Here is a 144,179-nt window from a genome sequence, read left to right as displayed (position 1 = left end):
ATGATAGTTTCTACTACACAAACATCAGAAGTGTGGCTTAAGCACATCTTTTGTAGATTTATTTATTTATGTATTCTTTCATTCATTTATGGTTTATTTTATGATCATTGCTACTTTAAAAGTTATTTTATCTTATAAAGTCAATGCATATTGTATAAAATAGTATTCCTATGTGAAAATTTATGGATGTTCATTCTTTTCAGTGGAAACCATGGTAAACACAAACAGTATATATGAAAAAATGCAGAAAATGATACATGTGTTTCTAAAAGTATAAATATACATCACTTTGGGGTTCCACACTGTGAATAAAACCATTTCACCTTGGTTCATCTTAAAACTCTTCCCATTCTCTCTACCAGTCTTTACCCATGCCTTACATTACCATTATCTTCAACACACTATCATGGTTAGTTTTTATCTTTTCTTGAGTGTACTTTATATATATTCTTTAAAATTTTTTATTGAGTTATACATTTTACCCACTCTCCTTTTCTTCTCCCCTTTCACCCTTCTGTCTACTCCTCATGTTCCCAATTTATTCAGGAGGTCTTCTCTTTTTTCCCTTTCAAGGCAGATCATGTATATCTCTCTTTGGGTCCTCTTTGTTACTTAGCTTCTCTGGGGTTGTGGCCTGTAAGCTGGTTGTCCTTTGATTTACATCTGATATTCACTTATGAATGAGTGCATACCATGTTTGTCTTTCTGGGTTGGGTTACTTCACTTTTTCTAGATCCATCCATGCCTTCAAATTTCAAGATGTCATTGTTTTATACCACTGAGTAGTACTTCATTGGGTAAATGTACCACATTTTCCATACCCATTGTTCAGTTGAAGGGCGTCTAGGTTATTTCCAGGTTCTGGCTATTATGAATAATGCTGCTATAAACATAGTTGAGCAAGCATCCTTGTGGTGTGAGTGTGCATCCTTTGCGTATATGCCCAAAAGAGGTATTGCTGGGTCTTGGGGTAGATTGATTATCAATTTTCTGAGGAACCGTAATACTGATTTCCAACCTATGTATTTTATATGAATAAGTTTGCCTAACATAGTTAGACAATATATTTCAGGCATACTGAAAAGCTAAATATTTGAAGAGGTAGAAATGTGAACTATCCTGATTATTGCATGGTATGTACATGTGTTGAGTTACTGTAATATATCTTCTAAAGATGTTCAAATGTAAAATACGGTAAAAAGAAAACAATATTATATTTACAGATAGATCCATATTATTTATGATTATAGTTTAGTCACTTCCATGGCTATGTAGGGTTTTACTACATGAATATATCACCACTTCATTGTTCTATTCATAGCATTAGCTTGTTCATATATCATACTATATCTTGCATGTGTGTTTTGGTGTATAAACACATATATGAGATTTGTTGGATAAAGGCCAAAGACTAAAGTTACTTAGTTATAAGAGAACTAAAATAATCAATAAAGGATATATTTATGTGTTTAATTTATGTAAGTATTATTAATCAGTTTCTGAATTTTGCTATTAATATAATCTGAAAATTGGAGCTCTCAGACTCATCAACACTTGGCACTTCTCCTGCCATTCTGTATTATGAAGTAGGCATTTCACTGAGGATTTAATTCTTTTTTCAGTGCTACTTAAGAAGATAGAACCAGTTCAAACATTCATTGACCATTCAGAAATTCTCTTTTATAATGTGCCAATTGAAGTTTGATGCCCATTTTTATTCCTGTTGAGTCACTGGTGATAATGATAGTGATGATGAGGACATCCCTTATATGTTATATGTACATATTATTAACTTCAGCACATAACTTTTTCTTCTATGTAGCCTTCCATTTAATACTGTAGGATATCTTTTGATGATCAGAGGTACTTAATTTAACATAGTCTAGTTTCGTAAATCCTTTAATTTATGGTTAGTGCTTTTATTATTTGTTTATTTATTTTTCAGTTTAAATTTAGATTAGAAACAAGGTTGCTTCACAAGTCAGTTCCAGGTCCCTCTCCCATTCCCTCCCCTCCTCCCGTGGCCTTCCCTCAATCCCCTACTATCCCCTCATTTACCCAGGGAGGGTGAGGCCCTCCATGGGGGTGTCCATAGTCTGTCATTTCATACAGGGCAGGGCCTAGACCCTCCCCCAAGAGTTCAGGGTGAGAGTGCATCTCACATTGTTGGATGGGAGTCCAAAGTCCGTGTGTATACTCGGGATGAGTACTGATCTACTGCCCAAGGCTCAATAGATTACCTAGGCCTCCTCACTGACACCCACATTCAGGGGGTCTTGATCAGTCCCATGCTGGATTCCCAGGCTGATGCCTGGAATTCAAGAGTTAACCTTTGTCAGGTCAGCTGTTTCTGGGGGTTAAACCAGTCCCCAGTCTTAATCCCTTTGGTCATCAGTCCTCCCTCTCTGTTACTGGCTTTCTTGAGTTCAGCTCAGTGCTTTTAATTCTTATAAAAATGCTTTACCTACTGAAAAGTCATGAAAATATTTTTCTAGGATAATTCTTAGAAATTTATTTTATTCCTTTTCTATCAACATTTTCAACTAAATTATGTGATTATGTGATCATGGATGTGAGCCTGTTACTATTATATATCATGTCTTTATTTGTCTATTGTGGAGTTGAACTATAATATGTTAATTACTGCATGAGAAGCAAGTCCTGTTATAGAAAAACAGACAGAACAAATAGAAAAAATAGAACAAAATCACTCACACACACACACAGAGGAAGAGAGAGAGAGAGAGAGAGAGAGAGAGAGAGAGAGAGAGAGAGAGAGAGAGAGAATTTTTTCACTTCTCTTACACTATTGATGCCAGGAAATCCAACAATGGTTGTGGTTGCCTGGTCACTAGAGAAGCAGAAAACAAGACCGAGAGAGTTGACAAATCCAGGAGGCTCAACTGCCCCTATGTGGGATTGAATGTCTGTAAAGTCCCTGAAGAATACTGAACTCATGTTGAGAGGCTAAAGAAGCCACAGCAGCAGTAATAGATGTAGCTGCTCAGAGCAAGGGAGGTGTGTTCATGTGACTTCTTCTGTGGATCTCTTTTTCATCTGAACTGACCTTTCAAAATTGCCACCTATATTAAGTCAAATTATGTAACCCTGCCCCTAGTCATTGCACCACAGGCCACTCCTCTCTGGGAATGCCTCACAGACACAGAAATGTGTTTCATTTCTCCTAAGCAGATCTTAGTCTGTTTAAATGAACTGCCAAGATCAACTGCCACACTATATGCTCTAGCCTTGTTGTAACTGCTTGTTCCTTCCAGAAGGTTTGAGGTTTGTTTGTTTTGGTTGCTTATTTCCTTCAATTATATGCATAGATAATTATGTCTCTACTAATGAGCCCATAAAAGCTAGTCTTTATTTTGTTAATGCTTTGATAACCTACTATTTCTTTGTAATTAGGTTATTAGAATCGATTTCTCTCCCTTCTTCTCTTTACCTTCCATTCCCTCCCTCCCTGCCTGCCTGCCTTCTTTCCTTCTTTCCTGCATCTCTCCTTCCCCTTCTCTCTTTCTTTCCTTCTGTGATCACGTCTTCATGTATTAAAACTCTTTGTTTTCTATTGTTTGATCTTAAAATTTGTTTATTGTTTTAAATGTTCATATATATGAGGCAGTACTGTGATAATCCAATACTTGTGCTCAATGTTTGCATTTCCATCTCTAAACATTTTTGGAAAAATATCACTGCCTGGGGACCAGCCTGCAGTAAAACAGGGCTTAAAGAGAATCCACTGAGTGGGCATACTACAACTTTTTATCTGAGGTGATAAGGAGAAGAATACTTACATTCTCCCTTCATGGTTTCCTTCTTCTATATTCTTTATTCTATCCTCTATACGAGCTTTTATTATCTCTATCCAGAAAGGTTCCTTCTGTCTCTCTTAACGTTTTACTTCTAACTCTATCTTTATTCTTCCATATTCTTTCATTCTTAATGTTTTCCTTCTAACTCTATCTTTATGCTTCCTTATTCTCTCTCTCTTTATTTTTCTTCTATAGCTTATATACCCTAACAAAATCTTTTAAGCAATAGAGGAATTACAATGTAGTCACATTCTATTTTTCAAGTGAAGGATAACAATAAATACAAGTAAGAAACATGGTTTTCTTTTTCCCTACGTAATTTAAAATTTTGAATATTATAGGAGAAAAACAAGTTGTCCAAAGTACTCATGTATAGTCAAACCCTAGCAACTTGCTATAGATTAACAGAGTACAAGCAAGCAAGGTATTCTTCTCAGTCAGTTCCTTTACCGTCAGACTGTGCATTGTGGTTACAAAGAAAGGACCAATCACTTTATTACTTAACTTGAAAGGTAATCTTTTTTTACTCAATATATGTTTTTATTTAAATTAGAAACATGAATGCTTCACATGTCAATTCCAGATCCCTCTCCCACCCCTCCTCCCTTGTCTTTCCACCAGCCCTCCCAGGCCCCCACTCAATCCCCACATCATTCCCCAGGGAGGGTGAGGCCCTTCTTGGAGGGATCTCCAAAGTCTGTCATTTCATCCAGGGCAGGATCTAGGCCCTTCCCCATGTGTCCAGGCTGAGAGAGCATCCCTCTATTTGGAATGGGCTACCAAAGATCATTCATACACCATGGTAAACACTGATCTACTACCCAAGGCCCCAGTGATTTCTGTGGCCTCCTCACTGACACTACTTTCATGGAGTCTGGATCAGTCCCCTGTTGGCCTCTCAGCCATCAGTCTGGGATTCAAGAGCTCGCCCTTACCCGGTCAGCTGTCTTTGTGGGTTTCACTATCATGGTCTTGACCTCTTTGCTTATCACTCCTCCATCTGTCACTGGGTTGCAGGAGTTCAGTTCAGTGTTTACCTGTGGGTATCTGTCTGTGCTTCCATCAGTCACTGGATGGAAGTTCTAGGATGGCATATAAGGTAGTCATCAACCTTATCATCAAGGAGGGACTATTAATGTAGTCTCTCCGCTATTGCTTAGTTTGCCAGTTGGTGTTATCCTTGTAGATCTCGGGAAATATCACAGTGTCAGCTCTCTCCTCAAACCTATAATGACTCCATCTATTATGGTATTTCTCATCCTGCTCTCCTTTATTCTTATCTCAACCTTCCAGTTCACCCATACCTTCTTCTCCCATCCTCTTATCCCCTTTTCTTTTTTGTGGTTCCCTCTCCCCTCCCCCGATGTTCCTAATCTCCTCAGGAGATCTTTCTTCAATCTACTTCTCTGGGGTAAAATGCATATTTCTTGGGAACCTCCCTGTTTCCCTGACTCACTGGCACTGGGATTGTAGGCTGATGCTCCCTGATCCATGTCTAAAATTCATATATGAGTGAGTATATACCATGTTTAGTGCCTAAGAGTGGAATTCTTTGTCTTATGACAGACTTATTTCCATTTTCCTGAGGAATCTCCATACTGATTTCCAAAGCAGCTATACAAGTTTGCACTTCTACCAGCAATGGACTCCTCTATTGAGAATTCTCTATATTTTTTCAGTCACCTACTTTTTAATTGGATCTTTTGGTTTTTTTTTTTTTGAGACTTGCTTCTTGAGTTCTTTTGGAGATCAGTCCTCTGTCATATGTGGGGTTAGTGAATATCTTTTCCCAATCTGTGGGGTGCCTTTTTGTCTTGATGACTGTTTCCTTTGTCTTACAGAAGCTTCTCAGTTTCAGGAGGTCCCATTTATTAATTGTCGATCTCAGTGTTTGTGCTATTAGTGTTATGTTCAGGAAGCAGTCTCCTGTACCAATTCGTACAAGGGTACCTCCCACTTTCTCTTGTAAGAGGTTCAGTGTGGCTGGATTTATGTTGGCGTCTTTGATCCATTTGGACTTAAGTTTTGTGCATGGCGATAGACATGGATCTGTCTGCAGTCTTCTACATGCCAATATCTAGTTGCACCAGCACCATTTGTTGAAGATGCTATCTTTTTTCCATTGTATAATTTTAGCTTCTTTCTCAAAAACCAGGTGTTCATAGGATTGTGGATTAAACTCATGATGTTCAATTCAATCCATTCCATTGGTCTACCTGTCTATTTTCTTGCCAATGCCAACCTGTTTTAAGGAATATAGCTCTATAATAGAGCTTGAAGTAAGGGATGCCTCCAGACGTTGCTTTGTTGAGCAGGGTTTTCTTGTCTATCCTGTTTTTTTTCCATATAAAGTTGAGAATTGTTCTTTCAAGGTCTATGAAGAACTGTGCTGGGATTTTGATAGGGATTGCATTGAGTCTATAGATTGCTTTTGGCGGGATTTCCATTTTTATTACATTGATCCTACATATCCAAGAGCATGAGAGATCTTTCCATTTTCCGGTGTCTTCTTTAATTTCTTTCTTTAAAGACTCAAAGTTCTTGTGATACAGGTCTTTCACTTGTTTGGTTAGTATTACCCCAAGGTATTTTATGTTGATTGTGGCAATTGTAAAGGGTGATGTTTCTCTGATTTCTTTCTCAGCCCTGTTGTCATCTGTATATTGTAGGGCTAATGATTATTTTGGATGTGTCAATGAGAATGACTCATCTGTATTATGAAGGGGATGGTGGACTCCTCCACAATGAAGATCATGAAGAGAATGCATCAGAAATATAAGAAATTCCTCAGGGCATCTCTTCGAATTACCATGTTCTGTGATTAGGTTTAGTAGAACACTTTAGCAGCCCAATTAATCAGGACTACACATGGCTTAGACTCTCAGGAGATTTAGGTCAATTTTGAAGGCAAAGAACTATGACTAGCTGAGAATTTTGCTGAAGAAAAAGGGTTTGCAGAATGGCTAAGAGAAAGGGGTGATTATAAATACCAGCATTTGTGAGACTGCATGATCAGTTATAGAAACAAGATATGTTCTTGACTCATTAAAGCACTGATTATAAATAATACTGACTGCCCTGTTGTGGATGGGTCATCTGTATCAATTTCCTGCCATCATAGCTCAGAAAACCTCACAAAAGAGGTATTAGAAAGACTAACAACTGGCAGCTGGAGAGGGGTGCTCTATAATAGTGCCTTCTTGATATGGCATCCTTGGTGCACGTATCAACTTACAGCAGCTGTGGTTATGTGCACAAGACCAAACCAGTCAGAGCTCCAGCATAGATGGTGAAGGGGCCCCTGAAACCTCACCCTTAGCAGAGAGCTATTGGTAGTTGATAGCTGCTGAGTGGGGGGATTGGCTGCTGTTTGGCTGCTTATGTCCCAGTTAAGCCCCATGCACACGTGGGCAGCTCTAATTAGTCACAGGGGACATGAAGTTGGAGAGAGAGAAGGTGAGAACACCAAGGAGAATTAGAGGAAGGGGTGTGGATGGTTATGAATGGACTTTGCATAAATGAATGAAACTTTCAAAGAATGCAAATATTCTAAAAAAAGAAACATGGAGTCTAGTTGTCAGGAGTGTTTACTGCTCATCTTTATCATGAATGCATACTGTGAAGCAAATATCTTTGCACTCCTTCTTTTCTTGTTTCTTTATCATGACACTTAAGATATACTGATTACATCATCATTTAAGTCTTATTAATTTTACATTTTATATTTTAATTATAGGATACCAGGAGACAGCAACAGCAGAGAAGTCAGTTTGGAAAGCATCAGAAATTTTTGATATATATTCAGAATAAATATATACTAGTTATATAAGTTGTAATAATTATATTCAGAATAATATGCTACAGGGCATCATGACCTTGATTTTTTTATTTTAAGACTAAGTACAGTTTGAGGAAATACATACTAGTGCCATACTGAAAGGGTCTGGATTTGTGACAGTTGATTTTCTGTGTCCACTTAGCTGAGTCACAGGATGCCCAGATATGTGACTGATCATTATGTCTTGGGTCATTTGTAAGGTTATTTCAGGGAGAGATTATCATTTGAATCAGTAGGTTTATTATGCACCTGCCTGAGACTACAAGGAGCCCAAGTCCCATGCAATTACACAAAAGTCTCTTTATTTCGAAGTTAACTCCAGCCTGTGAAACTCCACAGCAGCGGATGGAAAGAGTGTGTCCAGAACACAAAGAAGTGGGAGTTTTTAAAGGAAAGGAGACCATAAACGAGGGGGTTATATACCTTGACATTTAAGGAGTGCATCAGTGGATATAGGGCAAGGTAAGTTTTAAAATTATTGGTCAGCCTATTGGTGCCAAAACATAAACCGCTAACAGGATGTCTTTGGAAACCATTACCTGCAAAAAGGATGCCTGTAGTACATCTGGGACTTATTGTCCTGTCTACTGAATGGCTGTGTCTAGGGTGCTTGTGCGAATTTAAGATGGTGATTCTTTCTTAACCATTTGAGGCTGTGAGGTCAAGTAGGTTTGTCTAGGTTCTCACAGGTTGAATATAGATCACCCTTACTGTTGAAGACTGGGAAGCATCTAGCACACGGAGGAACCAAAAAAAAAAAAAAAAAAAAAAACAAAGACATGGAGGAAAAGCTAGTTCACTCTCAGTTTTGGAACTGTGGCACCATCTCTCTCCAGGCCTTGGGTATAGGTTTTCAGACTGCAGGAATTACACTCATGCCACTTTTGCCCATATCCAGGCTCTCAAGACTTCAGGATTCAGACTGCCTTCTATCGCCTGCCCTCCTGATTCTCTAGCTTAAAGACCATGTTCTGTGGTACTCAACTTCCATAACCACAGGGACAAATTCCCATGATGATCCTTTCACATCTTTTTAAATATCTTATTGATTCCATTTCTCTGAAAAACCTTGACTAACATACCTATCTTCCTTCTGGTCTTCTGGAACTTCTTTGCAACTCAAAGCCCCATGCAATACAGTTTGAAAGCCCTCCCCCCACAGTAGCTTCTTTGTAGCTTTAGACATCTCCCGTTGATTCTCTTGATTTCAGTTGTGATGGAGATTTTTCTCAAAGTGGCACAACTCAATCTTCCTGCTTTTCTCTCCCTGGGGTTTCCTTCAAGTCACTGGCTTTGTTTAGTAAAGGTATAGACAACTTCAATGTTCAGAGAAATCAAATGCCCTGTAGGGAATCTGTACAATACAGGAATGGGTGGATATATACCCTGGTTTCCTATAATGAGAAGTATATTTCTGAGGTGCCCACAGATTCCTAGTGGTGTCTAGGGTCTAGTGGTTTTGGGTCCTCAATGCCTACAGTGGGAACCAGATCAATAATTCCCCCAATTTCTTTGTTCTATATTACTTCTAAAACAAACCAACAAAGAACTTTTCTCAGACCTGGGTAAGCATGAGCTGATATATTTGTCTTGTAGAGTATAAAGGTAGGGGCCTGGTAAGATGGCTCAGTGGGTTAAAATGATTGCCAAGTCTGACAGCTCGAGTTTTCATCTGTGAGACCCATGTGGTGGAAGCAGAGATTAGACAAGTTGCCAGGGTGCACATGCATACAGATATACACAAATCAATAAATTAATTAAATGTTACTATGAAGGAGAATTCCTGGAAAGAAACTGTGCCTGCTGAGACTGATAGAACTGTGGTACTTTCAAGAGACTGGAATGTTACAGGTCCAGGGACTCTTTTCTTTACCTTGGACTAAGTTCTGGCCCTCTAGAACAGCCTTTCCTTGTCCTCCTCTGATAGAACTAACATTTTGTGATTAATGGATATAATGCTTTTTTTTTGGATTCTATTAACTTAATAAACCACTAGTTTGTACCAACTCAAAAGCTAAAACTGTCATCATATAGTGTCTTAGGTCTAGAGACAATTTCCCACCATCTTGCTGTACCCTCTTCTCTTATTTACCCACCAATGTATTTTAAAATTGCCTTGATTTGTCAGTTGAATTTTGCCATAAAGCCATAAAGCTTCATGAAACCCTTTCCACATTGGAAGATGGAATTTGGGGTAAACTAAATCTGTGTTCCCAGGTGATGGTAACTCATATATGCTCCATAATAAGCTGTCCTTTATCCCTTTGTGGTGAGAGATGTTTCTTTTGTTGACATTTTAAAATGTGTAAAGTATAGGACTTTGAGTTACTTCTCCTTGATTTGACTTTCATGTGTCTCTTTTGTTTCAAAAGCTGAATGACATCTATAAAACTAGAATAATGAGACTGCTCTGTAAAGTTCTCCAACCTTTATCAACTCCTCAGCCACAAGTTTCTGGATGATCTGCCTCATTCTTTGCTTTCAGGAGGGAGAAAAGGGCACATGGGCACACAAGCACACACACACACACACACACACACATACACATGCACAAACACACGCAGCTGGAGAAAACTGCACAGTTATTTTGACAGACAAGAAGCTCTCAAAACCAATGACGTTCATAGTCTCATATTTATGTGTGACATAAAGATTGAGAGGAAAACAAATCTATGCAGAATATGATCAACTATCTGGATGACTAAATGCAGCATTATAGCCTTAACACTTCAGAGCCAAGCCAAGTACTTAACATAAAATGACTTCCATTTCTTATTGGTTTGGAAAAATGAAATGTTGCACCTGCGGATTGAGCTATAGATTTCAATCTGTTTTTCTTTGTAATTTGAGACAATTTAAAATCTATGATAATGCACATAACCAGGAAAGCAAAGTCTATTCTTTTCTCTTTTCAGCAACTAGCAATGATCAGTTTGAAACTTTATTGGTGTTTTTACACAGCAGTGACTTCCAATGGGGCCTTAATGGTGTTGATTGCTATTGGGAGGAAGCAGGGCAGGAAAAGATATTTGCTTTTCTCAGAGGAAGGAGGCAAGCACACAATGTGATATGGTCTTCTGTGCTCATCAGTGAATTCCCTCAACAGGGCTGGTCTCACACCTGTGAATGTTGTTTCAAGGGCCCATGCACACATGTTGCTCAAGAAACCCAAGTCTTTTTGCAGAATTCTTTACTAGGCAGAGGGGGCAGTCGTTCTCTAGGTGTAGGAATGGGGTTGCTCCTTACTTTGATTGACATATTTGGTGTTACGTGACTGAATAATCTGTGTGCATGGACTATATATTCTGTAATTTTAAGAATTTATATGCTCATTCATATATACACATGAGAAAATAAACAAGGGTTTTCTTTTGACAGGTATCTTCAGAGATGGACTAGTCTTCCCTGAGCTTGTACCCAATACCAGTCTAACCTGGCCTGTTTTACCTTTCCTTCCCCTTGGATGTGTCTGAGTTCAATTACCCACATGAGGGAAGGTACTGGGTGCTACTAAGGGAAGGAACAGATATAGCAATGAATAATTCCCCTGGGGTAGCTGCCCTGGTTACTGGGCTCTCCTTAAGCTCACCTACCTCAACTGGGAGAATTTGAAAGGGACTGAAAAGAGAAAGAAAAGAACTGTGCTTCTTTACAACTTTGCCTTCTGCCAATTTATCTGTAACTTGCATGAAATGACACAACATGGAGGGGAAGGCTCAGAATAGTCTAAACCAGTGGCTTTCATTGAAAGGCAGAAATAGGTTCATAGCATGGTTCCGTCCCTGGCCAGTGATCACAGAAATTCTCGGAACCTTAATTTATACACCTATAGAAAGGTGATAAGAATATCTGTATTGTGGAGTGTGATCTGATATACTGGAAAGCTGACTTGCGGAGAAAAATAATAACTGAATAGGGTCATGTCTTCTGTGTGGCATCGTGTCTCTCTGGTGGAAAAGATCAAAACAGCTCTGCTGTCTGCACTTGAGAGACAAAGGGAATCTCCAGTTATGCTAATGCTTTGGAAGTCTACCCACAGCTAAGCTACATCATTACTGCTCAGTGCTGCTTTATTTCAAAGGAGACATTCAATGTTAAACGCATTAACGTTTTCTGTAGGCATGGATGCATCCTAGATGTTATCTAAAACGTTTCTGGCTTGGGGCATAAGGGGGCACTGAAGATTTTCTTTTGATAAGGGACTTTGATATTAACACCTCAGAAAGACAACATGATGGGAGCTCTAGCAGAATTCAGGTCCATGTAAGTAAGTGAGGTCCCTTTTTATAGATTTAGAGAATGAGTAGATGTTCTGGCCTCATGGTTGATGAGCATTCTATGGTACATAGTTGCAATTGGGCTCTCTCTGATTCTAGGACAGCATGGAGAGGGAGCAGAGTCTTACATTCTAGGGAAGGACAGTATGACCTCAAGGATGTGGGTGAATTGGGGAGGAGAGGCTCATTTAACTCACATATGGGATACAAAATGAGCCTCAGCTAGACCTAGCTAACAGTCATGGAGTCTGTTAGCCCGGGCTCTGTTGCAGTATCACTTATGAGGTTGGATAGAGGCACAGCTACAGAAGAGTATGATCTAAGCATCAGCAAGGCTAGATTCTGATATTATCAATGTCTTCTTAAAGATGAACTCAGATTTATATACATGAAAAAACAAAGAAATTATGGTTCATTGTAGTGTAGCCAGTTTTGGTGTTGCTTGCATGATCCAACACCATTATTTGGAACACTATAATCTGAACTAAAACCTAAATTTATTATTAATATTCATGAGGTTGTGAGAAAGCATAATATTTCTTATTTATACTTTGTCATCAATTTTCAACCAGAGTAAAAATAAAAAGAGAATATCTCAGAATATAATCTTATAATTGCCCAAGGAAACCCAAAATTCTTTCTATCTTATGCACACTCACTTTCTATCTTGAAGATGTGTTTGGTGAGAACCCCTTTGTATTTCTAACATCTCATGAAAGAACACATGTTCCATGTGAACTATTGATGCAATAACACAGCCCTCACCTCAAAGGAATAAATGATGACTTATTCCAGAGTCAGACATAAGTAATTATGGCTCAGTAGCAGATTTATATTTTCCCCAATCCAATATTCCAACATGGCAACAGTTTCATAAAGTTTTTACAATAATAAAAATAAGGACATTCATAAATCAAGGCACTTTTCAAATACTTTAGTGGAGATAATCAGGTAGGAAAATTACAGCAGAGCTGGGGAATCTTGGCCCTAGGCCTTAGATGCTGTCTCAGGACATTTTTAGTCTTTAGGTTGGTGGGAGATAGTGGTCTGTTTATACCCTCCAAATGATTTCACCTAATAGTTACAAGGATGTAAGCTGTGACATTGGAGTTGCCAAGGAATGACTAGTAAGGAGGCTAAAGTTAGCCCAAGATATACTTTAATTAGGCTCTGGATGGCAGCCTTCCCGTCTCCCAACAAGCACTGAAGTTTTACTCAGTTAGTCAGGCTTGCATAAGGTTCAGGGGAAAGCAGTGCTCTTTCAAGGAATTTCTTTACCTTCAATTTATCTACTCCCCCCCCCATTATCTAGAGCTTTCTGTGTACAGAACAGGATAGAAACACACAAATAAATATTGCTAAGTATATGGAACTAGTCTAATATTGGGAAGAAAGACTCCTTACCTTTTCCTTAGATCCACAGATCCCAGTCTTTTAGATATTGTGGCCATAAGAATAACCTCCTGACCAAGAACAATTGGAGAATGATCGTAGAATTGACTTTGAAACTTTTAAAGAATTTTAGAGCAGTGTGGACCGGGCATGTGAATCATTTAAATGGAAAATCCTGTGAGTTTTCAACTTGGACTATTATAGAGTCAACAAAATATATTCCTCTTTTTTTTTTTTGCCTGCATAGTGGGGATACTATTCAAATTTTGCGCAACTATTTCTTGCAACATTGAGGCTTGAAGTATACATTATATAATGCCTATTATGAAAAGCTAGTATGGGCAAATAAACAGTATAAGAAACAATTCAGGGAGTCTTCCCTGCTATGTTTATCAATCTACAATGCAGCTTAGTAAAATAATATGTAGTTTGTGGATATTATATATAATATGTATATATAATATAACCATATATATGTGGTTAAATTTTTCCTATGTAAGAAATCTATATATATAACTACACTCTGGGCAGAAGAGATGGTTCAGTGGTTAAGAGCAATGGTTTCTCTTCTACAGGACCCAGGTTTGATTTCCAGAACTCACATGGCAGTTCACAACTGTCTGTTCCAGGAGACCTGCCACATTCTTCTGACCTCTGTACGTACTGGGCATGCATATGGTGTGCAGACAAAACACTATACACATAAAACAAAACAAAACTTCTTTTGTAGTAGTGAATGTCATGAAACACTAGCATCTAGGCCCATTCTGGGGAATTACAGCTAGGCATGAAAAGGAAGCGAGTTGTAACATCCATAACAATACTGTTTTATTGAGGAAAAAAAAGTCATTTATCACAGAAAAAGCAATAGGCTGTTTACTTCTTGTTTCAGGGAAAAATACCCAGTGCTTATTTAATTACCTTGGAGCTCTTTTGTTCTCAGGAACAACAGCATTATAATGGATGTGCTACCAGGCAAGGGCCAGATTCAGTCCCTACTGCAGAGGGGCTTTGAAATGTGCAGTAAGTAGGAAGTTCCTGGGAGGGAAAATGAATAAAAATGGCCCAGGAGCTTACTAGTGTAGGCCATGCTCTTCAACCTCCTTTAATTTACACAATTTGCTAAAAGTATAAAAATAAGTCTGTGAGGGAAGACAAAACGGCATGGGAGAGGGCAGAAGAAATGCCTGGATGTCCAAAAACAACTTAAAGTATTTCTCTGCCTTGCAGTTTCCTGAAGCCTTTAAGGGCTTTATTACAGCCGGGCTGGGCCCTTGTTCCAGCTGTGAGGGGTTCTAGCTGTGAGCTTATCATAGTGTGACCATTTTGACAGTAGACACTGTGCTTTATTAAAAATGTTGCCAGCTCAACAAATCTTGACCGAATATGTCTTTTTTTGGCAAGAAAAATTAGTGAGATATTTGTCCCTGTTTGTGGTTAGTGGGTATAAAAGATCAGACAGAATAGCCACAGAATCAGAGGAAGCATAAGGGAGAAGAGGTTCCTGAACGTGAGAATGGGATAGATTTCATCCCAGTCTCAACCTTCCTAGTGCTGTGTCCCTAATGCAGTTCCTCACGCTGTGGTGACCCTCCCACCATAAAATTATTCTATTGTTACTTCATAACTAATTTTGCTGTGAATCGTAATGTAAATATGTGGTATAGAGGATATCTGATAGGTGACCCCAAAGCGTCATGACCCACAGGTTGATAAATGCTGGGATGGAGGTTGGTGGGTCACCATGTAACAAGATCAGCATACCAAAGTATGCTGTAGGATCTTAGGAGTAAATGGTGTATCAAGTCACTGGGATCCATAGGTAGCTATACAAAGGTGTTTTTCCCCTAGGCTCACTGCTGTAGGGCAAGGGTCCTGCCTGCAGTGGCTTGTCTTTCATATTGTAACTCAAAGGCATGTCTGCAGGATGAAGGATGAGGATGCATCTCATGGCTGACAGTGACCATCATTCATTTGGCAGTGTAGGGACTTCCATTAATTTGATACAGCTAAACTAAAGAAACCCAAATCTTCATGGTTTTAGAGACTTACACTCTGAGAGGAAAGCATCAAGAGGAGGGTTGGTTTCATCTGAGCACTGTGAGGAAGAGCCTATGGATGCCTCTTCTCTGTGGGTTTCTGGGGGTACATTAGTAATGTCTTCTCTTCACTGGCCTGGAGATGTGTTATGCGGACCTTAGTTTTTGGCATAGTCAGCTTTGTGTATAGCTATACGCATCCATTGTAGGAGTGGGGAAGCTGATGGAAGAGTCAGGAAAAATCAACAATCCTGTCCTGGCAGAGTTTACATTGAAAGGCATACAGATGAACAGATAAGGATGTCACACAGATGATCACATGAGCTTTGAGACATTGTCTCATAGATTTCATTTAAAACCAATGTCTCAATAAGATGATTTGAAAGAATATATAAACAGAAGCAAGGCCGTGGCAAATCCCGGTCACTGGAAAGAAGAAAGGGAACTAACAGTTACAGATGAGTGGACAGTGAGGTCACAGTCAATCCAGGATAGAGCAAGTGATGGTAGCATTTTTAAGAAGTGGGGACAACTGCACTCAAAACTGCTGAGGGGTAAAATGGAAAAAGATAGATCATAACTTGAGTTGGGAATATGAAAGACCTCTGTATGATAGAGACAGCAATAGAATGAAGACAAATGCTAGTAGACAATGAGAAACAGATTTGCAAAGGGAACTTAAGAGAAATTGGAGAAGATATCTATTAGAGATAATTTTCTCAAGAATTTTGATAGGAATTAGAGCATAAAAATATTGGTGAGGTCATAATTCAGTGTCAGAACCCAACTAAAATCTTTTTGTTTTTTATGAAACAGCATTGTCTTTATTTTCACATACTTTTAATTTCAGAACAAAATAAACAAACAAAAGAACCACAATACACAATACCCAACCTTGCTATTCTGTGGGAGGGGGTTTCCTGCCTTAAGGCACAAGGACAGGATGAGAGATCCTCTAGCATGAGCAGAGAGCCAGGTAGGTCAGGGCCAGCCAAGGCTTCTGGGAGGGGCCACAGGGAAACTATATAGAGGACATGGTCTTCCCAGGGGATCTCTAATCTACTTCTTCCATGTGGGAGGCATCCTCATCACCCTCTAGTGGGGGGATTTCATCAGGGACAGCAGCACTGGGTTCCTCTGCTGTAACCTCATCTTTGTCAATACCCAGGCCTAGTTTGATCATACGGTAGATGTGATTGGAGTGGGTTTGGGGATCCTCGAGTGAGAAACCAGAGGAGAGCAGAGCAGTCTCGAACAGCAGCACCACCAGGTCCTTGACAGCTTTGTCATTCTTATCTGCCTCAGCCTTCTGCCTCAGGGTCTCCATGATGGGGTGGTCAGGGTTGATCTCCAGGTGCTTTTTGGACATCATGTAGCCCATTGTAGAGTTGTCTCTGAGTGCCTGGGCCTTCATGATCCGCTCCATGTTGGCTGTCCAGCCATAGGTGCTTGTCACAATGCAGCAGGGTGAAGACACAAGCCTATTGGAGAATGTCACCTTCTCAACCTTCTTATCCAAGATCTCCTTCATAAGCTTGCAGAGATTCTCAAATTTTGCCTTGCTTTCCTCCATTTTCTTCTTCTCTTCCTCATCTTCTGGTAGCTCCAGGCCTTCCTTAGTCACTGTGACCAGGCTCTTTCCATCAAATTCCTTGAGCTGCTGCACACAGAACTCATCAATAGGTTCAGTCATGTACACCACTTCAAAGTCTCGCTTCCGTACATGCTCCACAAAGGCAGAGTTGGCTACCTGCTCTTTGCTCTCACCAGTGATACAATAGATGGACTTCTGTGTCTCCTTCATGCGAGACACGTACTCTGACAGGGAAGTCATCTCATCTCCAGACTGAGAGGTGTGATAGCACAACAGCTCAGAGAGGCGCCGGCAGTTAGTGGAGTCTTCATGGATTCCCAGCTTTAAGTTCTTGGAGAAGGCCTCATAGAATTTCTTGTAGTTCTCTTTGTCTTCAGCCAGCTCAGAGAAGAGCTCAAGGCACTTCTTCACAATGTTCTTGCGCATGACTTTCAGGATCTTGCTCTGCTGGAACATTTCTCGGGAGATGTTCAGGGGCAGGTCCTCAAAGTCAACCATGCCATGGATAAAGTTGAGGTACTCAGGTATCAGCTCATCACAGCTGTCCATGATGAACACATGACTAACATTTTGATGTTGTTCTTCTTTTTCTTGTTCTCAAAAAGGTCAAAGGGAGCTCGCCGAGGAATGAAGAGCAATGCTCTGAATTCCAATTGACCTTCTACAGAAAGTGGTCTTCCTAATCATTGGTGAAGCTCTTATAGAATTCACCATATTCCTCTTGAGTGATGTCATCAGGGTTTCTGGTCCAAATTGGCTTAGTCTTATTCAACTCTTCCTGGTCAATGTACTTCTCCTTAATCTTCTTTGTTTTCTTTTTCTTATTTTTGCCACTGTCATCTTCCTCGTCTGATCCCACATCTTCAATCTTTGGCTTCTCCTCATCATCCTTATCTTCTTTCTCTTTCTCACCCTTCTCTTCCTCTGCCTCATCATCACTGATCTCCTTTTCTAGTTCCTTCTCCAAATAGAGGGTGAGGGGGTAGCCGATGAACTGCGAGTGCTTCTTCACCACTTCCTTGACCCTCCTCTCTTCTAAGTACTCAGTCTGGTCTTCTTTGAGATGAAAGATGACTTTGGTACCCTGCACAATGTGCTCACCGTGGTCTGCACGAACTGTGAAGGATCCACCAGCAGTGACTCCCAGGCATACTGCTCATCATCGTTGTGCTTTGTGATCACAACCACTTTCTCTGCCACGAGGTAGGCTGAGTAGAACCCAACACCAAACTGCCCAGTCATGGAGATGTCTGCACCAGCCTGGAGAGCCTCCATGAAAGCCTTTGTGCCAGACTTAGCAATAGTTCCCAGGTTATTTATGAGATCAGCTTTGGTCATGCCAATGCCTGTGTCCACCAAGGTCAGCGTGCACTCCCGAGGGTTGGGGATGATGTCAATCTTCAGCTCTTTGCCACTGTCCAACTTGGAAGGGTCTGTCAGGCTCTCGTAGTGAATCTTGTCCAAGGCATCAGAAGCATTGGAGATCAACTCTCGAAGGAAAATTTCCTTGTTTGAGTAGAATGTATTGATGATTAACGACATGAGCTGGGTGATTTCTGCCTGAAAAGCAAAGGTCTCCACCTCCTCCTCGCCATGGTGCACTTCCTCAGGCACCTTGACAAGGAAGCCGAGTAGCAGTACAGAGCAGGGTGGGCACGGAGCGCGTCCAACTTGCACGTAGAACCCAGGCTGCGCGGGGGTGACTCAAGAGAGCCCCAACTAAAATCTTATAGCAAGATTGCTTTGTGTGTTGATCACATGTCAGTGGCTAGAGGATGTCTGTGACACCTATATCATAGGACTTTTCATTTCTGGATATAGGCTGAGAGCTTTTGCAAAGGAGCAGGAGTTGAAACTGAATTATATAGTACCTTACATCTTCAGCTTGTACCTAAAATATTCCATAACTACATTCCATTGGCCAAGTTAACTTATAAGGCCAGACTGAATGTCATTGGGTGGAGATGTACACTCCTTTCAGAGAAGACTACTTTGCCTGCTATGGCATGAGAAGAAAGATGGAGTAGCAGTTAGAAACAGACAACAATACTCCATCTACCACTATTCCCCTGAACATCTAATTGCTGTTGTTGCATGTATATCATACAAACAGATAATATAGAAAGTACATTTATTGTGAAAAAGTCTGAGGATGTGGGGGGTTTGGTCATTTTTAAATGGCAATGGTATTTTTAACAGGAGGAAAAGCATAAAGAGAATACAGATATTGAAATGCTGGTGGGCTTGCCATATCTATGCCTTCTTCATTCTTTCTAAAGATTTGTTCTGCTCTGAATTCCCCAAATTTTCTAAGATTAAATTACCTGGTAAGTGTATTTTTCTCTAATTTGAGTCTTAAAAAAAACTACTGTTGTTACCTGCTGCAAATGTCTACTATTACTGCACAGTTTATCATCTAGGCTATATAGAAACTTAGGACCAAGTTCTCCACCCCTGCTTCTCTTTCTTATAAGACAGAGCTTCTCTGTGTTGCCTTGGCTGTCCTGGAACTCACTCTGTAGATCAGGCTGAACTCCAACTCACAGAGATCTGCCAGTCTCTGCCTCTCGAGTGTTGGGATTAAAGGCATGTACTACCACTGTTATGTTCTCATTTTTTTCTTCAGGGCATGTTCCATGCAGTCTACAGCAGGTTAATGTAGACTCATGACACAAGTATACACAGAAGCCTTACCCATTACATTGTTTTCAGGTAACTCTTTAATATCTAATTCTTTAATATGTAACATTAGGTCATCTTTTAGCTGTAGTCAATATAGAATATGAAAGGAAAAATAAATCTTATGTGCGTATATTTTGTGAACAGAGTCCTTTAAAATGTAGATAGATCAGATGTAATTAAAATGTCTTGCATGCAAGTTATAGTGCCTTTTCTTTCTGAAGGAGCAGGAAGAAGAATCACATAACACCTTAACGCGTTAACGTAACAAGACATTCAGAGTGAAAACTGGGTCTTCCTTACAATGTATATATTAAGAATGTTGATCTTAGTAATAACTTCCCTAGATGAACAAATGTGACAGATTTCAACTATGTAGAGCTAAGACACTCATATACACTCATATAAGATACAATTTTCTTCACAGCAATGACATAAGGCAGTGACTCAAGCAATTGTCACTGTGGAATGAGGAGATCTACTTAAAGTGTCTTTGCATAGATGGCTTCTATGCTTTCTTTGCAGAGCAAAGCCTTTGGGATAGGTGAGGTGGGGATAAACATTTAGTTTCCATGCTCTGCTACGTGCGATGCCATTCTTCAACAAGTTTATAGTCTCAGGTTGCCACTTCACTCTCTGAGAACCATGATTCTTAATTATGAGAAACCAATTTTGACAAAGATTGAAAGTGGCAGAAACTCCAGAATATCAGCTTCCCCCATTCTTCTGTGTTTGGGAGGATTTGGGAACAAAGTCCTAAAGTTATACTGTTGCTCCTCAGTAGATTAATTGGCAATGATTTACAGGAAGCTTGTGACATTTCTACCTTAAGACAGGGCAAGTACCACCTCTTTCTGAATCTGAGTTTTACTCACCTGTAAGTAAGAATACTAGTATTCTACTTCCTGTTTTTATTTTGTGTTTTATTTTATTTTGTTACCTATTTACCGATCAATCTACCAATCTTTGTATCATCTCTATCATCTATACTAGATATCACTATGTAGACTTGCTGGCCTCAAACTCACAGAGGTCTGCCTCTGCTTCCCAAGTGCTGGGATTACAGACATGTACTACCATGCTCCAAATTCATTTTTACTTTAAAACAAGCATTTCATAGTTATTCCAGGGCCATGGAGACTAGACATACCACCAATAGCTTCTGCTTGATGAGTATTAAGTACTCTAATTCTGAACGTATCACCTTTACTAAGCCATAAGAAACCAACACCGATGTATCCATGTTACAGACAATAAAGTTGCACTTTGAATAACTTTTCCAAGTTCAATAAAGAAGTATGGTGTCTAAATTCAAACCAAGACAGCTTGCATCTGTGAGCTGATGTTCTTACCTGCTGTGGTATATGGTGAAGATACAAAGCCATGATCTTGCTTGCTTATGTGAACACAGACAAGGAATTGAGCAATGAAAGTAAATGGACCTGCAAAGTATTCAGTCATCTCAGAGGCACAAGCTCTCTGTTTCTTGCAAACAGGTTTGCTTTGAAATCTGAGATCATGATGTGTCTGTAAAACTTTCATATCAAGTAGTTGAAGTTTTGCTGATTTCAAAGGCATTGGCAACACATACACATACTGTAATTTTGAATATGTCAATATTTATCAAACATCAGTCTCTCTGTATGAAAATTCAGGATGGCATGTTGCTATAGTAACAGAAGTCTTGCCACATGTATGCTATTGAGGAAATACTTCACTTGTGTCATTATTTACAATAAATGGATGATTGGGTTAGTTTAAAGATTGTGATTTTTTTCAAATGACTGATATTATTAAGAATATACTTAACAGAAAACATGCTCATACTATTTTCATTAATCAAGTGCCCGTTTTAATAAAAAACAAACAAAAATTTTTATGACCACATTATAGGAGGATTGGTGTGTGAATGGTGCTGTAAGAGTGCCAATAAATCAAAAGGAAACAAATGAGAATAGTTTGTTTTTAATGACTTGAAGCTTGGATCTGATAAATGAAATTGGAGCATTTGGAAACAGTAGCATACCACAGCCATGAAGACCTGCATGGAATCATAGCATTTATATCTACTGTGTGCTATTAACTTGAAAGCAAAAATGGCTTCTGTAAAACATTGTCTTTTGTTAATTAGACAACTCACAGCCTTTGAACATGAATCATTAACTGCTGATATTGCCCTGAGGACAAATGTTTGTGATCTCCTGGGGCTGTTAGAGATAAAGAAGGAAAAACAATGAGGACAGGAAACTGCTTATTTCTCAGTTTTAGATTATCCAATTATTTCAAGTAGAGATATATCATTAATAGGGTCACTTAAAATAGAATAAGTGGGAAAATAAGAAGAAAACATCTCAGTTTCAGGCATGGAATCTTATGACAATTATCTCGAAGAAGCAATATGTCATTTTAATGGTGGTAGGAAGTCAGTTGTAAGTCTCCTCCCATGGTTGGAGAAGAAGAGGCATGTACCAGTAATATCTGTCCTGCTAGAGAGGGAAGAGGCCTGCTTTCGAGCAAAGCCTATCATCAGCTCTTCTTTTTTTTTCTCTCTACTCTTTTTTTATATTTAAGTTAGAAACAAGCTCGTTTCACATGTCAATTCCAGTTCCCTCTCCCTCCTCTCCTCCCCCGCCCACCCCACCAGGCCCCACAGTCTCCCACCAATCTCCACCCCGATCCCCAGGGAGGGTAAGGCCCTCCATGGTGGATCTTCAGAGTCTGTCATTTCATCCAGGGAAGGGCCAAGGCCCTCCCACAAGAGTCCAGGCTGAGAGACATCCCTCATGTGGGATGGGCACTCAAAGTCTTAACAAAGAATCCTGCGAAGCGACAGCACAAGCCTATGTGGCTTAAAGGGGGGAATTTCATTAAGTGTTTAAACATTAGATACTTGGCTTTATAGTTCCCTGATCTTAAGCACCCTCTGCTTTGGACTCAGGGTTGTTTTCTCCTCTGATTATATATTGGTGGTAACACTATACCATAGTTATAGTGTTACATTGAAAGATCTCTCTCCTCCTTGTACATTTATTTTCTCTGTGTCAATTTTGAATGTTTCGTTGAGGAATCCAGAAAATATGACAGATTTCTTGGGGCCATTTGCAGCATTCTTTCTTTGAGACTCTGGTTTAAGCATGCACTGTAGCATGGTGGGGAAACTGTCCTTTATTATTCTGCAGAGCTACAAAGCACAAGGCCCAGCCCAATGTCCTCAGCTCTTACATCTTTTATGTGGCCTCTGCTCATAGGAAACAAGACATGGAACCCCTACTCCAGATATCAACAGACTCTAGTACATGGATGTTGTAGTCAATGACTGAGGTGAAAGACAGTGACAAAGTAATGTCTAGAAAAACAAATGGCACTTGAGTACTTTGAAAAGCATCATGTTTAAGGATTGTGACTCTTACTTTATTATGATATGTGTATATATAATGTATAGGGATGTATGTTTATACTTCTAAATGAAGGTGTATGTGTGCCATGATACATCTGTAAACATCAGAGGACAGTCACATGGGTTGGTTTTCACCTTGTTTAAGACAAGGTCTTTTGTGCATCGTGTTTTACATCTCATGGATTTCCAGGGATTCTTCCGTCTGCCTCCCATCTCTCCATAGAAGTGTAGTGATTATAGGCACTTGCTACTGCACTTGGCTGTACATGCATTCTGGGGATTTGAACTAAGGTGTCTCTCTGTGTTTATGCAACAAGTACCTTGCCAACTGAGCCGTCTCTCAAGGCTAGGATTTCAGATATCGTTATTGTTCTATTTCTTTCCCTGCCAATTTAAATTGCCTGAAGTTTCTCTAAATGGTGTAAGGGATCAGACTATACTTCTGCTTCCAATATGGTTTTCTTCCCTCCTTTGTACTCATCTAATGATGCCTGTATTGATAAAGCCAGATAAGTGATGGGTGGACATTCTAGGCAGAGGTTTACTATGCCTCTTCCATGGTCATCTTCCCTCCAGACCATAAGCAAACTAGCAATAGTAAACTCATGATCAAAAAATATTTGTCATCATTTTGTGTGATTCCTCTCTCTCTCTCTCTCTCTCTCTCTCTCTCTGTGTATGTGTGTGTCTGTGTGTGTGTGTGAGTGTGCACGAGTGTGTGTGCACATGTGTACAAGAGTACATATGTATAAAGGCCAGAGGTAGACTTTGGATGTTTGTTCATTCCACCTTAGTTTTTGAGACAGGATCTCTCACTGGCCTTTGGACTAGCTTATTGAACTAGGCTAACTCATCAGCAAGCCCAAGGATCCTTCTCTCTTTGTCTCCTTTACATGAGTACACTGTTGTGCCTACTTTTTATGAGGATGTTGGGGATGAACTCAAGTCCTCATGCTTGTCTGACAAGCTGTTAACTGGCTGACCCAACTCCCCAGTCCAGTCTTTGTCTAACACTTTCACATTATTCCCATGCTCAGAGTTTGCGTTTAAATCATAATTCTAGCCTCCTGACCCTGAAAGTCTGCAACTGGAATTCAGTAGCACCCTTATGATATTCAAAGGGGGGTCTCTTTTTAGAGGGTGTGTATATGTGTCTTTTTGTGCTTTATTTAAATGCAACTTGGGGTCATTTTGTTCTACTTAGTAGCATTTCATGACAGTTTTGAGACAATACAAGAGAGGATTTAAATGAAAGCAATGAGTTCATGTTCACATTGTCTTTGTTGGATGCAAGCATGAAAGTGAGTTTTCAGCTAATGGTCTTTGGGCCTAAGAGGCTATTAGATGTTTAATGACCATCACTGTTAGAACTTTGAATGTCTTAGAGTTGGGAGAGCTGTTTGACATCTGGCTTTGTTAATTGAGGCTTCTTTGTAAGAAGGCATCTTTTTGTCTGTTTGTAGATGAGAAACTAAGCAAGGTATAGTTTTTGACTGAAGACCTCCTGTGGGGGTAGGAGTGAGGGAACTGTTCTACCAACACTGCTTGTTGAAAACTGTTACGCAAGCATACAATAGGCACTTGCATGTTTACAAAGAAAGATTATATAAATGGTTGAAAGAAAATTGTGTTTATAGTTTAATTTTTGGAGGCAATGTGTAGTTTCTTAAAGATTTCCCAAAATCTTTGTTTCCCTAGTATCTACAAAAGGAATTGCTTCATAAGGAATCTAGTTAAGTGAATGAATGCAGAATATATACACAGAAAATGAATTGATATACTGCCAAATGGTATTGTATAAGCATGAGTTTCTGACCCAGCAGAGTCCTGCCACCCTGGAACTCCAAATTAAATACACAGAGATATAAATTAATTATAAAACTGTTAGTCATTGTCTAGGGTTTCTTATTAGTTAGCTCTGTCTTAATTATTAACCCATCTCTATTAATCTAAGTATTTCTACATGGCCTTATTTTACCAGAAAGGGAATCTGGACCTCTAACTCCTTTGGAAGCTCACATGGTGATTGACTACTAATGGTTTCCAGAGAGAACAGAGCGATTTCCTGTTTGTCCCTGCTTATATCCTGATTCTGCCCACTATGTCACTTCTGTCTGGTCAATCAGCCAATCAGTGTTTTATTCATTAACCAATAAGAGAAATATATATATACAGAAGAACATTCCCCGTCAGTGCTGTTTTTCCCTTTTGCATGATTTTTACAGGAACCCATTTTACTATAGACAGGAAAAGTGAATGAACATGAAAAATCTTTTACAATGCTTCTCTGAGTGCACTGGAATTTCTTTCTGAGTGTGGTAGATCTCTCCCATCAATTTGAAACTCCTCCCATTTCTTCCTCAGGACAGTTTCATTTCATGTTTGGTGGTGAATATCTCTAGCATTCTACAAAGGATGGTGCCTTCACAGAGCAGGTCAAGTACTTATTGTCTCTTGGCTCAGGTAGCAAGTGCTATAGGCAGAGTTCATTTCTATGATTTGTTTGGGGTAATAAACATAGTCCCAGGGAAAGAATTGAGCATCTGGTATAGTAGATAGCTTAGGGTTCTAATTATGGAGGATACACTTTTCATTATCTATGAGTTGTCTTTCCCAGCAACTGACTCAACTTTTGTGGACCTTAGTTTGCTCCTTAAATACAGCATTCCTGATTATATCATCTGTTTATAGCAAGAAAATAATCAAAACCCCCAAACCACAACTGTTTTGTTAGTATTCCACTGGAAAAGATTTACCCAGGGTAATTACTGTTGCTTTACTAAATGCTTGTTCTAACTTCCATCACACATTCACCTGAAGATGTAGGCGGACAAAATTCCATCCTCAGGTGACATAAACAGTAAGGACATTTATTCTTTCTCACAGCAGAAAGATGAGAAATAGTGCTGGCTTTGTGTCTCAGTGTACCAGCAGCTTTACTCAGGAGCCTCCAGTTTCTCTGCCTCCAGACACATCAGTTGCATCCCTGTGCTGTTTCTTCCTGTGATTGTAAACTGACACATCCCACTTATTTTTCATAACTAGTGAGAGGAGAAAGTATATGAGCCAATTACACACTCCAGCTCCTTCTCTGCTATCTGTTTGGATAGACTGATGATTCATGCTTACTTGTCGTTGGACCATCTGAGTGCTTTAGAGCATTGAATAGGAAACCTGGATTAGTCTGGTCATATGAGGCAGAACCTACAATGTCTACATAGGTTAGCAATCATTTATGCATTTGGCAGTGGTGAGGAGGGCACAGAAATCTACTTTGAAGTCTGTGGCCTTTCTTATGCAGTTATGTGTTGTACACATGTATGTTGGTTTGCTTTTATGTTACTGTGATAAACAAAATGACCAAAAGCAACTTAGAAGAGGAAAGGGTTTATTTCAGCTTATAATTTCAAGTCATAGTCCATTATTGAAGGGAGTTCAGAGAGGAGCTCAAGCACTAACTGAAGCAGAAACCATGGAGAAAAGCCAGGCTTGCTCCCTGGCTTATGCTGAGTTAGTCTTTTATATATAGTCCATACACCTCAACCACAATCTAGGGCTATTGCCACCCATAGTGGACTGTGTCCTCCCACATCAATTGTCAGTCAAGATAGTGTCCTTTAGATATGTTCACGGATCAATGTGATTAAGATAATTCTTCACTTGTGATTCCCTCTTCTCAGACAATAAATACAAAACAGTACAACTTGCTATTGTAAATGTGACACACCTAGATCCTGGTTTCAAGTTGATTGTTAGAGGTCACCTTTGATGTATTTCAACTCATCCTTAATTTTTCTGATTTGTTTATTTAAATGAAATACTTTTGTTTCTATCATGTATAACACCAATCCATTCTTGACATCAAGTAGAAACTCTAGATAAAGCAAACTGCTTAGTTCTTGTTCTCTAGGAGTTTAGACGATGTAAGAGAAGAAAGTGTAAATGCTTGGAAATGTGAATTAGAATACAAGTAAAAAACATTCAAATGCTGAAATGAAAATCAATAACTAATTACTTTACATATAGTGTTCTAGACATTGTGTTAGGTCCTTTGTGTTTATAGTCACATGGAATGGTCCCAACAACCCTATTAGCTAACTTGTGCTATCTCCACTTGATAAAGGAGAAAAGTTCAGATTAAAAGAATTAAATCCCAAGCTTTGGATAACTCAGAAGTGGGATTTGAACACTAGCTCTGTTTTAAACTGTGCTAGTTCCACTATATCATGCTTTGGACAAGAAAGGAAATCAAAATGAAGAGTTTCCAATCAAATCTCTTATACTAACTTACTTGGAAGGTCCTGGGGATAGGGGAAGAGTAATATAGTCACAGAAAAAAATAAATTGTTGTTATAGAATAAGGTCTCTGGAAGCAGTCCTAAATGTATTTTGACTGCTGAGGTTGAGCCCTAGTGTTAGAGCAGAACTTGGCATGCAGAAGGCCCTGGGTTAACTTAGTAGCAGAGGAGCAGGTGTGGCTACACCTGAGGTTGAGCCTGAAGTGCTGAATGTTCACTGTAGTTGCCCTGAGAAGAGGACATCAAAGTAGAAGTCAACAGAAGTTCAACTGTGCCATCTGGCCTAAGTCTAGCCTAAGTGTTCTGGCCTCGTGGGGAATGATGGAGTAATCATTGCCCAGTATAGTGTTCAGTCCTGGACTAAGTTCTGTTACCAAAACAGCACTACTTCACCTACACATTGGTCACAGGCTACCCTGAGAAGGTCATGGACTCTCTCTCCTGCCTTTCTGCTGCTGTGGCAGGCCCTGTGGTCAATGTTTTCCATATCAGGGAAGCAAGGCCTTTCTTGAACGGGCTCTGGGCCATGCCTTTCTGCAATAGTGGTACCAATGGCAGATTTTGATTGTTTCTCAGTTCTGGTCATATGCTAGTTTATGTGTAGTATGGTAATAAAAGTGTTGACTCTGGCCCTGTTTGAGTGAAATGGGAATGGGCCTGTGACCGCTAAGCCCACAAATGTTTATTTCCATGCCTGTTAAAATGCTTACAGAGGGTTATTTTTCAGCCCAGCCTCATTGCTTTCTACACAGGGAAACAAATTTGTAAGTGGACCACATCTCGTCTGAAGACAGGAGCCATGCTTTCTCATCACAGCAGCGAGATTGGGCCAAATTAGGTCACCCCATTTCCTTATTTTTCACAAGTTTGCAAGTTTCTAGGGTTCAGCTCTGCTGAGGTAGCTACTTAGTGGTAGATAGAAGGCTTCTCAAGGCCAGAAGTTTACTTTTCTTATTTGGTAGTCATGTCTTACTCCTTGACTCTGCTGCACTGGCCTTGGTTACCATAGTGATGTGGGGATGTTTTCTCTTGCACATAGCCTGCCTGCTTTTCTGTGCAACAACAGAGAGATGTGATGGAATTTAAGTTACACTAATGCCCTAATAAAACAGGCTTAGAAAAGTATAGGCTCTTTATTCTCTGTCATTTGTCCTTTCTAATAATGCTTTAGGTTACCAGGTAATGAACAGAGGGTTTGCTGTAGCCTTTCCTTACTCTCTAAGATGCTGGGGTAAGTTTGAGTGAGAAAGTAAATCAAAGAAAGGAAGGTTACATGAAAGGTTTGTGAATGGGCAGCATGTACCTTTGAGAGAATTCTCCCATTTGGGAGAGCAGTTGCCAACAGAATCTGCCCCTTACACACACCTTGTATCTGCCTAGAAAGTGTTGCTATCCTTCTTAGAGCTCCATCAAGCTCCTGAGCTTGCCAGGTGGGTGAGACAGGCCTTTGTCCACCCAATCTGGGCCTCCAGCCATGAAGCCTCATACAGCCACTGCAATGAGCAGGGTGGGCTGTCTTTTGGCAGATTTCCACATCAGCAATGTTGGAGTGAAGGCTGGAGGGGCTGTTATTAGGTAGCTCTAACAGCTTTCTTAAATGTGCCAACTTCAATTGATTTAATTCTAGGGATTCTCTAGGCAGCCATAACTATATTTCAAATAGTGATTTCTGTAAATTAGAAATGCCATTTTTCTTCAGCTAAAGAATTTCAATGAACTAATTATTCAAAACCAAATGTAATTAAGTACCTTCTTTCTTTCTTTTTTTTTCCTTTAGCAAGTGTGTGTTCCCTGGTCTGCAAGGAAACAGGATGTTGTCCATGGATTCGCTGAACAGAGCTGATAGATGGGCTTGTCAGATTTCATTGCTAGTTTGGCTTCTAAGCTTTCCAAGGACTTGACCCAGCAGGGGTGCTGTGTATAATAATGATAGTTGATATCTGATCTTGAAGTCAAACTTCAGCTTCCCAGTTTGGTGAACACACACTTTTGTTTTAGTTTTCAAAATACTCTCATCTTGATTGATTTCTTTGGGTAGGAGTTTGCAGGTGTGATAATTGTTTTGTTTTATTCTCTTTTTGTTCTTGTTTTGTCTGTGTTCTGTGACTTGTGTATGTTGGTGTGTATGTATGTATGTGTGTGTGTACATGTACACAATGCTTTAAGCAACCACATATAACCACAGACAACATACTTAATCAAACAGGGACCAAAATTATGTTCATGATGTCGAACTTTCTGGAGGTTTCCAGAAGAGTGGGAAATATGAATAATTAGGAATTTTTCTTGTCCTATTTAGAGACTCATCTGAGGTTCTCTGGGACTGAATCCTGATACTACTACTTAATAGTGTGGGACTTTAGCTAGGTGAATTCTGATTCTCAGTTTTCCCACCTGTAACACAGGGATATGGCATTTTTTCCTCTCAGGTTATTGTCTAATGATGATCCATTTAACCAATAACCAGAGTCCAATAGCAATGGTGGTTATTGTTACAATCCGTCTGAGGTTAGACTGTATCATATGTGAGAATTCCTTAGAATGTAATATGGAGAACAATTGCTTTAAAAAGTTCATAGACAAAACTCCATAGAACACTGGCAAGGCCCAACAACTAACACTCATCTTCTTACATTCCACAAGTATTCATGTGCGTTTGACATGTACATAGCACAGTGGAGGGATGTCCTGCCCACCAAGAACTAAATGTAAAAACAATGAAAGAGTGGAGCCTTGCTTTTGTGGATATCATAGTCAAGATCTGACTAAACTAGGCATGGGGATGTAGCTTTTTTTGTTAGTGTGTGTGCCTAGCTTGTACAAGGCCCTGTGCTCCATACCCAAATTGGCTGTAATCCTATCATTTAGAAGGTGGAGGAAAAAGGATCAGAAGTTCAAAGTCATCCTTGGCTAGGTAGAAATTTGTAGAAATTTGAAACCAACCTAGATTCATGAGAAAAAAATGTGATTAAACTAAAAGATATTTAAGTATTTGAAATATTTTCAACACAAAATTCTATAATTTAGACTTCATTCATTTTGAAAATAACAATTGTTTTCTATTCCTTTCATGAAATTCTAAGGTAAATCTAGCAGCAAAAAGAATTCCATTCCTTTGGATCCAATCAAGATTTTATCTGATATAAAATATTAAAGACATGTCAAGTCATAATATGTTTTAAATAGAAGGTTAAAGATCAGCTCAGCATCTTAAGATTGAGAACAAGAGCCAGGAAATGACCCACCTTTGCCAAGACCAACACTCTGCACACAGTTTACATGAAAAATCTAATAGACTTGGGCTATAAGTTCTAAGAAGATGTATGAGTTTGGGAATGTAGCATGAGTGGTTGTTATGTATATCCACCTTAGGCCTTTAGGATTTCTGCTGGCTCAGTGTCTGGGAATAATACTGAGGGAGATTTCCCCGGATATAATAGCTAATTCCTCCTTAACCTGACTCATGTTTAGGATACTTCTCTACCATTGTTAACTATTGTAATCACTGATATTTACAGGCATTGTTTTAGATACTGTGTGCATGTTTTCTTTAATCCTTGCATTCACATTGCAATCTGAGCAATATCAGAATCTCAACTCCAAAGTTCACAAACATTTCCACATGCCATGTTTAGTCTGCCTGAGACCAACATGATGGCTGTTCTCCTTATCAGTAAATGAGGGTTCTGGGCTGGGTCTCTAACACTCTTCCATCAGTAACATCTTACGATTTACACTGTTTAATGCTTCATGTGAAATAAAACACTAGGATACACAGGCATGCTACTCATCTCCTTAACTCCTCACCTTTGACTTTCCCCCAAATGACCTAGCAGTGGCTTGCACAATTGTATACAGATGGATGTTGTCTTCTTTTTCATTTTTAAAAATGTAAACTGGTCAAAATAGGCCACCCACACAATTTGAGCATTGTGTTTAACTCTGGTCCTTTGGCATGCCTGAGAGACCCTCTTTGGTGACTCTGACAAGCTGTGGCTGAAGCAAGGTAATATTTTGTTGAGCAGAATATTTGCAGCCCTGTTAGTGCTGAGGGTTGAAGAAAATAGGTGATAACTGACCTTCTACTGAACATTTGAGGATGTGTGAATTCCTGGGAGTACATGATAGAAATATGGGCTATAATTGTATTAGGCTTCGCATGTTGTTCCTGTAGGCTAGATTAGAAATCAGAGAGCTGTGAACTCTGGAGAGGGAGAAAGTACTAGCTGTTTTCTCATAAATGGCATGTGGCATCAAGGTGTAAGGACATAACAAACAGAAAATGAAGATGGCCTAGAAATATTCCAGTCCAGCCCATGGGACTGACTTACTTACTTTAATGATTGTTCACCTTTCTTTAGAACAGTACATGATATAGGTGAAACCTATTCTAAGACTGATATCTGCCACTAAAGCCAAATTACAGGGAGCTCTTAACATTGATTCATTAATGAAGAAGTAAAAGTATACTATGAACAAATACATAACTCTTGTTTATATACTCAATTATTCTTTCTTTCTTTTTTTTGTTTTTTTGAGGCAGTTTCTCTGTAGCTTTTGAGGCTGTCCTAGAACTCACTCAGTAGACCAGGCTGGCATTGAACTCAGAGATCCACCTGCCTCTGCCTCCCGATTGCTAGGATTAAAGGCATGAGCCCCCACCGCCCTTAAACTTATACTCAATTATTCTTTCATAGTTTTCAAAGAATTACATGGAACTTAGCTCTCTTATTCAAACACCACCTGCTGAACTCCCATCCTTCACATGCTCAGGGTTCACTAAATGTCAAATGAATTAGGTTGCTCCCCTCCTATGACAACCAAATACAGCAAAGAACATTTTCAAATACCCTTCATTGTTGCATGTTATTCTTAATTAATTAATTAATGGATGAAATAAATTCTAGGAAGATGAACATCATTATCTGTCTTGCTAAATGCTATATTGCTTGTATGTTCCATGGCACCAGGATCACAGGTGCTGCTCAATTAAACAGTGTCTGATGAATGATTGCATCCAGCTTCCTTTAGGGTGTGGCTTGTACAGAAAGTGAAGACTGAAAAAAATGGCATGCTGGGGAACAGAAATGAACTTACAGTGACACAATATCTACACCTAATCAGGTTGTTGTACATTTTATTTCTTTAGATCTTTTCATGTATAGGAGAAAAGGTAGCAGACTGGGCTAGAGAACAACAGTGGAAACTAGAGACTCTACTTGGATAGGGTCGATATTTTCTGGGCCTATATTATTCTACCAACATGATTCCATATATATTTTGGGAACCTGAAGATGAAGTTCCTAAGGAAACCATGGAAGTATTTTTTTGGAGTTGTACTACCATATCTTTGTAGAAATATTTGTCTCAGTTAATAGAATGTAGCATCTTTTCATCCTTACAAAGCAGATACTGTACCTAATGGCCTTGGCAGAAAACTGTGTCTAGTCAGGACTGTCCATGCAGGATTGTGTCTTGATTGTGGGCATCTGATGCATACTTACTTCAGTTTCTTCCTCTCTGAAATAAAACAGAAATTGTTAAATCACAAAGATGCATGGAAGCTACTACAAAACTATTATTCAAGCTTGATGCCTTAGTTTCTTGGCTACTACACTCTTTAAAGCCAGAGAAAGTAGTGTCTGGAACCTGCTGATATCTAATTGTGAACATACGCACATGTAACTTTATGTGGAGGAAATACAAGAAATAGATTTGAGGAACGAAAGAACAGCAAAATTCAACTCAGTGGAGTCCACATATTTTCTAAACACATGGTTTGCTCAGGGGCCTTGTAAAGAGAAACTTTTCCTTTGCTAGCCGCTTCGGTTTATCCCCGCCAGTTGCCTGGGCTCTGCCGCTTTGTAGACCCCAAATAACACACAAGACGCTATATTAATTATGAAGCTGTTGGCCTTGCTTGTTTCTTACTAGCTAGCTCTGACTTAAGTAATTACCCCATAATTGTTAATCTAAGTATGTTTCTTACTGAAGAATAGTTCCAGCCTTCCTACCCCCATGGCATTACATGTTGACTCTCCTGTGTTTCTCCTTCCCAGAATCCTCCTGGACTCCTAGCCCCACCTATCTAGATTCCTATTGGCCAGACAGTGCTTTATTGGCATAAGACTTCCCCAACATCTCCTCTTTTCTGTTTAAACAAAAAGAAAGGTCTTAACTTTAACATAGTCAAATTGTATATAGCAGAACAGATATCAAGTAAGAACACAGTTACAACATTTTGTCTATTAACATTTAGCAAGATTTAAAGAAAATATCATTCATCCCATCCTTGTGAGTCCAAAGTTCTATATGTAACTCATCTTTTATCATAACTAAGGAAAACTATAATTATAGCTATCTGTCTTCAACTCCATCAAAGACCACAGAAGGATAATATATAAACACTAGGATTGACAAAGATATCTTACTGCCTGGACAGTCACCCGAAGTTCCTCTGTAACGTTGGGGCATCCATCTTCAGCCCATAGGCCACAATGTGTCTGGAACACTTCTCAGCAAAGCAGGAAATTTCAAACTGTCCATCTGCGCTGGCAGTCTGTCAGTCATTATTCTTTGTCCTGTAGAAAGTCTCTTAGACTCTTTCATGAAGCAGGAACCCTATAAGACTGAGGTCAGCAGTCACTTTTCTGTGGGTCCTGCATGTCCAGTTTATACACCAACAGTCAGTCTAGGCAAGAGCAGTTTCTTGCCCAAATGGCTAATCTTGCCATGTTGAAAGCAAACTCCATAACGAGTTTCTTCAATGCCCATCTTCCTCTTAGACGTAATTGGTGCTGCCAGGAGCAGACATTTCTCATTGTCGAGAAAAACCCTAAACCATTTTAAATGCCATTTTCTGAAGGTCTTTGAAAGGTTTGAAGACTGTCTATGTCAAATATATTTCTGTATATCCAGAAAACCTAACTTACCTAACTATAAATTCTGACTATTATAAGTAACTATCTATAATCTGTATTTAATTACGCATTACATTTTAAAAGATCAGTATAAGCACAATACTTAATCAAGAAGAGAAATATACATATCACAAAATTGACCTTGAATTTGTATCAATAAATGAAAAACAATACCCATACCATAATTCCCTTTAGATTGGCTGTGATCATTAGCCAATTATAAACAACCCCATTTAAATGAAAACAAAGATTTATAAACAAGATGGGAATCAGGACGTCGCTCATTCCAAACTGCTTCCTGCTGGAAGGGGGCGCTGTTCATACCATGGGGATCATGACAAAACTCAGAAACCTGTATAAGTCCGTATTTTCGGGGTCTGTAAAGCTGCATCATCTTAGCTGTCTCAATAGTTGGAGCACCTGGTCCACTGCTTCCGGGGGTCTTGGTTCGTCAAACCATAGAAGCCTGGAAGGAATCCTCAGCTTTTCATTTTCTGTGGAAACATAAACTAAAACTCCTTTTCCAAGTAACGTATCCTTGTACTTAAATTTTGAAGTCAAGGCATTTTCAAAAGATAGAAGTTGGACTAATTCAGCAGCATTTATAATCAAGTGTACTTTATCAGTTGTTCCTTCCTGAGCAATGAAAAAACTGAAAAACATAATAGCGTACAGTATCCAGACTCTCTGTGTATTTTCCATCTTTACGTGGCTTATTTATCTATTATTATTTTATTTTTTTCACTTTTATTTATTTTTCTCTGAGACAGGGTTTCTCTTTGGAAATCTGTCTGCCTCTGCCTCTGAAGCAATTCCTACCGTCGTGCGCCAACACAATGCCGGCTTTTTTATTTATTTACCACTTTGTCGTTTCATTTTCTCTCTCAATCCCACGTATATTTTTAAACACACTGTAAACCTTTAGAGGCTTTGTTCATCCAAGTCTGACTTTACTGTAAATCTTTACGTTTTTCTGGTCACGTGTCTTATCTGTAAAACCGCGGCTGTTTTAAACTGCCGGTTTTTCGTCAAGATGGCGGGCGTAAGCGTGATTCCAGCTTACCGCCTCAGTCCATGCTGACATCCAGCAAAAGCTGCCACTTCCAGCTGTATGTACACACCTTTCAGTCGTTAGCAGAGTCTCTTAAAACAACCTTGTTGTCTTTGGTTTTTTTTTTTGTTTTTGTTTTTAATGCAGAGTCAGGAAGACTCTGGTAAGAGAGCCGCGTGAATCTCGGCTTGTCTCTAGCAAAACAGAGCACACCTGAGAAAGATGCTGCTACCAAAATCTGTGCTTCTCTCTGTTCTTCTGTTTCTAAAATTCCTTTAAAGCTTTTGTTATTTTGCGTGGAAACTCATGATCCCACTCCTGATCACCATTTTGTAAAGAGAAACTTTTCCTTTGCTAGCCGCTTCGGTTTATCCCGAAGTTGCCTGGGCTCTGCCGCTTTGTAGACCCCAAATAACACACAAGACGCTATATTAATTATGAAGCTGTTGGCCTTGCTTGTTTCTTACTAGCTAGCTCTGACTTAAGTAATTACCCCATAATTGTTAATCTAAGTATGTTTCTTACTGGAGAATAGTTCCAGGCTTCCTACCACCATGGAACATGTTGACTCTCCTGTGTTTCTCCTTCCCAGAATCCTCCTGGACTCCTAGCCCCACCTATCTAGATTCCTATTGGCCAGACAGTGCTTTATTGGCATAAGACTTCCCCAACAGGGCCTCCTGTTAGGACAAAATGAAAACAGTAAAAATTATAATGTTTTATTTATTAACCAGTCTGCTTCTGGTGACTAAATTATACATGCTTAGTTTCCTTCATGGCACAGAGGATTTTGTTGTGAGAATAATGGAATTAATGAAACAGTAGAAAAGGTTGTCATGTCATTCTGAAACACACCTATTTCAGAGCTCAAGTGTACACAGTGAATTCTGTGACCTAACAACTGTTACATCTGCTGTCTTTATGACTTGGGTATTGTCTTTCTTCTCATTTACTCAGATGTCTTTAATTTCTTGTTCATTTTCTTTCTCCCTTTCCTCCTTCCTTCCTTTCCCTCTCTCCATCAGTCTCTCTCTCCCAAATTCTTTCTCTCTCTGACTCCCAGCCCCCCAAGTAGAACCTGCCCCAAATGAAACATGACTATTCAGCACAGTTCTTAAACTAAACATGTAAGAGTCTACTTCAACACTTGTGGATATTTTTGTCCCGGAGGAATGAAAAAAGAATGCCACACTCTGTAACTGTTAGAAACCTCAAAGTTTGATGAATATTTGATATATTCTTCAACTCAGAAAGAAGCCTTTCACTGTTCCCCACCTTAGCACAGGGACACTGTCCATGGGTAATATTAGAGTAAGTGGTGCAGCTGTCTGGTAAGTGAGCTGCTCACTCTCTTCTTATCCTGGATTCCAAGGACTTTGTCTGCAACAACATGACACTACTGTGTAGAACAGGTAAGGAAAGCTGATAAAGCAATTACCTGGAATTGTTGGCCAGCATCAGTGAGACACACAACAGAATCTAGACAACCTGGAATAATAAATATTCCCTTACGTTAACTTGTTTTCTATTATTTCCAAAAGCCATTTTTTATGTATGTAACTAAATTCTTCTTTCTTGTTTTTTCATTTCTCCCCACATCCTCCTTTGATATTCCTTGAAATGGAGAATTTAGGTCTTGTGGTTATACTTATTATTATTGACTGCTATATTTATAGACAAATTTCTCATTTTAAAGCCAGGACAAGCAGGAGTGAAATGTCTGGACTAAAGTCGCTGTTCAGCGACTGTTTTCCTGATGATTCTCACAGGCTAGTGGAAAACTTGCAGACCATTCCAAGTAACTTTGCTTGCAGCATTGTATTCTTTCTCTCTGCTCACCTTGATTTCTAACAACTTATATAACTGCATTTGTGCATGCTTTTCATTCTTACCAACCAGCTCTAATGTCTTTCCCTCCTTATGTGCAGCTAATTCTCCTGTCATTCAGAATGTTGCCTGCTTAGTGTATGACACTGTTACAAAGAGCAACCAAGACTTTTCTAGACTTTGCTTAACAGTTTTTCACATGGCCTCTCCTATGGAGTTGAGTGGTACAATTGAACATTCGATGAATGGCTTTGATTAGTTCCCAGTTTGCCAGTGACCAAATTAAAGACAAGTGTGCTAGGTCTGATAGTGGGAACACAGCCACCCCATTTACACCCAGTTTTTCTTTATCTTTCTCTTCCCACCTATCGAAGGTCTGACTCAGTATGTGTTATTTTGTTGTTGATGATGATAGCATTTTCTCATGATGGAAAATGTCAAATCTATAAGGTGGCATGACTTGCTGAATGATTGAGTCAATTCTTGGCAAACCTTGGCATTGTCAATATGGCTGGTGAATTAATGAGAAAAATTAAAATGATGTTTTCGGAGGTCAAGAGAGACTCAGTTTTGTAATTTGGCATCAGGTGATTCATGACCATTTTTCTGCCCTTCACTTTATCATACTGGATATTAGGAAATGGCTACAAAGGAACACCACTGAAGATCAACAGCTTCTGTCAGAAAGAATAGATACTGCTCATGCAGAGGTGTCAGGTGATCTTTGTTGGGATCTTTGCCTAATGACCTTAGGTATTCATTGAACCATAAAGTTTTCTTTGTGATCGTGATTTTTTTTAAACCTGTAGAAGTCAAGAAATAGTTTTACTTTATTCAGATGATCAAATAATGTAATCAATACGAAAAAATAGCACTGGCTTACATTTACAAGTTTTGTTTTAAGTATCATTTTTGATTAAATGTTTCTTAAAACAAATAAAAAACCTTCTGCAATTAACTGTATTGATTCATTGTTGATGGTATTTTTAAAATGTATTTCCTAGGAGATCTGATATTTCTAAACATGATTAAAAAGTTTTCTTTTGAACAAAATGATTCGTCATGTGGTGGAAAGATTGACTAGAATTCTGAATAGATGTGCATCTACAAACATCGTATGGGTCTATGAGTCATTTCTTGCCATGTAATAAATTACTCCACAATTTAGTGGCTTCAGATGAAGACATTTAATATCAGTAGCTTTTCTAAGTCAAATTTCTTCTTAGTTGATGGTTCTCACTCAGTGTCTTCATGGTGCTGTAGCCGAGATGTCAGCTTGGGTTATAATTATGTAAGAACCCAAGGTGATGTTGAGAGGCAGCTTCAATTCCCAGCTGACCGTTTCTATCTAAATGTCTCAGTTTTTCACCTTCTCACCATTTCATAGAGTTGCTGGAATGTCTCTTTAAAAGGGTAGCTGGCTTTCCCCAGGGTAAGTGTTCTGAGAGAGAATAGAGAAAAAACACACAGTATATTTTATGACTAGCATGATCAGATACAATTCAGAATAGCTGTTTAAATTTGAATTTCAGATGAGCAACAAGTGAGTATAATTCTGTCTCATACTATTTGAATATAATCACTCATTGTCTGCAATTCAAGATTAATTAGGCACCCTTATTTTATATGTCAAAAGAAACACAGTTTTTTCCTTCCTCTTTGTTAGTAACTAGTTATTAAATTCAGCCTACAATCAAGAAGGGAAGGATTAAATTCTCCCCTTTGGACCAAGTTGTATCAAATACTATGAAGATATTTTAAGAATCTATGATGGCGGTACAGAGAAAATAATATAGACTTGTAAGTATGATTGTGGGGGTGTGAATAAGAATGGCTCCCATAGGCTCATATACTCAAAGGCTTAAGTTAACAGACAGTGGAACTGTTTGAAAGGACTAGAAGGATTAGAAGGTGTGGCCTTGTTGGAGGAAGTATGTCACTGGGGGTGGCCTTTGAGATTTCAAAAGAGCATGTCAGGCTTAGTCTCTCTCTGTCTATGGATCAGGATGTAGCTCTTAGCTGGTGCTGCAATACCATATGTGCTGTCGTGTTCCTCACCATGATTATAATGGAGTAATCTCTGAAACTGTAAGCAAGCCCCAGTTAAATGCTTTCACTTATAAGACTTGCCTTGTCATAGTTATAGTGTCTCTTGTCATATTATCTCTTCATAATAATAGAACAGTGATGAAGATGATGGTAAACATTGGGCTTAAATGCTTCCCAATTTATTTATGAACTTACTAGCTATGGAAAGCAACTCATCTCTCCTTTCAAAATGTTTTGTTTTGTTGTATGTAAATCAGGAATGGTATCTCAGTCCCTCTGAAGTTTAGACAAAAGGTGTCCCCAACCCTCTTCTCCCTTGACTCATATACCCATACAATGTTTGTAGATGCACATCTATTCAGAATTCTAGTCAGGGGTAAAATGCTCAGTATTTGTTCTTCTCTCTCTCTTTGCTGGTAGGGATGGATGGATATGGGCTTCAATTGTTTTGCATGGAGAAGGGCTCTAAGGGAAAACTTCCATCTTCCTTATAGAAACAGATGGGCCTCAGCTACCATCAACTTATTATCAGTAGAGTCTAGATCACATCCAAGTGCCCTGACAGGAAGGGAGCTTTAGAGAAAGAGAAGCCAACATTTTTAGCCTCTGGTGGGTAAGAAAATCGTTAACTGATATGTGCCCACATCAGCATGTGATGGCCCAACTTTTGGAAGAGGTGCCTGATTCTAAGCAGTCACTTTAAATCACAAAGGCTGCTTATAAATTCTAGATAATGAAATGATGCGTACCTGCTAGATGAATGGGATTTACCTATATGATTACCACAAAGATCTTATAGCAAATAAACAAACAAACAAATAAATAATAACAATGGTAGAACAGTCCATCCTCAAATAACAGTGCTATGGTGCTATTGCTTTGGAACTATGCTTTTTCTCCTTTTATAGTTATCAGTATTGCTACAATCTGAGTTTAACATGCAGAGATAATTAGAAGTAGAGAAACCCACAGAAAGCTTACTCAAGTGTAGTTGACATTTTTCAGATAACTGCAGTTCTTGAAGGTTAGTGTTATTATCAGACACTTTCCATCTTGACCCCGAATTCTATTTATAGTGTAACAGCTCTCCATCAGAAAGAGGTTGCCTATAAGTCTGGAAGCATAAGCAAATGATCATAATGTGCTATATATAGTGTTTTCAGGTTTTATAGACTACTGTATTTAAATGTCAATTTGAAGAAAGAGTAACTCTATGCTACCATACTTATTGCAGTACTATTTATCATAAGCAAGCTTTGTTAAATACTTAAACATCCCATGATAGCTGATTGGATAAAGGTAATGTAATATAAATCCCCAGAAATACACTATTTAGCCTTTAAAAAAGAGCATAATTATATCAGTTTTGAGACCACATGTGAATTTGGAATACATTAGAAGTAGAATAAGCCAAGCATATACTGCCTTATCTCAAAATATGTGGAAACTGATCACACAGAAAGAATAGAACAGTGCTTACAGAAAAGAATATTCTAGAAGTAAGAAGGCACAAAGGGGTGAGGATGGTCAGGAGGCACAGATTTATAAATGTGTTCTGTGGCCCAGTGAAAGAACTATATTCACTGATAATGTATTATATATTTTAAAACAGCTAGAAAAGAGAGGTGTGACTGTTCCTACCACAAAGCAATGAAAAATAGGCCAATGACCATTTCATAATATATGCATGTATAGAACCATAACAATCTACCATATAAATATGTAGAATTATCATATGTTAATTTAAAAATAAAAACTCAAGCAGGGTGGTTGTGGCACATGCCTTTAATCCCAGCACTCAGAAGGCAGAACTCTATGAGTTTGTGACTAGCCTGGTCTACAGAGTGAGTTCCAGGGCAGGTAGGGCAATACAGTGAAATTCTGTCTCAAAGAACCAAAACCAAAAATAAAAAAATAAAAGTCAAGACTTAGAGATAACAAATGATCAAAGAAAAAGCAGCATATTGGGTGGTGCTTATCTGCCAAATTAACCAATATGAGTAGTTTTACTGATCTGAGAAATGAAGTCAAGATGGAGGCAATATATCAGTTACTGAATCCTTTATCTTCTGTACTTCCCATTCTGACTATCTGACTTTGGGCAAGTAATTTATCTTGATTTTTTAATCTGTAAAATGGAACTTGTGATTGTAAAAAATAAACTGCATAAGATCAAATAAATGTTCTATATAATAGTGCTAAAAGACTGCTGGTTACAATTATTTAGGAGTTTTTGAAATAAGAGACATGTGTAAATGTGTCCAATGGAGGAAGTGTAGCTCATCAGAAAGAAATTTGACTCTGCCATATACAATCTGTATGTGCTATTCAACAGAGGTGTCTGATTGACTGATTGATATGTCTTGGATGAAGTACTTTCACATAGATCATTATTTGATTGTGCTCCACAGCCTGCAGGTAATAAACATTTGGCAGTCCAGGGAGAACATGAACCATCTTAGAAAGCCTGGGTTTCCTTCAACTCATGCCACAACCTAACAAGGAACTCCAAGAACAGTGCTTCACAATCATAAGACTTATTCTGACTTATGCATGTCCATATTATCTGGACTTAAGTCTGGGAGTTTTTCATTTTCTTTGGATTAGGTACTCATTGTGTAAGGCAATTTCTTATGGAAAAAGGCAACAGGGTACAAGAACAAACCTAACCATGCAGCAACAACCCATTGGCTTAGACAAGCCACATGACCAACTTTAACTCCATGCTGGCAAGAATGTGCACTCCACCATGAGGCTATGCCAAGACATGGATGTATTCTGTCTCAGTGGATAAGTAGAGAATTAAGATCAGTACTGGCTCTTCCATGGTTCATTCTGGTGGTTTTTGCTATGGGTAGGTATTGCACTAGTCTGAGCCACAGTTTGTAAAGTGAGTAGGTTGACTCATCACAAAGATTCTCAGCCTTGGACCTAAATTAGAGTCACTCAAGTAAAGCTTTTCAAAAACAATTGATCATTTAGGGTCCCAAAACAAAGGGCAGTGAAGTCACAGTCTTTGGAGGTAAGGCTGTGTTTCTTAAGCTTTCTAGATAGGTGTAAGATTCAAGTGGGTTGGAAATGATGTGTTGGATGGTTTCTGTCATGGTTAATCTTGATTGTCAATTTGGTCAAATTTAGAATCTCAGACCACTGTGGGGTAGGCATGTCTGAGAGATTTAACCAGGTAGGAAAGGCCTGCCCTGACTGTGGGAAGCATCATCGCATGGGCTGAAATCCGAGGATGGATGAAAAGTAAAAATCAGCGAAGTACCTGCATTTGTCTCTCTGTTTCCTGACTGTGGATACATGTGACCAGCTGCCTCCAGCCTCTGCCAGCTGGGGTTTCCATGTCACGATAGACTAGAGCCTCACAAGGTGAGCCAAAATAAAGCCTTTCTCCTTAAGCTGTTTCTTGTCAGGTATTTAGTCACAGGAAGAAGAAAAGCAACTAGGGCTGATAGCTCAGTGGGTAATGCAAATTTGAGGACTGGAGTTCAGATCCTCAGTATCCATTTAAATATCACTGGCATAGCAAACCATCTGTAGTCCCAGTCCTCTGAAGACCCATTCAGGGAATCCCCAGAACAAATTGTCAAGCTAGAGTAGCTGATTAGGGAGTTCAGGGCTCAAGTGAGAGAGACTACATAAATATATAAGATTAAGAGTGACTGAAGAGGGTACCATGTTAACCTCTGGCCTCTACAAGTACATGTACGTCTTTGTATGCCATACATATGAAAGACTTTTACACACACACACACACACACACACACACACACACACACACACACACACACACACAAACATTCCAAAAGAAAGAAAGGAGTAGAGAAAGGGAAAGAAAGGAGGAAAGAAAGAAAAAGAAAGAAGAGAGGAAGAAAGAAAATACATTTTTCAATGTTTCTAATTTCTAATATCCCAAAGCTGATGGGACTGATTAGTAGGCTATCCTGAGGTGTCTGTCATACTGAAGGGAGGGGGAAATCGCTTGCATCCCTTAGTAACTGAAGAATTTCCTCCAAAAGTCAGAAGCTATGCTGTTTTTACTCAATTCCTGTACTTCAAGACTGCCCTGCTTTCTACCATCTTTTGCTGAAATAGTTGGCTGGAAAGCGTTTCTGAAACAACTGAGACCTCAACTTGCTTCTCATCCTTATCCTTTCTTTCTCAGCTTCTCTTCCTCCTTCCTCAGTTTTTCTGCTCCCAATCCTCCTCCTCCTATTCTTCCTCCTCTTCTTCTTCCTCCTCCTCTTCCTCCTGGGTCTTCCCTTTCTCCCCTTTCTGCTCTGTCTCTTCTCTTCTCTTCTCTTCTCTTCTCTTCTCTTCTCTTCTCTTCTCTTCTCTTCTCTTCTTTATTCTCCACTTCTTGTCTAAATTACACCTCATATGCTGTTTTGCTCTCTGCCACTTAGAGCCCAAAAAACTCATTTTCCCCCCAAGACTGGCAATGTAGATTAGCAGGCCCCTACCTCCTGCTACTCTCCCTCTACCTGCCTCAGGACTGGAGTGTGGAAAGGAATTTCATTCCCATACATGTTGGGGGCTAGCCCCCACAGGGTCTCTGAGTTGTTTGTCAGCTGATAGCCACAGGTGCATCCTGTTTTCTTGTCCTGGCTTACTGCCCCCACCTTGCCCCACTGACATCAACATCTAGCAGGAGGAAAACACGCTCTCTTCCATGTGGGGTTTTTCCCTGTGCTGTACGCCTGTATAAAAAGCTGCTGCCCCCTACAAGAGAGAAAGAGAGAGAGCTCTTAGCACTTGCAAAAAAAGATACACACACACACACACACACACACACACACACACACACACACACACACACACACATTCTCCTGACAATAAAGGCAGAACATGCATTCTCTTAGTACAAGCAGCTGGATGTCTTGTCTTTCTTTTCCTGATACCTTGGAATTGCTTGTGGCTCAGGCACTGCACATACCTGCCTCAAGACTGGAGTGTGGAAAGGCATTAATTTCCCCCATAAGAGCAACTCTGAGACCTTTTGAAAGGGACCTTGGGATGAAATGCAAACAAAATACTACCTGTGTAATTGAGAGATGCTGTAGAAGAGGTATTGACTTTGGGTCTGAGCTGTGGCTAATGTCTCAGTCTCTAATATGTGAGTGTTATGGAGGATTTGTTCTAATTCACTGTGATCTTAGTTTATGATTATTCATTAGCTGCTTCCAGCATTTTCCTTAATGTTTGTTCCTCACCAACAAGATTTACAATTTGGGATTTGTGAGTGAAAGAAAAATTCACAGTTTTGAGGCCACTGAGAATTTATATTGGTGAGAATATTCTATTTTCCCCTTTCTCTTTTCCTTTTATCTTTTGCCATTATAGTGTGTAGTTAAAGCCATTCTATCTTATGAATTCTAAAGCAATCCCCTGTCCTGAATTTTACTTCTGTGCAGTAGGGATGTGCCCTATGGTTGTTGGTTTCTTATAGTAAATTGACAGTATTTTTCCCCCTTGGAGGCATGCACAGTAATGATGCATTCTATAAGAGGCAACTTCTTAAGGGCAATGAAATTAGACAATACTCATGACAACTTATGCTGAGTCTACTGCATACAATTTTGCATTAAGTCCTAAAAAGAAATCATTGATTAATTAGCACATTTATTTCTAACAAATGTCAATTGAGTTAATGTCATTAATATTAATATTAACATGTATTGAGCCAGTTCTTTATTAAGTCCTGTACATATGTATTCTCTGCTTACTACTCCGAATGACTGCGGGAAGTAGATATTGATATTATCCACATTTAATAGGCCAGCAAAGTAGACACACAGGAACTGAAAAACTTGTCAAATTACAGAGTTGGTAGGAGGCAAGACACAATCCAAACCCAGGTTGTTCTGCCTCCAAAGACCGTGCTGTTAGCCACTCCTCTCCACTACTCCAAATGTTTATTATTATTATAATTAACAGTGGTGCAGTACTTTAACCACACAAAATAGGCTTTTCCAAACATCTAATTTAATCCTAGCCTAACGACATGGCAAAATGCAATTTCTTTTATGTATTTTGCATTTAAAGTTGCATAAAACACTGTTAAAATACACCCTTAAAATGGCTTGCTTAAAAAGGTCTTAGCAACCAAGGGAAAAAATCAGCAAGGCAAACTAGAAATCTGGAACTATTTCACTTCATTAGGGCTGAGAAGAGCAAAGCTGGGCCAGTGCTTATGCTAATTGGTATCCAAAGGACAATTGTCCACTTGGTTTTGGAAAAACAAGCCTTTGCTTTGAAGTCTAACTTTGCATTACAACTAATTAAGGAAAATATCATCCACATTAAATGGATTTTAAAGCAATGGATAAAAGTAGTTTATAAAATGGATCAGGAGCGCTGATAAATATAATTAACGAACTCTGGCCAGTGGCTCTTACATATAGCTTCAAGTTTCAGAGAATGACCCAAAAATTCAAGATATTGATGGATTTGGATAAAGTCTTATATTCTAGTGATTTATTGGGAGGGGGTGTCATAGAGCCTATGTCTATATTAACAGGGGACTTTTAGTTAGAGTGACATTGTTTCTGGGTTTATTCTTTCTACATATTGAATGATCTAGATGTGTCATAAAGTCACAGAATCATGAGTTAGAAGGAACCTGGGGATTAAGGGTTCCCCTCCTCTGCAGATAGAAGCCAGAGGCCCCTTATATACTATTGCTAATTCATTCCACTTTTTTCCTTGCTGAGTATTTTCTTTTTAACATTTATATTACTTTCAATTATATGATGTATGTAGGCAGGTATTTAATGTGAGTTTAAGTGCCCATGGAGGCTGGAGTTCTGGAATCCCCTGGATGTAGAGTAACATGTGGTACTGAACAGTCCAATATTGGTACTTGGAATCAAACTCATGTCTTCTGCAAGAGTAATATGTGTTCATAACCACTGAGATATCTCTTCAGCCTAGGTGTCTCCACCACAACATCAACTTTTCTTACAAGCTCCTCTGATACCTCAATTTTGTTTGTTGGTTTAGAAAACTCCTACTTTCTGTGACAACTCCATTATTATCCCTCTGACCAATGATAGAAAATGGTAACATCTGATTTTGATAAAGGGCTATATTATGGGCATCCTTCTCTGGAGTGACCCCAAGTTCTATGCAAGAGATGATGGGGCTTCTTTACCCACTAATTAAAGGGTTAGTAACCAAGGTGGTAAATGAAAATCTTCCTTTCATCTTACTTCAAGTATTTTCTACTTTCTGTCCTCATTATTTGGTATAGAAACAGATCCTTGTAAAAAGGCATTATAGCCCCCAAACCAGTCACTAATATTTTAAAGGAGTCCTGTAATATTTTTTCTAATAACCTGAAAAACTTCACCCAGGCTTTTAGTTTGCAAATGATAGATGTTTTCACGTGAGTGATTAAATGATTAGCTCAACAGCATATAACCTATTAAGAACAGAAGTAAGACGAGACAGTATGTATGTAGCTGGTTGAAATTTTATATTAAAAATTGGTACATAATAAAGTTTTTTGGGAAAATTAAAAAAAAAGAAGTAAGACGAGAAACTTTGATGCTGCTATAAAAATACCACAGGAAGAATGGTTTATGCAGAAAATATCTGTAGAAAATTCTTGTAGTTCTAGAGATTGAAAAGTACAAGATCAAGCTGTCTGTAGCTGGGGAGGTTGCTTTCTACTTTCAAGATGGCAGCTTTTGGTTTGTGTTTTTTGGAAAGGGTGAACATTGTATTCTTACATGGAAAAAGGCAAAAGGCAGGCAAAAAGGAAATAAAGAAAGGAAGAAAGAGAGGAAGGAAGGAAGGAAGAGAAGAAAAGCCAACACGGGGCCTTATTTAATGACAATAGAGTATTCTTGAAAGCAAAGTTCTTGTGCCTATACCTACCTTTTAGTGAATGATCTGTCTTCAGGGTCAATGAATCACCAACCACCCAATCATTTATCAGTTCTAAGGCTGGTGAAGGAAGTCTTAGTTTCAGCCTTCTCAGATGATAGTACTAGGGATTGAATTATCCTGGACACTTTCATTCTACAGCACCTGGTATCCTAACACTAATCTAACTTTACTCTGTACCTCAAATGTTCTCAATACTGAAAACTTTTTCTTTTGGATATAAGAATACCCTTCAGGAAATTCTTGAGCAAAAACAGCAAAAGGTTCTAAGTTTCCAAAGGTTTCTCTTTAAGACAGGCTTCAGAAATGACCTTCAAGGGCTTTTTCCTCATCTCTGATTAGTGGGTGCAGTAACCTTTAGCTGAAGTAAAGGACACCCAAAGAGCAAAGCAATAATAGAGGAATTACTTTGGCAATTACTAGTGTAATTATGAGTCCACCTTTGAAAATAGATAAAGAAATCAGTGATGGGAAAACTTAGCACCACAGCCTATGAGAACAGAAATGCCAGAATCCGTTACACTCTTTTATGAACTTCTTCGGTTGAAATATCATTGGCATCATTAAAGTAATGATTTTCTTTTGTTTTCATTTTATTCCAGTACACTGAACAATATTTTCTATGTCACTGTTATTAAACCTGATGAGTTGCCTTGTATGTGTGAACTTTGACCTTGTAATCTCTTAAGTCGAAATAATTCAGCTAACCAATTTACCTAACAAGAAAAACATAGCTTAAAAACCGAGAAAGCCACTTTGGTTTGAAGCAAATTACCTGAGCTCTGTTGGCACATCTCTTCAAGGAGAGGAGCTATCAGTTGTGTGTGATGGTTAATCTTTATTGTTGGGGCTGGCAAGACAAGATGACTGAGTGGTTAAGAGCTGGCTACTCTAACTGAAGCCCTGGGTTTGAGACCCAGCACTCACAGGGTGACTCACAAACATTTGTAACTCCAGTTCAAGGTGATCCAGCGCCCTCTTGTGACTTCCATGGGCACCAGACCCATGATACATATACATACACGAAAGCAAAACATTCATACATACTTAAAAACAACAATAAATTTTCTTTGTTGTTTTTTTATCTAAGTTTTTATCATTTTATTTTATCAATAAAGACTCAGGAGCCAGATGATAGGGTACAAACCTACTAGGTCAGAGAGACAGAGAAAGCACCCAACAGCTCCCTCCACTTTTTCCTATGTTGTCTGAAACAAAACTCTTCCCTCTATCAGGATGTCTCCCCCCTCCTCTCCTACTTCCTATGATTCTATGAGCCTCTCCCTCCATCCTCCTGACTTTCTCTTCCTCTCTATGGTTATTTCCTGTCAAGTGGTTGCTTCTTCTGCCTCTTGACCTAAGGTTGATTTTATTTAATCCTGTTTACAATATTCAAGCAGAAAGTTCTTGGATTAAAGATGTGCCCTTGTCCAGTCAGCTGTCTTTGTGGGTGTTGCCAGCATGGTCTTGACTGCCTTGCTCATCACTCTTCCATCTCTGTTACTGGCTTCCAGTGGGTCAGTTCAGTGTTTAGTTGTGAGTATCTGTCTCTGCTTCCATAAGTCACTGGATGAAAATCCTAGGATGTCACATAAGGTAGTCACCAAGCTTATCATCAGGGAGGGGCTGTTAATGGAGTCTCTCCAGTATTACATAGTTTTCCAGTTGCTGTTATCCTTGTACATCTCTGGGAATCTCGCTAGTGTCAGCTCTATCCTCAAAGCTATAATGACTACAACTATTGTGGTATCTCTCATCCTGGTCTCCTCTATTCTTACCCCAACTCAGCCTTCCTGCTTCCCCATGTCTTTTTCTACCCTCCTCTTATCCCCCTCTCTTTTTTCCTGGTTCCCTCTCTTCTCCCCCCTTGTTCCCAATCTTCTTAGGAGATCTTGCCTCTTTCCACTTCTCTGGGGTATAATGCATATCTCTGGGGAACCTCCCTGTTTCCCTGACTCACTGGCACTGGGATTGTAGGTTGAAACTCCCTTGATCCATGTCTAACATCCATACATGAGTGAGTACATACCATGTTTGTCTTTTTGTGACTGGGTTACATCACTCAGGATGGTTTCTTCTAGTGCCATCCATTTGCCTGAAAATTTCAAGATTCTGTTGTGTTTTTCCACTGAGTAGTACTCCATTGTGTAAATGTTCCTCATTTTCTCTATCCACTCTTCAGTTGTGGGGCATCTAGGTTGCTTCCAGGATCTAGCTATTACAAATAATGCTGCAATGAACATAGTGGTACAGACATCCTTGTTGTATGAATGGGCATCTTTTGGGTATATGCTTAAGAGTGGAATTGCTGGGTCGTATGGTAGACTGATTCCCATTTTCCTGAGGAATCTCCATACTGATTTCCAAAGTGGCTGTACAAGTTGTCACTCCCACCAGCAATAGAGAAGCGTTCCCCTTTCTCCACATCCTCTCTAGCATAAGCTGTCAGTGGTGTTTTTGATTTTAGACATTCTGACAGGAGTAAGATAGTATCTCAGGGTTGTTTTGATTTTCATTTCCCTAATGGCTAAGGATGTTGAGCACTTTCTCAAGTGTCTCTCAGTCATTTTAATCTCCTCTATTGTGAATTCTCTACATAGTTCAGTCCCCCACTTTTTAATTGGGTCCTTTGATGTTTTGGGGAATAGCTTCTTGAGTTCTTTGTAAATTTTGGAGATCAGCACTCTGTCTGATGTGGGGTTAGTGAATATCTTTTCCCAATCTGTGGGTTGCCTTTTTGTCTTGCTGACTGTGTCCTTTGCCTTACAGAAGCTACTCAGTTTCAGGAGGTCCCATTTATTAATTGTCAATCTCAGTGTTTGTGCTACTGGTGTTATGTTCAGGAAGCTGTCTCCTGTACCATTTCATTCAAGGGTACCTCCCACTTTCTCTTCTAACAGGTTCAGTGTAGCTGGATTTATGTTGATGTCTTTGATTTATTTGGACTTAAGTTTTGTGCATGGCGATAGACATGGATCTATCTGCAGTCTTCTACATGCCAATATCCAGTTATGCCAGCAAGGTAATCAAGACGAAACCCACAAAGACAGATGACTGGACAAGAGGGAGCTCTTGAATCCCAGACTGACGACTAAAAGGCCAACAGGGGACTGATCCAGACTCCATGAATGTAGTGTCAGTGAGGAGGCCTCAGAAATCTCTGGGGCTTTGGGTAGTAGACTAGTGTCCACCATGGCATACAAATGAACTTTGGGAGCCCATTCCACATGGAGGGATGCTCTCTCAGCATGGATACATGGGGAAGGGCCTAGGTCCTGCCCTGGATGAAATGACAGACTCTGGAGATCCCCCCCAAGGAGGGCCTCACCCTCTTTGGGAAATGATGTGGGGATTGGGCTGGGGATGGGGGGGTGAGGGTGGGGCTGGTGGAGGGAGAAGGGGGGGAGCCGGGATAGACATTTGAAGCATGCATGTTTCTAATTTAAATAAAAAACATACATTAAAAAAAGATGTGTGCTAGGGTTGAGCCAAACCACAGCTAGAAGCAAGTTTTTCCAGTAAATAACAAGTCTCAGGATTCACAGTGTGATGGAATATCCGGCAATAGTTGTCAACTTGCCTGTATTCAGAATCACTTAGAGACAAACTTCTGGGCATGTCTATGTAGGTGTTTCCAGTAAGGATTAACTGAGAAAGGAAGGCACTTCGTGAATACAGACAGCACTGTCTGGTAGACTGGGGTTGTGGACTTAAATGAAAAAGAAAAACTAAGCTTAGTAGCAGGATTCATTTCTCTCTGCTTCCTGACTGTGGACACAATTTGACATCTCCCTCACATTCCTACTGAGCCTTCCCTGCTGTGTTGGGCTGTATCACCTCAGACTATAGGACAAAATATACCTATCTCCCCTAATATTGGTTTAATCAGATATTTTGTCACTGCCCTGAATTAACCAATTCTAATTGTCTTCCAAGTCTCTGCAGGATGTGGAGAAAAACAAGGGTCTTTCCTGAGCTGAGAAAGGACTCTGGTCATCTTCATTTAACCTGGTCAGATTAGGCTAATAAAATGAGAGAAATTATTAGATGTATTTGGAGCACATTAACAATTCCCAAAGCATAAGTTTTGTTCTGCCTATTATGGACAAGCCTGCTTACAAAGTCCATTAAACAGACCTCATTTTAGCATAGCAGAACAACTGGATTCATCAAGCCCTTTATTTAAGCAGGTTAAACTTTCCTTAGGTTTTTTTTAATTCCCTAAGAATGCAACAAAAGAAAAAAACTAGATTTTTGTGTCATTTTTTTCAATTTTTGTAATTAAAATTTTTTGTGGGTGCCACGGAATATCAGCAATTAAAAATTTCTTCATGATTCTTCCACCCTTCAATTCACATTTCCATTTTTGATGATGTAGTTTGCTTGAAGTCCCTCTTCTCTTTGTTTCATTTTAAAGACGCTGGAAGCAGTATGTTTTGCCAGTAGTTTACAACCCATTGTGGACATCCCAAGAATAATTTAAGTCACAGTGTCCTGAAATAATCACCTGAGCAATGCCCTGTGATTCTGAAGACACTAAGGATTGGCTCAGTTCTGGCACTAGTTCACCTTCAGGACTAGGACCATGACAACTGTCTGCTCTCCACCAGTCCTTTCCTGTTTCTAAAATTCACACTGCCATCTTTTGTTTCTTAACCATAATCCCTTAGCTAGCTCCTCACTTCCAATTTAAGGGAGACTGTACCTGGATAGTTGTTTTTTTAATATATAAAAGAAATTATTTCTATCCATGCAGCACCATTTCATATGTAGATGTACATCCTTATTTATGAACAGAAAAATCAAGTGAAGATTTTGAGTCATATGCTCTTTACAGACCTCAAGGACTGCTCATGAACCACCCATTGAGACATCAGATACTGAGGGATCAACCAGGTCGGTCACTGAATTGAAACTGTCTGTTCAGGTTTTTCCCTCTGGAGAAAGGGTCATGATTATAAATGTGATATAAACAGTGTAATGAACCTACCACAAGAATCATGTAATTCCCTGGACTGAAAAATGTGTCATTGGAATGACATCCATTAGTTTTGATGAGGCCCTTGGAGTTGCCCCTCATATGTTTATGAACATGTGCCTTCACCTCTAGTCCCCTGGCCACCTCTTTATCAAATTGAAATATTTGTCTATTTTTTAAATTAATAGTCCTTGACCTCCATCAGGATCCTTGATCTTGTATTAGGATTTGATATGCTGGGAATGCTTAGTGTACATGGGTGTTCTAGTACAACTTCAGAATTTCTGAAATTGGCTTAAATTGTAATCAGAGCAAAGAATCAAGTAGCTGAGTACTTTCATTGTCTGTAAGAGAAAAATCAGAGAAATGCAACATATATGTGCATATACATTTATATATATATACACAATATATATACACACATACACACACACACACACACACACACACACACACACACACATATATATATTGCAGGATGTCAAACGGCTACTCTTTGTATCAGTTGCCTGTCCATTTTATCCCAAAAACTGAAAATAAAAATTAAATAGACTTCCAAATTTTCTACCCTCCTAACCTTAGTCTTTTAACTCATTGGGGAAAACATTGCTTCCAGAAGAATGTCTTATTTTTTATTTCCCTGGAAACAAATCCTGGAAGGTGGAAGTGGGTAAAGTTTACTGGGTGGGGGGGTTGATTCCAGGAGAGTCCTTGTGCAGTTCATGTGGTACTGAGAACAGACTTCTGGGGCCTTATGAAGTTAGGCAAGGACTACCTACATTCTCAGTCCAGATATTTTCTGTTTTAAGACTGCATACAATCCTAAACACACAGAAAGCACTCACAAACACTTGACTGTTGACCCTCCCAAGAATCTTCACGACTGCTAAGGTCAATCTTGTTGGTCTCTAATATACCTGGACATAGATCAGTGAAGTAAGCTGTGACCAGGAGGACCTGGTGATTTAAGATTATATGGATCTCTGGAGTATGATCCATGAGGCTCTGGGTAGCAATATGAAACGAAAGATTGATTTGTAGAACAATCTTTTGGATATAATTGACTTGTGTGGTATCAAATTTCAGCTCAATTCACTTCTGGCTCTGAGCTAGTAGTGAGAAGGCTCAATTTTAGTTGCAGCTTTACTATTGATTAGCAGTGTGGATTTGGGCAAGTCTTTCCCTCCCTCAGTTAATAGCGACTGTCATTTAGTTGACTAAGTGTTAGGTGTTTTGCTAAGAGATGTATATTCATTTTTTCATTTAATTCTCACATAACTCCATGAGGTGAGTCTATGCTTTGCCCTATTTTCAAATAGGTAAAATTTAAGTGACTCACTCAGAGTCAAGAATTAATAAGTGGCAGAATCAGAGCTCAAAGCCAAGGTTGTTGGGTTTCAAAAATCTCTGAGCATAACCATTGTGCTTTGCTGCTTCCTTTTAAAAACATATTCGATTTTGAGCTTTAAATAGACTTGTCACAGGATTTGTAGGAAAGTGTATAGGTTTGCAAAGACATGTCTGAGACTGCATATTGTTTCAGCTATGAAGCAGATATGTAACCCTCCCATAACATAATTCTAGCTAACATGATTTCAATTTACAATTCCCCTGAAGAACATCTCTCATGCTGGCTTTTATTCTGCCAGAGGAAGAGTGGCTGATCGCTGGTAGTCCCACCATTTTAAGGTTAGGCATATGACCTACTATACATCGGCATATTGTAACCAAGCACTGTAGATCTTGGTTCAGTCAGATTTGTTTATGTGATTTAATTCTTGCTCAGGAGTTTTGTCTCGACGTTTGTAGGGAAAATAATATACTGATTTTTAATATTTGAATACAGGAAGATGTGTGTTCACAGCTGGAAGCAGTCAGTCACATCTTTGTCACAGTCACAAGGAAAATATGACTAAGAGTCAATAAATGGGCCCCATAAAATGAAAAAGCTTCTGTATTGAGAGGAAAACTGTTAATTGACTAACAAGCAGCTGATAGACTAGGAGAAATAGTCTTTTCCTGCTATACATCTGACAGAGGATTAATATCTAAAATATGCAAAGAACTTGAAAAACTAAACACCAAGAAAGTGACCCCATTTTCAAACAGGCATAATGGAACTGAACAGAGAGCTCCCAAAAGAGGAAATGCAAATGGATAAAAGACATTTGAAAAAATGTTCAACATCCTTAACCGTTTGAGAGGCAAACTAAAATTCCTTTGAGTTTTCATTGTATCCTTGTCAGAATGAAATAACATGAAGAAAACTGATAACAGGTCAACAAATGCTGGGTGGTGTGTGGGATAGGGGAAACCTCATTCAATATAGGTAGGAGTGCGAACAGGTCCTGCTTCTATGGAAATCAGTGTGGGCATTTCTCAAAGGCTAGAAATTGATGTAACATATGATCCAGCTCTACCACTCCTGAACAGATACACACCAAGGTCTCTATTTCTTACCACAGAGACTCAGTTCCTTGTTCTTTGTTGTTGTGTTTGCAATAGCTAGAACATATAATCAGCCTGGATGATATAGCCTAGACCAGTAGATGCCATCAGCTGAAGAATAGACAGTGAAAATACGATGCCTATAAGTGTGGAATTTTATTTAGCTGTGAAGAAGAGTGAAACTTTGAAATTTCATGGAATGAATGGAACTAGAAAAAAATTATACTGAGTAAAGTAACCTAAGCTCAGAAAGAGGATTGCTGCATGTTCTCTGTCATGACCCTGGAGTTGAATGTTTGGATTCATGTGGATACTTGGTAATAAACCAAGAGAGTAGATTGAGGCCAAAGTGGGTAAGCCTGGGTCCAAGTGGTGTTATGTTGTATCTTGAATCCTGAATTTCCTGAGCTAGGTCTAAGGCTAGACTCTATTGATCTAATGTTTTAATTTGGGATGGGGATGGGTGAGGGTTGATTTTTCTTTGTTACTGACAACCAGAAAGCAATTATAGACCATGATTCTTTTCTGGCACAAAACAACCAAAGTAAGCAATTTCCTTAGGACCTGACCTGGCTAGAGGTTGCCAGTCCTTGAATCATTTCTAATTTTTGCATAGTATATATTATTACAGTGGATGGGAAGGTACCTAATTTATCATGTGATGAAATAACAGTGAAGTATTGGAATGAAGCTTTCTGACTCCCTCCTGCCAGAAGGCTTTCTGATCATTTGCTGCTCTCCAGAAGATGTTAATTGCTAATTGTCAATGTGCATTTCAAGACAGTGAACTGCTGCATGATGCCTGTGAGCCTTAAGAGGAAACTCATTGCCGTCCCCTTCATTACTTTGTAATTACATTTGAACTTTGAAACCGAAAGAATCATTTAGGTTGACGCAATGACTTGATCGAATGAATTATCTCCGTGTAAGTCATTATATTTCATTGACTTGTAGGATTTGAAAGTTAGAAGATGCCTTTGGAGAATAGCTTTTTCACCCCCCTCATTTAGTACACAAGGGGGTGGCAGAAAGACATCGATATGAGTCACATGGTAGTTATAGGCTAGACTCAAGGTCTGTTCATGACACACAAAGGTGTCACTATACTACCTCCACTGTCCTGACCCTGAATGAACTGAAACATGATATGACTGTAAAGTAGAAGAACCCAAGAGACATGGGAAGTGAGTAAAACTCAGCCAGAAGAGAATTTAACTTGCTTGTAATTTCTCCTCTTTTTTTTCCCCTGCTGACTCTGATCTTTTCTGAGATGGGCTGAAGGGGAACAAATGTCTCCTGGATGGCCATTCAGGTCAGAAACTTCCCTAGCAGATAATGTACAGAACAGTCTGAACCTTAGTCATTTGTTTCTAGATGGTGAAAGAATGTGTGATAAAATTTTGGTGACTGAAAAAATAAGTTTTGTATGACTTAAGAAAACTCACTTTCTAATTATAGATGATTCTTGAATTTTCATTATAGTAGATTTTTAATTGACACACACTATTTGTGCATACTTTTGCATTCTGAAATAATGAATTCTATGATCTATAAGTTTAATGATCAGATCAGAGTGGTCAGTGCACATATCACCTCAAACAGTTATCATATATTTGTGTTTGGTGTATTTAAAGTACTCTCTACTATCTATCTTGAAATATTTAATTTGTTAAGTCACCTATAGCTACTGCATTGTGCTACTGAACATGTAAAGTTATTCTCCTATACACAGTAATCACCCTCTCTCCATCTCCCAGTTTTGCCTGCCTCTCATTACGACAGATATACTTCATACCTCTACTTGACAATACTGTTAGGACCTCAGTTTGTGCCATTAGGTACACTTGATGATGAAATGATACATTTATTGAATGTTTTCTGTAAGCTTTTGTATTTATCTACTTAAGGTTCACTCTGTGTACCAACATTCCAACTCTATAAAGTTTGCAATCAATGAGAGAGAATATTAAATATATTTTAGGGGTCACTGTGTCCATTATGAATGAAAGCCACTAAGCAATTAACCAAATTACAGCAATTTTATCTTAGATTAATTCACCGTGTTTTTTTTATTTCCTAAAGACATAATGAGTCCATTACTATCAGAAATTTCATTGAACAAGAAATCAGCAAAGAATCAGGAGGGCCAAGAGGAGGCTCAGAAGTTCAGTTGCTTCTTAGGATTCTGATTTTAAAGATGGCTTTTACTCCAGTGACATTAAATAACCAGAAGTATCAACAGCTGCCACAGAGGCTGGTTAATAGAGGGCAAGGTCACCACTCAGCCTCTGAAAGTGAAGAGAGTTTGCAGAAAAAAATATCCTCTGAAAATGAACTAGGATAAGTGATGCCCATGTGCTACAATCCATCAGCATAGTATCACACATAAAAGTGTAAAGCCCCCAAGATTCTGAGCTTTTGATCGACTGACATAATGGTAGAAAATAAGAGACACCGTTCATAATTAGAAATGTGCTGCCAATTTAGGGAGCAAACTTAAATTTTAACCCTGAAATGAAATAATTAACATCTCTACTGTATTGTTGATGATGATTAATGGTATTTTTCATCACAATGGGAACTAACTTTTGTAAGAATTTAAATACGACCTGGTGTGATTTTTTCCTCTAGTAGGATTGGCGAGAAGCAATTTTACCTTTTTCTCAAATCAATAAGCAAGTGATAATACTAAGTTAATGCTAAAATTGATCTTGATAGAGCAGACTTTTTAGCGAAGGGACTAATCTTGGCAAGCAGCTCTATTTTATGGGAGATCTGTTTGGAGCTGAGGTGGTGTCCTTTAGAAAACATTAAAGCTCAAGAACTCCCCACTCTGTAATAGTAAAGTGTATTTTATGGGCTAGAAATGTTAAAGGTGAGTAGGGAAGTTTACTGCTGGTTCAGTGCCCAGTCTGCAGCCTTGTAACACTTCAGGTAGTAAAGGAAGGAAGGGTCTATTAATGGGAACTGCCCTCTTGGAGGCTTGGATGAGGTAGAAAGAGCAAGAAATTGATCATGGATACTCATTTCACACAAGTGACCGGCGTCATGAAGATGGTCACGTTAACTACATGAGATATCTGCTAAGAGCCTGGTCACAAAAGCACTACAGCAAAATAGTAACCTCCACAACAAACCCCTTCAGGTCGGGGAGAGAATGAAGAGCTAGTCAGTTGGTAGGTGAGTAGAATGCCTGTTCTCATTCAGTATCTTCACATCCCTCAGGGATTCAGGGCCCATAATCCTATAAGACCAAGTCAAAGCACAGTTGGCTTCTTTCTGATGCTATGCAGTTGTGTTGACTGCTAGTTGAGCACTTTTTAAGAATTGTATGATGCTAGTTAGAAGGGCTTATCCATTCTAATAACTGAAACCCTTCATTTTGAGAATTGAATAATTAATGTACTCTACAGTACATTACTAAATCCTATTGAGTAGCAGATTTTAGTGCATCATAACCCAGAAAGACTGTCTCTTTAAGGAGTAACAGTTTTGGGCTATATACAATGTTATAGTCACAAAATGGACACAGTCTGTTCCCTGTGGAGTTTATATCTAGTGAGTGGAAAGATAGGAATCAAGGTTCTGAATATCAGAGGACAATGGGGAGAAGAGCCGAGTCTGGAGGTGGACTGTACTTAGTCAAGACCACTTAAGATGGCAAGAGTTGATGGCAGACTGTTGACTGGATCAGTGGGTAATTACCAGTATACACCTCCAGGTCAAGTTCTAGGCACTGAAAACAAAACTGCCAAAAATCCCTGGCTTTATTTGAACTTTCTTTTATCTTAACTTGAATATAGAGACAACAGATAAAGAAGTAAGTGATGTTGTGTGCCTTATATTTCTAATTACCTTGGGGAAATAAGAAAAGCAAAACAGGCAATGGGGATAGCACTGTAAGCAGTATGATTGGGTAAGCCCTCAGTGATATGGGGGCACCTAAGCAGGTGCCTGAAAGAAACAAGGAAATGATATCCCAAGGAATTTTAATAGAGCTGTCTGTCTAATATGGTAGGACCTATATCTGGCATCCATGTTTACATTATATTTAAAATTAGTTTCCTTAGTTGTTTTTGCTGTAGGCCAACTGTTCCATAACCACCTGTGTCTAGTAATGACTGTTTTGGAGAATGGAGAAATAGAGAATTTCTGTTGTTATGGAAATTTCTAATTATGAAAGCAGGGAGTGCCTACTATGAAATATCCCTAGGTGAAAGGATATGTGCAGCATTTGAAGATTAGCAGGAAAATAGGCATGGCAGGAGATGAAGGTTGAGTGGGAAAATTGGGAGGTAGGAGGACTCAGAAACAGTTGCAAAGTCCTGAAGAAATTTGAAGTATGCGAGATGAGGAACCACTGGAGGGTTTTGAGTTAAGGGATTTTTAGACTAAATACTGTACTTGATAGAATTCTAAACACTGTGTCAAGAAGAGCATGTGGAGGTCAAGGTAAGAAGCAGGAAGACGAGTTAGAAGACTCTTATACCTGCCAAGACATTATAGAACAGTTATGGAATCCAGGTTAGAATAAAGCAAATTTGCGCTATCTTTAAAGTAGACCAATTAGAATTCACCAATAACTTCAAATAGTGATGACATGGATTAAATTGTATACAGACAGCAAAAGCAGCTGGATTCTGTTTTTATACTGAGGGTAGATTCAATGTTATTTGTCATTAGAATATAAATATGAATGCTGTGAAAGGAGGAGCTCCTTCTTCCAATGATAGACTAATTAGGACAGTACTCTTGAGTACAGTATTGAGTCAACATTCCCTTATTTTAAAACCTCCAATGATTTTCCATTTCACAGTGGGTTGTCACATGCTTCTTATTCCTACAAGACCTACTATGAGCTCCCATCACTGAAAGCTACTTCTGAGTCCTCTTGCCTTCTGATTCCAAATCTGGATGAATTCAAGGTTGGAGTCCTGGAGCCATGAAGGATGGATTCACTTGCTCTTAATTAATGAAAGGAAGATTTGAAGAGGAAAGTGCTTGGTCTTTAGTTTTGAATCTATGGGAACTTTGAAATGGCTATTTGATTATTAGGATAGAGAGGAAAATCAGGAAGTTATGGGCTGAAAACAGGAATGCATTTGTAGCAATTAGAACCTGTTAAAGGCTAGGCTCACAACCAAAAATATTAAAACCCAGCAACTGGAGTATATGTGAGTATGTGTATGAAGAAGCAATATACAAACTGAGCAACAGGCACTCTCCTTTAAGGAATAGGAGAGGGGGGGGGGACCAGCAAAGAACACCAAGAACTTGTCTGTAAGGTGGGAGGAAAACATAGGGGAAGTAATCTTCTGGATCGAGGGGTTATCAGATGTCTCATTCAGTCCTGTCCTGTTCCCTACTGTTGCTCACTGTCAAAGTAAAATGATTTCAAATCACTCACTCAGTTTAGCAGCATGAGGGCATTGATAAGTTTGTCAAGACCACTTTCAGGGAAACAGATTCAAAGGGGAGATTAGGAAAAGTCATTTTGCTTTAAAGAACAGTTGAGAAGTGAGGTTATAGTTACAGGGAGAACTCAGTGTTTTGCCCAGACGGGAGAGATCATAGTGCACTTGAATGCTGACACAGATCATTCAATAGAGGAAAAATTTAATTATGCATGAAAGAGAGGCAGCAAATGTTAGGGAATATCGTGAAGTAGGCAAGAGAGGAATGGGATCTATTGTACACTCGGGGAGAATGAATTTTTCTTTAATTTTTATTTTTAAATTTAAATTAGAAGCAAGGTTGCTTCACATGTCAATCTCAGGTCCTTCTCCCTTTCCCTCCCCTTCTCCCAAGCCTTCCCATCAACCTCCCTCAATACCCTTTCAAGTGGGAGCAGCTGGTCATAAAACAGAGTAACAGAGGGAAGGCAGAGCATGCAAGCATGAGAGGCAATGGATGGTTAGAAGTGGCTTGAGAGCAGATGAGATGTCCATTTCCCATTGGAGTAATAAGTGAAGTCCTTCATCAATCTAGAGTGGGGGGATGGGAGGAGGTGGACAACCAGCAGAAGTGACTTAAAGTAGTTCTTAGGATGGGGAGCACATAGGGAAAGAATCAGCACACTACTGGTCATGCCTAGGAACCTTGCGTGTTGAACCTTTTCTGTGTATGTTGAACCTTTTCTGTGTATGTTGGCATTTGCTGTTATGTTAGAACACTTTGTTGTGGTGGAACACTTTCATGGTTACAGTTTTACTCCCAGGCATTTCTACAAGTATAAATTCAAGGTTGGTAGAAAGTTGAGTTTGCCTAGGATAGGGTTTAGTTAGAACAAATGAAAATAACTGGGACCCTGGGTGAGGGTGATGTCACCAAATGTAATGGTACAGCAGTAATGTTAGCCAAGTAAAGGTGTGAGTGGGACTGGGGGAGATAGCTCAGTGGTAAGAGTGCTTGCTGTATAAGCATAATGATCAGAGTTCATATTTCTAGTACCTATGTGTTACGAGCACTCTTTCCTGCCAGCCCAATCCCACAGCCATGTTGCGCCAAATGTAGACTCAGAGACTCATATGAATTGTAATATTGTTGGCTGGTGGCTTGGGCTTCTATTGGCTAATTCTGTCTTAATTATTAACCCATAACTACTAATCTATGCATTTCCACACAGTCTTGGTTTACTGGAGAATTCAGGACGTACAACTCCATTGTCTACTACATCACAACTATTCTGGAGGGCTTTGTTGCCTACCTTTCTCAGACTTCTACTCTCCTAGTCCTACCTGTCTTACTGCTTCATTGGCCATTGACCACGCAGTGTTTTATTCATCAACCAACAAGAGAAACATATACAAAAGGTCATCCGCATCACCCATGTAAAATGCTGAGTGTGGCTGTACATGCCTGTAACCCCACCACAGATGGTCTGGGACAGGTGGATCCCTGGAGCCTGTCCGTCATCAAATCTAGTCATAACAGTGAGTTTCCAGTTCAATGAGAACCCCTGTCTCAAGATTATATGGTAGAGAGTGACAAAGGATAACATTTCTGGCCTCTACATTAATGCATGCACACAGCACTCACACACATCACTGCATACAAACACACAACACACAAATGTTTTAAACAATAAAGATTAGAGAACATGGGGGAATGCTAAGGACAAGAAGAGAGCTTTAGCACTAATAGATTCCTTGCCCTGGGTTGTTGTGATTGACAGAAGTGAGTAGGACTAATAGGAGGTGATAGATGGTTCTACTTTCTTCAGGTATTTGAAATTAGAGTATAGAAGTATAAGGGAAGCAATGGTATGAATGACTGAGGCTGTGTATGGGAAGGACTAATAAAAGGACATGAAGGCCAAGACAAATGCCAATCAGAAAGATTATCTACATGGTTGTTGAAGTCATCAGGAATTTTGACAGAAGCATATTAGAGAAAATGACTGAATATCAAGAACTAAGTTCTCCAGGATAATGAGAAGTGACATGTAGCTATATAGAAATCTGAATGAAAGGGATCTATTAGTCTGTTTTATATCCAGATATCAACGTGTTTTACGGTGGATTAGAGAAACATCTGCAAGTAGAATGAAATATTTGACCACTCCATATCCTATTATTTCCCTAAGTGTGTTTATCTTCACCCATCTACTGTAAACATAGGTTGGGAAAACACTGGAATCTACCTTCCATAAGCACAGAGGCATTGCCCTTGACTTGATGCTGTGAGATTACAGTATTCCTTGGTATCAAGATTGAATAGATACATGATAATAGAAGTGCTAAAGGGAAGTGCTCTGTTACTAAGCTATATCCCTAGCCCCAGAGATACTATAAGCAACATGACCTTATGCAGTATCCTTTTACCTGTACATTGTGTGACACTAGACAATGAACTAACCCTATTTTGTCATTAAAGTTATCATCTATGTCACTGTTAGTAAGATCTTCTTATGGGTAGGGGCTGGATAGAGGACTCAGTGGTTAAGAGCATTCTGACTGCTCCACTAAAGGATCTGGGTTCAATTTCCAGCACCCATATGATAGCTCACAACTGTCTAGATGGATCCAGTTCCAGGGAATCCATTGAACCATGCATGCAGGCAAAATATCCATAAATAAACGATTCTTCAAAAAAATTCCCCTTTATGACGTTGTGGCAACAGGGCTTCAATAGAAGGATGCATTTGCTAAGGCTTTGCTGTTGATACTGGGATTCACAGTTGTTGTTTTTGTTTTTAACTTGACAAAGTATACTCATTCTTTACCTTGGGAACTGGTTAGTTTCTTTCAGGGACTGTACTAGAAGGTCAGGAAAGGGCCAGCTGGGAGGGATGGCCCATTATATCTTCTTGATTGAGTTCCTCCACAGTTTGCCACAGTAGATTATCTGCCCTGTATTTGTGAACTGTGTGGAGAAATTGCTTGTAACCTTGAGCAAAGTGTTTAATATTCTGAGTTTCAGTATCTAGACATTAAGATAATTATATCTTTCTTACTTAATTCAGGATTGTACATGGAATCAAATGACAAATGCAAGCTCCATTATAAATGATATTTATATAAATGTAGGGCTTGGTGTTACTAGCACTAACCTGTATTCGTTTCTAACCTTTGACAAAACTGGTAGCTTTGCAGAGTGGGTTCATGCAGTTCTGCCCTTGTGTTCCTATAAATGGTTACATAGATATTAACTGGAGCCTCTCATGGCACCCTTGTAGTTAATGCTTTCAGACAGAAGCTAGTGCTACGAGTTCACAAGACATGTTTATTCTGGTTTTATTTTTTATTGCATGCTCGAGACACAGTAAATGTTTGGTTGGTATTTATTGATTCAAGTATTCTATCAATAAATTGGAGAAATACTACATTCATGGATCAATTCCAGATTTAGGTCTGTGCTCTAATTACACCGAGCCATTTGCATTTCAAGAGATATTTTACCCTGATCCTTGACTATACTGTTATATCCACTGGAATATTATTCATATTTTTAATGTGGAAAAAGATCATTCATAAAATAATGTCCATTTTGAGGGTTTCTCATTAGTCAAACAAAAAGTACTTCTCTTTGGCTTGGAACATAGCTTACCGATAGAGTAAATGCTTATCACACATCAGGCCAAGATTCAATTCTGAACACTGAAAAAAATAACTGCATATTTACTCTTGGCATATAGTGTTATATTCATATTGGCCATAATGTAACATTATAGTGTGGATAAAGGTATTTTTATTGTTCTGTGGTGGCTTCTCAATCTTACTTTATTTTCAATGGCCAGTGGCTACTGCAATTCCATGAAAGTTGAACACTCATTTCTGAGAAATGTTGCTTGGTTAAGTAGGTTGGCAAGCAGCCTATGTGTTTATTATTTTAAAACATTGTCTTTAGTATCCCATGGGAGGATTACTATTATATATCTCTTTTGTAGGTGGGAGAAAAGACTTACAGAAGTTAAGATCTTGTCTAAGTAAGTGACAGACCATACACGTGGCCCTAGGACAGTTAGACTGCAGATTCACATTCCCAATAATTCTGCCATTAAAATGAAAGTTTAAAATACAGCACTTTGGTCATAAGTACCTGAATTTGTTGTTTCCTGGTGCCCATTTTACAAATAATTTATAAAAAACAAAATTTACTTAAAATGTGGCACAGAATAGTTGGCCATTTCTTTTTACAACACTACAGTTACTGCCACATCTCAACTTTGTTCTTTCAGCACACTAAATTCATTTCTTTTAATCTCTTCTTGAAAACTTAATTTTCCACTCCCAACACTACTGTGATTCTAGAGAGAGACAAGGAAAGAAGCAAGTGTGAAAGGAAAATAAAAAGAATGGAATAATGAGAAGAAAGTAGCATAGCTTATTTGTACTTCAGTTTGGTATAAAGCAAATTATGATGTGGGAAACAGAAAATGATTCAGGCAAGAGTCATCAATAGATGACAGTAAGCTGGTAAAAGTTGGAGAAAGCTAATAGGATAGTTACTCTCAAAGCATTATTCCACAGGGCACTTATAAAAGTAGATGGGTGGCATTGTGCAGAGAAGCCAGGTAGAAACACAGATGATGTGACTGTGAATTGGCACATTTGTAGTAATTATCTCCTGAAATGATTCTTGGAGAGAGGGGATGCTGCAATGGCATTTCTGCCAAAGTGGAGCGGGGTCTAATCATGACAAAAGATCTGACAGAACAACCACCCTGGTTCTTCAAAAATGTCAAGGTCATGAAATGTAAGGGAGGAACCAAGAACTATTCCAGAAAAGGAAGATGGAATAAACGGTATAAAACTAAATGAAGTACATAATCTTGAACTTTTCTTTTTTATATAAAAATTTTGCCATGATCATCAGAAAATCTAAATAAAAGCCATTGATTGGGTAACATATGATTTATATTGTACTGGTTTTATAAATTGTGCTGTAGTCATGTAAGGGAATATTAGGATGAAGAAATACCATGCCTATAAATTATTCTTCAAGAGAAAATATAGACAGACAGACAATTAGACAGACAGACTACTCCACTCATCAGAGTCTGGGTAGAATATATGAAGCAATTTGCTCAGGAGATCTTATCCCTTTCCCCTTTTCCTGGGGACCATATGTCTCTCTTAAGGTCCTTCTTGTTTCCTAGCTTCTCTGGCATTGTAGATTGAAGGCTGTTAATCCTTTACTCTGTGTCTAAAATTCATACATGCATGAGTACATACCATGTTTGTCTTTTTGTGACTGGGTTATCTCACTCAGGATGGTTTCTTCTAGTTCCATCCACTTGCCTGCAAATTTCAAGATTCCATTGTTTTCTTTCCGCCTAGTAGTACTCCATTGTGTAAATGTACCACATTTTCTCCATCCATTCTTCAATTTAGGGGCATCTAGGTTGCTTCCAAGTTCTGGCTATTACAAATAATGCTGTTATGAACATGGGTGAATAGATGTCCTTGTTGTATGAATATGTGTCTTTTCGGTATATGCCTTAGAGTGGAATTGCTGGATATTGTGGTAGCCTGATTCCCATTTTCCTGAGTAACTGTCATATTGGTTTCCAAAATGGCTGTATGAGTTTACAATCCCACCAGCAATCCGCTTTCCCCACATCTTTACCAGCATAAACTGTCATTTTGTTTTTTATTTTAGCCATCCTGACAGGAGTAAGATGGTATCTCAGAGTTGTTTTTATTTGTATTTCCCTGATGGCTAAGAATGTTGAGCTCTTTCTTATGTGTCTTTGAGCCATTTTGGACTCTTATATTGAGAATTCTCTATTTCTGTACCCCACTTTTTAATTGTATTATTTGGTGTTTTGGTGACTAGCTTCTTGAGTTCTTTGAATATTTTGAAAATCAGCCCTGTCAGATGTGGGGATGGTGAATATCTTTTTCCAATTCTGTGGGCTGCCTTTTTTCTTGTTGACTGTATCCTTTGCTTTACAGAAGCTTCTCAGTTTCAGGATGTCCCATTTAGTAATTGTCTATCTCAGGGTGTGTGCTATTGGTGTTAAGCTCAGGAAGCAGTCTCCTATACCAATTAGTCTGAGGGTACCATCTACTTTCTCTTCTAAGAGGTCCAGTGTGGCTGGGTTTATGTTGAGGTCTTTGATCCATTTGGACTTAAATTTTGTGCATGAGGATAGATATGTATCTATCTGCAATCTTCTAGGAGTAGACAGAGAGTTAAGATGAAGAGAAGGGGAGAATAGGAGGGGAGGAGAGGACATGAGAGAGCAGGAAGATGCAGTCAAGGGAATAAAAGAGGAGAGCAAGAAAAGAGATACCATAATAGAAGGAGTCATTATAGTTTTAAAGAGAAATCTGGCACTAGGGAAATCCCCAGAGATCTACAAGGTTGACCCCCAACCAACAGTCTAAGCAATAGTGGAGAGTCTACCTTAAATGCCCTTCTCCAATAATGAGATTGATGACTATCTTATATGACATCCTAGAGACTTTGTCTAGTAGCTGATGGAAGCAGAAGCAGACAGTCACAGCTAAATACTGAGCTGAACATGTTGGGGGGGGTGTCTATGCCCTGCTCCAAATGATATGACAGTCTTTGACGATCCCCCATGGAAGGCCTCACCTTCTGTGGGGAGCAGAAAGGGGATGGAGTAAGGGGTTTGTGGGGTTAGGTGAGGAGGGGAAGGAGAGGGAACTGAGATTGACTTATAAAACAAGCTTGTTTCTAATCTAAATAAAATGAACATATGAAACATATCTGAGAATTATTTATAATTTTCTACTGTTCTTACAACTTTCTCATGCGTGTTTAATTATAATAATTATGTTGAAAAGGTAAACAGTGTAAGTGATTTGAATCACTGCTCTGCTTGTCACTATCTTGCTACCCTAACATTATGAACTAAGTCAAATGACCTTGCCTTCTTACACCACTTTCTGTCTTTATTTATCCATTGGGAAGTCATGGATGTCTGTTCCCGAAGCACTGAGTTTTGCAATCAAGAAACTGTAACCTGAATCTTTTCTCCTATTTCTGACACCATTGCTACATCATTTCACTTTTCTTGGCCTCAACATTAAGAATTTGTAATAAGCAATCTTCAATCATTGTAGAGAGCTGCGAAGTGCTGCACCCTTAAGATGGTGCTGGCTTCTGCCTTTTGCTAGCCGGACAGCAAGTGCTCTCTGTGATAAACAACTCCTTATTTGGTCAAGGCTGGATATCAGGCTTGCTTCCTCGTATGTGGACCTATCTGCTGTCGCCACATGGCTTACTGGGGTTGGCCGCTCAAGGGCCTTTTTAAGCTGTGGGCAGGCACTCCCTGGGGTCAGAAGATTTGTTCAAGGTCCTGAATAAACTGCTTGTGAGAAGGATTCCTGAGTCGCGTCTTCCTTGCTGGTCGAGGTGGTCGTGACAAATCATCACAGAACATTCATTTCTGGTTCTCTAATGTCTTTTGGGCATTTCAGCAATAATATAATTTTCTGGACATGGTCTATGATGACTGTGCCTTATGACAGATTTCCTTCAACATGGTACCATGAATTCACACAAGACAAATCCCACTACAGGGTTTTTATTGTGTACTCTTTCAGAGGAGGAAAGTGGGTCATGATTCATCAGATAAAGCTACTTGCTGCCAAGCCTGAAGACCTGAGGTTGATCCCTGGGATTCATGTTGTGGAAGGAGAGAGCCAACACTTGCAAATTGTCTTTTTACTGTTACATGCCTGCTGTGATACATTTGCACCTGAATACACACACACACACACACACACACACACACACACACACACATTTTCACTTTTAGGTAAATGAACATCATTTTGATAATCACAACAAAAAATTTCTTTGCAAAGCATTACTTTTTCTTCTGAGTTGGAAAGAGTTGATTTCTTTCCAAAAGGTCCAGGTGTGTTTTAGCCTCTACCTTACACTGAAGGATGAAATATATGGTCTAATGGTCAAAGATCAGCTTTATCTTAAGCCCTACAAGCTTGAGGGACATTTGGCTGAAGGTGCTTCTCTAGTCACTGACTTTCCTTTTCCTTAAGCAGAAGTAATGATGCTTGAACCTTTCTCCAGTCTCTCAGAGGTGTTCTGCTGATGAATGAAAGTGCCTTTTGCAAACTGCTGTGAGTCCTATGCTACGGAGGTATTTAAGTAACAGAGCATCCACAGTCAGCAACACAGCTTCAAAGCCAGAGCCACCAGACTGAGGCTCTTCATATTAGCAAGATCTAGCATAAGCAGTGGATAATCGTGCATGCGCAATGTGATAGATGACTTTTATCTGCTGCACCAGCCAATCTTGTCTCAGTTCTAATTTTTTCATAGCAATTTTTTTGTAAAATGTAAATGAACTAATTACTTGTCTGCAGTCCAACTCTACTTTAATAATGCAAAGACAAACTGGGCAGGGACCACCTCAGTGCCATACTTCTGGTATCCCATGACAAACAGTAGGAGTTCGATAAGCAAGCACTAAAATAGATACAATCAATCTATTATGAAAATCCTTAAAACACATATAAGTTTTCATTAGCATATATTCACTATACACAGTACTGTGTAATCTAAAAACATTTTATGTAAGTGTAAAATGTATTTTGTTAATACTCTCTCATCATCCCTGTTTCTCTCCCTTTCCACCCATCTCCATTAGTCCCCCTTTGTTCCCTTGCCAGGATAGAGTCTATTTTTGTGTCATATATACATTCATGATTTTATCTATCTATATAACATTTAGTCACCATAGATGAGAGAATACTGATGGTATTTGTCTTTTTGAGACTCAGTTATTTCATTTAACATTATCATATCTGATTGAATCCATTTTCCTAAAAAATGACATTTGTCATTTTTCTTGCTGACTGAAAGAAACCATTGTGCATATGTAGCATGTTTTCTTTATCCCTCTACTAGTGAATATCTAGGTTGGTTCCATGAGACAATAAACATGGATGTGCAAGTGTCTCTGTGAAGTGGAGTCTTTGGTGTAAATGCCAAGAATGGCATATCTGGGACATACAGTAAATCTACTCTAAGCTTTTTTGTGGAAGCTCCATGCTGATTTTCATAGTGACTGGAACAGTTTACATGCCCACCAGCAGTGCACACCCATACCAGCTTTGCAATTTGTTTTCTAAATGACTGCCAATCTGATAGTCATGATATAGATTCTCAGAGTAGTTTCAATTTACATTTCTCCATGCTTGGTGAAGTTGAACATTTTAAAATATATGTTCATTAGCCATTGCACCTCATGATTTAGGAAATATTTATCCCATTAGCCCATTTATGCATATATTTGGTCCCTTATTAATTAGGGTTTCTAGTTATTTGTATATTCTATTATCCCTTTGTCAGGTGTAAAGCTATTAAAGATCTCTCTTGCATTCTTTAGTCTGTTTCTTTGCTAGTTGTTTCTTTTGTTGTACAAAAGCTTCTTGATTTTATTGAGCCCAGTCTGTCACTTGGTATTATTTTGCAAGCACCTGCAACTGTATTTAGGAAGCCTTACCTATTTCTATAACTTGAAGAATTTTCCCTGAGTTTTCCTCTAATAGTTTTCAGAGTGTCTGCCTATCTACATGCAGAAAAATGGCACTAGATCTCTGTAAAACCTCCTACATTGTCCAAAAATCAACCCAAAATGGATCAAAGACCTTATTGGAAAACATGATACAACCATGATAATTATGACAAATTTGATCTTATTTGCAAGTTACTCAAGATTACCTACAGCTTTATATTTCCATAGACAAATGGGCAATTTCCCATGAATGCTCTCAGTTATGTACAGCAAATAAATTAGTTTGCAAGTGTTATTTCATAAAAGGGTAGCTTAGATGCGAATGTGAACTTCAGAAAATACATAGTGTGGTCTGGTATCAGAGAAAGAGATAAAGTTAATTCCTATATTTGGAATGGAATTTGTGTTTCTATTTTCTTGTTAACAACTCACATTTAGTTGGGCTTCATGACTGTGTGAAATGCATCAATTTTATTTTAAAAACATTCTGCTCTTCTGACTTTCTGAAGAACAACATTGTTCCAACCCTTTGTGTGGCTCCTCTATGCATGCACAATGAAGCTCAGGTGTTCATTCTGGTCCTTAGTTTTCTTCATCATTGAATTCTTTAATAGCACAGTGGTATAAGCATGGGGGGTTAAACATGCATTTTGGGTGACCTTGGGAAACATCTTAACTTGATAAAACTTCAATTTTCTCCGGGGAGAGAGAGAGAGAGAGAGAGAGAGAGAGAGAGAGAGAGAGAGAGAGAGAGAGAGAGAGGGAGGGAGGGAGGGAGGGAGGGAGGGAGGGAGGGAGGGAGGGAGGGAGGGAGGGAGGGAGAGGGAGAGGGAGAGGGAGAGGGAGAGGGAGAGGGAGAGGGAGAGGGAGAGGGAGGGACGGAGGGACGGAGGGATAGAGTCTGTCTCCTGGGATTACTTTGAAGATAGAATGAAAGTTTGTATATAAAGCACCCCCCATTTTGAATAGAGTACTGTCAAGGCTCTACATATTTATTTTTGTGGCCTGTCTCCTGACCCAGTAACTGAGTTCTGGTGTACATACTGGAGAATACCTGATGCTTTTCATTCTCCTTCAAACTTCTGTTGCCTCATGCTGTCTGTCATTCATTCTTCACTCTCCCAAGGTAAAAATTTCTTAATTTTTGAGTCCCTACTGTAGCATTGCCTCCTCTGTTGTTCATTCCATAAAACTTAAACATCTCCCACCCCGTTTCCTGCTCTTCACAGTTCTACATGATATTTTCTCTATATTTCCTTAAAGCCAGTTCTCAGATTAGTGTTACACCTAAATAGGTGGCTGAGATCTTCAGTGTGTTTCTTCTTTTTCTATGAACCTCTGTGATGGAGCGATGTCAACCAGCCTCTCTTTCCTGCTACTCATCATGACCACTACAGATCTACCCTGCTATGTTCAATGAGTGAGTGTCTGCCATACACGGCATTGCAACCTGAGACTGGCTTCATCCTAAACTGAACTTTACTGGACATGAAGAAGCCATACTTCAAAAGTCTGTGAGCTTGGGGATTTGTGAATACATGTCAGATATGTTTTATGACTCAAAATTTAAGTTAGCTTGGGGAATTCTGTATGTACGATATCAATCTAGTTATTTCCTTCATTATCATGCTTACTTGTCACAGACCTTAAAATGACTGCATGTTAATGTGTATGCTAATCAGCTTGATTTAATCATTCTTCGATGTAAACATATTTTATAATAATCACCTGTGGTTATTTTTTGATTAAAAAAATGATTGCACAGGGAACAGAGTTTGGTTTTAAAAGCTTGTGAGGAATTACTTCTATCTTGCTATCACCTTCCCTCACAAGATGACAAGAAAAAGATGAGGTCTGTCATGTTTTAAGGGAAAATACGTCCTTTATCAAGATGTATAGAAGTGATCAAGATATATCACTGGGACGGTGATTCAGCTTGGGGTTCTCCAACACAACTGATCTAGCCAGAGTAAATGAAAAGAGACTTTTCACACATGATATAAGAGCTCAGAGCAAGACTCAGAGTCAAAACTGTATCTGACCATAGTTTAGACACCCCCAGGACTAACAATAACAAGGCTCAGGAAACTTTCTTGAGGCAGGGCAGCAGATTTTTTGTTGTGGGGGGACTCTCCTGTTCCTCCTTCTGGGATTTAGAATTTAGTTGTGGTTTAAACTCTTCTGCTTGGTGGTCAGGAGGACTTGACCAAATTCTTCTCTTCTTTTCAGTCACAGTTCCTCTATCTACTATGAAAGAAAGCTGTGGGACTGAAGGGTTTGTAAAGATTCTTTTGCTCACTCACTCACATGCCTTAACGAGATAACCCCACATAGTAAATGAAGAAGCAGAACTCACATTGCCACTGTTAAGGGTACACCCCACTCAGAGTGCACAGGAAGCTTTCAATAGGGCAGTCAAGGGCTGAACTGTGCTTTCCTCCAACTTGTGACCCACAATACCTGAGAATGTGCTTCTGTTTGTAGAGATGGTCAATTTTAAATGATGTCACTGCTTTGAACCTCATCCAAAATACTAATGGCCTTTTGAGAAGAAAAGGACACAGAGGAAGACAGTGGAAACTCAGGAGTTCCTCCTGGCCCAGTTAATCCACTACTGACACTGTCTCATTCTGGAAATTTTAGGGAGCCAGATGCCTGCTACTTAGCCCCTATTTTTTGTCTGTGTTTTCTATGCCACTGTTCAGAAGTTCCACACTGGCTGTTTGACTTACTTTCTTTTCCATTCCTTGTTCTTCTCCAAACTCCCCCCGCCCCATATCCACCCATAGCTGCAGAATACAAAGGAAATCATATATGAATTTGTGCTGGTTATTTTCGAAATCCAGGGGTCACAGAGATGGTTGGATGCTTTGAATATGGCTTTAAGAGTTTTGGGGGAAATGTGAGCATACCCACAGAATACAGACTGATCTTGGGGGAGCCTTCATATCTACAGAGTCCATGGAGACCTCCAGGATTCCCAGAAAGAATAAGCTATATTGTTGTGAGTCTGGATAGCATCTTGGGGGAACTGAACCCAGATATGTACAATCCTCAATCCCCACAGCCTCTGCATACCATGAAGGTGCTCTACATCAGTGATTACCACAATATTGGAATAGCTAAGGTGAACTTTCCAAGTCCTCAACATGTAACATGTTTCTCCAATCAATCAAATGCCAGTGTGTTTTCTGAAACTGTCCAAGAATCTATTACCAGACACAACATTGAAATTGAAAGATGTGTCTGCTTCCAGCAAAGTTTTGCTACTCACTGCAGAGCCAAAGTTCTGATTTGCTTTACCCGTCCAACAAACACCATTGACATTCAGATTTTCGTGTGTGTGTGTGTGTGTGTGTGTGTGTGTGTGTGTATGTGTACACAAATGATTTGTCTCAACTTACATAGTTGATAGGAAGCTAATTATAATTTATTTTGCAGCTAGAGAAATGGATGGGAATTAAGGTATTTATTTAAATCATTCTCCAGAGAGAAACTAGTAATTCAGAGAATGAGTTGATAGAATCTGCAATAAGGTTTGGAGTCCTCTCCCTGTAATAAAAAACATCATCCAGTATTATGGCTAACAAAACACTCATTAAGAGATGCACTGGGAGATGAAACATTTCTGTCGCTTGCTGTGTGCTATTATAATTTCTTAGTATCAGGAGGTAATTCAACTAATACCACTGAGGAAAGGGCTGGGACAATGACTCACTTGGTACAGTGTTTGCAGTGTAAGCAGGACAATGCAAGAGGTCAGTCCCCAGTCACATAAAACAGGCTGGTGTGCCTGTAACCCTAACATTGAGGATGCAGACATAGGACCATCCCTGGATCTAACTCAATTGGCAAGCTCCAGATTTGGAGATGCTATCTGAATATAAGGCCTGGACGACTAAGGAAAACATGAGATACCAACATCTAGAGTCCATGGGCATGTGGACACCAGGACAGCCCCACAGAGACAGATTCAGGAAGACACAGAGACAGACAGAGATACAGTCAGAGAGACACAAAGACACAGAGACCAGAGACAGAGAAACAGAGACACACACACACACACACACACACACACACACACACACACACACACACTACTAAAAACACAAAACACTCCACAGTATTAGATTTTGGTTTCAGAAATATTTTGCAGTAGGCCATGCTATTACTTTTTTTTAAATAAACGGTAAGTAGTACATGGGCTTGAGTGTGCAGGTATGAAATGATGAGTTGTTAGTGTTCCGTTTATTTATTTGTGTGTGTGTGTGTGTGTGTGTGTGTGTGTGTGTGTGTGTGTGTAGGAGCAACTGTGATAATGCACATGTGTGAATGACAAAGGGCAATAGGGAGGCAATTGTTCTCTTCTTCCACTCTGCAGGGCCCAGGGATGGAACAAAGCTTGTCAGGCTTGGCAGCAAGTGTCCTGAACTGCTGAGTAATCTTGCTAGCCCTTGTTCTTTTTTAGTATTCCTAGCCCAGGCCTTATTTGTTGCTACACCATCCACAAATCAGAATTTTGTTTCAGCAAGTGAACTGGAAATATTCTTATTGGACAAGGGACCCGTCAAGGAGAGAGTTGATTCCTGCTTTAACAACCCACTTCCCTCTTGCACATATACACACATTATATGCTTCAACTTCCTAAACAAGAACTATTCTGTTTTTAGGGCAGACACTAAAGGGAAGCTGTACTAACTGCAGGTCACTGGCTAGGACATACACAGGCAATTAGAGAAACCTCACATCTGTTTAATACTTGTGTCTTATATATTACTGCTGCAGAGATTCCACCCCAATGCTCTAGGGCTTGGAAAGGTCAATTAAGCTGCTTTTGTGAGCATCTCGCATCTCACTAGGAAGACATGCCATTGGTGATTATGATGGATGGGAGAAATGAGGGAAGCAGAGGATCACCTGGGACCTCAGAGTCTTTCTGACCCAGCTTCTCTTCGTCTTGGCACAGAAGCTTGTTATAATTTCTCCCTTATCCCCCATGCTTGTCACTCTCGACTTCTTTAGCCCTCTCTTTTTCCAGTGAGAATGCCAACAGAATCTCCTAGTCCTCCTTATGTCCTTGATCAGAGTTAGAGCTTAACCCTTAAAAGTCTGCCAAAGGTCCTCATGCCAAAGGCTTGAGCCCCAATTTGTGGCACTATTGGGAGAGGGTAGGAACTTTGGGAGGCAGGACCTAGTTAAACTAGTAAGTTGCATTCATGCCACACTCTCTAAGGAGGTAATGGGACTATGGTCTCTCTTCTTGGGCTCCCCAGCTGCCAGGTAGTATGCAGTAACACATCCCTTCCTGACCAGGTTCGTCCTTAAGCTTGAGAAAGCTGCAACCAAGGGAATAGACTGAACTCTCTATATTTGTGAGCCCAAGTCAGTCTTCTCTTTTGAAGCTGATAATCTCAGCTGTTTGTTTCAAAGGCAGAAGCTGAATAACACACATAGTCACGTGTTCTCAATCCTGTCTCTGGAACTTCCTTATGGGAATTTTACCATAAGTTTCAGTTCTGAGTTTCTGTAGTTTATGATGAAGTTTTATTAGAGCACTTGTTTTCTATGGCATTTTATCTTCCTTTAGGTAGACATCTGTCTTTTTCCATGACTGCCATTAAAGGGTATAGAAAGCATAGATTCATCAACCTAGTTCTTGATGTTGGAAGCATTTCTAGACTATGTCTCAGGGAAGGAACTGCTCAGTTATATTATATGGTCAGTAATACCATGCTTTGCAAGAGAACTTAGCAATATGGAAAGATGATTGCTTTTTTCATGATAGAAAAAATAACATCATGCTATGATTTCAATTTAATATTCATGCAAGTGCATATTTTACAACTATATGTGCATATGTACATATATATACACATGTATGTTTGCATGCATGTATGTGTGTGTGTGTGTGTACACATGTACAGAGAAAATGAGAGCTACACCAGGCTGGAGAGATGGCTTAACCATTAAAGGCTAGGCTCACAACAAAAATATAAGAGAACTACACCAGATGCTCATTTTTTGAGCCATGGAATCACATGATGTTATTATTAATATGTTCTCTACAGTGACTATGATACTGTTATAGTGAGAGGAAATAGGGGCCAGCTAAATGGTTCAGTGTATAAAGGTACTTGCTTCCAAGCCTGATGACTTGACTTGGATTCCCAGGACATGCATCATGGAAGGAGAAAACCAACTCCTTCAAATTGTCCCCCGACTTGCCCCTGTGTGCCATGCATACTCCTGCTTAAATGCATGAAAGACAACACCACTTTTAAACACGGCAGAGCAGACTTACCTCAAGGTGGGGGCCAACACCCTAAGTAAGCTATGTGAAAACTGGGGAAATCAAATATTATTGATGAGTGTGGAGGATTCCTAAAAAGACTTCCTAGTATAGTGCTGCTGTTAGTTTCATCAATAACGTAGGAGATAGTGCAAGCAATTTGCCTCTAAAAGGCAGAAAGGGTGATAAGAGTTTAAAAACCGAATGTGCTGAGATCACAAAACCATGTTCTCTCAGGGTCTTGCTGTGTCCCAGGAGTATAGGTCCAAGTCGCTTTGTTGGTAAATTCTTCCTATAGCTCCCAAGGGAGTTTATCCTCTCAACCCAGTGCTGTCCAGAAAAGATAAGATTACTTAGGGAAGAACAGTTCTTTGACTGGATGTTTGGCATATAGATGATCTTTGGTAGCACACTCCACATGGAGCGATGCTCTCTCAGCCTGGACTCATGGAGGAGGGCCTAGGCCCTGCCCTGGATGAAATGGCAGACTCAGGGGGCTTTACCCTCCCTGGGGAATGGTGTGGGGGGCTGGGCTCTGGTGGAAGGCCAAGGGAGGAGGGGAGGGAGAGGGAGCTGGGATTGACATGTAAAGCAGGCTTGTTTCTAATTTAAATAAAAAATATATTAAAAATAAACCTTAATATTTTAAAATGATAATAATAATTATATATATATAGTGTGTGTGTGTGGGTGTGTATTTATGCATGTTATGTGTGTGTCACCATGGTACCAGTGTATATAGAGGACAGAGAACTACTTGACAACCTTATGGAGTCAGTTCTCTACTTCCCTTAATGGGTCTGTGACTCAACTCAAGTACCTGGGTTTTCATGGCAACCATCTTTATCCACTGAGTCACCTCACCTTCCCTTATTTGCCCATGGCATGAAATACCACTTTAAGGAAGTTTTTGTGGGAGGCCCTTTTCAACACCATGCATTCGCTTTCCACTTTACAAACTAAATCAGTCGTGCAAATGAGATGCCTGGTCCCAAACTCTGGTAACTTTTAGCTAGAAAGTAAGTAGTGTGAACCCTGGAGGCTAACAGCCATGGTGGAAATTTTGGTCTGTTACTTATAAAGGTTGATCTGAGTGGTTTTTTCATATGAAAAAAATAGTTGTGAGTAGTTTTATAATTACTGGCGGATTCCGCATGACACAAAGGGTCAGGTGATCACTATATGGAATTTGCTTTTATTTTCGATGTCTATTGTTTTTACTCTTCATTGCATTACTTCCTTCCAACCCTGCAGCTTCAATTTCTCCCACTTCTTCTTATGGGATTAGTGTCACAAACCTTTAAGAGTCCCTTGATCTTTTCCTATTGGCTTGCTTTGACTTACCATTATCCCTGGTATCCTCAGGGAACTGGTTCTAGGATGCAGCAGACATCAGACTATAAAATGGCATAGCATTTGCACAAAGAAGTGCACTTTCTTTCATGTACTTGAAAGAATCTTCAGGTGTTCAGTACATGTGTGACACTTTAAAACTCCGCATTGATGCTCCTCATGTAAAAAATGCTGAGTGAAACTGTTTGAGCTTTAATTTTTTTAGGTTTTTGCAAAAGTTAGAAAGTGCTTTGAACACTGAAGGAACACTCAAACTTTTATAAATGGTGCATTTTGGGCTATGGATGATCATCCAGTAGTCCATGCAAATCATCACTGTGAAGAAAAAAAGAGAAAAAAAAACAACTACTGAAACCATAACCATAAACACTTCTAGTGATCTGGTGCTAAACATTTCAGACAAGGGACACTGAACCTGTAGCTCTGATCCAAGGTTTGTTGAAGATGTGGAATAAATGGATTTGGAGGGTTGAGTATCCATCTCAGGTTGGGTTCTTAAATTAGGCTCTATATTGGCCTCCCTGGTGTCTTCGGTGCCACTGTTACTGCTTCAAGTAGGCAAATATGCTTGAATTAACACATAGCCATTATGCAGCTGACAACTACACACATGCAGTTTACATTCCCGGTTCTGTTTCTTACAAGCTCTTTGGTGTCAGGGCAGTTGCTCCTTTCTCTGAGGCTCATTCACAAATGCTTATGTCTAGTGTAGTTCCTTGGAGATGCCTAAATAGAAAACAAATCATTCTCAGGTTCCCTTTACTAAGTTGTTGCCATAAATTGTACATTCCTGTCAACCAAGACAGGGTCTTCATTTTCCTTGTGTATGTGTCTTTGTGTATATTAGTGAGATATGCTAATTGGTGCATTCAAATGGCACCTTTTAAGATATCAGTTTATAAGGAGTCAGGGCCTAGAATGGAACTCTCATCCGTGTAATCAGATCAGGTCCTCTTATGTGCAGAATCTGTCTTTACCTGCATGTTTCATCTGTTAGTCAACAGAGGCTTCTTTTTCTACTCTAGAAGGATACTGCTCAGAGAGAGAAAACTGCAAGTGAATCCTGGCATGGTCAGCCTCTGTCTGTCTGATGTCTACCTGCAAACATCTTGCCATGGACTGTAAATTGGAAATAATAATGTGCAGTTTACCTGGCTGTTTCCAGGAGGTTTTTCTCAGAATCCATTCAGCAGGGTCTCTGAGATACAGTGGCACTTGTGGTATACTTTACATGAATAATGCCAACTCTGAGAAGTTCTATGAGACAAGTAACTCTCTTAGATCTGTTGTATCAAAACCACAAGGATAAAAACACTATTAGTTTCCATTCCATGTCATTATTTCTTAATACCCTGCCCTTTTAGTACTAAGAGAAGCTGGTGTGCCTGAGTGTGTGCATGCATGTGTGTGCGTGCGTGTGTGTCTGTGTGTTTGTGTTTGAGGCAAGGGTCAGTTGTAAGGGAATCACATGCACACATTAACATTGTCAAAATACCTACAGGTTCTAGGTTAAAATCATTGAGATCTCTGAATGGTGATCCTAAAACTTGATAATAGAAAAACCTTCTCTGGGGGCTGGAGAGATGGTTCGGCACTGACAGGTGTGTAATGTTCTTGCAGAGTTCTTATGATTCCCATTATCTACATGGGGCAGAGTGAACAACCATTTTTAATGTCAGCTCCAGGGAATCACATGTCCCCCTCTGGCCTTCAGAGGCACCAACACACACACACACACACACACACACACACACACACCAGAGAAAGTTTTCTCCCAGCTAATCTCTTTTAAATTTTGAAAAGGTCAATTTGCAAACAGGTTGAGAAAGAAATGAGGCAAGAAAGCATTTTTCAGTTGTACTTTGACTGTATCAGAAGTTAAATTCCCTTCTCCGTGAACGAAAGGGCAGACAGTACGGTTCTCCTAGCAGCATCAGAAACACAAAGGGATTTTATTCCCCCAGTGGTGAGAACAGTAGGGAAGAAAGGAAAATTCTTGGAAAATTAATGCTAAGAAAGCAAACACCACAAGGTGATATCTTCAGAAACCAACTGTGAGAAAAATGGGCTTTGGTCTTGTTTGCCAAGGACGGGCCAGTGATTCTTTTGTGCTGTGCAAAGACATATTAGAAATAGTGATATCAAACACAATGTCTCCTTTTCTATTCATGGCTCCAGTTTGCTTTGTCATTAATTAAATGAGCAAACTAGGGAATGCTCATTTGAAGACATTGCTCCAAAAATACCCCATAGAATCAGGTCAGAGGACAACAGGTAGCAAAAGGGAAAATGTGAGACTAGACTATGATCTATAGCAGCCACTTCATGGGTAAAGTGGAAAGTACCTCCCCTGTCTATGAAGTGTAGCTTGATGTCCAATTTCCCTGGATACTTAACTTACCAAAGGAAGCAGAGATAAGTAAGTACTTGACTAAGAAAAGAGATCTTTTGCCATCTTACTTTTCACCAAGAAAAAACCAATCCAATAACATGGATGGGGTAAATAAGTTTCCGTATTTTTCTAAGTATAAGAAGTAATTATTATGCCAAACTGGTCTGCAAAATGATGTCCTTCAAACGAACATTTGGATTTCCTTGTGCCTGTTCTGTATTCAGAATGGAGGAGTGGCTGAGCTGTCTTTTCAAACCCATGTGCCAGCTCAAAGCATGGATTTATGGGTAAATGATGTCTTCTTGCAACAGCAGGCAGCCCTAGGCCCTCTGCTTTGGTGCCGACCTGCCTTGTGGTCTCAAAATTTACAGGTAGGTGATCTGCTTCTCAGCAGATGTCTGAATACAAGAATGCCCATGGCTGCAGAGGGAGAACCTTCACTTCTGTCCCAGTTGACCATAAAACCATGCAAGATACTTTGCTAGTCCTCTGGCCAGTGTTTGTTCTAAACCTTATTCCAAGTAAATGGGAATTCGAGGATATCCTAAATGTTTAAAGCAGGGGTATACAAGCTAAGGGTTACAAGAAGACCACTAGGCCTAGAGAATCGATGGACGGTAGAGGAGGCTGCTTGAGAGTCATATACCTTCCCTGTGTCCTGTGTTTTTCCCATCAGCAAATGAAGTCTCTGCGAAATGCTTCTCACTCTGACACTGGCTGTATTTTGGTAGCAGCTTGCTTGTCGAATCTGGAATTCTCTCCTCACTCCCCTTTGGATTGGGGATGAAAAGGCTGGTCTTCTGAAGGGTGATTCACAAAATAAAGCATTTGACAATGAAAGCCCTCTCCTTTCCCACCTCATCTGGACTTTCTGTTTGTTCCCTTATCCTTTTCTCTTCTCATCTGGCACCTGTTTCCTCTTAGCCCCTTTCTACAATCCCATCATTCCACAGTGGCATCTGTCATCTGGAACAGCTTTTCTTTCATTCTCTGCCTTATCAGTGAGGATTTTCAGATGGGCCATCTTGTCATCTACCTATATTTTTCAGTCTATTCCCTCTAATGTACACAGAACTCTGCAAAACTAACTCCTCCCATTCTGAACTTCACAGACATAGTTCACTTGTAATCTTGAAATAGTTGTGATTAACTGTGTGCAATATTTGGATGGCAAATGCCAGTGTTAAGAAATCACTTCCCCTTCTGTCAATGGTCTGATTCAGCAGACATGTCCATAGCAGTATAAACCCTATATGCACATAAATAGGTGTTAAAAGGGAGACTATATTAAGTTTTCCAACATTCCTTAACTGTTTCAGACTTTGAAGGAGAATGTGAATAGTGTAAAATAAATGAAAGAGAATGATACATCAATGTATAATTATGCCAGGGTTATAGTAGTATACATTTTTTCTTTATGTAAGCACCTATTCCATTGGGTTTTAGTCAGTGGTATTGAAAATATGGAAATCCTATTCATTAAAATGTATCCATTAATTTATTTCTTCCAATGCATTTGTTCATGTACATATACATGTGGGTACACGTGTGTCTTTGCATACCACAGAGCATGTATAGAGGTGAGAGGACAACTTAAAGTAGGTTCTTTCCTTCCACCATGTGGGGCCCAGGGATGGAATTCAGATCAGGTTTGAGAGCAGGCACCTTTACTCATGGAGCCATCGCACTGTTCCAGGATGTTTCAGTTAATATGAATACTTCTTTCTTATGAAAGGAACTCAAAAGACTTTAGGGCCTGACTGTAAAAGAGAGCATGCACATACATGCTTGTTTGTTGACTGTATTGGTGTGAAAGATATTACCGCTGCAACTAGCAAGAGCTATAAATAATACATTATTGCAAGTGTTCTAAAAAATCAGAACAAACTAATTTATTGTACGTCTGTCTTCATTATACACCAAGTTGGTGAGTTAAACACAACAAAATTATCTTTTCTTTTTTAAAAGTGTCTACTAAAGATAAAAAGAATATAGTAACAATTAACATGTAGTTCATTACATTAGAAAATCTGATATACATATTTCTATTGCCTGTTAGCTTGTTCTAAGCTTCTTCAACTATTACAAAAGAAAGAGGAAGGAAAGAAAAGTGGTTGCTGAAAGGCAAACATTCAATTCAGTTGATACAACATTACATTACAGCCAACTAACATCATTCAACAAAGTAGCAAGTTTAGTCTTAGCTTGAGTTAAAAGTCTGTAGACTGGATTGCTACTGAAGGATTTAATGCTGCTTCCAAACCATATGTTAGCTTTTGAGAGGAAACATTTCTTTGTATTGATGGCTTCAGAAGAAGGGGTCAAGCACAGAGGAGCCCCCACCTGTCATTAATCATTTTATTGAGCATTGTAGTTAAGACAGCATTATTGAGTTTAGCACGTCAACTAAAATAAAATAATAATAATATAATAATATAATAATCATAATAATGATAAAGATAAAAACCAAACACAAACTGGAAGCTGAGAGCCTCTACCAGCCGTGTCAAACCCTTGCGATACGCTATACTAAAAAACTTTGAAATATCCACCCATCCTCTCCACTCTGCCACAAACTAGCAAAGTCAAAAGTACAAAAGTCTTCACCTTGTTATTTTTGCAGAATAAAGCAAAAATGTCTTTGTGCTCCTTACTACCAGAAGCAAAATATCCACTGAGTTACCACATGTAATAGCTTCTGGATGTGTCAACCTGGGTTGGCTTGGTGTCTGCCGAGCCATCTTTGTCCTTCTCGCTGTCACCTTCCCAGAGGTTAATGAGTGGAGGGTACAGCTCGTTCAGTGGGATGGAAGAGGTTTTTTGCATATACTTTTTCAGTGAATGGTGGTAATTTTTCCTCTTAAACCTTTTGGCAATGTACACAGCAATGGATGCGAGACTGATGACAGCAAACATAGACCCCATCACCGCAGCCAGGGCCGTGCTGGTTTCATGGTCGGAGATGTCCAGGGTGAAGGCAGCATTTTTGGTTGTGACATTGACACATGACTTTTGAGTCTGCTGGTGGATGTTGGACACTGTGAGACACACTTCATAATCTGTAGAAGGTTGCAGATGTGTTAGGTTATATTCGTGGACATCCACCGGAACCCTGGCTGTGTATGTGATGTGGGGGTTGTCAATCTTCATAGTGGCAGATGACCATTTTAAGTTTGATGTCATGACATTGGAATTAACTTTCCAGGACACTAAAATCGAATGAGATTCTGTCTGTTTGACATATATTTTCAGTACCTGGGCACCATCTAGAAGGGTCCCATTAACCTTGATTGCTGCTACTCGGGTGTCAGCTCCTTGAACATTCTGGGCAACACATGTGTACCTTCCTGAGTCTTCAATCTGTATATTTGCTATTTCCAAGGTTCCTTCATTACTCAGCTTGTATTTATCTGACAGAGTTTCCACGGTTATCTTACTTCCAATGGGAGTGACCCAGTAGATTTCTGGTTCTGGCTCAGCCATGGCCCGGCAATCTAGGAAAACTGTTGTGCCAATGTCCATGTTTAAATAATTAGGGAATGTGTCATGTGATATCATTGGGAGGCACTGCTCACTGGAGTCCTGGATTAACACCTCCTTCACCTGCTGCCCTCTGTATTCTGGCGGCATGGCACAGAACATGGAGAGGGGCTCCATGAAGCGGATGTTAGTTTTGTTGGAGTTAATCCAGTGAATGACACAGTCACACCTCAGGGGATTGCTGTGGATGCTGATCTCACGTAGATTGGGAAGAGACTCTACAGTCTTTTGGTAAACGGCATTCAAGGCATTGTTGTTCAACATCAAGCTTTCTAGAGCCGGGACACTCCGGAAAGCCAAACGGTGGATGTATGATAGTTTGGGGTTATTGGTTGCTTCTAGTTTTGTCAGTTCAGGCAAGTTATCCAGGGCATAGCGGTCTACTGAAACCAACTCTCCCATGTTGTTGATTCCCAGTTCTTTCAACCGAAGCATATTTTTAAAGTCACCTTCTTGGATTTTGTGAATGGGGTTTTTATTGAGGTCTAAGAATTTCAAATTTGGAACTTTCTGAAGAGCAAGTTGAGGGACTTTGATCAGTTTGTTGTCATAAAAAGACAGGCTCTCAAGGCTATCCAAGCCTACCAAAGCATTTCCAGGAACATCAGTGAGGTACATCCCTGCCAAAACCAGGCTTCTCAAGTTGGAGAGAGGTCTGAAGTTCATGTCCAGGATTCCAATTACAGGGTTTTCCCCAATCATGAGGATTTCCAAGTTGGGTGTAGAATCAAACCAGCGGCTATCAATCACTTTCAATTTGTTGGAATTCAGGTGCAGCCTTAAGAGGTTTTTTAAGCCAGAAAAAGCATTAGCTGAGATTGTACTGATCTGGTTATGGTTGATGTAGAGTTCTTGAAGGTTGCTAAGGTCTTGCAGACAGTAATCTGCCATATCTGAAATCTGATTTTCCTCGAGATGCAGGGTTGTGAGCTGGGTCAAGTTTGTCAGCCCCACCTCCTTGATGTTTGTAAAGTTGTTCTGGGAGAAGTCCAGCTCAGTCAAGTTGAAAAGCTGCTGAAGCTCACCCACAGTTTTGGCGATGTTATTGCTCTGTAGGAGAAGCACTTGTGTGTCACTAGAAAGGTTGCCAGGGATCCTTGTTAGACGGAGGTCATTACAATCAACGGTGGTAGCTTCTCTGTATGTGGATTGTGGGGTAAACCAAGGTCGAATTTCACATACACAAAGCTGGGGACACTCGCTGTTCAGCATGGAAGACTCAGTTAATGAAGTCATCAGCAAACCCAGCACCATTCGACAAGCTGCTATCCCAATGCTCAATCTGGCCATGGTGGCTTGCAGGACACACTCTGGGAGCTGACTCCCGATAGAGATCTGAATGCTATTCAGTGGTGACTAACACAACAAGCAGATAGTGTAAACATTCATGCGAGTCTCAGTTGAACAGAATTCCAGAGTCTGAAAGGATGGTTTTCTGAACTTCTCAAGAGGCACGACGCAGTGTGAAATCCTTTAACTGTGTCACTCAATTCCAGACATGTGCACAGGTTCTTGTTGGAGCTTCTTCGGCCAAGTCTGGAGACGTGTCTGAAAATTAAATCAAGGGAGATGTTATGCTTATTCTGTTGACTCTCTTTTGTTTATGACAAGGATACAGTCACTCACATAGCTGATAAAACTGTGTTCAGAATGCATTCAGAGTCTCCAAGTAGACTTGAGTCTTAGGATGCTCTTATTATAGTCCACTTACTACACTGATACTATCTAGAACTGCTTTAGTTTTATAATTAGAACTGCACAGAGTCCCGCATAGTCATTAAACACACACACACTTACTCTAGAAAATCCTAAAGACAACATTCACTTAAAAACAAAGTTTGATTTAGAAAATGCATGTTTATTCTTCTAAAAAGATAAATGGTCACTCTTAGTAGCAGCCAAACATGGATACTAGTTCACAAAAGATTCAGCGCATCTTAAATTATCTGTGGTATCTTCATTAATACCACATTTGTTTTCAGGGATTCTTTCATTTCCAAATGCTATATTCTGTAGTTCTATTCACCCTAAGTGTTTCAAGCTCAATTACTTTTTATGTAAGAAGTCAATTCAACAAAAGTGTGGAAGGAAAATAGCAACTTTTTCTATATTCTCATAGCCATATGATCTCAGATGGAATCATTAATGGCGGCTCTGTCTGACTACAAATTTTTACTAAATACATAAATATATTCAACACATGTGAAAATATGTCTTAGGCAAGAAACAGAGTTGTATGTTAGAACACTGGCCTACAGGCATGAGACTCTAACTTCAGTGCCCATCATTAAAAAAGAAAATGTGTGTATACATAACATCTATATTTTCATTACATTCCTTTGCATATCACAGGTTACTTAACAGTCACAGATCATGGGTATAATATTCGCATCATCTCTCAATTTCTTCACGTTACAAAATAGCGTGGCTCATATGGATTCTTACAGTATTATTGAAGACTTGAATCTATGTGAAAAAACCAATTCCAAGGAATAAATATAAAAGTTTGTATACAGTGTTTGGAACATATTAAGTGCTCCATATTTGCCATCTACTGTCATGTTATTGTGTTTCTACATACTTTGGTCTTAGCTCAATAGTAGTGTTCAGAGAACAAACAGCTGATCCTATTGACATAAGTATTAGTTTTAAAATAGAAAAAAGGATAACATGTATGTCTTTATAGCTTATATAATACAAGTCTTTACAGGATCTAGTATTTTAAATTCCAACCAGCTATAAAAAGCCATTATATATAACTGGCATTAATCTTGCTTTCCTGAGAACAGAGTGGACACTTGTAATTACACTGAAGTATAGTTACATATTCCCTTATATTTCTCTGTTATAATGCAAACCAGCTTTGAGTACTGAAGATTTTCACTAACTGGTTTTTCTAGAAACATTCATTAAGAACAGTGGCTGGGCAGTGCTGGCACACACTTTAATCCCAGTACTTGGGAGGCAGAGACAGATGAATCTCTGTGAGCTTAAGGTCAGCTTGGTCTATAGAAAGAGTTCCAGGACATCCAGAGCTATACAAAGAGACCCTGTCTCAAAAAAATCAAAAAAGAAAAAAAATACAGTGTACATAAAACTCCCATGTTCAGGACACAGCAAAATCTCACTTCATGTCAGCACTTTGTGTTACCCTTTTACTTTGTAAATCATGCTTGCCTTTCATCAAAAGGCATGATAATACAAATGGTTGAGTCATATTTTAATAGGAACCTTTTAAAAACCCTTAAACTTTTTTGTTGTTTTATTAACTATGCAGGTCATGTTACTAGTCTCATGAAATAAAATCACACCATTTAGATTGTGACAAGTCTGAGTTGAACTGCGTTTTGTGTGGCTTCAAAGCTAAAAGCTTGTTGGTCTGTGGGGGGAAAAGCACATTTGGCATTGCTCTTACCTTGACCTCTGAATCTGGTTACTTTGTCATTTATTATGTGTTTGAAAATTTTTCAATAGAACTAAACTTCCTGATTTTGATGTTTATCAGTAAGTCTATAACATGCAAATATGAAGAATAATATTTGGCAAATGTCATTAACTCTACAAGTTTATCCTATGTTAGTTTCTGTTTAATTTCAAAACAGGTTCAAGGGTATTATGAACTTAAAAAAATTCTGCCAGAGTTTACTTCTCAATCTTTCTAAAAAGATGTATTTATTTATTATTTTTACACTGTTCTGTCTGCATGTATAAACTGTACACCAGAAGACGGTACCAGATCTCATCATACATGGTTATGAACTATCATGTGGTTTCTGGGAATTGAACTCATGTCCTCTGGAAGAACAACCAGAACTCTTAACTTCTGAGCCATCTCTCCAGCCATTATTCTTCAGTCATAATTCATATTAGAAAACCAAGAGTACAAGCCTACCTTTCAGAATTCTGAGATGGAATTAGAGCAAACTTTCATGTTTTGATTGAATTTAAAGTAATATATTATGAAGCAAAATATGCATTAAACTCATTTGAGAAACTCTACAATAGTGTACTACTACTGAAAGGATAATTTTATTGAGTCTCCAATCTCACTAGTGTTATGAAAGATATATCATTTAGCTTAAATTACAGTATGAGACAAATATATTGAAGAGCTCAAATTTGTCTTTGCACATGGAAAGCCTCAAGCAATGACCATGAACCTCAGAATACAGAAGGTCAGATTTCATATCACATATGCCTCCCAATCTTAAATTTGGCTCTTCTAGAAGTAGTAGACAATGAAACTTCTAGAATACATAGGGTGAATGTAAGACATACAGACCAATGGGATAATGAACTCAGAAATAAACAAAAATAACTTCTGACAAGGACTGCACAGCTGGAAAAGCACAGATAACATTGGCAGAAGTGGATAGCCATACAAGAAGAATGAGGCAACAACGTTAGCTTACATCATCTACAAAAATTAACTAAAATTACAGTAAGGGACTAAGTTAGTACAGAAAATAATTAAGTCTCAAGAAGAAAGCAAGGAGGGAAATTTTCAGTTTTAGGTTTCACAGTTATTTGTTGGACATGACACCAAGAGTTCTGGTACAAAAGCAAAAATAGACAAGTAGGATGATTTCACACATCAGCCTTCTGTGCATGAGAAGAAATCAACAAAAGACAAAGGCAGGCTAAACAATGTGAGAAAACATTATGAAGTTATCTATGGGAAAAAGGTTATACTTACTAATACTGACTTTTAACCTTGAACAACATCAGTAAAGCAAAACAAAATAAAAACAACCTAACTAAAGATGGGCAAAGGACTAAAACAGAGAGTTCTTCAACAAAAATATTCAAAGGCTCAACAAGCTATGAAAAAAACCCAGCTGAACATCACTGATAATAAGGTAGATATAGATTATATCTGAGAGTACGTGTTATGCATTTGATATGATATGAGACGATAACTGATTATCATCATTAGAACAGTCAAAAACCAGAAAATGAGAAATGGTAATAAATACAGAGAAATTGAAACCCTTATGCCTTGGTGAGGATGTGTAATAGGGTGGCCATTATAGAAAACAGTGTAGGAGGTTCTCAAAGAAGTATAAACACAGTATGAAAATTTCAAGAATACAACTGGCTTACAACCTTGAATGGAAAGTAATCAAGAAAAAAAGTACAGATGTTTGATATTATTTACATTGAATTATACATTATTTTCATATAATTTAAAACAGATTGGTTATTATAAGAAATCTAGAGATGGTTAAATGTACTTCTTACAGTAAGGTATATACAAAAATTACAGGCAAATACTCCATCATTTTATGTTAGGCATTTTATGCATATATATTAGTATGTGGGGTGCTGGTGTCCTCTGAATCATTCTCCTAAGGGTGGTTGATAGGCTACTGATAGTTTTTTGTTGTTGTTGTTGTTGTTGTTGTTGTTGTTGTTAACTTGATGCAAATTAGAGTAAGTTAAGAAGAGGAACCCTTAATTGAGAAGATGTCTTTTTCAGATTGGTCTGTAGGCAACTATGTGGAGGTATTTCCTTGATTAATAATTGATGTGGGAGGGCCCTGGTTAGGTGTCCTGAGAGTCTAAGAAAGATTGCTCAACATGAGTCTGGGAAGCAAGAAAGTAAGCAATCTTCTCCCATGGTCTGTGCTTCAGTACCAGTCTCTAAATTCCTGCCCTGCTTGAGTTGCTGCTTTGATTTCTTTTAAGGATGGAATTGATCAGTATATGTGGGTCAAATATACCCTTTCCTCCCCCAAATGATCACAGAAACAGAAAGCAAACCAACAGTCACCATAAAGCCAGCCATATGGTACAATCCAGATAGATGATTCCTGGGGACATTAAGAGACAAACCAGCTACAAACAGACAAATACTATATGATTCCATTTTTTTTTGGTTTTTCAAGACAGTGTTTCTCTGTATTGTTTTTGGAAGATGTCCTGGAACCCAACTCGGTAGACCAAGCTGGCCTCGAACTCATGAGATCCTCCTGCCTCTGCCTCCTTAGTTCTGGGATTAAAGGCTTGCACCACCAATGCCCGGGTGTTTGATTCCATTCTTAACAAGTATCTAATGTTAAGGTCATAGAACTAGAAAGTAGAAAGATAACTGCCAAGAACCAGGTGAAGGAATTAGTGTATAAGTGGTACCATTTCAGTTGTGGATGATGAACTGTCTAGAGATTGAATGTACTTAGTACAACTGGATTTGGAAATGGGGAAGAGTAAATTTGATGCTGTAAAAATGAAAGTAAGTGCATTATAATTCAGGCTAACTTTTATCACATATATAAATTATCTTCAATTATGTAAAAATAAACATGGTTGGTGTGGATTAGTTAAAAAAGTAAAACGACTTTATTCTGGGACTGGCTGGTTATTTCTGTTAAATGTGAGAAGAAAATGTTCTGCTAATTATGAGAATAATGTTCCACAAACAAAATCTGGAAATTTTAGGAAACAATCCCTTAAAGAACAAACTGTAGTCTTAAAGGCTTAGACTTGGCAAGGAACACATTTCAAGAAAGGCCTTGAAACAATTAGAAAATTACGTTTGATGCTCTTTTCTCCCAGTGAGACATGCTTGGGACACTCTGCTCTAAATATAAAATCCCAAGGGAAGTAGAATACATGGCCATCACCCTGATAGAAATGACCCCAACTTTCACCTTCCCCATTTATTTGTTTTAGTTTGGATGTCAACTAAAATAATAATATATAATGGGACTTAATCTGAATGTATGCATTGAATTCATATGGAGTTGGGCAATAGGAAATATACGCTTTCCACAGATTCATGATTACATATATCCCTGTTGATGCAAGGAAAGACAAGAAACAAATAAAGGCTGTGGACTGTAGAAAGAAGTCTCTGAGGATGAGAGGTCAAGTGATCTATATCCAAACTCTGACTTTTCCATTTTGTAGATCCATTGCCTGATACAAACTACTTGAATTTTTATCCCTGTTGATATTTAAAATAAAGGCCAGTTGCATATGCTACATACATGAAAATTATTTTAAGTAAATCAAGTAACCTATGTCAAAATATTTCATCTAAGGCCTAAGAAACAGTACCGCCCATGGTGAGCTCTCAAAACTTACTTGACTCTCTAGAATTCTGCTGAATCATTTCACTCCATTCTCAGCCCATGAGTGGAAGGAAAAGAATGAGTAAAGCTTCTAAGGCCCCAGGCATGGAGGTATCTCGGGGCATCCCTACAATTATTTATCATTTCTATTATATTTTTAACTAGTGTTAACTATAATTAATAACTAGAAATCTACAGAGCAAATATTGTATCAGCACTAAATGAGGAAAGCCTCATGTAGGCAAATGAATAAATTACAAATTGCAAGCTGAGACTGAAGCTTAGTGGATGAGTGATTGCCTTCTATATATGAGACATCCAAGGTTGATCTGCAGCACTGCAGAAACAACCATGAAAAACAAGTCTTTGGAACCTCCAGGAATTATCACTCCTAGGCAGTCTAGTTACAAAAATAGAGAACTAAATTTGATCCTCACACAAAGATAAAATGACTTAAGGCATCTGCTTTGATATGCTTGCTTTCTTTGACAGACAGATTGCTACAGTATAGAAAAGTTCTGGCAGGCAGCAGAGATGAATCATTAGTTAAGAGCACGTGTTGCTCTTCTGGAAGATCCTGGTTTGGTTCCCAGCACCAATATGGCATCTCACAATGGCCTCTAACTCTAGTTCAAAGGAATTCAACACTCTCTTTTGGTCTTCGGGGCTAGCCAGTTTTATGCTGACTAGACACAAGCTAGAGTCACCTGAGAAAAGGTTATCTCAGTTGAGGAAATGCACCCTAACAATTGGGCTGTGGACAGGCAGCCTGTAGGACATTTTCTTAGTGATTGGTGTAGGAGGGTCTAACCTATTCTGGGTTGTGCCATCCCTGGGACGGTGGTCCTGGATTCTATAACAAAAGCAAACTAAGCGTGTCATAAAGAGTAAAATAGGAAACAGCACTCCTCCATGACCTCTGCATCAGCTCCTACATACAGTTTCCTGCCTTACTTGAGTTCCTGCCATCAGTTCTCTCTGTGATACGAATATAAACAGCAACAACAAAAAACCCTTTCCTTCCCAACTTGCTTTTGGTCATGGTGTTTCATCACAGCAATAGAAACCTGAAGACACCTCCATAGTTACTGTGCATGGACATGGCATACATACATACATACATACATACATACATACATACATACATGCAGGCTAAATGCTCATGCACATAAAAGTTAAAGTGAAATATCAGAAAATGCTGTGAAAATATTACTCATTTTGGCTCTCTCAAGTCTGCAAATCTGGGCTACTGAAATGTAAACTTTTGTATTTTCTTGGGAATGACTTCAGTAATGGAGAAGTGGGGATTTGTTAAAATGTAGTGTTTCCTCTGGCCATATAGGGTTAAAAAAAGGATTATTATATATCAGTACAAATTCTCCTACTAACCATTCCCATGGGGGGGGGTACAGCAGTAACTTGATAATATGAGGTCAACTTTGTGGACTGACCTTCCAGAAGGATCACTCCTGAACCTGAAGTCCGTGCTGGCTTCTGCTGAACACACAAGTGCTTACTGTTAATACTCAAGTGAACTTTGAGCTTTTTGAACCAAACAGGAACAGCACTTTAGATTGCTATGAGAAATGCTTGGTTTCACATTCAGCTCTGTAACCTTGGACAAATTACTGAAACTTCCTATGTTCCGGCTTCCTTTTCTTTTAGAAAATGGAAGTCTATTTTGCAAGAGTAGTGAGAACTGACATAGTATATGTAAAGCTTTTGACAGAGTACCTGGTGCATAGTAAGTGTCCAACAGATGTTAGCTATTATTATTTACAGGTCTGAGGTCTCCTGTTGAACCCGAGTCTGTCTTTTTTTTTTTGGTGGACACTAAGGACAAAAGGAAGCAATGAGTAGATGAAATCAGCATAGAGTGCCAATTGAAGTTCAGATCTGAACGTAGATGGACACTGCAGGTGGAGCTGGAGAAAGAGACAGTAGCAAATTCTTTATGAAGACACATTTTTTTTTTTCCTTCAAAAGGAAAGAGGACCTGGCAAGTACACGGGAACTGCCAATGTGCACAAACTAGATATTAATTTCTCAGACTTTTTAATCTGGTTTCTGACCCTTTCTGACTCTAATAATTCTTTTCTTTAATTTATAAATTTTTATTTAAACAGCTTTTTCACTTATTTTTACATACTGACTTCAGTTTCCCCTCCCTCTTCTCCTCCTAGTCCCCCCTGTCCCCTTCCCATTTCCTATCTACTCCATCCTCTTCCACTCCTCCTCTGTCTCTACTCAGAAAGGGACAGGCCTCCATGGGCTTAAGCAAAGCCTGGCATATCAAGTTGAGGCAGGTCTGAACTTCTTTCCTTGTTTTTGTCTGGCATTTTCCAAAGTATTATTCCTGGTTGACACATTGTCCAAGGTAGACTTCCCTGTTCTGTCTGAGAGTGATCACTGGACAGGAGGAATTGATCTATGTATTAGGAAACAATGCAGCATATCCCATCTCAAGGAGCTTTCAGGGTCTCTTTAGCATACCGAGCTCTCCAGGGATCCCACATTATTCAGCAGCAGCATGCCTGAGTGGTCCAAATGGCACAGTGAAATACCTGCCAGAGAAAGGACTCATTTGGTCTTCACCACAAACTTTCTAGGTGACCTTGAACAAGTCATGTAACTACATAGATTGAGAAGAGACATTCTCAAAGATTCCCGGGCCAGACAGTATTCGTTGGATCTACCCATTCCTCTGATGCCCTGCCAAACTGCACTCACAGCTGTTTTCAAGAGAAGCATTGTTTTGCCCTCCCTTCCCATTTTGTTACTAAATTATGATGAAGAGACGGAATTTAATATTCCAAGCTTCTCAAACATGGAATTTCTTGTCCTCCGAGGGTCAGCAGTGTTAGAGTAGTTTGATTTAACATAGTTGAGAGCCGTGGAAGACAGAGCAATCCATCCAAGTGTACTTTAGCTGTGCAACATGAACAAAACCCATCTGCTCTCTGAGGCCTTTTATAGCAAGTGGCCACATTGTAACATCTGAATTATAGACTAACATGGTCACTGATATTGCTCAGTTATAGGGAAATTTTGATAGCTAAATGATTACAAGAAATGACTGGACATTCCTGATGAACATTGCATGTGTGAAAACCTACAATTATAAACATCAATATGAATCTTTGCTCTGAAGAAAACTTCATTAGAGGATTTTTTAAGAAGCATTTTGTCCCATTTTTACTCTTTTTTGGGGGGCAGTTCCTATTTAAAAATGCAAATAGAATGTTAGATATTCTCTAGGTGATCAAAATGACCCAGTTAACCAGTAGAGAGACTAAGTAAATCCCCAAATGCCTCAATTCAGCATTTCCTAAGCTCATTTAAAATTTCTCTGGTAATTTTTTGGCTCTGTAAGAAAAATATGACTGTCCTTTCCCTCATTTTATTTTTTATTCTGTAATTATTATTTAATAGAACCCGAAATTCTCTAGTGTGTTTGAGTGGTATAAATACACTAGTGTACGGAGAGAGGACACAAGTAGGCTTTTGATTCTCCCTCATCCTCCTTCTTTCAAGCCAGGGCAGATTCATTGCCCTGCAGGTGCAGCCTCGGCCACTGTCTCTGGGAATAGCTCAGAGGCGCAGCTGGTCTCCAAGCTAAGCATAAAAGCTGGGGGTCACAATTCATTCAGCTCCCAAGAGGAGCTGGGCATGGCCAGCACATTAGTTCTTACAGGAGTGTTGGCCAGGCATGGTAAACAAGGCTGAGCTAGTCTGGGTGGACTAAAGAATTGCCAAAGAAAATTATAAGGAAGAAAAAAAAACAGCAAAAGAAAAATGAGAAGTCAAAAGTCCAGTGCCAGCTGGCAAGAACTCAATCCAAGTGGGTGGCTTGCCATGGCTGAGAAGAGCTGTGGGGCAGAGCAGTAGCCTTGGACTGGGACTGGTCTTCAACTGATCAAAGGCAAGCAAACTGCTTCCCTGAAGAATCTGGTGAAGCCAAGTGGGAAGAAGGCTTCAGAGGCAGCCAGGAACATCTTAACAGACCTTTCCTATTCAGGTTACATATCCCAATAGGAACTCTGACTTCAGTCCAAATCTCCAACCACACTGCCTTCTATGGAATTCCTCTCTCTGTTTCTTTTTGTAAAAAGAAGATACATTTATTGATCTGGGAAGGGTATGCCATGCTGTATGTATAGACCAGAAGACAATGTCTAGAAATTGGTTCCTTCTCGGGTCTGAAATCTGGTCCTCCAACTCTGGTTTTAGCCTCCACCTCTCAGCACAGCAGGCTTCTCTCTTTCCTACAGATACTCAGGCTCAGCTGAGAGAAGATGACTTGGAAGTATCCCTTTGATCCAGGACTGGAGGTGAGTAAGGCTTCTTTCAGATTCTGACCCATGAGGGCAACCCCACATGATCCGAGGCATGACTCTTGGCCCTGGCTTCTTAAGAAAAATTGGGTTTAGTTGTTTATTCTCATTTTCCAAGAAAATACAAGGAAGTCTCAAGAAGAGGGCATAGGGGCATAGCTAGGTTCATAGTCTAGCATTACCAATGGCATAAAAGATAAATTACTTCACTTTCCTGGGTCTTGGCTTCCTTCTCTGTTAGCAAGATACAGTTATAGCTCATGTGGAGTCATGCCTCATATGCATTTTGTGAGAATTAAATGAAAGGACATGCCATAAGCAGTGTCTAGCATAAAGCAGGTTTCCATAACATAATTTCCTTCACAGAACCCACCATAGTAGATCTGAGTCAGGTGCCACAACCACAAGTGTGTACTCTTTGTACAGGTTATTAACATGTCTCCTGAAAATTATCTGGAAAGCTTTTCCTCTTTTTCTACCTGTCACATGTTTGGCACGTTATTTTCCCCTTACAATAATGTAGGAAGGAAGGAATACTGACTGGTGCATGGAGTTCCAACTGATCTGTTTGAAAGATACATTAGAAAGTGATGGAAGGCCAGGCAGTGGTGGTATACATCTTTAATGCCAGTACTCGGGAAGCAAAAGCTGGTGAATCTCTGTGAGTTCAAGGCCAGCCTAGTCTACAGAGCGAGTTCCAGGACAGCCAGGGCTGTTACACAAAGAAGCCCTGGATCAAAAAAAAATTCTTACATCACCTCCCACCTCCCAAAGGGCCCCTCCTCAAATTTTGAGTCAGGTGATAGATAAATCATGAAGTATCTGAACAACAGACTGATTTCTTGGGGGGTGAGGGGCTATAGTTTTGTTGTTGTTTTGGTTTGGTTTTGGTTTTTCGAGACAGAGTTTCTCTGTATTGTTTTGGAGGCTGTCCTGGAACTTGCTCCTAGACCAGGCTGGCCTTGATCTCACAGAGATCTGCCTGCCTCTGCTTCCCTAGTGCTGGGATTAAAGTCATGCGTCACCAACAGCTGGCATCATAGTTGTTGAAGACAATACAGATTCTTCCCAGATGACTTTATCCAATAAAACACGGGGAAGACTAGGATACTTTCCATCCCTAGAGATTTCTAGGATATAAAAATTGTAGAGCAAAGTTAGTTTCCACTGAAGTCAAGCCGGGCATGCAGCATCCCTCTTATTATAATATATAGGTATAAGCCAGTGGGGAGGTTAGAGGAAGCTTGCAACTTCCCAAAATCAAGACAGTCTCTTGATAGCCCAATCCTTCCCTTCCCAATTCACTTTAAGAATGCATTTTCAAAAGTTCCATTATTTTGAAGATAATAAACAAGTCATAAAATGTTAATTTAATTAAATCTTCACATTTTAGTCACTTAGGATTTCAACTTTGTAGTTCAATGGGAAATACTTTTGTTTTTTTGCATGCACTATGTTAAAATGCATTTACATGCCTCTTAGTTGCAAGAGAGGTTGGATAACAGATTAAGAATTTCACATTCTGGTTGTCATGAAAAGTGATGTTCTCAGCAAGCTTTATTCTCTACCCATCTACCAAATGAAAACAAAACATAAAACCAACAACAGATGAAAAAAAGAGAGAGATGGAAATCTGCCCCATCTCCTACATACACCTTAGTTATTCTGGATAGAAGCAGCAAGCTATGCTAAGTGAGTTTGTGAAAAGACAGCATGGATCCCCTTGAACTAGTGATCATTTTTTTTACCCTCACAGACACTTGTAGACCCTTTTATTACAAAACAAACAACAAGCCTTTTTCAATATATTATAGATCTGCACCCTCCCCTACATCCATACTTGTGACTGAGAAAAATCTACTCTCTGCTCCCCCCCTTTTCTTCCAGCCTCTACTGAAATCTGATGTCAGTCTGCATCCAGTAAGTCCAGTATGATGGTGCTGACTGTATCTGATTAACTTAATAAGTTAAAAGGCTTTTTATTGTTTATGATTTCATAAGGCCAGGAACACCAGATATTGCCCTTAGACAGCTTATATTTTTAGGAAGAGAGAATAAGACAATTATACGAACGACTCTAGAAGACAGCATCTATCAAACAGGAGGGGTGAGTGTGTGGGCCCTCTGAAGAAGGCATCAGAATTGCAAGCTTGTGACTGCCCTGCTCCTTCAGGGCCACCAAATATGTCTCTTTGTCAGGACAGAAACATTCTGTATGTACATATCCCAGCATGGCAGCTCTTGAGTATCTACTTCTTGAAATGTGTCCAGCGGGAACAGAAAATGGAATGCTTATGCTTTATTTTATTTTGATTGATTTCAATAAAGAGTTTAATAACTAGATGTGACCAGCAGTTACCATTGCAGACAGCATGGCTGTCACTCTCCAAATCCAGCTGTTCATCAAACAGGGACCATTTTAAGGCTGTGAATTCTTTTGCCTCATGAGGGTTGATGAACTACATCCAGATGAGGTCTGGAGATACATATGTATTTGTAAAAGTGCCCCAGAGGACTGAAAAGTAGACCACGTTAGATACTTCAACCTTCCTCTGTCTTAGATTGACTATGAGCAGACATCACTTACAGACTCTGAGGGTCTCACAAGCTGTTTGCTGTATATTACTGTCTGCAAAGACATAGCTAGACTTGGCTTTGTCCTGTCTGTTTCTATCAGAGGTGAGTTAAACTTCATGTTCATGCAATCATTGAGTGGTTCAAGGTTATGTTTATTCACTGCAGTAGGCACTGTCTTTAACAGAGTGACTAGTATGCAATTGTTCAATATATATGAGCTCAAACAAATAAGAGGGGCTCACAAAATACATCTGGATAGCCTCTCATTTTCTCTGTTACACCACAAAGAACAAGCACTCAATGAGACAGGTATGTGGTCAATGGAAGCACACAGAAGATCAACAGGAAAGCTGAGACACTGCTAAATGGAAATAGTATCACATCTTTATACTCTAGAGTAGTGCACTTGCCACCTCAGGGAACCTTTGTGCGGCTAATACACAGATCTACAACTGCTCAGTGTACACAGAGAGAGACTGTAGAGTTCTCCAGCCTAAATGGGACATCTATATCATACCTTCTTCTCCCAAGGCTTAAGGATGACTTGTGGAAAAGAGGGTGGGGAGATTGTAAGGGTCAGAGGCAGTGGATGACTGGACAGTGTACTCTGGACACAGTACTGCTGTATGCAGGAACTCATGGAGGCTAGACAACACTGAAGTTGTACATAGGAACTCATGGGGACCACATGCATAAAACCTGCATAAGCTCAAATGCCCAGCCCGAGGAGAGAGAGGCTCCTTCTGTCCCGCCCCTATGCTGAGGAGCTTAGAGGCTATTGATGGTTGATGGTAGTCAGGTGAGGGACAGTCATTTTTCTTCAGGGATGTGGGTACTGAGAGCCTCTTTATGCTCCAGTAGATGGCCCTGAGTCCAAGCAAATACTGGCAGCACTGAGTGGACTCAAGTGGCTTTAAAACAACATAAGAAATTGAGCAGGAGTGGTGGTGGGGGAGTGAAGAGAGGGGAAGTTAAGGGAGGAAATAGGGGACAGACTTCATCAAAATACATTATGTGCATAACATTATTTTTTGTCAATTTTTATTTAAATTAAAAAATCTTATTTTACATACCAATCCCAGTTCCCTCTCCCTCTTATCCTCCCATGCCCTCACCATCCCCCCATCACATCCCCATTTACTCCTCAGGGAGGGTGAAACCTCCCCTGGGAAATCATCAAAGTCTGCCACATCATTTGGGGCAGGGCCTAGGCCCTCCCCTATGTGTCTAGGCTGAGAGAGTATCCCTCCATAGGGAATGAGCTCCCAAAGCCCATTTGTGCTCTAGGGATAAATACTGGTTCCACTGCCAGAGGCCCCATAGACTACCCAGACCTCTTAACTGACACCCATATTCAGGTGACCCTATTTGGTATTATGTTGGCTCCCCAGCTTTCAGACTGGGGTTCTTGAGATTCCTTTTGCTCAGGTCAGCTGGGTCTGTGCTTTTTCCCAGCGTGGTCTTAACCCCTTTGCTCATCACTCCTCCCTCTCTGCAACTGGATTCCAGGAGCTCAGTACTTAGCTGTGGATCTCTGCTTCTGTTTCCGTCGGCTAAAATTTCACAATTTGAACTAGAAGGAATTGAAACTTCTAAGGAAAGAATTCTTTTGTTAGACTCTTGGGATAAGAAAGCATAAGTCTTCACTATAACTCATGATTTTGCAAGTCAAGAACTGTAGGTCATGATTCTTGTTCCTGCTGGCATATTTGAAAATAATAGAAAATATCTCTATCAAAACCTGTGGAGCCCCATACTATATGTCATATTTCCTAAGGGAAGACCCTCTTGAAACTCATCAGATTTTTTTTGTGATGGTGGCTCCTGCATAGAATGGAAACTTGGAAATGTTGCTAAATGCACACACACACGCAATTCATATTATCATGAGGAAGACATAAATTGCTTTTTGAAATGCAGGTAATTTATCTCTTTATTTTCCAATAGCAAAAAAAAAAGGAGGGGGGAAGTGTCTGGGAAAATATGATCGCAGAGAGGTTAGCTCTTCAGAATGAAACTGAGTACAGACACAGACTGAGCAACAGCTTGAGATCCAAACCTGACTCTGCATGTGTTGTTTCCCTAGTCTCCCCGACTCCCTTTGGTTACTGTAGCACTGTCCTTTTCCAGTGGGCTGTGAAAGGATGCAGTGGGTTCACATACATAGGGTGTCCAGGTCACACACGCATCATGTCTACACTTGGTCTAGACTGAAAGGTGTGCTTCATGAGAAAGAGGTGAAGTAGGAATCTCAAGATCTTAGATCGTGACTGCTTTTTTGCTAATCAGGGTTACTGATGTAATTAGTTAAGATGGGCTGGGACTGAAATGAGATGAACTACAAACCCAATATGACTAGTATTCTTCAAACGTAATGTTTTTACATTTAGTGTATATGTGTGTTTGTGAATGTGCACACACATAAACATTATTATAGGTCTATGACAACTTAGGTCAATTCTCTCTTACCATGTATGTCCTAGGGACCAAGAGCAGACTGGTGAGGTTTGGTGGCAAGCACATTTACCTGCTGAGCCCAAGGTGGTTTTAAAGGAAGAGAGACGATGATGGAAACCAGGGGGAGTACCATGTTAACAATGAGGATTTGCAAGCTGGAAATTGGCAAGCTAGAAAGAGCCTGTTGACACTCCAATAACTTCTTCTTGGCCTTTAGACCCTAGAACTGTGAAGCAATAGATGCTATTGTTTTAAGCTACTCAGTTTATGGTACTTTGATATAGTAGCCTTAGGGAACCAACAATTTGCATGGTCTTAATATACATAATAATTACTTGGAGACCATGTAAATTACTTTTCTATGATATTCATTTTATTAATACTTAAGGCACTGACTGACCTTATATGCCTCCCCCCCTACACCCCCAATATACACTATGGATGAGGAAAGGAATCTTTGCTCTGTACTATCTCATGTTCTCATGGGTGGAGATAGGGAAACTCAGATCTTCATTTCAAGTGCTTCAGTAAACTAAATGATCTCTGCCCCTTGTTTTCAAGGACCTCACAGTTTAAAACAGTAATCATTCATGAACCATCACAGTTATGTGCCAAAACCACTTTCTTCTAACATTTGAAAGACACTGCTCGGGAAACTCGGGACCAAGAGAAGAAGATTTTATTTCTTCCTGGCTAAATCACTTGTACAATTAAGACCCCCCTTTCGAAGAAATAGGATACCTGCATATCTTGCACTAAAGATGCAATTTAACATTATTGAACTGAGAAACTGACAGGAGGCTAGACAGAACAGAGCTGCAACCAACAATGGGGCTCTTTTTATTGCTGCTTTTAGCAAACATTGTGATATAAAAACTATCATGAAACCAATTCATTGTAGCCTTTTACCGATTATTTTAATTCTCTTCTTGTAATATGTCTACATGAAATAATTGCTTTCTAATGAGTAGCTCGAGCAAAATTTAAATAAAGCTGCCTCTTTAGTTTGGCAACATTAATGCAGGTTCATTACTTAAGTGCCTTCCAGAATATCCCAATGTTCTTATTTCAGACATGGACAGAACTTTCACTGTGGTAAGTAAATGTGATAATGGAGCTGGTTGCTACAATAGCTTTGAACACTCAACACTGCAAAAGCACCTGTGAAAACACAAGATTCCCCCATTGTCAATACAGAGAACGCCATGAATAGACTGCTAATGCCAGGCTACAGATTTTTACATGCTCAGCAAGCTGAGTACCTCCATTAGGCTGTATCAGATTTGATTTCACTTCAAGGCAGGGTTAAAGATTTGCCAATAGTAGTGGAAATACTCTCTTCACCGAAATACACCAGTCTATCTATTTTGGATATTTATTGCATTTTTTTTCTTTGCTTCACTAGGGTCCGTATTGTCTCCTATCATTTGAATCCAGCAATTATCTGACATAATTCATTTTTTAAAAAATGATATATTCAATAGGATGGGAGCTTATAGCTCTGATATAGTGTAGTTCTCTACTTGAAATTTGAAAATTTCCAAACTTTAAGAAAGTGTCAAGGATGTAGCTCTTTCACATGAAAGTGTTTCTTTAAAATCTGAAGAGAGTGCCTGTTGCAGCCTAGTTTGTATAGTCAGTAGATTGCTCGCCTTGCACTCATGAAACCCTGGCATCCCTAGCACAGCATAACCAGTGTGCTGATGATAGCTGTCATGCCAGCATAAGGAGGTGAAGGCAGGAAAATTAGCGGTTCACAGCCATTGGCTACAAAAAGAGTTCAAAGCCAGCCTGTGATACATCAGAGCTTATTCTCACTAAATAGATAAATAACTCAAAGACAAATGTACAAAAGAATATGCATCTCTGGCATAGACTCTCCCATTGCCAAGGTTAAATACAGCAGTGCTCAGGTGGATGTCAGTAGTTGTCCTTTGGCTTGAGAGGAAGCCAGCACATGGAACTGTACATTTTAAAGCTGCAAAGCAAAGCCAGCTGTCCCTAAACTCTTAAACTCAGTTCCAATGCCTCTTCTGAGCTATTTTTATATAACTTGTCTAATAGGATGTCAAGATCCGTGTGACTTTGTCATTTTGCAGGAATAAAGAAAACAATATGCCTATACTCTGAGGGAGAATGTTTCACAATGGCCAAAGTGAGAAGTCAGGGCCAAAAAGATAGAAGGCGGTGGTATACACCTGTCTGATAGAGAGTGCTTCAGAATCCTGAGACAATTCCAATAATGTCAAATTTATTATCTGTCTCTCTATGAATCAATAAATCAAACAATCAATCAGTTAGGCAGTCAGTCAGTCATATGTCTATCTATCTATCTATCTATCTATCTATCTATCTATCTATCTATCTATTATCTACCAACCTACTACTCATCTATCTATCTATCTATCTATCTATCTATCTATCTATCTACCTATCTATCTATCTATCTTCAATCATTTGTCTGTCTGTCATTTATTTATCCACCTAGCATCTATCTGTCTGTCTACCTTTTGGTTATGTTCCTTTGGAGAACCCTGACTAGTTCAAGTGTCAGGATTCCCAAAATGAATAGGGGGAAAGTTGATAATAAAGCCATGTTTGTTAGCTTTTGAATTCTTAGCCTTTTATGTGATAGCATTAGTCCCAATTGTCTTAACTGGATTCTAGTGCACAATGGGATACACTGCAGTGTTATCTTAGTTACACATAAGAAAATTAGTTGTAGCATAATATCCTAGAAAAATGATAGGCTTGGGAAGTTTACAAATGTAAATTACTGGTTAGCTCAAGGTTTTCCAAAAAGCTTGCATTTTCAAACCTTAACATTTTATTTATTCCATTTTATGTTTGTTTCTAACATAATTTTCTCCAAAACCCTGATAATGAATTGATGTTGGATTTTTAAAATGTAGAACCCTCGTTATTAACTTATTTTCTTACAAATTTATCTTTGTCTCCTAAAAGTAGACTTTGGTGTGTGTGTGTGTGTGTGTGTGTGTGTGTGTAGGGGGGTATTTTGTTAATTAGAATTTCTGTTAATCAGGTTTTTAAATTGTTTTTGGCAAATTACAATTAGGTGAAAGCTACTTTCATGAATTTGAAATCATTTCTTATTATAGCATCTCCTTGATACAGATGTGTCCCCTATCTTTATATGCATTTGAAACTAATGGTCCAGCACTCAAAAGTGCTCAGAGCACGGATGACCCGGGCACCATAAACCCAGCAGCACACTTTAGTGGTTGGTCCTTCATTATGCAGCTAAGGTCTTTTCTAATCAGATAGTGCAAGGGAACAGCTGAAAACATTAACATGCCCGCAGGCATTATAAATCATTCTTTCCATGCTTTCTCCTCAATTCACGAGTTTTATTAAGTTGCAAGTAAAAAGAATAATCGTCCTTGAATATCCACAGTATAACTCATAATTATTAAACTATAAAGTAACTCAAAGTTATTGGGAGATCATCTTTATTACATGCTTAGACCCTAGTTTTCTAATAGAAATTATATTTAACGTTTTGAACTTTAAAAATAAAAGTCATTTAGTACTGATGCAACAATAAACTTTTATCTCTTAAATAAAAGGGCACTTTCTCGGCTATTCTCAACAAGCACTCGACTCTCTTCTTCTGAACCAACCGTGTCATCTCATGTGACTTTGAGGATTAAGCTATTGCTGGAAATCGTCCTGTTCCTCAGTGGGTTTGGGTGAAAATCAGAAACCAGTAATAAAATCAGGTAAAACTCCAAGTGGAGATATTGGGGAAGAATCTTGGGGAGCCTGTAAGGAACTGTGCATGAGACCACACACATTCAGGCTACATCTGTTTTTCCTACTCCTCTCCTTCCCCCTTCCTCCCTCCCATCCCTTCTTCCCTTCATTTTCTTCCTCCCTGTATTTTAAACTACAACAAGTTGAAATCATTACTACAATTGGGACAGTTGGACATGTCTTAAGTACAAAAATACATTTCTCTTTGTGTTTATACTCTGCATCAGTAAATGGATTAAGTAATGAAAATGTGAACCATTTTTGTTGGTTTTTTTCAAGACAGGGTTTCTCTGTATTGCTTTGGAGCCTGTCCTGGAACTTTCTCTATAGACCAGGCTGGCTTCAAACACAGATCTGCCTGCCTCTGCCTCCAAAGTTCAGAGATTAAAGGCTTGTGCCACCAATGTTGGGTGTGAGCCATTAAAAAAAAGACAAACAAACAGTCTGCATTGTCATCTGATACAGGGGAACTATGCACATTACAAGTTTTCTGCAGGATTTGAGATTTAAGGACAAATTAAACTATGGGATATTCAAATAATTCAAATGGTTATAATATGTATACATATATGTATATGCCCCCTGGTACTAGGGATTGAACATGATATACAATTACTCAAACACTGACCTATATTCCAAGTTTTTTAAAAATGCTTTTAGACATAATTTCCCTCAGCTTGTCTTGAACCCATTCTTTAGTGCAGGCTGGTCTTGAATCTATTATCTTCCTGCCTTAACTTTCTAAGTTCTAGTATTACAAACCTGCATTACCAAATCTGGCTGAAGAAATATTTATTTATTTATTTTCCTCTTTTAAAATTATTTTTATTATTATGAAGAAATATTTAAAATTACTGAAAATTGTATTTAAATTTGATAACAACAACCAATAGCATTTTAAAACAAAATGAGAAAATGTTTTTTTTTTCCAAGAAAGTGACCAGCATTAGAGGTTCCAGCATGATGGCTAAAAATGTACACAGATAGCTTTGTGCCTTTTAACTCTCAAAGCCTAAAGCGCATAGTATTTGGGACTGATGAATATTAACACCAGCATGTGCTAGTAATTATGTGGTGATATATTGTTTATGATATAATAAAGCCACTGGAGATCAAAATGTAAAGCTAGCTATAGTCATAGAGTCAGGCAGTGGTGGTATACACTGCTAATCCCAGAACTTGAGAGACAGAGGCAGACAGAGCTCTGTTAGTTCAAGGTCACACTGAGCTACATGAAATTGATCCAGTCTAAAAGAGAAACAGCTCACACAAAGATGATCTTACTACATGGGATCACACAGGTTGAAGGTCAAAGCAGACACTTGGAGCAAGAGTGTGGAACAGGAACTACTTCATTTGAATGGGATTTAGGTTGTGCCATGAGAAGGATGGAAATCCAGGCAGGGTCTAAGATTTTGCTAAGGCATTTCACTTATTTCTTATTGAGGAAACAATGTGATCATTTCTCTAATAATCATCAATCCACGGGTGTGTGCAAGGTAGAGAGTATTGTTATTTAGGCATTTGTACTGGCCTGCCTTTGGAGTTATGACAAGATATGTCCTCAGCTGCTGCCACTAAGAGCACCACCTGTGCCTATTTACAATGTTCCCCTTTAAAAGGACTCTGTCCATCTCCCATTCCCCCTCTCTCTCTTTCTCTCCCTCTTTCTGTCTGTTCCCCCCCCCAGCTTCTCCCCCACTGTTCCTGTTCCAGAGGCCAGTCTACCCCCTCCCCTTCCACTTTTTATAATCCTTTTCCTCTCACCCTGAACTCTTGGGGAAGGGTCTAGGCCCTGCCCTATATGAAATGACAGACTATGGACACCCCCATGGAGGGCCTCACCCTCCCTGGGGAAATGAGGGGATAACGGGGGGAGGGGGGTTGGGGGGAGGGCATGGGAGGAGGGGAGGGAAAGGGAGAGGGACCTGGAACTGACTTGTGAAGCAACCTTGTTTCTTATCTAAATTTAAACTGGAAAATAAAATAAAATTAAATTTTAAAAAATCCCCTCCACTTCAACTCTGTTGCATGGTGTCTTTCTCTCTTAATCCACTTTTTAAAAATTATAATAGAGTGGAAGGAGGAAGACTAAATAAAAATCCTTTGGAAGTGGTTAATAATCCACTACAGCAAGCTAAATGAAAATGTAGGGAGAGCTGGCATAGGGGTGGTGGTGATACTCACAAAAGGGCCACATTTAAGGAAGATTTAGAACTGGCAACCCCAGAAGCATCTAATAGGCACTAGTGCTAACTAGATGTGAAAAAATGGAGTTATAAAATATGGAGGTCACCCATGATGACAGTGGTTCCCAGGCTAGCAGAGAGCCAGGCCAAAGCACTTTGGAAGTGCGATGAATTTCCACTGAAACAATAGAATACTGGGAATGAAGGTCTTGGTTTCTTCTGTTCTGTACCCCTCCCTGCTAGGCTAGCTCACAGTGGCTTCATTCTTGTGCAGAAAGCCAACTTCCTCCATAGATTTAGTTAATTCTGGATACTAGACACTAATATTTCCTCTCACCTCAGGGTGAAACTATCCAGCAGACCATGTGTGTGTAGACAACCAGCATTTTGGAGTGGCCTTATGTTAAGAATGAAATATGGGTGGTTATTTGATCAAGATCTAGTGGGACCCTTCTTAAGCTCTCAAGGGGCAAGGAAAGCAAAGCAGGTGAGTGACAAGAGAGTCACACAGTATCAAAGATAACTGAACATTGCTTAAAAATAACAGAGTGCTGAACTTGCAAGCACAAGCACTAAAGTTCGATCCACAAGAATTATACAGCTTTGTTTTTTAAAAACTGGACATACTTGGTGGTTATTTGTAATCACAGCACTGGGGAGGTTAGGGACAGGTAGATCCCTGGGACTCCCTGGTTAACTAGCCTAGCCAACTTGATGAGCTGCAGGTTCCTTGTAAAACACTGAGGTGGGCATGTTTAAGAGAGGACAGCTGAGGCTGTCCTGTAACCTCAGCATGTATCCACACATAACACACCTAAGTGCATAGACAGGTTCCTCCTAACTCTTGCTTGTACACATTCATGAACATGTACACACATACACACACACAAACATACAGAGTGATTGTACCTCTATCACCTATGATAACTTCTTGGTGACATTAACTGATTGTAGTTATAAGTAGATACAACAGTGTTCCACAGTTGCATGGTGAACCTCAGTAACAGAGACTAGACAGGACAGGAGATCTTGCCATTGAGGACAAATCACTAATGACTACCTTTCAGTAATTAATGTTATAAGGAAGGTACTCAGCATGCAATCTCAGAGAGCATCTTGTGAGAGCAACATAAGTGTTCATTCTCTTGGTGATGTAAGAAGAAGCCAAGTGTGATTTATATAAATGGAGGTCATGGACAACAATGACATCTCATACATGAGCCACATGCGTGAGAGTATTTTGATACCTCCAAATTAGTATTAAGGAATTGTGCTTCAGAGGTAGCATAGGTGATGGCTTTTCAGTTAACTCTTGTGACACTCAACTATAATAAAAGGAAAATGCATTAGAAGGGGCAAAAAGACAATGAAAATAAGTCAAAAGAAGATAGGTACAAGACACTGATATGTTGACTCTCATTTTCCTTTGTATTCTTCCTATCCTTTGGTTTTCTGATAATCAAGATTCTGTAACTTAATTGAGACACATAACACAGGAGAGATTGTTTTTCCTCTGGGTATTACCTTTATTTTTAAACCTGGGCATATGCCATATCAAAAGTCAGACACTGGCATGTCGCATAGCCAGCTAGGACTCCATGCTACTCTTTCACAAAGCAACTAGAGCCTTCTTTTCTTTTCCTTCCCAGGGCTACACACAATCCATTTCTTTCTTCATTTTTTGTACTTGGTTTATGCATCTGTGTATACCAATTCACAGACACACATACTCATGTGTGCACAGTGGAGACCAGAAGAGGACTCTGAGTGTCTTCTTTCTTCCTCTGCCTCTGTGCTTGTGAGACAGGGTCTCTGATTCAACCTGGAGTTCATGAATTCAGCAAGTAAGGCAAACCCACAGGACACTCCTATCTTGGTCTTCCAGTGCTAGGTTTACAGGTGTGCACAGATGTCCTGGTTTTTACATGGGTGCTAGGGCTCTGAACTCAGGTCCCCAGGTTTGTGCAGCCACCTCCCCAGCCCTCTTTATATACCTCTAACCCTTCTTTGTCAGCTCCTCACGCCAGCTCTGCCTTCTCTGTTCTTAGGTCACACTAGTCTTTCTCCTGTCCCTCAAGCCCATCAAGCTCCTTGTCATCTCTGGAATTTCCCTTGCAAATCTCTCCTTGCTCCATACCCTTTGCCTGCCTAACTCTTATAGATTTTTGTTCAGATATCACCTCTTTGAAAAGATCTTCTCTCAGATATCTCCAGGTCAGACTCCTCAGGCCCCATGATCACTGAACTGAACAATACAGCCATGATTTCATATTTACTTGGGTGATGACCGGATTATTGCTTTCCCCTCTCGGCAGGCAGCAAACTCTGTGCACGAAGGCAGACTGTATCAACCCTTTGCTCCATGTATTCCCAGCTTATGGGAAAAAAGAATCTGCTCACAAACGGTACTGTCACGGTTTGCCAAACGACTGAACTGCAGATTGTCATGCTCTGAGAACTGTGCCAAGTTCTTTCCCATATATACTCCTATCTGCAGATGAAAGAGGGTGGGGAGGAAAAAGCAGTCTTTCATAACCAACCAAGGCTGTATAGCCAGTATGTCTTATAGTGGAGAGTCAAACCTAAATGCACCTGGCCTCATCTTCTGTTTCTCCTGATTTGTTCCAGATTGTCTACACTTAATTATTTTGCCTTGCTTCCATTCACTATATCTCCCCACTGAGTCTAGAAGTTCTTTTAGGTTATAAATAATGCCATGTAATTTTCCATATCCCTCACACGTCGCTTCTAAGAGAGCTTTATATTCCACGTGCATGTGATAAATACTTTGATTAATAACATTATTGAGTAATAATATCATGAAAGTTTTCTCAAATTGAGTTCTATGTTCTATAACAGCCTCTATAATGCATGCATATAAACGACTCATCCTCTATGCAAGTACAGAGGAAATAACTAAGCATTGTTTAAAAGATGCAGTATTGGGAAAATGAGACAGACATGATATGGAAATGTCTTCTCCTACTCACTGAATATTTTCTGAGTGCATTTTTCCTATGCCAAGTACTTTTATGGGTGCCAGGGACCAGAGACAAAGGTGTGGGCTTCTCCCTTATGGAGCTGTGTGGTAACAGTGGAATTACACTGATATAAATAAATAATCTTAAATTAACACAGCATGTTCTATACTTGAGGTGAGGACGAGGAGGAGACTTGAGAAAAGCAAGGGGAGCATGAGCAACTCAGTCTGGAGGAAAACAGGGCTAAGAGTTCCCATTCTCTTATATTTACTAACTGACATACACTGGGCAAGTTTCTTGTCTCAGGCTTTTTGCTTTTCCACACACACCCACAATACTTAACTCTCAGTGTTGTTACATACTCCTCTCAACACACTTAGAAAATCATATTCATTAGCTTCCAAAGGTAGCCAGGTGACCATCTGGGAGTAAGCACAGTGCTAGGAGTATGAATTTTACCAGTGACTAGTAAACTCATCCACCATCAAACAGCACTTTTATGCGATGAACGAGATGATGTGTAAGAGGAGATTAAACAAGACAATGTGTATGAGGTTCTTTGTACATGATCCCCATTTCTATCTCACACGGAGTTCAAAGATGATATTCTACATTCAACCTTTCATGTGCAAATGAAAACCTGCTAGCTGTAGCAAGGCAGAGACTGTGAGGTTAGTCAGGCTCCTGCGGGAACGGCTGTCAGGAAGCAAGCTCACCTTTCCTGGCTCACTTTTCTTATGTCCTCATTCACTTACAACAGTTTCCATGGAGGTTCTTCCTACATGTTGTAACACAGTGAAGGGGCCAAAGTGAGGTTAACAGCCCTGACATGCTATGCGGACTTTACTTACTACCATGGTAAGTCAAATGCACTGCCCTAACTATTTCATTATAGTGATGGGAAATGGATAAGGACAAGATATGACTTGGCAATAATAACAACAAAGGCTCAAGTGCATTCATCTATCCGCCAGTTCGTAAATACAAAGTTCTTTTGAGTTCTATCACAAGAAGGGGCAATGAGCTTGTGACTTCATAGAACCTCTAGTTTGAGTCCTCTTTTCCCTTAAATTCTTACCCCAGAATTAGTATTCTAGGAGCACAATCATATAGCAGGTGGAAAGGTCAGTTGTTGGCATGATCCCTCTTCTATGCACTGCTACCATGTACAAAGTACCATTTATGGTGCACTATTTGTGGGGCATTTTTTTCATGTTGGCATAAGGCACATTTTACAATCACAGTCTCCATTTTGCAGATGGGGATACTAAGGCTCAGGGAGATACTTAGAAACCTCCAAGAGTTTTTTGAAACTATTTTTTGTCAGTCATAAGAACTGCCTCATTATCACCCCTCCCCGACCTTGGATTACATACCCTGAAACAGTTCAGCACTTACTGACATGCTTCCATGAAAGAAGGACACCTTAAAGGAGAACCATCTTAGAAGCAGCTCAAGCAAGATGCTTTAAGCACTGCTTATAGCTTGAAGCTTGTGGAAAGTGATTGAACACTTTCCCCCAAGTGTCAGCAACTTACTTCTGCAAATGTTAAAGACAGTAATTCTTTTCTAAGTTAAACACGTTGCATCTGCCTTCTCTGTGTGTAACAGAATGGTGCTTATCATTTGTGTGGGTGGCAGTGTACATGCATGCATGGTCATATGTATGTGCACATGGGTGGGAGAATGCGTATGCAAAGCTTCATGTGCACTTGGGGGCCAAAGGTCAGAACTGGATACCCTACTCTATTGATTCCACTTTAGTTATTTGAGGAAGGGTCTTTTACTGAACGTAAAGCCCACTGATTAAGCTACAGTTGTTGGCCAAGAAGCTGCAGGTATCCTTCTGCCTCAGCCTTGAAATCCCTCAGCTCTGGGATTCCAGGTATGTGTCAAGTTATACCCACCTTATTATATAGGTGCTTAGGATCCAAACTCAGGTTCTCATGTTCACATAGAAAATGCTTTATTAACCGAACCATCTTGCTAACCCTTAAGTTGTCAATCTTTAGAAACCAAAATTGAGTCAATGGTAAAATAAGAATATACAGTGTGATGCTAATGATCAGAAGATCATACTCTTGAACAATGCAATTTTCATCCATTCAAAATTATTTTAAATGAATCTTTAAAATCTGTGGTTAGTAAGCCCAACATAATTTTAAAGGACAGTTCAATAGTTATTAGTTAAGTAAAATACGACTAGATTTGAAATTTAAAGGCAGTGAAATGTTTTATTTTATGTAAGTATCACTTCACATGGAATTACAGAATTTTGTAGAATATGGGTAGGCTACTGGAATTCATGTAAGCTAGTCATTTTGCTCTAGAGTTGCAATTAAAGAGAGAGTGACATAGCTAAGTGCTTCAACAGTGCAGATTTAGAGTGGCATGGACCTAGTTCACATCTTGACTCTGCCTCTCACCAACTCTGTGAGTCACAGAGGGTGCTAAATGCCTTGGCTAGAAAGTGGCAATGTTATATTTGGAACAGAGAATTCTCTTCGAAAACCTAAATCACTCACTCACTGACTCACTCATTCATTCATCCACTTATCCAACAAGTAAATATTAAGACACTAACTATATGGCTTCAGGCAAGTTACTTAGCAATTTCTGCCTTGGTTTCCAAAGGAGCTGTAAAGTGGGGATCTATGTGACAACTGTAAATAAATTAATGTATATAAAATGTTCATGGTTTCTCCTGGTACAATGCAGAAGCTGAAGGCTAATATTGGAAATTATTATTATTCTCCTACTACTCTGGTGTGTTAGGGAAAATGATTGACTCTGGGGATATAATTTGGGAGCCCTATGTAATATTTTCCTTCCAATTACTAAGCATCTCATTTGCACCCAATGTCTCATTCCATTGCTTAGCCGCCACAGTGAAGCCACGTGGAAACTTCTTCACTACAGATCCGTTCTGACAGTGCTATCCTTCATACATGAAAAGAGAAAAAAATGCCCCAATCTGTGTGTATGTTTTGTGCTTTCCTGCAAATATCTCTGAAGTCTCATCAGGCCTCCTGGGTGAGGAATGATGCATTTGTGAGTGCATGGGGAGGTGAGCTGTGTCCCCACAGAGCAAAGCAAAGTTAACTGGTCCTCTGGGGACTGAGCCTTACAGGGCATCCTCAGTGCTCAGAACCCTAATCAGCAATAACAAGCCACAGAAATCCAGCAATGGCTATCTTATTGTCCCTGGCTTTTCTGTGATTGTCGAATGAGCTAATGAGAATGCAGATTCCATAGCTCATGTCTGATGAGTTAATGCAGATTCCCTTACTGTCTTGAAACAATCAGCATGTGGCAGAAGTCCTATGTAACTCTTTCTTAGGATCATGTGTATCACTGAGAATGAATGAAGCTTAGAGTGGTCACACAGCTTTTCTCTCTTCTCCCAAGAAAATGACACTATCCAAGGGAAGGGAAGGGTCCATACACCTTTCTAGTCTTGAGAGAAAAAAGCTCTCTTCAAAACTCACTTTAAGGTGCCAGTCTAGCTAACAAGAAATAAACAGGCATCAACTTTTTAGTATGGAATTTCTCTCTCTCTCTCTCTCTCTCTCTCTCTCTCTCTCTCTCTCTCTCTCTCTCTCTCTCTCTCTCTCTCTCCCTCCCTCCCTCCCTCTGTGTGTGTGTGTGTGTGTGTGCAGATACTTGTGCATACTACACTTTGTGCATGCAAACAAGCTTGTTAGTCATCTTCTGGTAAGAAAGCTGAACCACCCCTGCCCAAGAAACGAAACAATTAAATCCAGAAAGTTACATCACTAGTATCAGCAAGATGGCCCAGCAGATAAAGGTCTGACACCAAGGCTCTGACCACTTTTTTTGGGTTATCATCCACAAGTTGAAGCAGTTCTTAATGTTTCTGGGTGGAGTTGGGTCTGAGATCTACATCATAGATGTAGAGCTGAGTTCAGAAAGTTCTTCTCTAACCTCCACACATAGGCCCTGGCATGAGCACTTATCACACAGATATAAGAAATTATATATATATATATATGTATATATATATATTTAAAACCTATATTGTCCCACATTTTCTTAGTAGACCATCTCAGTTTTTCCACATTTTCTAGACACACTATCACTCTACTATGAGATTTCTTCTCAGTTTGCCCCTGATATTTTTTGAGTTACGATGTTCATCTCAAGGTATTAGAGAGTCAGCTGGTGAGGTGGTGACACTGCCTTCAATCCCAGGCCGTGGGGCAGAGGCAAGTGGATCTCTGTGAGTTCAAGGCCAACCCAGTCTACTGAGTGAGTTCCAGGACAGGCTTCAAAGCTACACAGAGAAACCCTGTCTCAAAAAACAAAAACAAAGCAAAAAATATTGGATAATGGGCCTGCATAGTTGACAGGTGGTGGAAAACCTAGTTTAAATTCCTCTGCATGATTCATCTTCACTGACTCATCCCGGGTCTTGACTTTGGTAACCGAGAAGGTACAGTGCAGAGTCACTGTCATCTTGCTACCTGCTCTACAGTCAGAGAGGAAGAGGCAGTGGGTGTGAGAGAAGCAGACAATCTTGGGAGTCATCATTTATCCCATCCTTCACTTGCTATGTGACCTTAGATAAATTCAACTTGGGCTAAGAAAGAGCTTCGCAATCTCTCTGCTTTTACAGAAATATCATACATGTATGTTAAGTGACTTGCTCGGGATCATAAGCAAACTGTTCATGGTTTTTGTTCCTTTAGTTACTGGAGAAAAGAAGAAAAAAAATAATAATTGCCATCTCTGACTGTGACACATCAAGAGACACATTTAATGACTGTGCAAAGTTTAAAGTTTGAAGACATGAGTTAGTATTAGCTTTCCTCATCAACTCAGCCACACCTTCCCTCTATGCAAGCTTGTGCCATCCTGTTAATTACTATAGACTTCATATTCCCCCTCTTCTGTTTCTCAAGACACACTGAATCTTCAGAGTCCTACAAGGACTAAGCAAGTAGTCTCCAGTCTGCAGTTCTTCATAAGCTAAAGGAATCTTTCCTCAAGTAAATATGCACTACTTCCATTCGCTGAACCTGGATTTCAAACTGTCTCCTGAATACCTGTTCTTGTTGATCGCCCATTGTTCACATTTACTCTTGTGTTTCTCAAAGCCTTTTCTGACAGCCACTGTATGAACTGAAAAAATGTTTCATTATTTCCACAGGGCACTTTGCTTATGTGTCTGGTCCCTTTCTGGATCACCAGCTAGAACGCCAGTGTAAGCAGGGGCAGCATCTGTGAAAACATGGTTTCACATTCTTGGTCTTTATGATATAGAGCCAGGTAATTCTTGATTGAAGAAAACCATGTTAACTGTTTTTGGGATCCTTACTATTACCCCTGGCTTTCTACACACTAGATGCTTTCAATTGTCCTTAAAATAGATTTTAATAACTTTCTAAATACACTGTGTATGTGTGTTGTGTTTGCCCCTATGAGAAATCTTCTGTTTAAAGTATCTTTTTCATTCTGGGCATTGAAGAATGTAGCAGAATATAAGGACTCATGGACACAGGATGCTTATGCTGGATTTGGGTATGAACTGCAGAAAAATCAAGCTTACATCACCTGGGTTCAGAGCCTCATATGGCATCTTGCTGGTAGCCAGTGTTCAGAATGTACTTATCAGGGAAACTGATAGCTGGGGATCATAACCGACTTCCTGCTTCTCTCTTGAAAGTCTATCCCCTAGAGAAAAGCCTACCAGGCTGGGGAGTTTGAAGCCATCAATATTGGGGGAGTATTATTTTTGTGTTTGTTTCATTTTACGCATATGAGTATGTTACCTGCATTTATATATGTGCACTACCTACGTGCAAGCCCATGGAGGTCAAAAGACATTATCAGATCCCCCATATGGGTTCTGGAGACTTAACCTTGGTTTTCTGAGAGAGCAACCAGTGAGCTTAACCTCTGGAACATTGTTCTAGGCCCAGGAATCCATTTTAAATGGAAAACAATAACATGAATCATCTTAGTTGTAGGACTAGAAAGCAGAAAAATCACCTTGAAGGAACGGTGAAGCTCTTCCCTTTACTGTTAGCTATCCAGAGCATCATAGCTTTGGAGCAGGAATCTAGTTCTTTGCGACAATAACCCTAGAAGCCTCTAGCAGCTTTCCTGGACCCTTACAGCAGCACTCAGACAGGGCTGTAAAGCATAGAGATGGTTGCAGGACACCCAGAAGGTCACACATTCAGGCAATTGTATCAGAGCTGGGCACTGCTCTGAGCCTTCTTAACTGCACACTGTACTTGATTATGCTGCTTCTCACAGTTACAAATGAAATGTCACTACTATTGTGAAATAACAATGCTGGTTAGTGGCATTCTTTATTACTAGAGGAGGAAATTACAGACATGAAACCAATTAAGCCACCTTTCTTTTTTCTCAAAGCTGTTTTAGTTGTCTTAAATGGAGACCCTCAGATTGTGCTTACTGCTAGTAAAGATAGACAGATTTGTTGCTATTTCCAAGATTTTACTGACTTAGACTCTAATACTGGGGCTGTCCAGATTTCCCCTTCTGAACTGAAAATGACTATGTCCACAAAAGGCAGAACTGAATAGAAAAAGCAAATATTTGAAACGAATATTCCACATTGCCCCCACCCCTTGCAGAGGTTCAGCAATGCTGCTCTTGGAAATGTCTAGTGGGTAAAGACTCTTGACCGCCCTTTCCTGGGCAAGGCTATGGAGATATGACTGATAAAGTGGCTCCAGAGAACAATGGCACACTAATTTATATGTTCCTTAAATTTTAAGTAGTTACACTTTAGTCCCGGGTCTACAAAATATCTGTCACAAAAACCTTTCACATAGGAAGATGTCATGTCACATGTACATTGTTAATGTAACTATGGTAACCACCCAAAAATGCCACCAATGTGTCTGTGTCATACACAAATGCGGTGACAGCTGTGGAGTTCATGTCTGCTAGAAGTATAATAGATGTGAACTAAGACAGCCTGGGTCAGAAGATTGTAACTCATTTACAGTAATCAGAGCCTTCAAATAACATCACAACATCTGAGCTATAAAGAGTGTAAATGGAAGGTAAGAAGCCACTATAAAAGCAGGCTCTACTCCACAGCTTTCAAAACTAAGAGTCTTAACCTAATGTGTTCGTCTTTTTAGCAGGTGCTCTGAAATTAGGGTGGACAGCACCTTTGATGTGTATTGCAAGCCTACACCTATTTTCTCTGCTTCTTAGGGGCAATTTTTCAGTTCAGTAGGTATGATGGTTCCAACTAAGTTAAGTGTTTATGGTAGTTGTGGTACTAGAGGCAAAGCTTTCATAGTCCTTTTTGACAATCTAACTGATCATGGTAGTTAGTCCTTTCAGCCCTATTGGTACAGTCACCCTATGTTACAACTGAGGAATCTCAAACTTATCAGATTTAAGGAAGACATGTCAGATCATTACTTAGTTATAATTGGTAATAGTCTACTTACCAGCCAAATACCTGGTAAAATAAAGCCAGGTCAATAAATCAATTATTAGATCAGTTCTTTAAGACATGGAAACTAAACTATGAAATATAAGCAGAACAGTGATGTGTTAAAATAGAGAGAGAATGAGTTTTAAAGTGAACTTCATTTAAAACTTTTAGGACAAGTCGTTCTCTTGCACACTCTAAAATATTTCATTTTTCTGGCTTTAGCCTTTGTCTTTATTCTAGTCTTTAAGCCGAGAGAGAGAGAGAGAGAGAGAGAGAGAGAGAGAGAGAGAGAGAGAGAGAGAGAGACTAAATGTTTTTCTGACTTCATCTATATAATTTTAATTTCATTCTGAATAAAATATTAATCAAAGCTCTATTCATGAGTTAAAGATATTTCCATTGTTCTCAGAAACCAAAATATGATTCTAAAATGGAATTTGCTTTATCTTCAGATTGGCTTAACCCAAAATAGATGTTCAGCATAATAATCTTAAAAAATTAAATACAATATTTTAGAACCCTTATATTAGTGCTGAAATGAATCAGAGAATAACTATTTGTACTGAAAAAAATTTTAAGAAAGCAATGTGAAAATCTATTAAAATGGCACCTATGCCTATAATGCATCATATTTTATATACAGTTCATAGTTTAAGGATAAAAGCCTACTATAAGATAACTGATGATTATTTATAGTAAGCCAGGTGGGGGAATAGAAATATAACTGTAATAATGGATTTATTTCCTAGAAGTTGATTTTTAAGACTTATGCTCCCTGGTTATGTCGCTGAGAGAGACTATGTATAACATACAGAGCAGTTGAGGTCAAGAATTCAGCAATATCAGACTTTACACAGAGACCAAGGGTCAGCTTTCTCATGTTTATCTTACTCGTTAATCTTACAATTCCAGACTCTAACAGGGGCTACCCATGGCTATTTTGTCAGAATTACCATCTACAGTTGTATCTAGTTATGTTTCTTTTATTTAACAGAATGATCTATTGTAATAAATTAAGTACCTTATTACTTTTAATTGCCAAGGCATGCATATCCAGCCCTTCCTGTATTTGATTTGTCCAATAAAAACCTCAGCTAGGGAGGCTAACAATCGACAGTTCATAGATGTGATGATGTCACATCTTACTTTGATTTCAAAATTATACTCTGATAATTTTCCATCAAAGGGGTATATGGGCTTAGTGGGGAAATGCCATTATTATCTTATAGCCATCTCTCAATTCCATCAGGGAAAGAGAAAGTCAGGTTTGAGAGTCACACAAGAGCTCAGTACATCAATGTTGCTTTCTGACTTCTACATAGCTTCAAGAAAGACAATGCAAACTTGCCTATAACACTTCTCGCTCAGATTGGATTCGACTCATTTTTTTTCCTAATTGGAGTAGATTGCCTTATAAATAAACAGCACTAGACCAAAATATAATAATCATAATAATAACAACTTCAGAAAACATGTGAAACAGCATGATAACATCTGTTGTCCACCCCTCTTCCCAACCAAGCCCATTAAAGCAATATTGTCTTCTGTTGTATTTTAATGTCTCTTTTGGTGAGTATATAGAATACAGGGTCATCAAACCCTGTTCAGTGAATAGGTTTCCTTTCCCCTTCAACAGTATTTATGACTGACAAAAAAAGAGTTTCTGGTGCTGGCTTGTCAGGGGTTATAACTGCAAGCCTCACATGTGGCCCATGCAGCCTACCTTTTGTCCCATCAGTCTTACAAAGTCAGGAGGTGAATAGCATGACTGACCAGCTAATATAATACAAGACAGAAAGGTCCTTGCTTTGGGAGTCCTTGGAATTACTTCCTGTCTTCACTGTTCAGTACTGAGACCACCCCCCAGCCCCGCCCCCATACCCAGGTCCACTCCCTTTGCTGGAATGGGATGCTCTCATCATCTGCAGTTCTCTAACTTTGTCACCTAAGGAACTCAAATGAGGGTAAATGGACCGTGACCACTCTTGTGAGACCTTCTAGTTGCTCAGTGGCAAATACTTTTTGCTGTATTACTTATCTCTCAGGACAGGGGGCAAATGTTGGCCAAGATAAAAAATTATTCAAAGAAAAAGAAAAGAAACCTAAAAGTTGAGGAGTCAGTGGAGAAATCACCTCAAACCACCAGAAGTGGATTAAAGTTACTGCCTGCGTAGAAACTCTCTCTATTTGCAGCATACATACATGCATTCAGGTATGAGCAAGTAGATTTGTGCTTTCCATATAATACCACACTAAGAATTTGGCTCTTGAATAAAGGTGTCAGCAAGCCATGGAATCCCCAAACAGAGAAACCCACACTGGGCCTTTATTCTGCGTTCTTAAGGTCTATTGTTAACTGAAGACTCCTTGTCTTTTCAAATTCCTTCATGTGAATGGATGAGGCCAGACATCTGCCAGGATCCGTTCACATTTGCATGCAAATTAGAGACTTCATGACACACATGGCCCTGGAGCCAGTAATACCACTTCAACTCCAGCTTTATACAGGTCAGAGCATAAATCTTCCTGAAGTTTCCACGTCTCAAGTTCCAGCTTTTAAAAATGAAGTCATGACAATATAGGAATAATATTAATTGCCTAGACGGTGGTGGTAAATTGAACGGCAAAACAAGATAACATATTGTCTTTGAAGATCCTACAGGAAGGAGTCCAAGTCAGCAGTACTTGGTCCCTCCGCGGATCTGAATTCCATATTTGCTTTATTTTCTGGGAATGAACATACTAAGGTCAGGATGGGCCTTAGGAGCTTTGCCTGGTTCAGTCACTTAAAGACTTTGACACCTATCACTCTTTGCACAGTTGGCTTTGAAGCTAATGCTGTGGATACATACAGCAGGCGAGGTCCCACTGGAGCAAGTACTACTATGGAATCTTCCAGCCTGCGCATCCATGTCTGCTGTCCGGCAACAGTCCCAGGACGAACTTTCCAACCTGCCCAATGCACGAGGTGCCTGCCTCTTGGCTGCTTGGCTTTTCTGGGGAAACCCAACCAGCCAAGGACTTCTCTCCCTTAGGTAGCGGTGACTGCAGGAACCTGAGATGCACTGAACCAGTTGGCAGCAGCCCCCACCCCCCTCTCCATGCAGCACAAAGGACACTCGCTGGCAAACTTTCCTAGCCACTGACCCTGGAGCAGAATGCCTAGAAAAGACCAAGGAAGGCTTCCTTGAAATTTCCACATCCATGACAAGCCTCCTTAAGGGGCTACACTGTCTAGATTCAAACCGTACAGTTTTCTCCTTCTTGGACCATATAATAGTTGAGTATGTTCTCCCCAATGCTCTGACTTCAGTACTCTCAATATTTTGTTAATTATGCTGCTTGTTCTTTATTCTTAATATCGAGGCCACTGCCAAGACCTCTTCCTCTCCGCACAACCTGCCACCTTCCTTTCTCTCCTCTTGACCCCATTCCCACTCCCTGGGTCTTCTGTCTGCGCGCTTCCCAGGCCCAAGCTTCTGCCCCTGTTCACACCGCCCATCCTTCCCTTCTTTTTCCCACCCAGGACACCACCATCCCCTGATGGGTCCCTGAAATACTGGGGGCTCAGCTCCAGTCACTGCCTTTTGCCCATTTTTGTCCAGCCTGCCTTCTCAACTATTGCTCCTCCGGCTTCAGTTTTAAGGCAAGAGGGTAATAACTCGATTCTCCTTTCCGACTCCGTCTCCCCCACCCCACCAACCCCAGCTCCAGAAACCGCGCCCCTGTCCCCCTTAGACCAGTGATCTTACCCTGAGATTTCTCGACTGCTGTAGGGTCCCCCAAGCTGCCAAGTTTGCCTCCACTCCTCGCCCGCTGCCTCCCAAACCTCCCGCTGCGGCCCAGTTGGTAGGGGCACTTACCCTAAGGCCCGGTTGGTGGGGATGTTGGGGTGTGCACGGAGCAGACCGCCGTGGCAGCAGCAGCCAGAGGGTGAAGACTGGTGGAGCAGCGCCTCCTCCCAGCCCGCAGCGCGCACTGGCTCCTTGGGGGACCCCCAGCAGAGCACCAAGAAGCAAGGCAAGACAGCCGCAGGAGCAACAGCTGCTGCTCGGGGCTGGGTTAAATCCAGTTCTTGGGGGTCGGGGTAGAGACAGGCCGGTTTGGGAAGGAGGGTAGAAGAAATGGGGTTCAGAGGGCGGGGCAGCGAACGATCAGGTCTTAAGAAAGGCGCTCTAGGCGCCTTGGGATGCAGTGGCACGGATGCCGCTGCCTGGGAGGACGCCGTGGGCCCCGGTCTCTGCCCGGCAAGCGCTGCAAACCGGGGCGCACGGGCCTCGCCTGGTTCCGCGGCTTGCAGCCGGCGCCCTCCGTGCGCCCCGCTTTGTGCTCCCCGCAGCCGGCGTGCACCTGGTGTAAGCAAAAGCAGTCAGCTGATGGGATGCGCGCTGATTGGCTGCTCAGCCTTCTCCTCCCCTCCCGGCCGACCCCCTCCCCGGCCTCCGCCCCCCTCACCCCTGCTTCTAGTTCCCCAAGCCCGCCTAGGCGCAGCCCCGCACTGGGACACCATCTGTAGCACGCCCAACAAAGGGGAAGCTCAGTCCTGCAACCCCGGCCCTGCCAGATCACTGCGCCTCTATGGTCGCTGCAGGGAGCCGCTCCTTTTTTTCTTTCTTTTTTTTTTTTTTTCTTTTTAATGGGGACGAAAGGCTGCAACTGGGGGAAAAGCCCTTGTAAGAAAGCCATAGGCACAATGGGACTGCATCTCTGAGCAAGGTAGAACTTGGGTTCAGGCACTAAGTGGGCAAAATTCAGTCTGAACATTTCAGTATGAGATCTGACCCTTTCTTTGGAGATGGGGAGTGATAAGTGGAGCGAACAATCCCGCGGTGGAACTAGTTCATGCCCTTGCCATGGGGTGGTATTGAGACCCTTAACTGAAAGGCAAAGCAACTGTCAGATTCTGGAGGCATTCTGGAAAGGATTCAGAAACTTTGAAACTACAGTTTTCTGTTTGGTTAGGTATGAAAGTTGTGTTCGTATTAGGAGAGGTTGAAGATGCAGACTGTTTGCCGGGTGGGGGTGGTATCTGAGGCAAGGGTGGGAGGCAGAGGTAGGAACAGGGATTTGGAGTCTCAACTTCAAAGTGACAGCCCAAAGCGAGGTTCAGGGGAAGCTCTTGATAGACATTATTGGGGCTATTGGCTTTAAGCCAGAGAGCATCATTAGTCGTCAATGTTGAACAACTTTGAGATAGAAAGTGATGGTATTTCCGCAGGATATTCAAGCCAAGAAATTCTGGGGGAATTTGGAAGAATACATTATCACAAAATTTACTTTTGAAGTTGTTAATGCTAGGGAAGACATTCAATAATAATAATCTTACCTTTTTGATCCCTGTATCTTTCCCTTTCCTCCGGTGTCTTGTATAGATATCTGTGAACTGTTTGCTTACACGTCATTATCTCCTGAAACTATTTTCTAGCCACTGATAGGTCAGAGAGTATACCTTAGTAGGCTCACTGGAAAGGTAATGTTAGGATGCAGGATAGATAATGAGGAGACAGTAGAGACAGCTAGACAGTGTAGGGGGGGCATGCTGAATCTAGACTAGACTATCTGTTTTTGTCTCTTCATTTTTCATATAAGAGAGTTTAAAAGAAGTTGGGTACTTATAGAAATAGAGGCGTAGATGTGGTCTTTCAAGACGACTTAAAAAGTCTTTATATTCTTGGGAGTGGGAGAGAAATGATGTAGAGTCCCCAGAGGTGGGGTTTGGGGAAGACAGCTGATGCAATGGCTGATGGTGAGGAGTTACTCCAAAGTTCTGTGACAACATCCATGTTTTAGAAAAGACTTCATGAAGATGGTGGTATGAATCTGGCACTGAGGTACAATTTTTGAAACCAGGCCAGCCCTATTTTAAAGCCCAGAACTGCAATTAGGATCCACGTCCCCGTGGGAAAGTCACTTTACCTCTTTAAGCCTTCGTTTCCTTGGCTGTAACTTGGGATTAATCACAGTACCACTCCCAAGGGACTGTGCTGGTTAAGTGAAAGTGAGCAAGTAAAATGCTTGGAGCACTAGGTGGTGGATGGTAAGCATTGACAGACACAACCAGCAGGCAGTATGTAGCCTTGTTTTGCAGACTAAAACAACACATCAGGTCAGACGTGGGTATTGTGATTTTTACAACTTTCTGCTCAAAGGCACCGGCAGAGCCAGCAGGGGAAATGATCTCTGTCTCCTTGCTATTCAGTGCATTTCTTTTTAAATCATTGTATTGTTTACTTTAACTAAAAGTCTCTCTTCACCAAAGCAAGCATAAGAAAGGAAGCTCAGCCTTCTACTTGATCGCTGCATTTATTCCACTTCAATCAGTGGAGCATGAGGAGGGAGGAATGTTTGTCAGCCATGGGGGAGGGAGCTTAGGGCTGAGGGATGGCCTCTGCTGTGTGGTGGGAAATTACTGAGGGTCAGAAGAAGACAGAGGAGGCACTGTGATGATAAAAGTTGGAAATGTGTCCCAGTTACTGGATATTTGATGGATTCTTTAAATTGTTAATTGCTCCACATTTTACAATTTTATTTGGTAACTTTGTAAAGGATGTTGGCAAATATTATGTGCACTGCCGCTCAAAAGCCTTTGGTCATAGAGATGAATGAGATAGTAAACCAGCATCATAATGAAATTTGTTTCTCACTTAAATCCTCCAATACATCTCTAAATGACTCTTTATTGAGTGTATCTTGTTTTTGAGGCCCAGAATTTATTTGTTGGTCACAAGGATGTGATTTTGATATTCCTGCTAGGCGGGCATTGATGAAGACTGGTGTCTTTGAAGTGGAATGGAATTATGGATAGGGATGGACATACCCAAGAGATCTGGGTCTTCATGTTAACGGAAGGAGTTTTTCTTGCACTGGAGCTGGCTGTGCTGAGACTCTATCGACTTCCCCAGGACTCCCCTATTCTCTCTTGAGTTTTCTTTACTTGACTTTGAAGGAACAATGTGTTTGGTGTTAGCCTAATTATATTGATTTATGTGGTAAATGCAGAGGAAAGAGTGATGGCATGGTAAATGGTGATCATATTTGCATAGTCTTTCAAAGAACATTGCATTTTGAGAACAAAATAGAAATATGCCATTTAAAAACCACAATTTCTAGACCTTGAAAAAAATCTGTCTGTCTCATCTTTCTCTGTCTCTTTCACTGAAATATTAACCGGATGCTTGGTATTCCTTCCAATCTTTAGACAAACATTCTAGTTTTAAAACAGTGCATTTGAAACCTCAAAGTATATAATTCTTGTAATAATCATTACCTTTCATGCCAGATGTGTTCTTTATTAAAATTTTTGGACAACTGAATGAGTTTTTAATATATATATACATATATATATATATATATTTCTTGTTCTTTTTGTTTTTAAACTGTCTATGAATTCTTTCTAATACAAAAAAGTCACTAATTCAAGTTAGTATAATTAAAATTCGTCTTAGCATTTAAGTCTAATTATTTGACATGAAACTAAGGATTCTGAATACCTCAATTTGCTCAGAACTCTCTCCATATTAGATCTAAAAGTCATACCTCTCAAGAAACCCCTCAGTCTTGGTTAAATGAAGACAGTAAGTACTTTAAGTAAAACTAAGTCTGTGGTAATGATTACACATTTAGTAGAACCAAAGGCTGTACGTATACCAAGTGGCATTTTATTCTCTACTGAATAAAAATCTTATTTCCATGTATAGAACATAGAGACGTTAGCCAGGGACTTTTCTAACTTCCTTATTATTTAGATAAAGAAACCAAGCCCTGGGAAAGCATTTCTGCTGGTCTTTTGAGAATTCCTACCCTGGAAAGCCAGACCATATATTTCTGGAGGCAGGGACTACATCCTAGGCTTACAGTTAGCAGGTAATTGGTACCCAGCAGACATTTTTTGAAAGGTTGGTTTGCATTAGTTCCCATTTTCGGTGTGTTGTATAATTGAATTTCATTGTGTCATAAGCATTTTCTTTATGTCATTAAATGTCATCTATGATTGGATCCACGGTGATTGCATAATTCCACATTTCTTGGTGAGAAATAACAGTTTTGCCAATTATTTTCTGACTTATGCTATCACAAACATTCTTGATTGGAATTCTATTTTTGTTATTGAGCTATTGTAATTGTGTTTTGGATTATAAATTTAACACTAACTTTTAAATGTTCATCATCTTTTACCTTTATACTACAAATCTTAGTAAAACAAATGGAAGGTTTTCTTTGCTTTTGTAAATTTTAGTTAGAATTTTAGAAACATACTTCCTTGTTTTCCTTTGCTTGTCTTCCATTCTGGTTTATCTTTCAGCTGTATATAAGGCTAGCTAACCTAAACTAAGAAGTCATTTTGCCAGGCACTGCACCTAGAAGTGTATCCTGTATTGAGAGAGATAGTGAAGTGTAATGGTTAAGACGCAGGGCTGTTTTAACACAGCAATGTGCATTTACACAAGTCATTAAGTTCTCTGTGCTTGTAACAGTATTTATATCATGTGGTTTTGTGAGAACTGAAGAGGTGAGTGTGTGTCTAGCACATAGTAAGCATTCATTAAATACTGAGATGTCCATTAATGTAATTCTAACTGCTGTCACAAATAGATGAAAGAATCTTAGTGGCTTGAATAAGGCAAGTTTATTTCACCCTTCTTTAACTGTGCCCCTGTCTAGATGATCACACATGGTTATTCCAGGCCCCAGTGATTTCCACATCGTAACTTTCTTTTTAAGTCTTCTGACTCGTGTCCCTTCACACAGAGGAAGGGGAAAGAGCGAGTAAAGAATCACAGGAGAAAGTTCTGTGGTATGCACTAAGAAATGCCTCCTAGGTCCTCTACATTCTAGATTCTATTGTCAAAAACTCAGTTAAGTAGCTACACTTGATGAAGGAGTAGGAATGGTCACTAGGTATGTGTCTCGAAGGTAAAAAAAGAGATTTTACAGCATGTAGTAACCTATATTAGAAATACAAAAGCATATGTTATAGTGTAGACATTTCTCCTAAGACACTAGTTAGCTTGCTTAATCCCCAGAATGAATTTGGTAAGATAAGGAAATGGTATCTTAGGTAAAAATGTGGCATGTTGGCAATGATGTTGTGAAGAGAAAACAACTGGGAATAGACTTTACAACTCAGGATTCCTTTAACCCCATTCTTGATTCTTGGGCCTTTAGAGATGGCTCAACGGTTACTTCCTGTTCTCATTGATGACCTGAGTTCATTTCCTAGTATTCACTTACTGCTACCTATAACTCCACCTCTAAGGGATCAGATACCCTCTTCTGGCCTTTGAGAATACCTGCACTTAGTTGCAGGTACCCACGCAGAGACATGTACACATTAAACATAAAACAAAATCTTACATTGAAAGAAAATAAAGTTCTTGACTGATTGCTAACCTAACTGTTGTTTTGCATATTGCCTTGGTACCATTCTCCAAGTCTCTAGGCAAGGGCAGAGTGGCTTGTCTTTCGTTACTGGAGTCACCTTTATACCATTTTTGGTTTCAGTTCACTTTGGTTCCTCTAGGAAAAGGCTTAGAAATCATGGTACTAAAATTCACTGCCCCCAGTTTCATAAGCCTAATACCCACATTTAGTTTTAGACCTGGGGCCTATGAGGCTATAACAGAAAGACTGGCAGACAGGTTTAGCACACAACTTGTTTCATGTACATTTTATAAACACTTAAGCTCCCAGAATTTCCTCTTTATTTCTTGTATTTTGTCTGCCAAACTTGTCCCATTTTCTTGGACTTCCTTTTACTTTTTTATGAAAAAGGAGTCTCGCACATTTTCTTTAAAAAAATTCGTGAGCATGTAAACAGCGTCCTCTGATAAGTCACTAACCACTTTGCATCTGCATAGATAACCAAGTACTTCCCTGCCAGATGGATTGTCTGTTGAAACCATCCCTCCTCTGCTTTCACATTACATTGTACCCTTGACTATCCCTGTTCAAACCTTGCTTTTGTGTACATGCTGTCTTTTAGAACAGAGACAGTGTTTGAGTTTTATGAGCATAAAAAGAGCAAGCCCCAAATAGAAATGCAATGTATAAATGGTTAACTTATCCAGTTTTTAGAAGTGAGGTCATTGTAGTTCAATTCAGCAACTGCCACAGGATGGGCGAGCTGAAGTTTGATCTCAGAGGGTCTAGGAACTTGACTGCACTTGACCACTATATAAATCTGTTAGTATCAGATCCAGGCCTGAGACTGGAATTCTTTCTTGTTATTTAGAGAACTATCTAGATCCTAAACTCCTTCAGATATTCATGCATATATCTTCTTCCACTTGGCTTAAAAGAAATTGTCCCATATTCTTCATAGTCTAAGTATGTATTTTTGAAATTCTCATACTATACATACAGTTTGCTAGATTGTTGTGTGTGAACTCAAGAGATAAAGCAACAAGTCCTGACAAATGGGTCTATCTCAAATTATGAAGTGCCACACAAAGCTAAGGAAAGAAGACAAGAATGGGAAAGCCATCTGACCCATACCATACTTATGGTAAGAGGTTCACATCTAAATTATACTAGGAACTCAGATTTCAATGGTATGAAAGTAAATGAACAAAGTGTCTGTATATTCATTTTAAAGGAAATATACAAATGTCCAACAAGTATATGAAAAACATATTCATAATCCCTATTGAAGAAAGGCGAATTAAAGCAATCGTTACATGTCTTCATAACTGTTAGATGGCCATTATAAGAGCTGGTGAAAGGTCTGGAAAAATGTCTCAGCGGTTATGAGTATGGGAGTACTGGTTGCTCTTCCAGAGGAACTGGGTTCATCACAATACTCACATGGTAGCTCTCTTTAACTGCAGTTCCAGGGTAAATAATGCCCTCATCTGGCATCCGAGGGCAACAGCTACCATGTGGTAGACAGACATACATTAGAGAGAGAGAGAGAGAGAGAGAGAGAGAGAGAGATTCCAAGATGACCCAGCAAGTGAAGGTGCTTGCTGCCAAGCAATCCTGGAACCCACATAATGGAAGGTGAAAATTCCTTAAAATTATTCTCGGACCTCCATTGTGAACATGGTTGTATGTGTGTTGTCCATAAATAAATAAATGTAATCATTTTTTTAATTATGAGAAAGAGAAAAACTAAACGAGAATGTGGAGAAAATGGAACCCTTACACATCATTGATGGGAATGTAAATTGTTACAATCTTTATGGAAAACAGGTATGGAGGTTTCTCAAAGAGTTGACAATAGAAAAGCATATGATTGAGCAATGAGGCTTGTATACGTACAAACAGTAGGCAAACCTGGCAGAGGGTGATAGGTGGTGACTGAGAACATCAAGAAGTTTACTTAGCAAAAGGCATTCACTCTCAAAGTTCTTGAGTGTACAGTCTCTGGTGTATAAAATATTTAGAAATGGCAATCCAAATATGTGATTGGGGAAGTTGACATCTTAACTGTCCCAGGCACATGTGTCAAAAGTGAAGCACCAGGACGGTGTTGTTAGAAGGTGAGGGAAGTGAGCAAGGTGGGAGGTGTGAGAGATCTTCTGGTCATCAAAGCCAAGAGCTTGAGGGAAGGAGCAGGACCCAGCCTCTTCCTGCCTTTGCTCTTTCTTGTCTTGTCCATGAGATTAATGGCTTTGCTCTTCTGCGTGCCCTGTCATGGTACACTGCCTCCCCCAAGCCTGCAGCAACAGTGCACATTCATGGGTTGAAATCTTCAGAACTATCAGCCCACACAACCCCCTTTATCTTTAAAAATTAATTTTCTCAGGTATTTGTTACAATAAACAGGAAGATAACTGACACAGTTACACATTTGTATGTACAAATGTTTAGAGTCCTGCCTGAATCAAAATGTCATTGACTAGCCAGTTACCTCTTGCTTTTATGAGTGTCCTGAAAAGTGAAAATAAACATCTGCCCAGCCTACTCCTACAGTTTCCAGAGCAAATCTGCAGATATAGCAATGTAAGAAAGCACTTTACAAATGATAGAATTTATATATCTATCTATATATGCATATTATATTATTTATACCAGATTATAATTATATGGTTATATGTTGTATATCATATTTATAATTAATAGTTGTAAATATATATATTTATAATGCCATGAAGATTTTCAAGTTGTATCAGATGTGGACTGATACAATGAGTTTCTCAAGGATTCTGACAGCCTACAGCTTGTGTGTCTTGACTAACAGACAATGAACTGGTCAACTCTACCTGCTCCATTTAACCTGAGTTCCTGAGCAGAAAACAATGTACCAAAGGTTCAACAGAAAATGGTTAAGTGCTCTGTAGATCATTTCTTCAGAGGTCTGGAAGGAGTGCAGGTTTGGAGCACTGGAAACGATTGTCTATATATTTTCCCCCATCATAGGTCTTTTCATTTTAAAATGATGGCAATAACGACAATAATTTAACACATATCAAACATTCCATGTGTGCTAAGCATGTACAATTCCTTCATGGGTTCTACATAATTCTCACAAAAAGTCCCATGAGCTGGGTATTATTATAACTCTAATTTATCTGATGAGTTAAAGGAGACTTTAGTGAGGATGGGTAGCTTGACATAGGTCACTAGTCTGATACTTTCAGTATCATAGTCCCTTAATGATCATGTAATCTTCAGTCTCTGGTGCTATCTACTATATTGTTATAATCTGAAAATACTGCACCATTTTGCTTATATCAACACAGATATTGCATCTGGTAGGGAAATAACTTACAAGCTCAAAAACCAAAACAGGATGAATTAGTACTCTAGAATCCATCCCCAGATACCTGAATTCATTCAGCAAGGAATGGTGCTCATATTTTATCAGAATAATTGTGATATTCACAAAAACAGCAGGATTTGAAAGTCAGCAGCAAGGGATTTGGAGAAATTTCTAATGCAGAGGAAAGATGTTTCAGTTTGTAACACTGGTACATGTGAAGAGCCAACCATGGGTGGCCTGCTTGATTCTTCAGGAACAAGCACCTGTATGGGACTTGCTTGGCCAAGGTCACTTTTTGAAATGTCATCTGTAGAGCCTATGAAAACTGGATTCTGGGCTCACCCTTACCATTAATAGCTTCATTTATCTGACCCAAATTCTTGGCATGTAAATTAAGGCATAGATTAGAATGTGTTAGATTCATACTTTGATTTTTTTCCCCAGGACTCTTTGGTTATATTAGCTCATAAGGAAATAACATACCACAATATTTCTGCAGCATTCAAGCTGGATTAGCAGCTAGAGAAAACAACTATTGCACCAGGTACAATTGTTCACCAAGTGGTGCTTGTCAGTCTGTGTTCTGGTAGGCAGAAACTGTATACAGGTCATCAAAAAGATGCTGCCATTGTTCTTTCTGGGAGATCTTGCACCCACAGCCATAGTCTTTGTATCTCACCTGCCCTTTTGTTCTGCTTGACCACACCTAGCCTCTGTGATCAGCAGGAATCCAAGTGCAAGGGATTAGGACTACATACAAAAATGTCTAGACACTAGGCTGCACTCATGGTGGTTGTTGGTGGAGCGGACCCACAATACCCACCTTCTGTGCTCACTGAAGGTATCCAGAACAGCAGCCCTTGATCTATTCTTCCCTGGCCCTTTGGGTGCTGATGTTGTTTGGATCACTCTCTGAATAGACTTTACAGATCAAATTAGAACACCATCAAACTGCATTAATTTTGAAGCCCTCTTTGATCCTAACAATCCTTGATTTTATGCTGTTAAGAGAAACCTTTTCCTTGAGAGAAGCCTTCCCGCCAGCCTGGTTCCAGAGCCATATCAGTCCCAAATAAACACACAGCAGGCTGTATTAATTATGAAGCTGTTGGCCTTTGCTTGTTTCTTACTGGCTAGCTCTGACTTAAGTAATTACCCCATAATTGTTCATCTAAGTATGTCTCTTACCGGAGAAGTTTCCGGGCTTCCTACCCCATGACGTTACATCTCGACTCTCTTGTGTTTCTCCTTCCCAGAGTCCTCCTAGACTCCTAGTCCCTCCTATCTAGATTCCTATTGGCCAGCAGTGCTTTATTGACAAAGGGCTTCCCCAACATTATGCGTTCCCTAAATTAAAGTTGAGGTGTTTAAACAAGCATTTCCCTGCAGGTTTTGCCTAATTCCAATCTATTTCTTATAATTATCAGTATTTGAGAATATAATATCTAAGGCATGCAGCTTTATCAACATTCACATTTTAGTTGAAATCCTTGTTTCCATATGTCAATGCAGAAACCCTAACTCAAATTACAGGAAAGGGAAAGGAGGGGAGAAACACCTGATGAAAATGTTGCATGGACCGTCCTTTCAGAAGCTTCAGTTTGGCCTTTCAAGGAAAGCATTTTGAGTCGGGAATGCTTGCAGATGCAGTTAAAAGAAAACTGTTCACAGGGTTTGGAAGAGATTCAAATTTGTAAGCACAAACATAAAGCTCCAAGATCAAAAGAAAGAGCAGGCCAATATAAGCTACCTTGAGTTATACAGATATGTTTATATAATCTCTCACACTTTAATGTCTCTGGATTATCAAAAATAATAGTTGAAATTATCATCAAGGCACCAAAAACATTAGAAAATCACTAAGTGCCATTTTCTAAATTTATCTTTTAATTAATTAATTTATTAACTATGTGTGCAGGTATTTTTCCTGAAAGTATTTTGTCTGTGTACCACCTCTGTGCCTGGTGCCCATGAAGGTCAAAGGAGAGTTCAGATTCCCTGGAATTAGAGTTACTCATAGCCATTAAGTCATCATGTGGATGCTGGAAATCGAACCTGGAATGTCTGGAAGAGCAGTCAGTATTTTTAGCTATGAATCCATCTCCAGCTCCCCCATCTTATACATTACAAAGTAATATTATTATAGGGATTAGAGAGGTGACCGGGTGGTTAAGAGCACTGACTGCTCTTGCAGAGAACCCGAGTTTAAATCCCAGCACCCTCATGATATCTTACAAACATCTGTAACTCTTGATTGTTGCTTGTGGCAAGCCAGTTCTTCATAGTGAGAGTGTATGGCAGAACAAAGCCACCCATCTCATATCCAGGAAGTAAGAGGAAAGGGTGGGCCTGTGCTTCCACTGTCCCTTTCAAAGGCATGCTTTCAGTGGCCTTATGATCTACTGGGTCACAACTCTTACAGTCTCCACCACCTCCCAGTAACACTTATCTGAGAACAAAGTCATTTATCATGAAGGTTTTTGAGGAGCATTCAGGGGTCCAAATTCTAGAAGTCTCCTTTGACTTCTGTTCCTTTGGGGGACCAAATGACATTAACAACTGAGCAGGAATTTTGGAAAACTGCTGCTGAGGAGAGGAAAAATACTATCCCACCACATCCATGTAGAGAAGACCCATGATGCTCTCCCTCAGACTTCCTGTTCTTGGTCATCACCAAGACAACTGCTCCTTTACCTGTGAGTGTCCCTTAACTTTAAAATATCACTGGTGCTGTGTATTATGGGTAGTTTTTGTCTACTCTATTTGGTTCAATAAATGTGAATGAGCATCAGTTACATGTAAAGCTTGCAGCAAGTGAAATGGAAAGCTAGACCACCATAGGCACCAATGTGATAAAGCTTTGTTGAATTTTTATTGTATTCTAAGGACTGCTTTTGGGTCTGAACATTAGCTAGGTCAAAAGGGAATGGTATTTAAGATGTAGACTTTAGGACTGACTGCTCACAATATGATGGAAAATACACATGTTGTGTATAATTGATTGTTTCAGTTTTCTTGGGACTAAGGGGTCATCTGAGATATAAAACTTTTGTTTCTTTAAAACCAAGTCTGAATACTTTCCAGAATACAATATTTTGATAGTAAAGCCACGAACTTTGTGACTTAACTAGAAGGACTTGATAGTACTAACAGTTTTTCCATCCCCTATTGGCCACTGTTCTAGTTTGCTTTTCTGTTGCTGCGATAAAACATTTGAACAAAAGTAACTTGGGAGAAGAAAGGGTTTATTTGGCTTAGACTCACAGGTAATAATCCATAGTTGGGGGAGCAATTTTGGCAAGAACTGAAGCAGAAACATGGGGGAAGGCTGCTTACTGATATATGCTCAGCCAGCTTTCTAATATAGCCCTGGTCTGCCTAGGAATGGCAACACCCATAGTTGACTGGGCTCTTCAACATCAATCAGCAGTTACAACACTTCTTTACAGACATGCCATTCTGCAGCTGGCATTCTCTTTTCCAGATGACTCTAAGTTGTCTCAATTAGACAATAAGAAATAGTGTGACAAAAACTTTCTCTCATCTCTGCCTTTGAGAGTTGTCAAATTTGAATTCAAGATGGAAGATTGTGGGGCTGGGAATGTATTCAGCCTTAGAGCACTTCCTTTGCATTTCCCCAGTATTACCTAGCATGTGTGAAGCTCTAGTTTCAGTCCTCTGTGTGTGTGTGTGTGTGTGTGTGTGTGTGTGTGTAAATTTGTTAAGTTTTTTTATTTAAATTAGAAACAATCTTGTTTTACATGTCAATCCCAGCTCCCTGTCCCTCCCCTCCTTCCCTGCCCCCCACTAACCCCCTATTTCATCCCCTTTTTGGTCCCCAGGGAGGGTGAGGCCTTCCCTGGAGATCTTCAAAGTCTGTCACATCATTTAGAGCAGGTCCTAGACCCTCCCCTGTGTGTCCAGGTTGAGAGAGTATCCCTCTATGTGAAATGGGCTCCCAAAGTCAAATCATACACTTAGGATAAATACGGATCCAGTACTAGAGGATCCATAGACTGTTCAGGCCTCCTAACTGACACCCACTTTCAGGAGGTCTGGATTGGTCCCATGCTTGTTTCCCAGCTATCAGTCTAGGGTCCATGAGCTCCCTCTTGTTCAGGTCAGTTATTTCTGTGGGTTTCTCCAGTCTGGTCTTGACCCCTTTGCTCATCACTCCTCCCTCTCTGCAACTGGATTCCAGGAGTTCAGCTCAGTATTTAGCTTTGGTATCTGCTTCTCATTTAATCAACTACTGGATGAAGGCTCTAGGATGATATATAATGTATTCACCAATCTCATTATAGGGGAAAGGCATTTAAGGTAGCCTCTCCACTATTGCTTAGATTGTTAGTTGGGGTTATCCTTGTATATCTCTGGACATTTTCCTAGTGCCAGATTTCTTTTTAGACCTAATGGCTCCCTGATGGCTAAGGATGTTGAGCACATTCTTAAGTGCCTTCCATCCATTTTTTATTCCTCTCTTGATAATTCTATATTTAGTACTGTACCCACACTTTTTAATTGAACTATTTGGTGTTTTGGTTACTAGCTTCTTGAGTTGTTTGTATATTTTGGAAATCAGCCCTCTGTCAGACGTCGGGTTGGTGAATAATTTTTCCCATTCTGTGGGCTGCCATTTTGTCTTGTTGACTGTGTCCTTTGTCTTATAAAATCTTCTCAGTTTCAGGAGGTCCCATTTATTAATTGTTCATCTCAGTGTATGTGCTACTGGCATTATGTTCACGAAGTGGTCTGTGAAGAATTGTGCCAGTATTTTGATGAGGATTGCCTTGAATCTGTAGATTGCTTTTGGCAAGATTGCCACTTTTACTATGTTGGTTCTGTCTATACAAGCACATGGGAGATCTTTCCATCTTCTGCTATCTTCTTTAATTTCTTCTTTAAAGACTCAAAGTTCTTGATATACAGGTCTTTCACTTGTTTGGTTACCATTACCCAGATTATTTTATGTTGTTTGTAGCTATTGTAAAGGGTAATGTTTCTCTGATTTATTTCCCAGCACATTTATCATCTGTAAATAGTAGGGCTACTGATTTTTTGGAGTTAGTCTTGCATCCTGATACTTTGCTGATGGTGCTTATCAGCTGTAGGAGTTCTGTGGTAGAGTTTTTCAGATCACTTATGTAAACTACCATATCACCTGCAAATAGTGAAAGTTTGACTTCTTCTTTTCCTATTTGTATCTCCTTGATCTCCTTTTGTTGTCTTATTTCGTTAGCTAAAACTTCAAGTACAATATTGAAGAGGTATGGAGTGAGTGGACAGTCTTGTCTTGTTCCTTATTTTAGAGGAATAGCATTGAATTTCTCTCCATTTAGTTTGATGTTGCTGTATATACCTTTTATTATGTTCAGGTATGTTCCTGTTATCCCTGACCTCACCAAGACCATTATCATGAAGGGTTGTTGGATTTTGTCAAAGGCTGTTTCAGCTTCTAGGGAGATGATTATGTGGTTTTTCTTTTTCAGTTTGTTTATATGGTGGATTACATTGATAGATTTTCTAATGTTGAACTATCCCTGTATCCCAGGGATAAAGCCTACTAGATCATGGTGGATAATGTTTCTGAATGTTCTTGGATTTGATTTGCCAGTATTTTGTTGAGTATTTTTGTTTCTATGTTCATGAGTAATATTGGTCAGTATTTCTGTTTCTTAGTTGTGTCTTTTGTGCCTTGGGTACCAAGGTAACTGGAGCCTCAAAAAAAGAGTTTGACAATGGATCTTCTGCTTCTATTGTGTGGAACACTTTGAGGATAATTGGTATTATTTGTTCTTTGAATTCTTGGTAGAATTCTGCACTGAAGCCATCTGGGCCTGGGCCTTTTTTGGTTGAGAGACTTTTGATAACTACTTCAATTTTATTAGGGGTTATAGGTCTGTTTAAATTGCTTGTCTGTTCTTGATTTAATTTTGGTAAGTCATATCTATCTAGAAAGTTGTTGTTTTCTTTAAATTTTTGATTTTGCATGATCTGAAGATTCTCTGGATTTCCTCAGTGTCCATTGTTATGTCCTCCTTTTTCATTTCTAATTTTATTAATTTGCATGTTATCTCTGTCTTTTGGCTAGTTTGGATAAAGGTTTGTTTATCTTGATGATTTTCTGGAGGAGCCAACTCTTTATTACATTGATTCTTTGTATTATTTTCTTTGTTTCTACTTTATTGATTTCAGCCTTCAATTTGTCTATTTCCTGGCATCCTGCTCCTCCTGGATGAGTTTGCTTCTCTTTGTTATAGAGCTTTCAGTTGTTGTGTTAATACTCTACTGTGACTATTTTCCAGTTTCTTCATCTGGTCACTTATTTCTATGAACTTTCCTCTTTGTATTGCTTCAAATTGTCCCATAAGTATGGGTATGTTGTATTTTTATTCTCATTGAATTCTAGAAAGTCTTTAATTTCTTTCTTTATTTTTTCCTTGACCCAGGAATGGTACAATTGAACATTGTTCAATTTTCATGAGTTTGCAGGATTTCTGCTGTTTGTGTTGCTGCTGAATTATAACTTTAAAGCATGAGCATGATGGTCTGATAAGCTACAGGGGTTATTCCAATTTTTTTGTATCTGTTGAGGTTTGCTATGTTGGTGAGTATGTGGTTGATTTTAGAGAAGGGTACATGTAGTGCTGAGAATAAGTTATACTCTTTTGTTTGGATGGAATGTTTTATAGGTGTCTGTTAAACACAATTGGGTCATAGCTTCCTTTAGTTCTTCTGTTTCTTTGTTAAGTTTCTGTCTGGTGGTCCTGTCTAGTTGTAAGAGTGAACTCAGGGCCTCAAGCATGCTAGCAAACCAATTGTGCTATGTCCCCAAGCCCTTATCTATCACCTTTGATGCATATTATCATGTGATGGTTACAATGGTCTCCACTCCAGTCTCTTCTATTGTCTGTTGAAGCAGTAGGGTCAAATGTTATGATGTCTAAATATATGGCATATTCTGAGAGGTTTATTACCAAGATGTTGAGGTTGGCTCTATACCAGGGTGGAAAGTTCTGCTAAACCTGCATAGTGAACACCCCCTTCTCATGCTTAAAGGTGCTGCTGAGAGTGTGATTATGGATTGTAAAAGGTGAGGCCCCCTTGTCCTGAAAGTTCCACAGGCATGAGAGCAGGTAACTGAATATTTGTAATTTCCCAAAGAGCTATGTGACCCCAGCCTTCATTAGAAGTACTAAGGTTAGAGATGGGAGAGGTTTTAGCTAAACATGAGCTATCTTCAAAGCAAATTATTCATTTCTTCAACTAAAATGCATGACACCTAGTCTGTGAAAGGCACTGTACTGTGAGAGATACAAAAATAATAAGTAACACGGCGAGGCAGGCATAAATTCTATCAAATGGGTGCTCTGTTGGGGGACTATGGCTACTTTGGTTTGGCTAATGGAAATACCAAGGACTTTAGCAAAGCAGCCTCCAAGCCCACATGTCTGCAGGGCCTTTGTACAAGTGAGGAAAGTGGCCTAGGAGAATTGGGGCCATTGCAGGGGATGTGCTTGCCCTGCTTAAACTGGGCAGCTGTTCTTCCCTTCTCTTAGATTGTCATAGTTTAGAATGTAGGTCTCATTTTGCCAAAAGTAGCTAGACAACCAGATTGTATGAAATGTATGTTAACATAGAGATGCATCTTAGCTTAAGATAGGACTATGTCCTGATAAATCCATCTTGTCCAAATAATCTATTTAAAAATTCATTAACTAAACCTAATCTATTACCCATCATAGCTTAGCAACACAGGATACTGTTTACCCCCAACTCCCGACTAAATGACTGGTTGGGAAATATAGCTTATGGATATTATCCTAAATCACTAGACGGCTTTTTCCTGGATAATGTTAGTCTGTAGAGAGACTCAAAGTTAATGGAAAGTAGCGTCTCTACTGAATACATAAGAAAGTCGAAAAACAAGGTTCATTTTTCGCCACATATTTTTTTTATTTTATAGAAAATTACGTATCTGTCCCCCCTTCCCTTGCCCTCCCATTCTCCCATGCTACCCACCAACCCTCCAACCCACCCACCACTCACTCCCCAGGGATAGTGAGGCCCTCCATGGGGGAACGCCAAGTCCATCACATCATTTGGGGGAGGGGCCAAGTCCTCCTTTCCATATATGGGCTGCAATAGTATTCCTTCATTGGGAATGGCTTCCCCAAGTCTATTTGTGGCCTTGGAATAAACCCTGGCTCCACTGTTAGAGGTTCCATAGACTGACTTGACCTCCTAGCTGGTACCCATATTCAGAGGGCTTGGTTTGGTCCAATGCTGGTTCTCCCATTTTACAATTAGGGTCTGTGTGCTCTCATTAAGTCAGGTCAACTGTTTCTTCAGATATCTCCAGTTCCATCTTGGTTCATTTGGGCATCTCTCCTCCCTCTCCAGAACTGGATTCCGGAAGTATGGCTCAGTGCTTAGCTGTGGGTGCCTGTTTCTGCTCTGATCAGCTACTGGGTGAAGGCTCTAGGAATAGTAACCAAAGTGGTCATCAATATAATAGACAGGAGAGGAATAGAAGAGGAAAAGAAAGGAGATGCCATGATAAAGGGAACCACTATAGGTTTGGAAAGAGGTCTGGCACAGAGGAAAAGGTAGGGGATTCACAGGGATAACCCCGACTAAGAATCTAGGCAGTGGTAGAGAGTCGGCTTTTGATGCCCTTCCCCTATAATGAGAAAAAGAAGGTTCTATCAAAATATCATAATTTGGGTACTCTCTGCATTGTGAAGATGGTACTTTGATAATGTTCTATTGTCAAGACTGGGAAAAGAAGGACTGGAGAGATGGCTCAACAGTAAAGAGCACTTGCTGATCTTCCAAGGGGACCCAGGTTTCGTTCTCAGGACCCATATCCAGCTGTTCACAGTCACCTATAACTCCAGTTCCTGAGGATCTGAGGACTGCTTCAGCCTCCTCTATGCATGTGGTACACCTATATATGCTTAGTCACAAAACACACACATGCGCGCACATGCACATGCACACGAGCACACACACACACACACACACACACACACACACAGACACACGTGCACATGAAATAAATAAATAAATAAATAAATATAGGTTACAGGATACAGAGTTTCAAAAATGTAGGATAAAAAAGTATAGAGAAATGATACAGTAGATGCAGGAGTATATGTATGGAGTTCTTGATCAGGATATTTGTTTTATGAGTAAATTATATCTGTTCTTGCCAAAGTGGCGAAGATGTTTTACTATAGCCTATTTAGTATGTATGTATGTATCTGGTCATGTGAAATACCTTAATATATAATAATATGCATTTTAAAGGAGCAAAAATGAATTAATTGATAGATAAATAGTCTATTTTGGAGGTGAGATTTTGTGAATTCAAAGTTCCAAAAGATCTCTAGAACAGTTTTTTTTTATATGCCTTTAGGTTATTTCCTGTCTGTTGGCTTCTACTCTTTAAGCAGTATGTGCTCAATCAAAGCATATTTGCCAGTACCCAGAGAGAATTCTTTGGCTTGAGATTTCACATGGATAACCAACTGGTATAGATTGCCTGGACTCAGTAATAAGAATGACTGTTTATACAATGTAACTCGGAATAAGCAGCCTGTGATTTTGGTAGGATAGTTATTTCTCCACACATCCTGGCAACTTCAGTAGGTCTAGCATCCCATGATATGAATGACTCAAACTTGCACTGGGATGCAGATAACCCCTGTGGACTCTATTTGCTAATTTAAAAGTTAGCTGATACTATTTCTCTGAAAACTCCCCAATGTAGATTTACAGCAGACTCAAGACAGATCCCCTGTTGATACCTGGAAATTATGTCTAAGACATCATATTCAATACAAAGGAGACTTAGTTACTTTGTAGCCCAGCAAAGAAATTCATGTGACTGATTATTAGGAAAGTGGTTCTTGAAGAAGTTGTAGAGTTAGCCAGTTGTTGCAAATTTTGTTCCTTATGTAATACAATGAGATTCTCAAAATTGAGCTATACATTTGAAGATTTATTTTTATTTCATGTGTTTTGGTCTTTTACCTGCATTGTATGTCCATGTACCACTGTGTACCCAGTGCCTCTAGGATGAGAGGGTGGTCATTGAATCCCCGGGAACTGGAGTTCTAGACAGCTGTTAGTTGCCTTGTGTTTGCTGTGTACTCTGGAAGAGCAATCAGTACTCTTAACCAGCAAGCCGTCTCTCCAGGGTCCAACTCTTAACTACAAAAAGACTAATTTCTCTCTCTCTCTCTCTCTCTCTCTCTCTCTCTCTCTCTCTCTCTCTCTCTCTCTCTCTCTCTCTCGTGTGTGTGTGTGTGTGTGTGTGTGTGTGTGTGTGTGTGGAGGAGGGGACACTATCCACAGAGCATTGAATTTCCTAGAGCTAAAGTGGCAGACAATTATGAACCTTCTGATGTGAGTGCTAAAAATTGAACTTGGATTCTTTTTAAGAACACCAAGCACCCTCAACTACTGAATCCTTTCTTTAAATCGCCAATTCCAACTCCTCACCAGATGTCTGAATTATGCCAAACAAAGAAATACCATACCTATACCATGTACATAGACTACTTCCCTCATGAAAAGAAGTCATCGGCCATGTTTTGGTCAGTTGTTACACACATTAAATTACAATACCAAATCTGTTCATGGTTACCACCCTGTTTCTTAGGTAGAAGCTGAAATGTCAAAAGGAGTGTATTTTCATCCGCTCCCCCTTTTTTTTCTAAATCAAATGCAATAATGTTTGACATTTGAGAGCTATCACTTGCTAGTTGTGAATTAAACACATGACTGGTAAACTTGTTCCAATTTGCCTTGTCTAGAAAGAATAAGCTAGAATTCAGGGTAGCCTCTAATACCTACATAGAAACTGATTGTATAACTAATTATATTTATATATAATATCTTACTCATATATAATATATAATTAGTATGTTTTAAAAATATTTATTTTTTATTTTATGTGTATGAGTGTTTTGCCTGCATGTGTGTCTATGCACTACATACATGCAGTGACCACAGAAGCTAAGAAAGAGCATCAGATTCTCTGAAACTGGAGTTGCAGTGAGTTAGCTCCCATGTAGGTACTGGGACCAAACCATGTCCTCTGGATCAGCAGCAGTGCTCTTAACTGTAGAGTCATCTGTCTAGATTTTAACCATCACTTGTTACAGTTTCTCAAGTGGTTACACATTTGTACAGGGACGGACCTTGAATTGGGGTACAGGGCTGGAAAGGGAAAACACCATTCAAGTCTTATCTGCTGATAAATTTTGATCTTTTGATCTTCCTGAAATTTGTGGCTTTTTGTATTTTACATAATAAATAGAGGATTAAGCTATATTTCACTGTTTTTTTGTGGATGGTTGGTGTACATTTGACAATTACACTGTTGTGTCTGTTAGTGCAAAATGTATTTTCAGAACATGTGTGTGAGTGTGCATGTGTGAGTGTGTGTGAGACAGAGGGAGAGAGAGAGAGAGAGAGAGAGAGAGAGTCTGTGTGTGCGTGTGTGCACCTGTGTCCTTTCTGTGAGCTAAAGACTTGACTAAAATCAAATCACTATTTAACCATCAGCCTCTTGCTGTAGATATTGTACCCTGTTGAAAATTTCAGGTGCTGATATTTGGAGTAAATAAGAAACTTGCTTAACTGAAAATACAGAGAGGAAGAAGGGTCGAGTCAAGGGGAAGGGGGGGGGAAGCCACCGGGGAAGCAAGGTGCTAGAGGACAGGTAAAGCTATGGACCATGTGGCAAAATATAGATTAACAGAAAGGGTTAATTTAAGTTGTAAGAGCTAGTTAGTAATAAGCCTGAGCTATAGGTCAAAAAATTTTTTAAGCTTCTGTGTGATTATTTGGGATCTGGCTGTTGAGACAAAAGACAAGTTCCACCCCTTTTACATCTCTATTCCACATTATTTTTGCAGTTTTTATTTTTCAAATAGTGTATGAACCAAGTTTAGACATTATAAAATGATGGGGGGATAGGAGAAATAAAATCTTACTTAAAACATTTCAATTGTCATAGTCACTGAAATAAGGCTAAGCATTTAAAAAGTTTATTTAGGTCTTTAGACTTTTGTTATCTTTTGAACATGGCTCGCTACTTATTATAACCATTAGATTTTCTTTGTGAGTTAACACTTTAAGATTAAACTCATTTTTTTCTCTATGCTTAATAATCCTTAAGACTTTGGTTTGTTTTTGTTTGTAAGTTATATCATATCTCATAGGTTATGCAACATCACAGCTCTAATACTTTGAAATAATTTATGCTCCAAGACTACAGCAAATTTTAATAAAAGGACTCCACCCCAAAGCCCCACAAAAAAAGAAACTTGCTTAACATTTTGCAATTGATAACGTAGGGAGTCAGGATTTGAACCCACCTGTCTCATTTTCATATAAAATGTACTGCAGCTATGCTTGTAACTTTGTTTACATCTCAGAGAAATAACTTTTATAAAATTTATATTAACTTCTAACAAGAATGTAGTCAGTATAAGTCCAGACACTTCTAGCAAATCCATTTAATTTTGGAATTAATAATTAAGAGACAAAGAGACAGTACAAAAAAATAAACCACACATACCAAAAACCAAGTTCTCATTAAATTTAATAGTACACTTGACATGCTTTCATCAAATTAACTGGCATAGCTAAGCAGATATTAGCCTCTTTCTCTTGGAAATGTCCTACATGGGTCTGCGGTCTGGAATTCTAAAGTTTTAGGTCATCATTTGAATCAGGAGTTGTTGCAGTGATCTTCTCAAAATGGAAAAATGCTACTGTGTGTGGCCCCATTCTCTACCACTGATGCTCTGTGTGTATCAGTGCTTGCCTGGTGTTACTTTAGAAGGAAAACAGGGACCATAAATAAAATTCAATTGAAAGCTATCGAATTTTATTGAAATTTCATGCATAATGTCAGGTCAGAGCAACTTGAAACTCCCTTCAAACTTTATGAATACAATTGTTTTTCCTTAGTTCCTTTTACAGTGTTTCCTCTCCCCCCAGACCAGTAACTTACCCTAAAATACTCTGTTCCCACATTTCTCTTTTATAGATTCTTATTTTTGAGTGCCTGATTGTTTTTCTTATACCACTTCTTTTATTAGTAAATTGTGTGTGTGTGAACATACACATGCATGTGTATGTGTGTGTGTTAATCCATTATTGTTTCTTAAAATACTTTCTGTCCATTGTTCAGATTTTCTATCACAAAATTCAATGAACCAAGTCAGTTAGCAAAACTTGCAATATAAATGTGAGGACCTGAGTTCATCTTTTGCACTCCCCTGGCATAGTAGCATGCACTTCTAATCTCAGCACTGTGGAGGCAGAGCCAGGTAGATCTGTGTAAAATGCTTTTATAAATAGAATAGCATTACCAGTGATAAAGATACCATATGATAAACACACCATGTGATAGACACACATGACAATCACATACTTATTATTTAATTCATACACAGGACCTAAAGTCATACACAGTGGTTAAAGAACACTCGCTGCTCTTGCAGACTATCCAAGTTTAGTTTCTCATACCTACATCAGGTGCTTCACAACCTGGAACTCCAGGGAATTTGATTCCCTTCTTTGGCCTCCATGAGTATCCACACACATGTGGCCTACACATATGGATATGCACATTAATAAAAATACAAAATATACCTTTAAAACGATATGTAATAGGTCCTTATTAACTCTCACATACTGTACATAATTGCGTCTGCTCTTGTGGGCTTGTGTGCACATCACCCCAAACACTTGAATAATGCATTGCAATATGATGTCCGGCCAGTTATGACATCACTAGGTTACTCAACTACATCACAATCTTGTGGGAGTACTGTATATTCACACTGTGTTTATATCATGATTGCATAACAATTCCAAGAGAAAAGATTATAATCATTGTCCCTCTAATTGCTGAATATGCTATAGACTCACTGTTTTAGGTGTTGGTCCAGGTGCTGCTTGCCTAGGAGGGCAATCTGGAACCCTGAAATGCATGCCTCTCCTTGAGCTTTGCAACATCTGTGCTTACTTCTTCCATACTTCACTGGGAAGACAGCAAAGTTTAACAGCTAAGGATGTAGATTCTGGATCCAGACTCTGGATTGTGTCTCCAGCTCTGCTTCCTTCTGGTACTGTTGCTCTGAGCTAGCTCAATTTGTATTGCCCCCATTTCTTGATCTGTGAAATGGAGATTAAAATAGCATCTCTGCTGAGCATTTAATGTGAGGATCGATGCATGAATGCACATTAAACATTTAACTTATACCCAGGGAGGAAACAAATGCCCCACAAACATTAGCTTTCATTATTTTATTACTTGTCTTTCTCACTAATGGGACATGAGCATCTTGAGTGCTGAGACACTATCTTCTTCAACCTTTATGCCTTTCCACCTGAGATTCCAAACTCTTTTCATAAAGAACTTTGGGTACCAGCGGGAGCAGGGAAGCTCTCAGTCACTCTTGTTTGCAAATATAAGAAAATCCAAGTTGCATTTACTATTTATGAGCTGTGTCTTCATTGTCACATGATCAGATGATGCTATGCTTTTAAGAACCAGCAGAGATGAGATTCATTATCTTTTAATGTGAAAACTCTGCCATGTAATTCACAACCAGGAGGCTCACTGATACCCTAGAATTGCCATTAACATCTTTCTACTAGAAATTAGTAAACCACATGCCATGTTTACAAGCACAATATTTGACATAAAAGCAGTACTTGTTGGAAATGTCCTTCCAGAATTAATTGCTATACATGATTCATAGAAGGATCAATTCAGCGATGTCCTGATACTGACCTCAGGAGTCTCTCCCTCTCCCTTTCCCTCTTTCTGTTTCTCCCCATCCCTCCTTTCTTCTCTCCCCTCAAGTGTGTGAGCATGCGTCTGTATCTGTAAAAGCCATATCTAATAAAGAGAACCATCAACTTTGTTATCACAGTTGTCTTTCAATGAGGATTACACTGCCATTTTCTCCTCAGTGTCATTTCACTTCTAAGTACAACAAGAATGAAATTGAAACAGTCCAAGGAATTAGAGTTTAAACCAAAAATTAACCTCATCGCCCAACTTGTTCTATAAGAGAATTTAATTTGTATTTAAATTACTTTTCTCTGAGGCTGGGCATGGTGGTGCATGATTTTAATCTCAGCACTCAGAAGGGAAAGGCAGGTGGATTTCTGTGTTTGGAATCCTTGTGGTCTACACAGTGAGTTCTAGGAGTACCAGAACTCGGTAATAAGACCATGACTCAAAACAAATAACTACCCTCTACTTTTTTTTATTGTAAGTCTTATATTGCAGTTTAAAATAATATAGCTGGACAGCAAGACCTGTCATGAGGTGTTCTTAGCACATGTTCGGTGCTCTGGTACTCCTAATGACCTCATTTTCATGGAAATTATTTTACTATGGAGTGATGAAGTCCCTTTCATTGTTAAGGAATTAAGTCCATGTTTCCTTGGGTAAGTTCTTGGCTTACATTACTACAGCACCATTAAGATTTTTTCAGTGTTATTTTTTCATCCCAGCATGTGGGAGACCAGCAAATCTCTGTGAGTTCAAATACAATCTGGTCTCTATAGT

At 39.5% G+C, this 144,179-nt stretch overlaps 2 protein-coding genes across 3 annotated transcripts; both read right to left on the bottom strand.

The window, feature by feature from the left end:
• Positions 1-16,182: 16,182 nt before the first annotated feature.
• LOC101833905 (heat shock protein HSP 90-beta-like) lies at positions 16,183-20,880 on the bottom strand. The gene is given in 5 exon segments (XM_040737094.1): positions 16,183-17,518; positions 17,521-17,628; positions 17,631-18,095; positions 18,098-18,647; positions 20,788-20,880. Coding segments are annotated over 5 exon segments (2,316 nt in total). The 3' UTR covers positions 16,183-16,418.
• A 60,484-nt stretch (positions 20,881-81,364) lies between these two features.
• On the bottom strand, positions 81,365-120,200 carry Lrrn1 (leucine rich repeat neuronal 1). 2 transcript variants are annotated; one of them, XM_005066180.4, is made up of 2 exons: positions 119,730-120,200; positions 81,365-84,582 (listed from the first exon to the last, which is right to left on the bottom strand). In XM_005066180.4, the coding sequence occupies exon 2, from the start codon at positions 84,322-84,324 to the stop codon at positions 82,174-82,176; it is 2,151 nt and encodes a 716-aa protein (XP_005066237.2). In that variant the 5' UTR covers positions 84,325-84,582; positions 119,730-120,200; the 3' UTR covers positions 81,365-82,173. The 2 variants fall into 2 exon arrangements, with proteins under 2 accessions (XP_005066237.2, XP_040594248.1); XM_040738314.1 differs by lacking the exon at positions 119,730-120,200 and adding an exon at positions 119,619-119,725.
• Positions 120,201-144,179: the final 23,979 nt, after the last annotated feature.

Source organism: Mesocricetus auratus, unplaced genomic scaffold, assembly GCF_017639785.1.
Source record: "Mesocricetus auratus isolate SY011 unplaced genomic scaffold, BCM_Maur_2.0 Super-Scaffold_100676, whole genome shotgun sequence".
NCBI classification, from domain to species: Eukaryota; Metazoa; Chordata; class Mammalia; order Rodentia; family Cricetidae; genus Mesocricetus; species Mesocricetus auratus.
The sequence above is the reverse complement of the archived record's forward strand: the minus strand, read 5'-3'. Positions and strand labels throughout refer to the sequence as shown.

What these genes read in the sequence shown, in the direction of transcription:
- Lrrn1 (XM_005066180.4), bottom strand. Translation starts at nt 84,324, where the DNA reads ATGGCCAGATTGAGCATTGGGATAGCAGCTTGTCGAATGGTGCTGGGT.